The 124,523-nt window shown below is 57.1% G+C and overlaps 10 protein-coding genes and 1 long non-coding RNA gene across 30 annotated transcripts in view; 7 read left to right on the forward strand and 4 right to left on the reverse strand.

Moving 5' to 3' along the window:
- The first annotated feature begins 15,585 nt into the window (after window positions 1–15,585).
- Window positions 15,586–21,806, forward strand: TM4SF5 (transmembrane 4 L six family member 5). The gene is made up of 5 exons (XM_059378504.1): window positions 15,586–15,874; window positions 20,724–20,804; window positions 21,114–21,250; window positions 21,451–21,631; window positions 21,715–21,806. The coding sequence occupies exons 1-5, from the start codon at window positions 15,698–15,700 to the stop codon at window positions 21,727–21,729; spliced, it is 591 nt and encodes a 196-aa protein (XP_059234487.1). The 5' UTR covers window positions 15,586–15,697; the 3' UTR covers window positions 21,730–21,806.
- Window positions 21,807–22,671: 865 nt separating this feature from the next.
- Window positions 22,672–25,134, reverse strand: VMO1 (vitelline membrane outer layer 1 homolog). Its single transcript, XM_059378953.1, has 3 exons — window positions 23,529–25,134; window positions 23,304–23,419; window positions 22,672–23,031 (listed from the first exon to the last, which is right to left on the reverse strand). The coding sequence occupies exons 1-3, from the start codon at window positions 23,712–23,714 to the stop codon at window positions 22,734–22,736; spliced, it is 600 nt and encodes a 199-aa protein (XP_059234936.1). The 5' UTR covers window positions 23,715–25,134; the 3' UTR covers window positions 22,672–22,733.
- Window positions 25,135–25,610: 476 nt separating this feature from the next.
- Window positions 25,611–27,074, forward strand: GLTPD2 (glycolipid transfer protein domain containing 2). Its single transcript, XM_059378952.1, has 4 exons — window positions 25,611–25,864; window positions 25,972–26,036; window positions 26,263–26,429; window positions 26,524–27,074. Exons 1-4 carry the CDS (start codon window positions 25,741–25,743, stop codon window positions 27,059–27,061), a joined length of 894 nt encoding a protein of 297 aa, XP_059234935.1. The 5' UTR covers window positions 25,611–25,740; the 3' UTR covers window positions 27,062–27,074.
- Window positions 27,075–32,733: 5,659 nt separating this feature from the next.
- Window positions 32,734–34,695, forward strand: PSMB6 (proteasome 20S subunit beta 6). The gene is made up of 6 exons (XM_059379245.1): window positions 32,734–32,871; window positions 33,265–33,332; window positions 33,655–33,786; window positions 33,902–34,031; window positions 34,211–34,355; window positions 34,478–34,695. Exons 1-6 carry the CDS (start codon window positions 32,770–32,772, stop codon window positions 34,618–34,620), a joined length of 720 nt encoding a protein of 239 aa, XP_059235228.1. The 5' UTR covers window positions 32,734–32,769; the 3' UTR covers window positions 34,621–34,695.
- A 2,567-nt stretch (window positions 34,696–37,262) lies between these two features.
- Window positions 37,263–37,907, reverse strand: C16H17orf114 (chromosome 16 C17orf114 homolog). Its single transcript, XM_059380078.1, has 2 exons — window positions 37,835–37,907; window positions 37,263–37,429 (listed from the first exon to the last, which is right to left on the reverse strand). Exons 1-2 carry the CDS (start codon window positions 37,905–37,907, stop codon window positions 37,263–37,265), a joined length of 240 nt encoding a protein of 79 aa, XP_059236061.1.
- A 3,998-nt stretch (window positions 37,908–41,905) lies between these two features.
- LOC132004473 (uncharacterized) lies at window positions 41,906–43,165 on the reverse strand. Its single transcript, XR_009400520.1, has 3 exons — window positions 42,891–43,165; window positions 42,384–42,524; window positions 41,906–42,234 (listed from the first exon to the last, which is right to left on the reverse strand). It is a non-coding gene; the product is annotated as an uncharacterized LOC132004473 (long non-coding RNA).
- A 27-nt stretch (window positions 43,166–43,192) lies between these two features.
- Window positions 43,193–55,157, forward strand: PLD2 (phospholipase D2). 3 transcript variants are annotated; one of them, XM_059380935.1, is made up of 25 exons: window positions 43,193–43,282; window positions 43,876–43,985; window positions 44,067–44,197; window positions 44,287–44,429; window positions 44,858–44,963; window positions 45,055–45,120; window positions 45,250–45,308; window positions 45,438–45,530; window positions 45,631–45,783; window positions 46,199–46,348; window positions 49,346–49,429; window positions 49,573–49,651; window positions 50,327–50,437; window positions 50,623–50,793; window positions 51,134–51,260; window positions 51,468–51,586; window positions 51,661–51,774; window positions 51,898–52,002; window positions 52,217–52,305; window positions 52,407–52,520; window positions 52,655–52,704; window positions 52,933–53,067; window positions 53,225–53,378; window positions 53,954–54,068; window positions 54,344–55,157. In XM_059380935.1, exons 2-25 carry the CDS (start codon window positions 43,877–43,879, stop codon window positions 54,566–54,568), a joined length of 2,802 nt encoding a protein of 933 aa, XP_059236918.1. In that variant the 5' UTR covers window positions 43,193–43,282; window position 43,876; the 3' UTR covers window positions 54,569–55,157. The 3 variants fall into 3 exon arrangements, with proteins under 3 accessions (XP_059236918.1, XP_059236917.1, XP_059236916.1); XM_059380934.1 differs by lacking the exon at window positions 43,193–43,282 and adding an exon at window positions 43,327–43,421; XM_059380933.1 differs by lacking the exon at window positions 43,193–43,282 and adding an exon at window positions 43,428–43,760.
- Window positions 55,158–60,296: 5,139 nt separating this feature from the next.
- MINK1 (misshapen like kinase 1) lies at window positions 60,297–102,366 on the forward strand. Of its 10 annotated transcripts, none has more exons than XM_059380925.1 (34): window positions 60,297–60,592; window positions 87,607–87,672; window positions 89,164–89,220; window positions 89,307–89,432; window positions 90,879–90,989; window positions 91,247–91,337; window positions 91,733–91,863; window positions 92,104–92,158; window positions 92,296–92,374; window positions 92,586–92,761; window positions 92,956–93,025; window positions 93,233–93,446; window positions 94,693–94,806; window positions 95,250–95,336; window positions 95,533–95,721; window positions 95,856–96,029; window positions 96,487–96,687; window positions 97,089–97,174; window positions 97,334–97,444; window positions 97,578–97,687; window positions 97,819–97,907; window positions 98,106–98,129; window positions 98,299–98,459; window positions 98,733–98,835; window positions 98,918–99,055; window positions 99,153–99,261; window positions 99,588–99,755; window positions 99,854–99,997; window positions 100,175–100,309; window positions 100,424–100,524; window positions 100,607–100,756; window positions 100,840–100,999; window positions 101,089–101,228; window positions 101,530–102,366. In XM_059380925.1, the coding sequence occupies exons 1-34, from the start codon at window positions 60,536–60,538 to the stop codon at window positions 101,611–101,613; spliced, it is 4,011 nt and encodes a 1,336-aa protein (XP_059236908.1). In that variant the 5' UTR covers window positions 60,297–60,535; the 3' UTR covers window positions 101,614–102,366. The 10 variants fall into 10 exon arrangements, with proteins under 10 accessions (XP_059236908.1, XP_059236913.1, XP_059236906.1 ...); XM_059380923.1 differs by having other exon boundaries at window positions 60,299–60,592; window positions 96,427–96,687; XM_059380930.1 differs by lacking the exon at window positions 97,334–97,444 and having other exon boundaries at window positions 60,298–60,592.
- Window positions 102,367–102,551: 185 nt separating this feature from the next.
- On the reverse strand, window positions 102,552–110,541 carry CHRNE (cholinergic receptor nicotinic epsilon subunit). Of its 9 annotated transcripts, none has more exons than XM_059380942.1 (12): window positions 106,809–110,541; window positions 106,462–106,604; window positions 106,332–106,376; window positions 106,113–106,222; window positions 105,823–105,978; window positions 105,626–105,726; window positions 105,110–105,310; window positions 104,921–105,035; window positions 103,593–103,707; window positions 103,315–103,501; window positions 103,112–103,204; window positions 102,555–103,034 (listed from the first exon to the last, which is right to left on the reverse strand). In XM_059380942.1, the coding sequence occupies exons 1-12, from the start codon at window positions 106,852–106,854 to the stop codon at window positions 102,766–102,768; spliced, it is 1,581 nt and encodes a 526-aa protein (XP_059236925.1). In that variant the 5' UTR covers window positions 106,855–110,541; the 3' UTR covers window positions 102,555–102,765. The 9 variants fall into 9 exon arrangements, 7 of the variants coding, with proteins under 7 accessions (XP_059236919.1, XP_059236921.1, XP_059236925.1 ...); XM_059380943.1 differs by having other exon boundaries at window positions 102,764–103,013; window positions 103,112–103,218; window positions 106,809–110,535; XM_059380936.1 differs by having other exon boundaries at window positions 102,552–103,034; window positions 105,823–106,376.
- On the forward strand, window positions 103,698–104,872 carry C16H17orf107 (chromosome 16 C17orf107 homolog). The gene is made up of 3 exons (XM_059380944.1): window positions 103,698–103,892; window positions 103,986–104,186; window positions 104,302–104,872. Exons 1-3 carry the CDS (start codon window positions 103,803–103,805, stop codon window positions 104,821–104,823), a joined length of 813 nt encoding a protein of 270 aa, XP_059236927.1. The 5' UTR covers window positions 103,698–103,802; the 3' UTR covers window positions 104,824–104,872.
- Window positions 110,542–122,820: 12,279 nt separating the features above from the next.
- GP1BA (glycoprotein Ib platelet subunit alpha) overlaps window positions 122,821–124,523 on the forward strand; it is a 4,647-nt gene continuing 2,944 nt past the window's right edge. The window contains exon 1 of the mRNA XM_059379697.1: window positions 122,821–124,518. Within this exon, the coding sequence (XP_059235680.1) occupies window positions 123,080–124,518 (1,439 nt within the window). The 5' untranslated portion in view covers window positions 122,821–123,079. The remainder of the gene's footprint in view (window positions 124,519–124,523) is intronic.

Genomic DNA, 124,523 nt, shown 5'->3' on the forward strand with positions numbered 1-124,523 from the left:
TTCGAATTTCTTATAATTTACACATCATAAACCTTAGGAGATTTTATGATGTGTAAATTATAAGAAATTCGAATGACAGTGTCCATAAATTTATATCGAAAAAGACCCCACAACTCTTTATTCACATGGTGTCTGGGCTACTTTCATGATGCAAACAGCTGGGGTTTTGAATGAGCTTAACCCAGGTGCCCTAGGGCAAGATTTTCAGAATGCAGGGGCTCCTGGCTGGCTTAGTCAGAAGAGCAAGTGACCCTTGATCTCAGGGTCGTGAGTTCGAGGCCCCCATGTTGGGCACAGAGATTACTGAAACAAATAACTTAAAAGAGAAGATTTTTCCAGATGTTTATTTTTCAGGGAGCCTGCTTGTCCCTCTGCCTGATGCTTCCCCTGCTTGTGTTCTGTCTCTGAAAAATAAATAAATAAAAATCTTTAAAAAAAAATTTTTTTTTCCCAAATGCTGTTTTCCATTTTCCAAATGCTGTTTGAGGCCCACTCGATTGACTTTATTTCAATTGACTTATTTCAGCATTCTTTTTGTTTAATGAGAATAAAAGTTTAGGTATATCATATGTCATGAGAGTGAATATTATTTTGCATCTACCATATACATTCGTGTGTGTGTACTCCATAATGATATGAAATGTATTCTTTACTGTAGACCATAGAGTCATAGGCTTAGAGGGAGGCCTGGAAGACATGGAGAAATCACCAGGAAGTTCTAGTATGGTGTAACTGGTGTGATGCTGAAAAGTTCCGGACTCTTAGAGACACAGAGGAGGCACTTAAGACAGCCTTGGGGTATCAGGGAGGGTTTCCTGGAAGAAATGACATCAAAGCAGTGACCTGAAGAACAAGTAGTAGTCAGCAGGTAAAGAAGAGAAAAGATGGTAATAGCATGTGCAAAGGTCCTGGGGCAAAAGCAAGTAAGAGGTTTGGGAGAAACCGCAAGGAGTTCAGTACTGTTGGAGTTCAGAACTAGATGAGACATTTTTATCCCCACCCTTCTCCATCATATCACACCTCCGTTTTCCCCGAGCACTTATCCCGGTTGCCTTATTATTTATTTATCTACATTTATTATACCTCCTCCTTCAACACGTTCAAAAAAGTAAATTCCACAAAGGGGGAGACTGGTCTGTCTTCTTTAGAGCTATGCCCTCACACTGTGCCTGGGATAGTATAGCCACCCGGGGGTGGGGGGAGCGCCTGAGTGGCTCAGTGAGTTAAAGCCTCTGCCTTGGGCCCAGGTCATGATCCCAGAGTTCTGGGATTGAGCCCCACATCGGGCTCTCTGCTCAGCAGGGAGCCTTCTTCCTCCTCTCTCTGCCTGCTTGTGATCTCTGTCTGTCAAATAAATAAATAAAATCTTCAAGAATAGCCACCTGGAATTTGCTAAAGGAATTCTATGAAGATATCCTTCCCTGCTATATTGTGGGGAAAGTGGACCCTGGAGGGCAAGGCTTGTCTAGTTGTCCAACCAATTGCTGGAGGTAGGCCTTGAGTTCTGGATTTAGACAAACCTGGTTTGAAAGCCAGGCCGATTCAGACCCAGAACCCCGGAGAATCTCTCCTGGGAGCCATGCTCTGTGGGAGCTGGTACAGAATATACACACAGGGCTTACTTGTGTCTGGGCGTGTTCTAAGCACTTTATGTACATATATGAATAAACATAATCCTCATCACAAACCGGCAAGTATGAGTAGTATCTCCCATTTTACAGATGAAGACGCTGAGACATAGGGAGGTCATTACTTAACCAAGGTCAAGCAGAGGAACCTGGAAACAAATGAGGCAACTCGAACATGTGCTTTGAACCACTACCCCACACTGCTTCTTGGAAAACCCACAACTTCCCAGAACAGATAAGAATGGCTGGGTGGCTCAGTTGGTTAAGCGGCTGCCTCCTGGGATCAAGTCCCATATGGGGCTCCTTGCTTGGTGGGTAGCCTGCTTCTCCCTCTGCCTCTGCCTGCCACTCTGTCTGCCTGTGCTCACTCTCTCTGACAAATAAATAAAATCTTAAGGAAAAAAAAAAAAAAAAAAGACTGGCTTCCATCATGAGAGCCCTGTTCTCCTTCAGGATTGGCCACGCAAAGAATCACCAACACCTCTGCAAAATTTCCTTTAAAGTACATGGAGGGATTTCCAGGAGGCTTGGGGAGATGGGTGGGTGAGCTCCCCGGGAAGATCACCTTCCCCGCCGGGCACTGCCCGCCTCGCGGGACAGCCAGATGTGGATTGGAATGCGAGGAGAGCCAAGCCTGAGGAGTGAGTACAGTGCCTCTTGCCACATGTGGCCGCTGAACATGAGAAACGTGGCACATCTGATTTCAGACACAAACTGGATGTTGAAGACTTCGTAATGGAGAAAAAAATGTCAGAGATCTCATTGATAACATTTTATATTGATTACGTGTTAAAATGACAACAATTTGGCTGTATGAAGGTAAATAAAATACCTCCTTAGGGGTGCCTGGTTGGCAACTCTTGGTCTTGGCATCCTGAGTTCCAGCCCCACGGTGGGTGTAGAGCTCACATTAAAAAAATAAATAAATAAAAACAAAATACCTTGTTGAGAGAGAGAGCACCAGGGTTGGGGGGCAGAGGGAGAAGCAGGCTCCCCGCTGAGCAAGGAGCCCGATGTGGTACTCGATCCCAGGACCCTGAGATCCTGACCTGAGCCAAAGGCAGACACTTAACCAACTAAGCCACCCAGGTGCCCCAACAAAATACTTTCTTAAAATTGAGATTAAAAAAAGAAAAAAAAAAAAGACAAGGCTTAGGTAAGGGTCAGGTGCCTGAGTTCAAATCTAAACTCCCCACGTGGGCAAGTTACCCACCCTCTCCTGCCTGGTTCCCCCACCGGCCAAAGGGGGGCAGTAACAGGACAACCATGAGGATAAGGGAAGTTAGTACATGTAAACGCTGAGAAGGGCCTTCAGCCTAGGGGGCATTCAGTACAGGCTGTGCGTTGCCATTATTATTACAGCAAAGTGCCTGGGAGACCCAGCCCAAAAGAGACTCTGTAAGTAAAACAAACCCCCCACCTTTCACAGGTACACCATGTCCTCTAGCCCTGGTCCACACTGGCCAGGGCATCCCTTGTTCCCTGGGCTTATCCCCAGGGACGATCTCCTACCCTCCCCAACCCTGCCCCAAGCCATCCAGGTCTGCTCTCCGCGTCCCCTCTGCCCTCTTGAGCTCATGGAGACTTGGCTCTGCTTCAAAGCAACTCTTGGAAGAGATTGTCGTTGTCTCTCCCACATTCCCCATGTCCTGGGGTGAGGCGGGTGTCCTCCTCCGTCCCTGCTATGGTTTCCAGAAAATTTCCCTTCCCTTCAGAGCCCCAGGCTCCTTGAAGTGCACGACCACGGGCTGACTGGCGTCCATCCCCCGTCCTGCTTGCAAGCATCTTCCAGCATCTACCCGCCTGGTGGGGGCCTCCAGCATTGGGTGAAGACTAAGACAGCTGCCTCTGCGATCCGCCCAGCACCCCAGCAGCTCCCCAGCAGCTCCCCGTCCCCTGCACGCCTCGCCCCACCTTAACCACACACCCCAATGGCCAAGCCCCAGGACCCTGGCGTTATCAGGAGCTGCGCTAGTCCCAACCTCCGGGCTCCGGAGTCTGTTGGCCAGTCCACATGGCCACTGTCCCCCGTCCTGTGCAGATCTTCCGGCTGACCTCACCCTGCATATGCCCAGCTGTCCATCCCGACCCAGACACCCCCAGGTCTCCCGTCCTCTTCCTCCATCCTACTTGCAAAATGCCAAGTGGAACCAGGCTCCACCAGGCTCCACCCGCCACGGGACTTTGCCTGCGCTGCTGGGCACGGCTGGAGACAGACGCCGGCCCGGATCTCGGATCTCAAGGCGAGTCTGCGCTGCCCAGCCGCAGGGAGGCTCTCAGCTCTGCCCCGTGGTCCCTCGGAAATGATGACTTCATGTGGCTTCTCTCCCCAGATGGCAGCACCTGGCCATCTTTGGCACGTGATCCTAGTTCTTGTCTTTCCAGAAAAGAAATGCTCCATCTTTTTTCTCATCATGACTGTTCCTTGCAAAGTCCTTTTTCTTCTGTGTGGGTCTCCGTCTTTGGTGTTGAATTTGTACCTCGAATGTTTTTCTCTTTCTCTTCTGTTCATGTTTCCGCCACCCCAGTGGAAGGGCCCTCATCAGATGATGCCGGACCCAGTGTCATTTCTCCCCGTCTTAGGAGCATTGAACAGAGCGGCCCGGCCTCCCTGAAACATGACCTTAGCCTCCACGACTCACACGGTCCTGGTCTTCCTCCCACCTTGTCCGGAGACCCTGTGCTGACCCCTCCCTTTCTTGCCCGTCTCTGAGCCTCTCCTCTCTCTTCTCGACTCCCCTCCCTCTCCCATCCTTGCCCCACTCCTGTCCTCCCCCTGCGTCCTCACGTTGATAAATGGCCCCTCATCCCATCACCACCTTGGGGTCAGCTCCCTCTTCAACTCTTCAGCTCTCCCCTGGCTGGCCGAGCTCCAACCACCTCACCTCTCTGCCGCGCCTGCCATGGGCCGGCACCAGTCTCCACAGGACCTTGGCATATGCCATTGTGTACTGCAACATTCTGCCTCCTCGACCTTCCCTCCTGGCCGCCCCCGCCGCAGAGAGGCCTCCCTGGCCTTCCTAATGAAAGTCGTCCTCAACAGCTGTTACTGTAGCTCCTGAACTCTATTTTCCTTCATAACTCATCGCTCCATAGGGCTGCACATTTACTGCGCTCACTATTTGTCTCTCCCAGCTGAACCCCCAGTGTATTCAACAGCGCCTGGCATACATCAATACTCCGTGTCTCTTTCCTTCCTGTGAAGGAAAAAAGGAGAGAGGGGAGAAAGACAGAAATATCACACTGGTATGTGGAAGGCCCCGGAAAGTTGGTTGACCTCAGCTTGACTCTCAGCTCATCCCCTTGGCATACTGCATCAGTCCTGTTGGTGATGTGACACGGCGATTACAAGCACGAGATTTAGAGTCTGACGGGTCCGAGTCCAAGTCCCAGCTTGACCGCTTCACGCTGTGTGGTCTTAGGCAAGAGACTCAGCCTCTCTGGGCCACATATGTTCATTCTGCCAATGTTTGCTGAGTGCCTGCTTTACAACATAAGCACCGTGTTGTGCCTGTCGTGAGGATTATGTAAGATAAAGAATTATGAGTCTTGGCACCAAGCCTGACTGATCACCAGTACTCAGTCCCCTGGTGTTATCAGTGCCTCACGTTTTGCCGTGATCTGTTCTCGTTGTCTGTTCATAGTCACCTGAGGTTTGCAACCACTGATCAGAAATTTATCCAGGACTGGGGGCACCTGGCTGGCTCCGTCAGGAGAGCGAGGGACTCTTGCTCGAGCCCTGCATTCAAGTAGTGATGACTAAATAAATAATAATAAACTTCAAAAAAATTTATCTAGGACCATGTTGGGGTTCTTCAGGGCCTTGGTTTTGTTACCTAGACATTGGGGAAGATTCCGGTGTATCGGCTCGTGGTCAGAGAATGTGGCCAGTACAATTCCAGGTTTGAGGAATCTGACATATCATCCAGAGCCTAGAACCTGCTTCATATTTGAGACTGTTTCCTGGGCATCAAAGGGTGTGTGTTCTGCCTTTATGAGATGCAAAGGTCACTAAATATCAGGTAAATCAAGCTCCGGCATGAAAACTTTATGTTCATTGCTGTGTTCCGGGGATCTAGCCACAGGCCGGGGCAGATCATACAGGCACAGTAAATACTTGCTGAATGAGTGGTAAGTAATCAATCAACCTTATCATCACTTCGATTCTCAATACCTTTGTACCTTTGAGTACTTTCTCCTACTTCACTGGCCCACGCCTGGAGAGTTAGGTGACAGGTTCCCACACTGCTGTATTTCTGACAACTTCCCAATTTACTGCTAACTGTTTTCGCTTCGCGTATTTTCATTCGATATGACCTAGTGCCGGAAGGTTTGGGGCTGTTACGTAATAACTGTAGTTATACCCCATGCCACGGCCCCTTTAACAAAACATGATCTGTACGACACGGTTTAATTATGTTATGTATTTATTATTTCAAAGGAACAACACAATGATAAACAAATTAAAACTTTTTAAAAAATGAGAAGTGAAAAAAAAAAAAAACGCCCAACGCAATAATAATAAAATCCAAAAGGCAGAAAAGTGCCTTTTTGGGGGTGCCTGGGTGGCTCAGTCATTAGGCATCTGCCTTCGGCTCAGGTCATGATCTCAGGGTCCTAGGATCGAGCCCCACATCGGGCTCTCTGCTCAGCAGGGAGCCTGCTTCCTCCTCTCTCTCTCTCTCTCTGCCTGCCTCTCTACCTACTTATGATCTTTCTCTCTGTGTCAAATAAATAAATAAAATATTTTGGAAAAAAAAAGTGTCTTTCAAAGATGGCGGAGAAGAAGTCCCCTCGCCTCTGGTGTCCCATCACCCTGCCCCTCCCCCGAGGCCAACACCACTAACACCATTTGGCCAGTTAGCTCCATTTGAAAACATTAATTTTTTCACGGAGGAGTTTAAAATACTTACACAAATTGTTATGTGTTTGACATGATGAGTCACCTTATTTTATGCTTTCTGGTTTTCCTGGATACTTTATCTTCTACATGAGTTGAGTTTGCTTTGTTCTGACCTCCTCCAAGCTTTGGAAGGCACACACCCCATTCTGTGTATCTCTGATGTTTCCCTTTAAAATTTTAAAAGCACCTTTTTAAAGATTTTACTTATTTATTTGAGAGGGAGAGAGAAAGAGAGAGCACAAGCAGGGGGAATGGCGAAGGGAAAGGGAGAAGCAGGTTCCCCACTGAGCAGGGAGCCCGGACACTGGGATCACAACCAGAGCAAGGCAGACACTCAGCTGACTGAGCCTCCCAGGTGCCCCTGAAAAATATTTTCAACTTGTATTTCTGGGTGCGAAGTCGAGAGTAATGTGCTAAGAGTCTCCCCAATTCAATTAAGAAGTCAAACAAATGCCTTCCTTCCTGCCCCCATCATCTGGGCCTTCATCAGCCCAGATGATGCTGATGAAATTGCAGGTACCGGTGGCCCTTACTGTTCACATCTGGCCCCATGATGGGCGGGGAGATTTCTGCACCTGTTAGGGCCTAACCGTGGCTCCTGAAAGGTTCTATGTTGAAGTCCTGGCTCCCAGGAGCTGAGAACGGGGTCATATCCGGAGGGAGGGACTTTACCTAAGTTAGAGGTCACTACAGTGGTCCCTCACCCCCAGAGACTGACGTCCTCCCAAAGAGAGGGAATTTGGACACAGACACGTCCAGATGGAAGATCGCACAAAGACAAGGAGAGAAGGACTCCAGGGAAAGGGGCACCCACGGAAACCAGCCCCGCCGGCCTCTCCATGCTGGTCTTCCGGCCTCCAGAGCAGGCCCCACGGCCTAGACACCGTGTTCGGACGTCTCCAGTGAATGAATCACCACCCGAGCAGCCCGCCCAAGGGGAACTCACGGAGGGGCTTCCCAACCTGGCTACCACCTGTGGGAGGTCTCTTCCTGTGGCTCGGTGGTCCCCAATCTGGGAAGATGGCCCCGGGCAAGGAGTGAACCCTGAAACAAGTAGACGGTCGACCATCGGACATCACGGTTTTGACCTGCGTGGTCCTTTATCTGTGGGTTTTTTTCAGTCAGTACAGTACGACGCTGTAAATGTATGTTCCTTGTGGCTCTCCTGATCACGTCTCCGCTTACTTTACAGTGAGAACCCGGCACGGAACACGGGAAAGCCCACACAGTCCGTCGTCGATCCTCTGGCTGACACTAGGCTATCAGTGCTTGAGCCGCTGGGAGGGTCCAAAGCTGAACATGGATTTCCGACCGCCTGCCCCCCTCCCCCGACATCGCTGGTCACCTGGACTGTGACAGCCTGTCGACACCTGGTCTCCCTGTTTACACATCCCCGCCCCCTACAATCCCCACTCCAGACGCCACCGAAACAGTCTCTTTAAACAGAATCATGTCACCCAGTTGCTTAAAACGCCTCTCAAGGCCCCACGAAACCTAGCCCCTGCCTTCCTCTCTGCGCCCACCTCCGACCCCCCCACCCCAGTCCTAATCACGCAAGCCTCCAGTGCCCCCAGAGCCTCTGCCCAGAGCCTGCCGGCCTCCTGGGCCACACCGGCCTCCACGACCTCTCCTCCCGACCTCAGGCATCCCCTCTCCCAGTGGAAGCTTCTTGGTCAGGAGCTCGGACCCTGGAACCAAGCTTCCCCGTCTGCAAAACAGGGACATGCAGTCCCTGGAGCCTCACTTGCCGCAGCGCGTCCCTGCAGCCCCTGGGAGCTTGGAGGGCCTGCGGAGAGATCCAGGGGAAGAAGGGTGTGCGGACTCAGGCTGGAGGAGCACTGGACTAAGAGCAGAGCCGGGATGGGTCTCTGTGGCTCCGAGTCCCCGACACCCAGACCTGGAGCAGCCGCCGCCAGCCTCTCTTAGCCCCTAGCCCCACGCGTGTCCTTCCCCCTGAATTCCTCCCCAGTCACAGGACAGACCCTGCTGGCAGGTGCCGTGAGCTGGCCCCTGAGTCTCACTCAACTTCGGACTCCCGCAACGGCAGCGCCGTCCTTCCTCCATGGGTCACGAAGAGAGAGCACTGCCGGCTAAGCTGTAACGCGATCAGCGCTTATCATGTGCATTTTACGTGCGGTTCAAAGCCTCTGCAAAGTCACCCCAGCACGTTCCAGGGAAAGAAAACCATATGCAAAATGAATGCGATATCGTCCTACCTCCAACGTGTCTTTGGAGTCCGGCTCTCCTGAATCGTGTCCGCATCAAGTTACTGGAGTCTGCATTCGTCACTGGATCCCGAGCTCCATGCGATTGGTCACTGATCACCGGTCCTTGATGGGGGGCCCTGCTGGGGCAGGATTTCCCAGGAACCCCCCACGACTGTCCCCAGAGCACCTCCAGAAGCCGCTACTCCTTTCCCTGTTCTCCACGTGCCGGCCATGGAAAGGACTCTCCTGCTCACCAAGTCCTCGCACCACTGTGTCCCTTCTGTGCCTTTAGAAACACCTTCGCCTTTTGTCCCCGTTTGAAAACACAGCACGGGGATTCCTGGGGGGCTCAATCAGTAAAGGGTCCACCTTCGGCTCAGGTCATGATCCAGGGGGCCTGGGATTGACCCCACTTCAGGGGGGTGGTTTCTGCTCACCGGGGAGGCTGCTTCTCCCTCTCCATCTGCTCTTCCCCCTGCTCGTGCTGCTTTCTCAAATAAATAGAATAGAATAGAATAAAGCAGACGTCTTTTCTGGAGCCGTTTAGGGCCACTAAATTGAGTAGAAAGTATAGAATGTTCCCATTACACCTCCAGGCAATCCCCCGCCTCTGCCAAGGTCAACACCTCTCCCCAGAGTGGTGTGTGTGTTTCACCCCGTGAGCCTACACAAACCCACCATCATCGCCCACGGCCAGAGTTTATGGTGGGGGTTCCCTTCAGTGTTGGACACTCCGTGGGTTTTGCAAACGTGAGTCACGACCCAGATGCACCCTGAGAGCATCACTCAGAGTGATTTCCCTGACCCAAACATGCACTCTGGTCTGTCTGTCCATCCCTCTCCCCGCCCTGCCTGACCCCCGGCACCCGTGGCCCTTGTTACCGTCCCCAGAGTTTTGTCTTTCCCAACCCAGCCCAGGGCTGGAATCACATAGCACTTGGCCTTTTCAGACTGGCTTCTTTTCGCGTACCATCACGTGGTTAAGTCTCCTTTATGTCTTTCTGCAGACTGAAAGCTCATTTACTGCTGGACGATAGTGTATTGTCTGGACGGACCACATCTGTCTCTTTATCCACTCACCTACTGCGGGGCACCTTGGCTATCTCCGAGTTTTGGCAATCCAGAATAAAGCTGCTAAAAACATCCCTGTGCGGGTTTTTGTGTGGACCTGAGTGTTCAGTGCATTTGGGTAAATATCTGGAAGTCTGATTGCCAGATCGCGTGGTTGAGAGAATGTTTGGTTTTATAAGAAATGGCCAGACTTGCTCCCACAGTGGCTGCACCATGTGGCATTCCCACCAGCAGGGACTGACCGTTCCTGTCTCCCCACATCTTCGCCAGCACTTAGTGTTGTCAGCATTTTGAATTTTGGCCGTTCTTGTAGGTGTGTGCTGGTGTCTTCCTGCTGTAGGGGTATTTGCAGTTCCTTAATGACATGATGTGGAACCTTTTCTTATATGCTATTTGCCACCTGGACGTCCTCTTTGGGGAAGTGTCTATTTGGGTCTGTTGCCCAATTTTTTTTTTTTTTAAAGATTTTATTTATTTATTTGACAGAGAGAGATCACAAGCAGGCAGAGAGGCAGGCAGAGAGAGAGGAGGAAGCAGGCTCCCTGCTGAGCAGAGAGCCCGATGCGGGCCTCGATCCCAGGACCCTGAGATCATGACCTGAGCAGAAGGCAGCGGCCTAACCCACTGAGCCACCCAGGCGCCCGCCCAATTTTTTAATTGGGTAGTTCTTTTTTTTTATTGTTGAGTTGGGTTTTTATTTTATTTTATTTATTTGAGAGAGAGAGCAAGCACACGTGAGCAGGGGGAGGCAGAGGGAAAAGCAGGCTCCCCACTGAGCAGGGACCCCGCTGCAGGGCTCGATCCCAGGACCCCAGGATCACTACCTGAGCTGAAGGCAGATGCTTAACTCACTGAGCCCACCAGGCACCCCCTAAGAGTGTTTCGCATGTTCTGGTTAACAATCTTTGATGAACTATGTCTTCTGCAACTAGCTTCTCCTATTCTATAGCTTGTCTCATTCTCCTGACGGGCACAAGTTTTTAATATTAATTAAGTCCAGCCCATCAATTACTTCTTTATGAATCATGCTGGAAAGTCAGTTCTACCTTTGGATGGTTTAATTACCTGAATCAGCAAATTCCCTTTTGGTTTCAGGAGAGTTGGGTTTTCTGTTACTTCACATTTATTTCTTTAAAATAGATTCTGGGCATAGCAGACAATAAACAACGGACAGCGTTACCTCTTTTAACATGATTTTTAGGATTTATAGATATATATTTTTCTCTTCAAAAGACTTTTCTCTTTGAAACAGACATTTGGTTTCGCAACTAAATTTTACAAAAATTTAGAGTTACGTCAGGACTTCCCCATTCGGGGGGTTTTGCTTTTACTACATCTCTGGGTGAGTTCAAATACTTTTTTTTTTCCTTTTTTTTAAGATTTTTTTTTCTTAATTTGACACAGAGAGACACAGTGAGAGAAGGAACACAAGGAGGGGGAGTGGGAGAGGAAGAGGCAGGTTTCCCCCTGAGCAGGGACCCGATGTAGGGCTCAAACCCAGGACCATGGGATTGGATCATGACCTGAGCCAAAGGCAGATGCTTAACAACTGAGCCACGCAGGCGCCCGACTTCAAATATTTTTTTTAAAATAATTAAAAAGGAGAAGAAAGAAACACAGTTGTATTTCAAACCCAAGCATTCTCAGAAACGCAATTCTACTGCGGTTCCCTTCCGAAAAGCCCCTTGGATGGTCATACGATCACTGGGTCATAGAGCTTTGTTGGGTCAGAATCACAGACCCTGTTTCTCTGTCTTCTGGCATTGAGGGCCTCACAGACTCTCGGGGCCAGGCCGACTTTCGTTCCTTTCTCGGAGACCTACGATGCTGCTGAGACGTATCCTTTGATGGTGCAGCTGTTCAGGATGAACGCAGGTTCGCGGGCTTTTAACATCTTCCATGGGACATGCTGTGCCATTGGACTGGTGGATGCAGACAGACCTACACCCGGAGCACCTTCCTCCTCACGCACACTGTGGACTGCGGCGTCCAGCCACCGGCTCCACTGGGTCATTGGGAACAGCGGGTGTCCTAGCCTGGAGGGATGTCTCAAGCATGTCCCCTGCACCCCTCACCCCCTCTGACCTCGTGGCAGTCCTGCTTTCCCACATGGGCTTCCATCCTCTCTCCGTGTTGGAGGATCTGTGCAATTCTCTCTTTTTTCCCCCAAGTACAAGGTGGCCCCTTCCCAGCCCAGCCTGGCTTTCTTACAGTGCTCTCCTCCTGCTTCCAGGAGGATCCCAGTGAAAACCTGCCTGAAAACCCCACCCAAATCCTACAGCATATTTCTCCAGCGTTCTTTTCTTTCTTTCAGTCTCCAGGATGTGACTGTCCCTGGTTTTGCAGAAAATTTTCAGAATCCCTATGACTTTTGGGGTATCTTTTAAAAGTTTCTTTTTTAAAGATTTTTATACATTTAGGGGTACCTGGGTGGCTCAGTTGTTAAGAGTCTGCCTTCGGCTCAGGTCACGATCCCAGGGAACTGGGATAGAGCCCTGATTTGGGCTCCCTTCTCTGTGGAAAGCCTGTTTCTCCCTCTCCTACTCCCCCTGCGTGTGTCCCCTCTCTCACTGTATCTCTCTGTCTGTCAAATAAATAAAATAACATAAAAATTTTATACATTTATATGAGAGAGTGTGAGAGAGAAAGAGCATGAGCAAGGAGGTTGGATGGCAAAAGGAGAAGCAGACTCCCTGCTGAGCAGAGAGCCCGATGCAGGACTCTATCCTAGGAACCCGGGATCACAACCTGAGCTGCAGGCAGACGCCTAACTGACTGAGCCACCTAGGCATCCCGTAATTTTATTATTTTTTAATAATTTCATTTTTATATTTATCATTAAACTTTTAAAAGGTTTTTTTTTTTTTTAGTTTATTGGGTTTTTAAAAATTTATTTGAGAGAGAGCGTGCAAACAGTGGGGAGGGGCAGGAGACCATCTCAAGCAGGCTCCATGCTGAGTGTGGAACCTGATGTGGGGCTCCATCTCGTAACCCTGAGATCATGACCTCAGCTGAAACCAAGGGTCTGATGCTCAACTGGCTGAGCACCCCCAGGCTCCCCTAAAGTTTATGATTATTATCTTTAGCAACCTCTGTACCAACATGGGTGCAGGTCTCACGACCCTGAGACTGAGAATTGCATGCTCTCCAGCTGAGCCAGCCAGGTGCCCCGTCCCTATGATGTTTCTCACATTATTTCAGACACACAGAATTGTAAAACTGTGAGAGAAGGAACACCTGTGGACCACCCACCCACAGTTCGTTTTCTCTTTACACACCTGAACAGCGGTACCGCCGGTCAGACCCTGCACCCCACTCTGCCCAGCGGGACGGGACTGAGTCCCCTTTCTGGCCCTGCTGTGGGAAGGCCCTTTCCTGGCGACGCGGCACCGCTCTGACAGTGAACATTGCTTCTGGCCAGAAAGCCAGAAAGCCCAGCACGGGAAGCCATCCATACGAGCCCCTCGAGGGAGGCTGCGGGGGTGAAAATCAGGACAAGGACACTTTTGCAACCCTCACAAGCAACCACTACCAGGATGTAGAACGCACCTCCCCAAACCCAGGAGGATGTGAAAAACAATTAATGAAAAGAGACAGAAAATCAATAAAGAGACGCATCAGAACCAACGTTGGCATGTTTTTAAAGCATTCAGCAAACCAAACACCAGTTGTCACAACAGCCATCCACGAGTCCCAGGCTGAGCTGGGGGGAGGTTCAGAGTTATGTCTGGTTCAAGCGGCAAACTCTTCAAAGCTTTTTTGGAATCCAGTTGATTGATTGATTGATTGATTGATTGATTTTTAATTCAGGCTCAAACACCATGCTGAGCCACCTTTTTTTGTTTTGTTTTGTTTTTAAAGATTTTATTTATTTATTTGACAGAGAGAAATTACAAGTACACTGAGAGGCAGGCAGAGAGAGAGAGAGAAGGAAGCAGGCTCCCTGCTGAGCAGAGAGCCCAACGAGGGACTCGATCCCAGGACCCTGAGATCATGACCTGAGCCAAAGGCAGCGGCTTAACCCACTGAGCCACCCAGGCGCCCCAATTTATTTATTTTTAAGATTTTATTTATTTAAAGGTCCTGGGTGGCTCAGTCGGTTCAGCCTCTGCCTTCGGCTCAGGTCATGATCCCCGGATCCTGGGCTCGAGCCCTGCATTGGGCTCTCTGCTCCGCGGGGAGCCTGCTTCTCCCTCTCCTACTCCCCCAGCTTGGGTTCCCTCTCTCACTGTGTGTCTCTCTCTCTCAAATAAATAAATATAATCTCTTAAACAAAGATTTTATTCATTTACTTGAGAGAGAGCATGAGCTGGGGGAGCAGTGGGCAGAGGGAGAGGGAGAAGCAGGCTCCCCGCTGAACTGAGAGCCCCGTGCAGGACTCGATCCCAGGACCCCAAGATCATGATCTGAGCCAAAGGCGGATGCTCAACTGACAGAGCCCCCCGCCCCCAGTTGACTTATAAACAGGAGGAGTCCCTCCTGGATTCTGGCGTTCGTCCTGGCTCCCCCCTTCCCGTCTCTTAGTGGTGGCCTCAGTGGGCTGCTGGGACAAGCTGCGTGAGGGGCCACTAGCTGGAGACCGCCGTCTATGTGACGTCTTCATGTGCCTTCTGATGTCCTGCCACCCCACCTCTCCACAGCACTCCCACAGTATCCTTGGGCCTTCAGTTTGCTTTTTGCTGCCAAGGCCCACATCTGGGTCCCATGCCCTGACTGGGAGTCCCCACCGTCTCCAGCTCTGGGTCCTGCCCATGGCGGGGGCTTCATGACTTCACCTCTGGATCAAAACAGACTCTCCATGTCGCAGTGGACAGAAACAGCCCTCGAACTGGTTGGTGGAACCAAAACCTTGACGGGCTGATCAGGCTTCAGCCTTCAAGACGATTTCCCTCCATCTCTTGGTTCTTCGTCCCTGACTGACTCTGCTCTGCGGCAGGTAAGCCCTCCCCTGTGGGGATGCTAGGCCACCAGCAACAGCAGGGCCTGCCGGGACAGAGACAGAGCTCCTCCCACCACAGGCTGACAACCACCCAAGCCAGAAATGACTGTGGTGGGACTGGCTTGCATCCTGCAGCCATCACCCAGTGAAACACTAGTCAGACTTGGAGGCTGGAGTGCCAGAGCGCCCGCATTCATCAGTCCTGGGGGGAACCCCTGAGAGATGGGAGAGAGAAGCAGGCTCCCCACTGAGCAGGGAGCCCGACAGGGAGGGGCTGGTTCCTGGACCCTGAGATCAAGACCTGAGCCGAAGGCAGACACTTAACCTTAACCATGAGCCCCCCCGCCCCCCCCCCCCGTGTCCCCAGGAGGAGGGCTTTTTGGACAAGAACTGACAGCACGAATGAGCGGAAGGTGAGGGACCACCAGCGTCCTCTTAGTTTCCTCCCGGAAAGGCCCCTCCTCCTGGGCCCACTGGGATCGAGGGGGCCACTGCAGGCCCAGGAGCCCACCTCGGGTTACAGAGCGCTTCTCACAGGGCCCATGGCTCCCGCGCAACCCACCCCCCAGGCCTGTCGTCACCCTGGTCTTCAGGCCCTGGAAGCCACAGGGACCCCAAGGCAGAAAGGCATGGGGGTTGCACTGAGTCACAAAGCCTGGGAGGAGCCTCAGGGGTGCCGAGAGCAGCAGGTGCGTGCGGGGAAGGAGGAAGAGCAGGCTGACCTCAGGCCACTTCCTCCATGTTGAGCTCCCCACCCCCTGGGGGGCCAGGCCCGTCCACCTCCACCTCCTCCTCGCCGGCCTCTCTCCCTTATCTCTCCCTGCCGGCCTCTGCCGCGCCTGCTCCCCAACCTTTGTACCTTGCTCTGGGCTCGCTGTTCTTTTCCTGGACCTGGGAGTCAGGCCTCACTTTCACTCGGGGCCTGCCGCCTCGCAGCAGCCGCCTCACCATGTGCACGGGGAAGTGCTCCCGCTTCGTGGGGCTCTCCCTCATCCCCCTCTCCCTGGTCTGCATCGTGGCCAACGCCCTCTTGCTGGTGCCTCAGGGCAAGACCACCTGGACGGACACCACCCACCTCAGTTTGCAAGTCTGGCTCATGGCAGGCTTCCTCGGCGGGGGCCTGATGGTGAGCGGGCAGTGGGGGAGGTGGTTCCCGAGCAAGGGAGGGGGAGGGGACCTGGAGCCTCCCTGGCCGCCCCCAGATCCTGAGCACCTGGGAGCTCAGCACCTGAGCTGAACCCGGCGGTGGCGGGGGGTGGGGGGGGGGGGGGGGGGGGGGGGAGAAGGAAGGCAGGAGGGCAGCCCCGCTTCTGGGGACGAGGGGAGGGAGGCTGTCCTGCCTGTCTCCCAGCCCCACCGGCTGCAGATACTAGCACACATTACCAACGAGGGCAGAGGGAACAGCTGGCTGTGTGGGTGTCCATCAGGCCAAGATGATGCGGCTGAGGAGGGGGAGGGTAGGGACACAGGAGCCAGGGGCAGGTCACAGTTCCGTCATCCCACCTGTCACCTCTATGTCCCCTCACTCTAGGACCATCCCGAGAGCTCGGGGCAACCTGGGGTAGGGACCCCAGAACCTTCCAGAGACTGATCTGTCAGAAGTTGGGGGAGGGGAGATGACTCTCTGGACCTCCTCATCCCCATCCTCCCACCCCTCCCTGTTGGGGGGAACTTCTGGAAGGTCAGGATAGGTTAACAGCAGTCATGGGGTGAAGACTACAGACCTGCCCAGCAGGGTTCCTCACTCCTCATGTCAAAGTCTCCCCGGGACAGATGAGGGTCCCCGGGACAGGGCTCACCAACCTTTGCCTCTTTCTCTGACCACACTGCTCCGTACACCCTCCCCCGATGTCACAGTGCACCCCTCTCCAGCCCTGCCAACCCCACCTCCCTGCAATCTAACCCATGTGCCTCCATGGTGAGCCCCCCAAGACACCTAGCATACCACCTCACCCAGGCTCATTCCCAGATGCACTCTTCCCACCTCCAAGCCCTGAGCCGCCCACAAGGTTCCTGCCATCCCGCCCCCTCCCCGACAGGCCATGTCCCTGCGTTCCCTGGAGCTGGGTTCCTGCTGCCCAGATCACAGGATCACAGAAAACGAGAATGGGACTGCCTGTTTCACTGGCTCCCAAGGGTGGGGGGTAACTGCCCTGTTCAGTGCCCTATACCTGCAGACACTCGATTAACCCTCCATGAGCAACGTAAACAAATGAGCAGGATGGGCATAGGTGCCACCAAGGAAACAAAGCTGCACGCTGTGGGGGGGGGGCACGGTTTATAGGATTTTCTTTCTTTCTTTCTTTCTTTCTTTTTTTAACATTATCTTCTATCCCCTTTGAATTTCACTTGTAGGCAAGAGAGTATACTTTTTTATGATTTTATTTATTTATTTGACAAACAGAGATCACAAGTAGGCAGAGAGGCAGGCAGAGAGAGAGAGGAGGAAGCAGGCTCCCCGCGGAACAGAGAGCCTGATGCGGGGCTTGATCTCAGGACCCTGGGATCATGACCTGAGCCAAAGGCAGAGGCTTTAACCCACTGAGCCACGAGGTGCCCCAAGAGAGTATACTTTTTTAAAAAAAAGATTGTATTTATTTATTTGAGAGAGAGAGCATGAACAGGGGAAGAGGGAGAGGGAGAAGCAGACTCCCCACTGAGCAGGGAGCCCGACGCAGGGCTCGATCCCAGGACCCTGAGATCATGACCTGAGCTGAAGGCAGAGGCTTAACCCACTGAGCCACCCAGGCGCCCCAAGAGTATACTTTTCATTTGTTTTAAGTAAACTCTGTGCCTCACATGGGGCTCAATCTCAGAACCCCAAGATCAAGAATCATGTGCTCTACTGACTGAGCCGGTCAGCCTCCGTTATAGCATTTGCAAGGCCTCGATAAGGCGAGATCTGAAATGAACCCCACAAGAGAAAACAAAGGACCCCGCACGGCAGACAGGGGCTGGCAAGGGCACAGGCCAGGCTCGCATATCCGGGGATCATATGGGTGTCCGGGCTTCAGTGAGATGAGATCCAAGGTGGGCACCGGCCAGACCCTGTACACCCTTGTGAGGAATCTGAATTTTATCATAAGGACAACAGCAAACTACTGAAGGACCTTTTACCTTCTTTTGAGCGTTTGAACTTGTAAGTCACACGGAGAAGTGCCCAGTGAATGTTCACAAAGTGAACCCCCCACGGACCCAGCACGCAGACCAAGATACCAGTCATTACCAGAATCCCAGACAGGCCTCCCATGCCGGGCTCGACACCCGCGAGAGTCCCCAACCCACTGATTTCTAACCCCGTAGGCTAGTTTTGCCTGTTCAGCACGTTATATAAATGAAGTTGTCCGGTATAATAATTTTGTGTCTGGCTTCTCTAGCTCCATGCATGTTTGTGATTTCACTGGTATCATTATGTAGACATGTAGTCTATTATTTCCGGCGCATTCCGGTGTGTGAATAGACCACTATTAACTTAAACATCCTACCGGCGATGGATGTTTAGATAGGCCCCAACTTGGGTTTATTACAAATAAGTCTGCTCTAGACACTCCTATAAATGTCTTCAGGTGAAATTCTATTTGCGTGGCTGTTGGATGGATACTCGGGGGTGAACTCCTGGTTCTTTAGGAGTCCGAGCGTTCAGTACTGATAGATATTGCCACAGAATTCTCCAAAGCTCTAATCCCAAGTTCATCCCCACCAGCAAAGTAGGAGAGTTCTAGATGCTCCATACCCTGCTGGGTTTAGGGCGTCCCACAGGCTGCCGTGTGGCATGAGAGCTGGAGGTGAGCCAGTGACCTAAGAGCCCACATAGGCCACTGTGGTTGGCCAGGGGAGTTGACAGTGGCCAAGAACCAGCCAGGCACCAAAGAAGCAGTTTCAAGCTATGAACTCAGTGTTTCATTCTGTGTTTACCATGACCCTTCTCTTGGCGCAGAATAGATGGTGCAGAGCAAGACAGAGGAGCTTGTACGACGAAAGGAGCTTAAATACTTTTAGTAAGAAAACGGAAATCTCGGGCACCTGTGGGGGCTCAGTGGGTTAAGCCTCTGCCTTCAGCTCAGGTCATGGTCTCAGGGTCCTGGGATCGAGTCCCGTGTCAGGCTCTCTCCTCGGCGGGGACCCTGCTTCCCCCTCTCTCTCTGCCTACCTCTCTGCCTACTTGTGATCTCTGTGTGTATGTGTGTCGAATAAATAAATAAAATCTTAAAAAAAAAGAAAAAGAAAATAGAAATCTCAAAGAGGTAGGTCATTTGAAAACTGGTCAATCCCAAAGGCAATTCTAGGTGTCTTTGGATCCTGGAGCTTCCCAGGTAAGAGAGAGCAAGGCACCAGGGCCAGCGGTGGTTCTAGACCTGCGGGGACACTTGGAGGCAGGGAGAGGGAGCATCCGGCAGAACTCCAGTTCAGTTCTGCAGGTGTTTCGGTGAGGTCAGGATGAGTGAGACAACAGAATCAAAACTCCCGGCCCCACCCTTAGGGAGGAATGAAATGCTGCCTAGTGCACTCTGTGCACACAGGGAGGCAAAGATCAAGACAGCTGTGGAATCCCAGAGATGGGCGATAGGCAAAGAACCTGGGGTTGTGCAAGAGATCAAGGCTAGAGCCAAAGCGAGGAGCCTTGCTTGCCTTCCTAGAGCTCAGTCTTCGGTTTTTTTAAGACTTTATTTATTTATTATTTGAGAGAGAGAGGGTGTGTGTGTGTGCATGCGTGTGGGTTGTGGGAGGATAGGGGGAGAAGGAGACAACGAATCCCAAGCAGCAACTACACTGAGCACTGAGCCCGACATGGGGCTCGAACGCACGCCCCTGAGATCATGACCTGAGCTGAAATCAAGAGTCGAACAGTTCCCCCCAACGGAGCCATCCAGGCGCCCCTCCCAGAGCTCAGTCTTAATGGGCTCCCGTCTGAGGAGACCCTGAAGGCTTTGGGCAGAGAAAAGTCCTGGTTGAAATTTAAGTTCACTCTGGTGGGAGCGATGTAGGATGGGGTGTTCAGCACGGGGCCAACATAGACGTCTTGTAGAGAGGCTGAGAACGTCATCCTTGTGGGAGGTGATCTGGTGCTGGACCATGCAGGCAAATGGACAGACAGATTTGAGAACCATTAAAGGAGAAATTGAGAAGACTTGAGGTCTGGCTTGGGTATGAAGGATTCCAGTTTTCTGGTGAGGGTGACCTGAAAAATATTTCCACTGACGGGGACAAATAAGGTCACAGGGAGGTGAATTTGGGGAACTTTGGCAGACTTGCCAGCTCAGTAGGAGGCTGCCTGGTTTAGGCTAAAACCAAGACAGTGAAAGGAACACACCCTTCAGCAAGTAGATTTGAATCTGAGGCTGAGGACTGCCCCCAGGGGACAGCGGGTGCCCTGAAAGGGACGGGCTGCGGGAGGAGGGCCACAGAGAGGAAGAAGGACAAAAAGGACCAGGGTTGGACCTTGGGGGTCCCTACGCTTCCCATCAGAGCATTCACTACCACCGTCCTCCGCCCTCCACCAGACACTCCAACGCCAAGGTTTCTCCTGCTGCCCAGGGGATTTATAGTTATGGATCTAGTCTTGATCTCTGGTCCCCCTGGTACGCACAGCTCTGGGAGGTGGATAGGAAGACCCAGAGAGATGAATCCATTCATATAGTGTGAAGTGAGCCCAGGGGGTGGGGGGCTTAACCCCAGACCCCCTGACTCCTGCTCAAATGGGAACCTACTAGGCACCAAAGTCTGTGGCAGATATCGTGACATTGGGCCCCGCCTTCCCGGAGGCTGCGGTGTGAACCCAGAGAAGTAGGCGCGGACATAATGGTAAAGGTAGAACCCCAGCGCCCTCTGGGAGCAGTGGAGATAAGGTCTTCCTGTGGTCCAAAGGGCTGAGGGCACCCCGGGCGGTTCCAGGGGGAGATGAGCACCGATGTGTGCACGGATGCCTGGAAGGGGGAGGGCAGGGGCCGCGCGGTCAAACTGACCTTCCTCCGCAGGTGCTGTGTCCCGGCATCTCAGCGGTTCGCGCGGGGGGCAAGGGCTGCTGCGGTGCGGGCTGCTGCGGAAATCGCTGCAGGGTAAGATCCAAACGGGGGCGGGGCCCGGGGCTGGGTCTCCGAACCGGCCTTCGCAGAGCCACCCCTGAAGTCGCGGGAGCTCCCCCGCAGGGTCCCAGCTGCGCTTCGCCCCTCCCCGCCCCCGCTCCCACCGGCCTCAGCCTCAACGGGCCTGCAAAGGGGACCGGGGCCCCCACGAGCGCCCGCGGCCTCTGGCTCGTTGGGGCAGCTCCGGGCCGGCCGTCGGCTTGGGCCTGGAGCCCAGCGAGGTAAGGCGCGCGCACGCGGGGGCAGCGGCCCGGCTCACCCGCGCTCGCACTGCGCCCCCAGATGCTGCGTTCCGTCTTCTCCTCGGCATTCGGGGTACTGGGGGCGATCTACTGCCTCTCGGTGTCGGGAGCCGGGCTCCGAATTGGACCCAAGTGCTTAATGGACCGCCACTGGGACTACCACTTCCAGGACACCGAGTAAGGCTCGGCGCGCCTCCGCCCCTGCGTTTGCCACCTGTCGGGAGCCCGGGAGCCCGGGAACCCCGGAACGCGGCGCGCCTTTGCCGGGGCCACCTCCACGTGGCCCGAACCCCTTTGGCGCCCGCGCCGGGCTGGGGGGGCGGGCGCTCCGGGTGCCCGCCCCCTCTCACGTGACCCCGCTCCGGCCCCGGCCGTAGAGGCTCCTACTTGCAGAACCGCACCATGTGGGATCTGTGCGAGGAGCCGCCCGGCGTGGTGTCCTGGAACGTGACGCTCTTTTCGCTGCTGGTGGCCGCCTCGTGCCTGGAGATCGTGCTGTGCGGGGTGCAGCTGGTGAACGCTGCCCTCGGCGTCTTCTGCGGCGACTGCAGGAAGAAGGTGGGGCGGCGGGGGCTGGGGCTGGGGCTGGAGCGGGGCTCCGCTGGCGGCCTGGCAGCGCCCTCACGGCCTTATTCCCGCAGGGCTCCCCGAGCTGAGGCTGCGCTGACCGCCCTGCTCGCTCCTGGACGCCCGCCTGACCCACCCCGCCCTGGAAATAAACCTTTGAACTCTCTTGCGCGTCTCAGATGGGGGGTCCCGTCCACGCAGGAGCGCTTCAAGGCCTCCAGACACGCAGGAGCGCTCCAAGGCCTCCAGACACGCAGGGCCTCGGGGGCGCCCCGGTGTGGGACCCCTGCACGTTTCAGCGGCTGGTCCCTGAGCTGTGAGCATGAGCTCGAATCCAGCGGTAGACGAGACAGGCGGGCTCTATGCGCTCAAGAATTGAGCAACACAGGGGTCTAGGACGGGCACTTTTTTTTTTTTTTTTTTAAGGAAATAGATTACTTCACTTTTTAGAAAAACGCGCTGGTAATGGGATAGGTATAGGCCACTGAAGGGACTTCTTAAGATAAGATGAAGTCTGAGAAAGGAAAATTGGCCCCGCAATCTGGTGAGTGGGTTAGCCAGCTGGGTCGCTGGGAGGTTCCAGGTCGAGCCCCAAGGACAAAGGGGGAAGTCTCAGGTGGAAATCCGTACATGGAAAAGCCACTCTTTACTTTTGTAGGGAAAGGAAGGAAACTGTGGAAAAGACAAATGAGCTTAAACTCTAGAAAATGAGGCCTTGAGATGTTCTAGCTTCATCATCTCCTGATTTGGTAGAAGTTTCTCAAGCTGAGGTCCCTAGTAGTTCAGAAAGGAAACAGCCTGAGCTCCTAATGACAACCAGGTGTCCGCAGGCACCCTCAGGAGGCCGAGGACTCCCCGCACTTGGGTGCAAAAGTGTGTTTAAGGGCATTTTCCAAGGTTATGGGTCCAAAACTTTCAGTGGCATTTGGGGACTCCTGAGCCCCAAGCCGAATTTGGGACTGGCCGTGTCTCAGGCTGGGAGGAGGAGTGGGGAGACGCAGTTTCCTACCCATGAAGCAAGCAAGACCAGAGCCAAGACAGAGAAGCTTTAATAGTGAGCGGTGGGACTGGCCCCCGGGGGCCGGGGCCCTGGTTAACTGCTGCAGCAGAAAAAGCGCACATCGTTGAGCGCGGTGTCGTCCAGGAGGCCCCTCGGCTGCTCCACCTTGGTCTGCAAACCGCACATGCCTTTGGGGCAGGCCTTACTCCACTCTCCAAAGTCACCCCAGGCCAGGCCTGACCCCTCCAGCTCCGTGCCGTCAGAGCAGCGGAAGCGCACGTTGTTGGCCGCCGTGTTGTCCCCCCGGGTCTCCGGATCCTCCACACGCAGTGAGAAAGCCACGAGGAAGCCATCCCCTGGACACCACAGGGGCTCACTCCACACGCCCCACCTGCGAGGGAAGGGGAGAAGCTCTACCTCTGGGTCCTCCCCCCACCCCCTTCCCGACCCAGCTTTGCCGTCTCCTCAGGGGGTGCTGCACGACCCGAGTGAGTGGGGTCTTGTCACCTGACCTCCGCCAAGGGGCGGAGGGGAGTTCTCCACCCACTCCCCAGGTCTAAGCTGCCCCACAGCCCTGGAGGAAGCTTTTAGCGCGGTGGGTGGGTGTGTAACAGGGTAAGGGGCATATCCGCATCCTGGGGTCCCTTGGACCCTGTTCCGCACCTTCCAGACTGGGACTGCACCACGTGCTTGTTGCGCTCTGCGTTCCCCCGCGAGCAGTGCAGTCGGATCCCGTTCAAAGCAGTGTCATCACCAGGAATGCCTTGGGGGGGCTCCTCCTGGGTAGGGCGATCGGATGGGTAAGGACCAGTTAAAAGACTGTTATGCTGTGTTCCCCGCACGGGGTCGTGCATCTCCCTCCTCAGAGACCTAGGCCTGAACCCCCACCTTGAGCGAGAACCCGCTGGCGAAGAATCCATCAGGACACATCTCGGGCCAGGCCCAGTCACCCCAAGGACCCCCGTTGGTCACGTCGATGACTGATGCGTAGTCGCTCAGATGGTCTGCTGGTGCGTGTCCCCAGCAGGTGGCCCATAGCAGCAGCAGCAGCTGGGCTCCTGGCCCCCTCTCCATCCTGCAGCCTCTGTGAGCCTGGCCCCTTACGCAGATTTATACCATCTCTGCTCCTCTGAAGGCTCTGATTACGGAAGGGCCCCCTGGATTAAGTGACACCCGAAACTAATCCGTTCCGGGAACCTTGCACACTCCACCTCTGCTCAAGGAGACAGAGGCTTCCAGCACCGGAGAAGAGGAGAAGGGGCCCAGAGAACTGACCAACAGTTGAATGAACCCCACCCCCCCACTGAGCATTTACTGCAGGCTCGTTCTGGTTCTGTTCTGCTGGCGTTGTTACTCAATCCTCACGGCGGGTGTGGGAGGGGGGATTACTCTTTCTACTCCGCAGATGGTGGAAATGGGGCTTAGAGATGGCAAGTGACGTGCCTAAGATCAACGTCAGCAAGCTGGGAAATGCTCCAACTCTGGGAAGTGGAGAGACCCTCCGTCTGGGAATGGAAGGGATGTTCTGATATGCTGGAGAGGATGCATAACCAGCAACCTTAGAGACCTCCAGGATTGGAGGGAGCATTAGAGGGAGAGATGGGGCAAGAATCCAGAAACTGTGCGAGCTAGAAAGGACCTCCTTAGTGATTGCAACCCTGAGTCCCAGAGAATCTGGGGTACCCCTTTCCCTAAGAAGAAAACATACACAGACAGGAACAATTCTAGGAAGTTTATGGACAGGGGATTAAGAACCCCTAAGAACAAGAGATGCTGTTTTTTGGTTGTGTGTGTGTGTGTGTGTGAGAGAGAGAGAGAGATTGACTTATCTATTTGACACAGAGGGAGAGCAGAAGCAGGGGGAGCAGCAGGCTGAGGGAAAAGAAGCAGGCTCAGGCTCCCTGTGGAGCAGGGAGCCCCACGTGAGACTCAACCCCAGGACTCTGAGGTCATAACCGGAGCCTAAGGCAGATCCTTAACGGACTGAGGCACAAAGGCACCCCAAGAGATGCTGTTTCTGACATCACTTCCTGGGTCCTTCCCCTGAGTGTTTTCCTAGCTATGACCACCAGGTGGACTCCTATTTGGGGAAGAAACAAAAAAGGCTCATGTGTCATGGGGTACACCACCCGATTTGCCTGCTCTCCACACTTTCCTGTGTTTATTCAATACATATTTATATAGCAATAATGTATTTTGGCCTAGCACTATTCTAAGTGCTGCAAATAGAACAGCAACCAGGAAAAACAAGGCTCCTGTCTTCATCGGAGCCCACATCTGCATGGGGGAGATGTGATACATTTTCCACAGGACCTGGAGCTGTGTGAAGGCTCTTTCATCTTCTTGAGGCTTAGGACAGGGCCTGGATGCAGAAATAGTTCATAAAGTTTGGTTTGAAGTATAATGTGGGGGGCGTGCTTGCCTGGCTCAGTCCATAGAGCATACTACTCCTGACCTTCAGGTCATGAGTTCAAGCCCTATGTTGGGCGGAGAGATTACTTAAAAAAAAAAAAAAAAAAAAAAAATCACACACTCAAAAAAATGAGTAATGGGAGAGCCGGAACCAATCTGGGGTTTAACAGAAACTAAGCCGCAAAAATGTAAACGTATAAAACATCCAGATGGAGACAGGTCCCCTGGAGACAGTCTTGTGAATTTAGAAGGGGGTACTTCCTGGACCCCAGGTGCCCTGCGTTTGAACTTCATAGGGAAAGATTTATGGAGCAATTGTGGTAAGATTTTCCATGTACAGTGTTTGCACATAGGTTACCATTTAATCCTCAGGTGAGATCGACAAAGTACCTATTATTGTCCTCAATTTACAGTGGCGAGAATTCAAGCCCAGAGCTAATGTAGGGCCCGCGCCATGGCTCAGTGGGGGAGCTGGTTCGACCCCAGGCCCCCGCCGCCATCCTCTTCGTGGGTGAATCCCCGTACTCCTTTTCATCCGGTCCTTCCCCGCGGGGATGCTGCCCTCTGGGGCAAAGGGCACAGGGGAAGGGGACTTAGTGGGTTAATTATTAACCCTTAGCAACTTAGGGCACCGGAGGCTTCTACCGAGACGCAGGGACAAGGGGTGGCTTGGGCTGGAAAGGGGGCGATGGCCCCGGCAGCAGACGTCGGGGTCGCGTTGCTTCGGCTGGCCTCGCTGCGCTGGGTCCGCCACGCGATTCCTCTCGCGCTCCTCTTGCTGCTGCTGCTTTCTGTGTGCGCTTGGAGCTCGCGTGAGTGCTCGCCGCCCTCCTCGGCTCGGTGAGGAACCGGGAAGCCAAACGCTGGGGACCTAAGCCCCCTCTCCGAGCCCTCAGCGCTCTGCCTCGCCCCTCCCCAGGCGCCCCCCCAGGCTGCGGATCCGGGACGCAGCCGTGCATTCCCGAGGGCACGCCGCCGGTCCAGGTATGCCCGGATAGGGCTGGGGTCGGGAGCTCCGGGTGAGACCCCGATCGCGGGCACGGGGCCGGGCTGAGGATCGGGTGACCGGCGGGTCCTGCGCCTTGGCTCCCCTCTCCCGTCCACAGCCGAGTGCGGCAGGAGAGACGCCAGCCAGGGGGCTGCTGGGCGAAGGAGACCCAGCGGGCTAGGGGTTCTGTTCCCGCCCCCTTCTGCGCGTGTCTACCCCCAGGTCGCGCGACAGTCAGGTTCCCTGGAGGCCCCCGAGTGGGAAGAGCCTCCGTGTGGGGGCCCCCAGGGCGTGCTGGGCCACGTGATGGGGCCGTTCCGCGCCAGCCTGGACTCCGAAGGGGACCTGGCTTTGTCTCAGTACCTAGCCGGATGGAGGGCGCTGGTCAGGTGAGCACTCTCGCACCCCCCACCCGGCGCCGCCTCCCGGAGCTCCCCCGCCCCCTCTCCAACCACCGCGCTCTGCCTGCCACCGAACACGCAGGTTCCTAAGTCCCCTCGGCTCCATCTTCGCCTTCGCCACGAGCGAGGCCTACGCCAAAGTGACAGCCCTCGAGGCTCGAGTGCACGGCCCGGAGGCGGCGCACTACTCGTCGCTGCTGGCCATGGCGGCGTGGGAGCGGCAGGAGGGACGGCTGGAGCGCCCCGGCGTCGCCCCGCGAGACACCGCCAGCTCCTCGGGCTCCCGGATCCTGCTCTTGCTGCACCGAGCGCTGCGCTGGTCCCAGCTCTGCCTCCACCGGGTGGCGACCGGGACGCTCGGAGGCCCGGACGCCGGCGTGCAGTGCAGCGACGCGTACCGCACGGCCCTGGGCCCGCACCACCCCTGGGTGGTCCGCCAGGCCGCCCGCCTCGCGTTCCTCGCTTTCCCGGGTCGCGGCCGCTGGCTGGAGCTCGCGTGCCCGGGCGCCGGGGAGGCGGAGGCGCGGGCCGCGCTGGTCCAGGTGGCGGGCACCCTGGAAGATGTCTACAACCGCACCCAGGGCCTGCTGGCCGAGTGCAGCCTACTCCAGCTGGCCTGAAGCCCCCTGCGGGCCAGACGCGCCGAGACCCAACCTCCTGGCTTCTGGCCCGCAGGCCCCCTGCGTCCGCCCAGTGGGCGGGGCCGCCGGAGCCACGGCTCCACGTGACGTCGATGCCTGGAGGGCCCGCCCCCGGCAGGGTTGGGTAACGCCCCGCCGGCTCTGCGCAGCCGCGGGACGAGGGGCGGTGCCGTGGGAATAAAATGCGCTCGTGGGGCGCGGCGGGTTCGGGGCGTCTCCTGCGATGACTGCAGGCGCTGGAGGAAAGTGGAAACAATGGACGTGGGAAGATGCGTCATCCCTGTTCCCGGCAGCCGGAGACTCACGCTCCCAGCCACTCCCAAGGCTGCGGGTGCCAGCCGCGTGCCCAGTCTCCGGCCCAGCCCTGCGCCCCGAGCCCCGGCCCAGCGCGGCCGGCTGCTTGCCGGGCTCGCCAGCACAAGCCGCCGACGCAGCCCCCGCCCCCGGAGCCGCACCTCTCCGTGTGCGCCGCGGTCGCTGCGTTCGGCCGCCCGAGCGTGAAAGCTGCGCGCCAGGACGCACCAGCGGGCGCGCGGCTCCTGCAAAGGCCCCCTTGACCGCCCCCACGGCAACAGGGAACGGGCAAGTGGCCGTTTCACACGCTGAGAACTCAAAGGGTGGGTCCGGCCCACTTTCCTCCTGCACCCCAGAATCCTGTCTGTGCAGCTTCTGTTACGTGTCTTCACCGGAATGTCTGCTAGAATCTCACATGTCCCAACCTGAGCTTCCGATGCCTTCCCTCCCCGCAGGTACTTCCTCCAGTCTCTGCCAGGGCAGTACATGACCACTCACTCTTCCACGTTCTTAAGCCAGAAAGTTGGTAGTCGTCCTGACTTCTGTTTCTCTCTCATCCCACCCACATCGGATCTGCTGAATCTGACCATTTCCCACTATCTCCACTGCCATCCCCCTTGTCAAGCCACCTTTATGTCTATCACCCAGATTATTACAGTGGCCTCCTAGTTGTCTCTGTGTCCCATACTCGGATTCCCTACTGTGGGTTTTCACAGAGCAGCCAAAGTAGTTTCTTGAAAGATAGATCATATCCCATCACTTGCAGGCTCCAAACCTTCCGGTGGCTCCCTATTGCACTCAGATTAAAAAAAAAAAAAAAAAAAGGAACTTAAGTAAATTTTCTAGGTTATATTTTCAGCTGAGAATGATGAAAACCGGGGCGCCTGGGTGGCTCAGTGGGTTAAGCTGCTGCCTTCGGCTCAGGTCATGATCTCGGAGTCCTGGGATCGAGTCCCGCATCGGGCTCTCTGCTCGGCGGAGAGCCTGCTTCCCTCTCTCTCTCTCTGGCTGCCTCTCTGTCTACTTGTGATTTCTCTCTGTCAAATTAATAAATAAAATCTTTAAAAAAAAAAAAAAGAATGATGAAAACCTTCGTAAAGGTCCTACGTGATCTGACTGCACTGGTCTAATTGACCTCTTGGATTTTCATTCATTATTTCACGCATGATCCTGCCTCAAGATCTTTGTACTGTCTCTTCCCTCTGTCTGGAAAGCATTTACCCGAAATAGAGAAATGACTTCCCTCACTCCTTCCTTCTGGACTTTACTCAAATGTCTCCTCAGGGAGACCTTCCCTGATTATTCTTTTTTTTCTTTTTTAAGATTTTAAAAATTTATTTATTTGACAGAGATCACAAGTAGGCAGAGGGGGAGGAGTAGGCTTCCCGCTGAGCGGAGAGCCGGATGCAGGGCTGGATCCCAGGACCCCAGGATCATGACCTGAGCTGAAGGCAGAGGCTTTAACCCACTGAGTCTCCCAGGGGCCCCTTCCCCGATGATCCTAAAATTTCAGCACACACACACACTCCTCCTATTCCCTCCCCTACTTTGTTTTGTTTTTTTTTTTTCTTAACATGAGTCACCGTCTAATAACACGCTGTGTTTTGTAATTATTTGGTGTGTTTTGTTTCCATTGAGAAATGCAAGCTGCATGGGGCAGGGAGTTTCTAGACAGAAATGTCCCCTGATGTACATCCAGTGCCTCAAACAGTGCCTGTCTCCTAGTAGACATTCACTAGCCTTTTGTTAAATGAATGTCTGAACACACGAAATGGTTCAGATGGCAAGAGCCTAGAGTCCAAATGAAAAGGGGAGGTTGCAAAAAAAAAAAAAAAAAAAGAAAAGGGGAGGTTGCACAGTAATGCAAATGTAATTAGTGCTGCTGAATCATATGACAAAATGTTTAAAATGCTGAACTTTACGTTACATTATATTTTCCTGCAATAAAAAAATTACAAAGTAAAGAGGAGACATGATTCTGGACAGGTGGTCAGGAGCAGGTTCAAGGAGGATGTTACAAACTACCTTACAGAGCTAGGACTCTGTCTCCAGAGTTCACCTGAAGCAGGGGATCGTTTAGATCAGACTCGCGATTCAAAAACCCACTCCAGCTGTGGTATGTAGAAGACCGGCAGAGTCACAGGAAGACCGCTCCATACAACACCAGGAAAATACACGTTCTTCTCAAGCGCACATATGACATGCTCTAAGAGAGACCGTATGTTAGGCCTCACCATAGCTCAATAAACATACGACATGCTCCAAGAGAGACTATATGTTAGGCCTCACCATAGCTCAATAAATATTTTTAAAGATTTTATTTATCTATTTGACAGACAGAGATCACAAGCAGGCAGAGAGGCAGGCAGAGAAAGTGGGAGGGGAAGCAGGCTCCCCGCTGAGCAGAGAGCCTGATGCAGGGCTCAATCCCAGGACCCTGAGATCACAACCCGAGCCCAAGGCAGAGGCCTAACCCACTGAGGTACCCAGGGGCCCCTAGCTCAATACATTTTAAAAGATTAAAACAATAAATAAAAGATTAGGGGCTCCTGGGTGGCTTGGTCGGTTAAGGGTCTGACTTTTGATTTCAGCCTGGGATCCAGACCTGTTCAAGATTCGCTCTCCATCTCTCAAATAAATAAATCTTTAAAAAAATAAATTTCAGGGCGCCTGGGTGGCTCAGTGGGTTAAGCCGCTGCCTTCGGCTCAGGTCATGATCTCAGGGTCCTGGGATCAAGTCCCACATCGGGCTCTCTGCTCAGCAGGGAGCCTGCTTCCTCCTCTCTCTCTGCCTGCCTCTCTGCCTGCTTGTGATCTCTGTCTGTCAAATAAATAAATAAAATCTTTAAAAAAAAAAAATAAATAAATAAATTTCAAAAGACTGAAGTCACAAAATATTCCCTAAAAGGAAATGAAATAGAGATCCGTGACAGGAAGGGATTTGAGAAATTCACAAATACGTAGAAAAAAACCAACAGGCTCTTGAACAACCAGTGGGTCAAAGAAGAAATCACAGGGCAAGCGTTGTGAGATGAGTGAAAAGGAAAACAAAACACGTTAAAGCTTAGGGTGCAGCACAAGCAGTGCTCACAGGGAAACTTGTCCCTGTAAATGCCTATTTTATTTTATTCTACTTTTTTAAAAAGATTTTATTTATTTATTTGACAGACAGAAATCACAAGTAGGCAGAGAGGCAGGCGGAGAGATGGGGAAGCAGGCTCACTGCTGAGCAGAGAGCCCAATGTGGGGCTCAATACCAGGACCCTGAGATCATGACCCGAGCCGAAGGCAGAGGCTTAACCCACTGAGCCATCCAGGCATCCATGTAAATGCCTATTTTAAAAATGAAGAAAGATCTTAAATCAATAGATCAAGCATCCGACTTAAGAAACTATAAAAAGGGGCGCTTGGGTGGCTCAGTGGGTTAAGCCTCTGCCTTCGGCTCAGGTCATGATCTCAGGGTCCTGGGATGGAGCCCCACATCAGGCTCCCTGCTCAGCAGGTTGCCTGCTTCCCACTCTCTCTCTGCCTGCCTCTCTGCCTACTTGTGATCTCTGTTAAATAAATAAATAAAATCTTTTTTTTAAAAAAAAAGAAACTATAAAAAGAGTAAACTAAAACAACAACAAAAGCAGAAGGAAAGAAATAAAAAGACCAGAGTGGAGAGGCGCCTGCGTGGCTCAGTCAGTTGGGTGTCTGCCTCCTCAGGATCCTGAGATCAAGCCCTGCATCAGGCTTCCTACTCTGCAGGGAGCCTGCTTCTCCCTCTGCCTCTCCCCCTGCTCATACTCTCTCTCACTCAAATAAATAAAATATTCTTTTTAATTTCAAAGGCTTTTAAAAAATATTTTATTTATGTATTTATTAGAGAGAGAGCACAAAGCAGGGGGAGCAGCAGCCAGAGGGAGAACCAGTCTCCCCACTGAGCAGAGAGCTGATGTAGGACTTGATCCCAGTACCCTGAGAACATGACCTGAATCGAAGGCAGATGCTTAACTGACTGAGCAACCCAAGGGTCTCAAATAAAATGTGTTTGTTTGTTTGTTTTAAATTTAAATGTTCCTGGGGTGCCTTGGTGGCTCAGTGTGTTAAAGCCTCTGCCTTTGGCTCAGGTCATGATCCCATGGTCCTTAGTTGGAGCCCCGCATCTGGCTCTCTGCTCAGCAGGGAGCCTGCTTCCCTTCCTCTCTCTCTGCCTGCCCCTCTGCCTACTTGTGATCTCTGTCTGTCAAATAAATAAATAAAATCTAAAAAAACATTTTTTAAATGTTCGTTTCAAAGAATACCAGTAAAGGAAATGAAAAGACAATCAATAGAATGGGAGAAAATATTTGCAAATCATATGCCTGCCAAAGGCTTAGTATCTAGAAATAAAAAAGAACGCCTAGGATTCAACAATAAAAAGGTAACCCAATTTGGGGGGTCTGGCTGGCTCAGTTGCTGGAGTATGTGACGCTTCACCTCGGGCTTGTGAGCCGAAGACCCACGATGAGTGTAGAGATAACTTAAAAATAATAATAGAATAAAAATAAAACAGGCCAAGGATTTAAATAGACATTTCTCCAAAGAAGATATGCAAATGGCCCATTAGCACGTGAAAATATGCTGAACATCACTAATCAATAAGGAAATGGGGGTGGGGGCCACCCAAGATGCCCCTTCGCGCCCAGGAGGACGGCCACAACAGGAAGCGCACAGTGACCGTCAGCAAAGACGCGGAGAGACGCGGTGCTCACGGATGCACGCGGGGCTGGCGGACCCCTCCGGGGCAGCTGCTATGGGGAACTGTCATTTCCGCAAAATGCTAAATCCAGAGTTCCTTTCTTTCTTCAAGTCTTTGACAGCGAGCACAAGCAGGCAGAGCGGCAGGCAGAAGGAAAAACAGAAGAAGGCGTCCCGTCGAGCAGGGAGTCCGATGCGGGGCTCGATTCCAGGACCCCGGGATCATGCCCTGAGCCGAACGCTTGACTGACTGACTGAGCTCCCAGGCGCCCCAAGCCCGAGTTCCTACATGACCGAGCAATTCCACTCCGAGTGTACGGTCCTAGGTGTATACACCCAAGAGAAGCGAGGCCTGTGCGGCCATTCTAGTTCAGAGACGGCCAAAAGCACCCCAAGACTCTGAACCGCGACGCCCTTCAGATTACGTAAGTCCCGCGCAGCCCGATGGGAACCGTAGTCCATCCACACCGTCGTGGGCGCTTTTCTGCTCGTCGACCGGCCACCCTGCCGTCAAGCGTTCACCGTCGCAAAAGAATCTTCCCTGCGCCGTTGCTTTCCCTTCCGCCGTCAATCGTGACTTAGCTTCGCCCGCAGACGGCTCCACGGCCGGACTGAAGACAGTGACAGGGCGCTTTACGACAGTTGCTTTGTGGCAGTTCCGGAGGAGGAAGATGGCGGCCACCTTAGTAGCCGCTCGAGGCTTGGGGTCCGCGCCGGCCTGGGGTCCCGAGGCCATTACCCCGGACTGGGAAGGCCGGGAAGTCTCCACAGGGGTGAGAAGGCACCCGGGGTTCAGGAGATGTGCGCAAACTTCGATGCGATGGGAGGAGGAGGCCTGCGTGGGGTTGGAACACGGGATGGGGGGGAATAGAGGTGGTCTGATGCTGGAGCGCCGAAGAGGTGTCCTGAGGATGTTGGAGAGGGACGCCGGAGCGCGGAGCCCGGAGTCTCGCGGGACGAGGGTTTCTGGCCGGCGTGGGCCCTCTGGGGATGTGGGGATTGGAAACCTGGTACTGTGCGGGGGTGCTGAGGCCCCGGGAGATTTGCTGGCGGGTCGGTGGCGTACGACTTGCGTGTTCTAGGGGACTGCACTGAGGGATCGTTGGGGTTTGCGTACGCGGGAGAATGGGAAGGGGCCCGGACTCACCCCTTTCTCCTTACCCCAGACCACGATCATGGCCGTGCAGTTTGAAGGGGGCGTGGTTCTGGGAGCCGACTCCAGAACGACCACTGGGTGAGCTCCGGACAGGTCCTGGCGGGGCATCCCGTCTTTCCCTCCCTTCCTTCCTTCCTTCCTAGCCTGGCAGGTCGTCCTGACCCTCCACAGCCCCCCGCGGGGGAAGATCTCTCCCCTCCTTGGACTGAAGGATCTGTTTCAGCTCCCATTACTTCCCAATTTCCCTTTCTCACGTTTTGGAGACATTTTTGCGAAAGTCTCTGCTGGCTTCTGTTTGGGTGGGAACTAATGAGAAATGCTGAGCCCCGGGAGTGGGCAGTAGTGGGATAGGGGTGGGAGACGAGTGGGATCACCCCGTCACGGCCCTGCCATCCTTCAGGTCCTACATCGCCAATCGAGTGACTGACAAGCTGACCCCTATTCACGATCGCATCTTCTGCTGCCGCTCGGGCTCAGCGGCTGACACCCAGGCAGTAGCCGATGCGGTCACTTACCAGCTTGGTTTCCACAGGTACCTGTGGGCAGGGGAGGGGCGGGTATCCGCATGGAGTTGGGACCCCAGGTGCTAAATGCTCTGACTCCCAGGCCCGGAGGCTACCTTTTCTGTCACTCTCCCCACCCTCTAGCATTGAGCTGAATGAGCCTCCGCTGGTCCACACAGCAGCCAGCCTCTTCAAGGAGATGTGTTACCGATACCGGGAGGACCTGATGGCAGGAATCATCATTGCCGGCTGGGACCCCCAGGAGGGAGGGCAGGTGAGATACCCCACCCCCACCCCCAGCAGAGCACAGGCCTTTGATCCTCTCCCCACCCCACCCATTTTCTGTTTTTCTTCCCAGTCTGTACCTCCCAGACCAGTCCCACATGGGCCGCTGTATGTCCGTGTGCTGCCGTCGGTATAGCCGGTGACTCTTCTCATCTTTCCATCTGGCAGGTGTACTCAGTGCCCATGGGGGGTATGATGGTAAGGCAGTCCTTCGCCATCGGGGGCTCTGGGAGCTCCTACATCTATGGCTACGTCGATGCGACCTACCGGGAAGGCATGACCAAGGACGAGTGTCTGCAGTTCACTGCCAATGGTGCGGACTTGGCTTTCTGGGCCTGTGAACTCCAGCCCTCATATGAAGCCACCCGCATATCCATTCCTCACTCCTTGTGAAGCCGACATCTGACCCTGACCCCAGCTTTCTTTTGTTTGCAGCTCTCGCCTTGGCCATGGAGCGGGACGGCTCCAGCGGAGGGGTGATCCGCCTGGCAGCCATCGCAGAATCAGGGGTGGAGCGGCAGGTACTTTTGGGAGACCAGATTCCCAAATTCACCATTGCCACTTTGCCACCGCCCTGATTCCCGGAATTCTGGGATACAATGGAAGACACCCCCTAGTGACGTAAACTTCAATAAACAGTTTTTCCAAAAGAATCTACTTTGAGGTTCTTTTCTTGACCTCAACCCTGTGCTTGTTTGGCCCACTCCTGTGTGTGCAAAGCTCTGCTCTGAGCGGGGAGGGACAAGCCTTTGCAAGAGTGGTTTTCAAACCTCTTGTCCAGCCCACCTTCCCCCACACTCCCTTTCCTCCACTGTACCAGGTCCTTAGGACACCAAGGTATGGTTGAAATGGGAGCTCCCAACAAACGGCCCACCCCCTTCCCTGTTCCAGCCCAGGGCGGAAGTCAGAATCCTGCCTGGGCCCGGGGCCACATCCCCTCGATCTGCCTCCTGCTTGTCATCATGTCTGGCTACTGACCCAAAGGCCAGAGGGCCTCGGATCTCTGGCCCAGACTCAGGGTCCACTCCCTCCACACTCACCTGTGTCACCTCATCTTGTCAGGAGGAGCAGCGAGATGCATTCACTTTGGGGACAGAGGTGGACCTTGTTTGCAGCTAGCGTTGAAGAAGGGGGTGGGGCTGGGAGTGCTGTGGGGCAGCCCTGAAAGCTGTCATTCCCACAGGGGTGTGATGGTGAGCCGGTCTTCAGCCGCTGGGGTGGGAGGCTGAGGGCAGAGTCTGGGCCCCCACGGCCATCCCCACTCAAGCGGGGGACCCAGAGGAGTTCAGTGTGTGCATGTGGTCACGGTGCCCGTTTTCCCTCCAGCTCTGAGGATAAGGGAACTGTAGGAACCTCGTTGGAAACCTTGGTCCTAGAATACGATCCTGCCCTGGGGGATTTTCGAGGCTACAAGGGAGGCTTCCTAAGGAGGCGGGAGGTCCTGCACTAAGTGCAAAAGAGCAAAGGAAGACGTCTGAACCCAAATGTACACCTCAAGTTTAAAATACCCATAGAGAGGGGCGCCTGGGTGGCTCAGTCACTTAAAAGTCCAACTCTGGATCATGGCTGGGGTCATGACCTTGGGGTCCTGGGGTGGAGCCCCGTGTCCCCTCCGTGCTCAGCGGGGAGTCTACGATCCCCTCTCCTTCTGCCCCCACCCCCCCTCCCTGCTTGCTCAAGCTCTCTTTCTCTAAGAAATAAATAAATAGATCTTTAAAAAAATAAACAACTCACAGAGAACTTCTGACTTTTCTGCAAAACCTGTTTACCCAGTCCTCCCTCACTCAAGGCATCCTAGCTTCCTCCGTCCCCTGCACTCCGCACTGAGCCGAACCTATGAGCTGGACAGTAGGTCCTAGAACCTCCGTCTGCTTGTTGCCGTCTGAACTGAACGCCGCTCTCCCGTAAGTGATGTGACAGGAATTTCAGGCGTACGATCTAGTGATTGGACAGCTCTGCTGTGCTCACTGCACACCCCTGTCTTCATCCCAGCCACCACTGTGACTTGGCCACCAGCCAGCAGCGGGCCCGTCCGTGACCTTGCTGCTGCCACACTTGCCCTCCTGTAGCCTTGTCCGTAGAGCGACTGGAGTGACTTTCCATGTAAGTGAGAGCGTGTCGTCCCTTGCTTGATCTTCCTCGATGTCTCGCTGTTCCATCTAAGATCATACCTTGGCTTCTCTCTGTGACCCAGCTCACCCATCAATGACCCCCTCTGTGACACTCTGCTCAGTGGCTTTTTTCCTCTTCCCTAGGACCTCACGGGTTTTGCCCTTACACTTCCTGTTTTCCTGCCCAGGACTCAGCCTCCCTGATTTTTTTCTTTTAAATAAACTTTTTTTTTTTTTTTTTAAGGCATCTCTCCCCCAAGCGTGGAGCTTGTACTCACGACCCCGAGACCAAGAGCCCCGTGTGTGCTCCGCCGATGGAGCCGGCCCGGCCTCCCATCAGATAAAATTTAGAGCAGTTTTAGGTTCAAGACAGAACCGAGTAGAGGCTTCCCGGCCATCGCGCCTGCCTTCTCGTGCTCAGCCTCCACCCTGCTGTCAGCATCAGTGACTGAGAGTCCACACGACACGGGGGTTCCCGATTTCCACTCAGCTCCTGACCATTTGGGTTCCAGCTCCAATGCCACCTTCTGAGCAGCTCCTTCCCAACTACCTGATTCCAGCAGCGCCCTCCATCCCGCTCTCTCAGCACCGTGTAATTTCCTCTGCAGCCGTTGCCCTCTCTGCCTGCTTCAGTGTTTATCTCCCGTCCGTGAGAGGAGCGGGCTCTCTGCTTGGCCCACTGACGTGTCCGCACTGCCCACCAGGAAGTAGTGAATATGCTTCCCCGCCTGGTTCCCCGGTCCCCTCCGGCCTCCAGCCTCTCCCAACAGCATGCTGCCCTCAGCTCCGAGCTGGACCTCAGCACACCCCACACCCACTTCTGCCAGCCCCAGCTGGGCTCCGTGGGAGTTCAGCGGCGACATGGTCACCAGCCCCGCAGCCCCTCCGCTCCGGGCTGCCCTCCACTCCTCCGCTCCAGTACCCGGCCTCCTGGCCTGGGCCGCAGACCACCCCAGCCCGCACACATGCTCCCCTGCACGCAGCCCTGGGTGAGCTCTAAGTATATTTCATGACAAGGTTACGAGGGTATGGGCTCAGACGGATCATGGAGAAGTCTGGAGAGGGAAGGTTGCAATGCGTCCTGGACGTTCAGCCCCTGGTCATCCCCATCAGATGGTGGAGTCATTGGCAGATGCAAGGTCGTGCAGCTGGTGGCGGAAGGAGAGTCGGGCTTTCCGGCTGAAGTAGGCACCGGAAGAGGGTATCCCTCCCTCGGCCACAATGGGGGCCGGAGCCGGGCTGGGATTTGGATCTGGAGGGGCCGCGGGATCCAGGCCTGCAGGGGGATGGGAGGAGGAGGAAGGGTGCTGTGGGGCAGCCTTCCCCTTCCTTCCCTGCAAGGAGGAGGAACGAGGCCAAGGGAGCATCCTGGGGCAGGGACAGAGGAGGAGGAGAGAGTGGGGCTGCTTTCAATGGCCTGCAACCTATGTGGTCACACGTGGCCTAAAATGCAGAAGGCCCCGGGGGGTGGCTGGGAGGCTTTGCTCTTACATCTTGGAGGTGGTCATAATTTTTTTTTTAACCAGGGGGCTTCACTTTCTCGTTTTGCACTGGCCAGTCCTATGGAGAATCTACCTCCCATCCCGGGAAACAAATTATTCTTTTCCCTTCGCTGGTTTGAACATTTCCCTTTCTCCCCAGAGAGAGAGCGCCCCCCATTTTCCTCGTTCTCCCCCCGTACCTGCTTGTCTCTCAGTCCCCCGCTGTCTCCGGCACCCACACCATGGGAAGCACCATGCCCCCTTGAGACCCATCTCAACAGTGGAGGCCACCAGGATGCTGGGGAATGGCCAGGAGGGGCCCCAGGAGGAGGGGTGTGGCTTCCAAGCCCCCCCAGTGCAGCCCAAACTACCACTTAGCCTCAGACTGCCTGGTGATTACAGGCGCCAGGGGGTGGCGGAGGAGAGGAGGGAGGAGGGAAGAGGTAGACGGGTACCGCAGTCACACACCTCTCCTCTGTGCCCCCGTCACTTGGGGCACTCTCCGGCCTACAGGGAGAAGCAGGAGGACGCTGGAAAGGGAGGGATGGCAGAGACAGACACGGAGGGGCTGGGACGCAAGACGTGCCACAGGAAATCTGGAAAACCCGGTGCCGGCCGGTACACTGCGGGGGGCTCATTTGTATTCTGGCATGAGAATCCAGGATGCCCGAGATGTCAGATTTTAGAGAATGGTCTATTTTTGTAGAATGAGACCTGCAGGGTGGGGGAACATTTGGTTCCCGTGGGACGGTCTGGTATCTCTTGCCCCCTTTTCAGAGGACAGTCCTAGTTGATGCACGACGCTGTCCAGGTAGATTCAAGGGACTTGTACGCGTCACCTGGTGTTAGCCTGTACGCGATCCTTCGAGCCGGGCATTACTGCTGTCCTGCTCTCCCAGCTGAGGAGCTGGAGGCACGGAGATGGGCAACTTGCCCGAGGTCACGCCTACCCCAGCCAGGCTGACTCTGGCCCCTCTGAACCCCTCGGTGACCTTCAGGCAATGATGCCTTCAGCCAGGCCTGGGGGCCCGGAGCACTTGCGGCAAGGACTCTGGACGCCCCCCCACCCCCAGAGAGCAGTGTGAACATGACCTTACCCTTCCCTGGGGGTGCCTCACGCAGCATGGGAAGCACCCCTGCCTATACCCCACCATCAGAAATCTGTTTCATATTTCTCAAACAGCTTGATGGACATACAAATCTCCATGCACGTGAATACACACATCCACGTACAGTCCTAGGAGTCTTAGCAAGTGTGTACACCCAGAGACTAGCCACCCCAATCAGAACTTCATATAAATGGGCCTCATGGTGTTACTTTCTGGGGTCCCGTTTCTGTCAGCTTAATGGTTTTGAAATTCACCCGAGTTCTATATATCTGCAGTTTCCTTGTGTTTTTTGTAATATCACTATTATGGGCATGCACAACATACTTTTGTAAAATTCACCCTTTTAAAGTACATGAGTCAGTGGTTTTTGCGATATGTACGGCCATGCAGACATCGCAACTAATTTTTGTAACATTTCCGTCACCCTCAAGAGACCCTGCGTCCCTTTCCAGTCACCCCGCCTTGTTCTCCTCCCTGGCTGCTGGCCACCACTAAGCTACCTCCTGTCTCTGGATTTCCCGTACATGAATTCCTACCCTGTGTGGTCCGCTGTGTCTGGCTTCGCTCCCTGTTTCCTGTCGCCCTGTTGTGGCCGGTGGTAGTGCCACGGCTGCATGGTATTGCACCGTAGGGGCTATACCACTTTTTTCTTTTCTTTTCTTTTCTTTTTTTCCAAGATTTTATTTATTTATTTGACAGAGACAACCAGGGGGGAACACAAGCAGGGGGAGTGGGAGAGGGAGAAGCAGTCTCCACGCTGAGCAGGGGGCCCGATGCAGGGCTCAATCCCAGGACCTGATCGAAGGCAGACGCTTAACTGATCGAGCCACCCAGGCACCCTTCTGTATTTATTTTAGGGGAAGAGAGAGAGCAAGCAGGAGAAAGGGAGGGGGAGAGAGAATCTCAAGTAGATCCCCACTGAGCACGGAGCCCTTCACTGGGCGCAATCCTACAACCCTGAGATCATGACCTGAGCAGAAACCAAATGTCATCTGCCTAAACAACTGAGCCTCCCAGGTGCCCCTAACTGTATTTCTTTTGACTGATGTATAGTTGACACACAATGTGACCTTAGTTTTAGGGGATCAGACAGTGACCAGACGGGTCTGTACAGCACACTGTGCTCACAAGTGTAACTATGACCCACCACCATGAGACTCTGTTCCAGTCTCACTGACCGTGATCCCCGTGCTGAACCTGTCATCCCCATGATTTCGTCCTTCCATAGCAGGAAGCCTGGACCTCCCACTCCCTGCCACCCACTTTGCCCCCACCCCGACACTCTCTGACAGCCAGTGGTTTGTATTTATGGATTTGTTCATGCTTTGTCCATCCTGGTTTTGGGAGAAAGAGAATGTTGGGGGGCAGAAGGAGAGAAAAAGAATTTTTTTAAAAAGATTATTTATTTGAGAGAGAGGAGCCAGGGGAAGCAGCAGGCAGAGGGAGAGGGAGAAGGAGACTCCCCACTAAGCAGGGAGCTTATGAGGAGCTCCATCCCAGGACCCTGGGATCATGACCCAAGCCTCAGGCAGACGCCTCACCGACTAAGCCGCCCAGCACTTCTGCAGAGAGAGAATCTTACGCAGGCTCCATGTCCAGTTTGGAGCCTGACCCTGAGATCATGATCGGAGCCGAAATCAAGAGTCTGACACTTAATTGAGCCACCCAGACATCCCTGTTCATTTTATTTTAAAAATTCTGCATATAAGTGAAATCACATGATGTTTGTCTCTTTCTGACTTGTTCCACGTAGCATTATAACGTCCAGACCCATCCATGTTGTTATAAGCGGCAAGATCTCACTCTTTTTTATGGTTGAGTAACATTCCCGTGTGTGTGTATGTGTGTGTGTACCACATCTTTATCCATTCATCAATCAATGGACATTTAGTTGTAAATAACGTTGCTATAAACATAAGGGTGCGTCTACCTTCAAATTGGTGTTTTCGTTTCCTCCAGGTAAACACCCGGCAGTGAAATTACCCGATCACGCACCCAGCTCTACTGTCAGTGTTTTGAGGAACCCCCATGCTGTTTTCCACAGTGGCTGCACCAATTTACATTCCCAGCAACAGAGTACGAGGGGTCCTTTTTCTCTGCATCCTCCCCAATGCTTGCTTTTTTCTTCTCTTTTTCCTATTAGCCATTCTGACAGCTGTGAGGTAGCATCTCACTGTGGTTTTGATTTGCATTTCCCTGATGACTAAGTGATGTGGACCATCTACATCTCCATGTATCCCTTGGCCATCTACAAGTTTTTTGGGGGAAAATGTCTGTGCAGGTCCTCTGTCCATATTTAAGTCAGATTGTCGTTTTTGGTGTTGAGCTGTACATGTTGTTTTTTGTTTTCGTTTTTGAGCATGGTCCATGCCCAGCATGGAGCCCGAGTTCAAAAAGGGCTTGGACCAAGCAAGACCACGAGATCAAGAACTGAGCTGACATCAAGACTCAGACACTTAACCAACTTAAGCCACTCAGGCGCCCCAAAGAAACTCTTCATAGATTTTGGATATTAACCCTTTATTGGATCTACCATATACAAATATCTTCTCCCATTCAGCAGGTTGTCTTTTAGTTTGGTGTTTCCTTTACTGTGCAGAAACCTCTTATTTTGAGGAAGTCCTTGTAGTTTATTTTTGCTTTTGTTTCCCTTGCCTTGGAAGATGCATCAAGAAAGAGACCTCACTGCCTGCGCCCTCTCAGGCGGTAACTCTGATTTAGATCCTTCATCTGGTCTGAGTTTATTTTTGACTGTGGTGTGAGAAAGTGGTCCGGCTTCATTCTTTTGCATGGGCCTGTCCAGTTTTCCCAGCACCATTTACTGAAGAGACCAACTTTTTCCCGCTGGATATTCTGGCCTCCTTTGCCGTGCATGAATTGACCATACGGATGCGGGTTTAATTCTGGGCTCTCTACCCTGTCCCATTGGTCTGTTTTTGTGCCAGTGCCACACTCTTTTGATGATGTATCACTCAACGCTTAACATTTTGAGGAACTGTCTTCCAAGGGGGCTGCACCATTTTACACTGTATTTGCTTCGGTTGCAGAATAACAGTACATTACCACAAATCAATCGAAATAAAAATATTTATTCTCTTTAAAGAGCACCATTATTTTACTTTTTATTTTTTATTATTATCATTTTTAAAGACTTTATTTATTTGACAGAGAGAAAGCAGGAGGAGCAGAGGGAGAGGAAAGAAGCAGGCTCCCCGCAGAGGAACAGCCCAATGTAGAATTCAGTCCCAGGATCCCAGGATCATGACCTGAGCCCAAGCAGATGCTTAACCCACTCAGCAACTCCGGCGCCCCAGAAGCACCATTATTTGAAACACATATGCCCCATTCAGTGAAAAAGTATATGTTTTACATGTGTCTGATACAGGATTTCCATCCTAAATACAGGGGCACCCGGCTGGCTCTGTTGGTAGGGCCTGCCACCCTTGATCTCAGGATCCTGAGTTCAAGCCCCAGGCTGGGCTGGAGCGCACCTAAAAAAGTAAAAATACCAAATATATAAAGAATGCGTGATTCAATGATAAGACAACGTGGTTTTGTTTTTTAATTAGCAATAGAGTGGAACAGACAATTTGCAAAAGAAGATATTCAAGTGGCCAACGAGTGCATGAAACATGGTCACCTTCGTGAAGCATCAGACACACGCAGAGAAAACTCCGGTGACAGCTAGTGCATGCGCACTGGATGGCCAACACTGAAAAGACTGACAGCATCTAACGCTGCCGGTGCGCTGGGAGAGCTGGACCAACATGCCTCGATTGGGCTGCGCAAGAGCAGAGCGACCATTTTGGAAACCAGTTCGGCAGTTTCTTGTAACGTTAAAATACCCTTACAAACCCGACCCGCCGAGTTACACACCCACCCTCCAACTTACACATCCGACCCTCCGACTTACACACCCGACCTCCAACTTACACGCCGACCCTCCGACTTACACACCCACCCTCCGACTTACACACCCGACCTCCAACTTACACACCGACCCTCCGACTTATGCACTTGACCCCCGACTTACACACCGACCCTCCGACTTACACTCCCGACCCTCCGACTTACACACCCAACCCTCCGACTTACACGCCGACCCACCCACTGCACTCCAGCTGTCCCGCGAGAGTGGGAACCGCACCTGCCCGCGAGGCCGCGGCAGGAGTGTTTCCGGACGCTCTGTCGCAAGAGACTGGAACAGCCCAGAGGTCCGTCAAGAGGACAGATAAGGAAACCCGCACTTCGGGAACCACGGTACATCCTGCCTCGTGGAACCTCAGCGCGTCCAGGCTCGCCCCCCCACCCGGCGGTCCCCAGGGAGCGGCTTTGCGCAGAGTCCCGCCCGGGGCCAGTGCGCAGTGCACGGTGCACGCTCCCGAGCCGGGGCCGCGCCCCCCCGCAGCCCTCGCGGGCCGCGCGGGGAGGAAGGGGCCGGCCGCGGGCCCCGCCGGGGGACGGCGCGTGCGCTCGGACTGACCGCGCGGGGCGTGCAGGCAGCGGGGGCGGGCCAGGGCCGACGGGGCGGGCACGGAGGTAAGGCCGGGCGGCCCGCCCCCGGGGGGGCCGGTCCCGATCGCCCGCCCCGCCCCTCCCCGGCCGCCCGGGTGTGGGCCCCGCTGCTGCGCCGCTCCCTCGGCTGGCGGACCCGCGCGGGCGCCGGCTCGGGCTGCGGGTGAGGGGCCGGGGAGGGGCGCGGCGGAGGGCCCCGACCCGGGGCTGGGGAGGAGGCGGCGGGGTCGGCACTCGGTGCCCGCGGGGCTGCGGTCTCTGCCGAGATTTGGGTTTTTCCTCCCGGGCGGGGCGCGCGCACTTCCTCATTCCCGCGGGACCCCCTCTCGCGTGCGGCCGGGCCTGGCCTGAGTCCCCCAGGGACCACCCCACCTTGGCCCGGCGTCTGCTCCGGCCCGCTTCGGGAGCCCCCGCGGCGTGGCGGGAGTTCCTGGGCGCGCCGGGTCGGGCCGGGAGGCGGGGCCGAGGGATTTTGGATGCGGGACCCGGGTACCGGATGGAGGTCAGAGGCGGGTCCGCGTCTCGTTGCGAACTGAAGGAGAAGAGGGGCTCCAGTGGGAGGGGGAGGGCGGGGCTGCAGGGCAGATCACCTCCCTGAGGCCTCCCCATGCTCCTAGGATGGCGGCGACCCCCGCGAGCCTGTTCTCCTCTGGGGACGACCTGGACTCCAGCCAGTTGCATATGGAGCCCGATGAGTTAGACACTCTGAAGGAGGGAGAGGACCCAGGTTCGCAGCGAGCAGGGCCGTCGGGAAGGAGAGGGGCGGAGAACTCCCGGCGTCCCGCACTAACACCTTCTCTCCTCCTAGCTGACCGGATGCACCCGTTTCTGGCCATCTACGACCTGCAGCCTCTGAAAATGCGCCCCTTGGTGTTCGCCCCTGGAGTCCCCGTCACGGCCCAAGTGATGGGCACTGAAAGATACACCAGTGGCTCCAAGGTGGCTGGGCGGGCGCCAGGGAGCTGGGCAAAGGGAGGGCTGCTGCCCAACGAGGGGACAAACGTTCAGTCCCTCCCTCGTACTCCCAGGTGGGAACCTGCACCCTGTACTCTGTCCGTTTGACGCATGGCGCCTTTACCTGGACGACCAAGAAGAAGTTCCGGCATTTTCAGGAGCTGCACCGGGACCTCCTGAGACACAAAGTCTTGATGAGTCTGCTTCCTCTGGCGCGGTAAGGGGACCCTCCCGCTTCCTGTCAAGGACAGGAGCCCCCACCCTGGGGCAGCACGGGCAGCCCCTGACCCAACCCCCAGTACCGTTTTCTGCCTGTCTCCACGCCCCTCCAAGCCACCCATACTTCTGTCCCCGCTACTTTCCCATCCCAGCTCTGGCCCCCGGGGCCCCCTCCCCTGACCCCGGTTACCAGGAAACCTTCCCAGCCCAGCTCACCCTGTCCGTGGTTCTATGCCAGTAGCTCAGCCGGGCTGGATGCCCAAAATGCCCTTGGCAGCCTCGCTCCTTTTCTTGTCTCTGTTCTTAGGATTGGGGGCCTTCTGCCAGCCTCCAGTCCTCCCCCAGTATCCCATACCTAGGGCTGCAGGAATCCAGGTTCTCCGCTTCCTGGTTCTTCTTGATCCTCCTCCCTGATCTCATCCACAGCTTTGGTGTGGCCCACCTTCCAGCCCGGGAAGCAGCCGACAGAGAGATACCCTCTTTACCACGCGTGGGTCCCGAGGGCTCCAGCAGACATGCATCCAGCAAACAGGTGCGACCAGACACCAGGCTGGCAGGGAAGGCTTCTGGTGTGCAAAAATGGCTCTGGTCCCATCTGTCTCTGTCTCTCATCCCTGCTTCAGAAGTACCTGGAGAATTACCTTAACCTCCTCCTGACCATGTCTTTCTACCGCAACTACCATGCCATGGTAAGGCCCCGGGGACTGGGCCCTTGTGCCATTCCAGGTGGAACAGTATCATCAGACCCTCATGTGGCAGAGGCCCTGGGTCTGCTGAAAGGCGAAGTCTCTCCTCTGAGCCATTGTCTTCCTCTGCAGACAGAATTCCTGGAAGTCAGCCGGCTGTCCTTTATCCCAGACCTTGGCTCGAAAGGACTGTGAGTGTCCGATGCCCATCACCCCACAGCCAGCAAACCCACAGGAGGGTGGGGAGAGCATTGCAGGGAGAGGGCGGGAGGGGGGCTCTGGATTCCTTTTGGACCATCTTCTCCTGATTTTCCCCACAGGGAGGGAGTGATCCGGAAGCGCTCTGGAGGCCACCGAGTCCCTGGCCTCACGTGCTGTGGCCGAGACCAAGTGTGTTACCGCTGGTCCAAGAGGTGGGTCCCGGAGCGGACCCGCCAGGCCGTGTTCGGGAGGGAGGGATGAGGAAGGAGATCCCACAGGCAGGGAGGAACGGACGGAGCCCTTCCGCTCCAGGTGGCTGGTGGTGAAGGACTCCTTCCTGCTGTACATGTGCCTCGAGACGGGCGCCATCTCCTTTGTTCAGCTCTTCGACCCTGGCTTCGAGGTGCGCGTGGGGAAAAGGAGCACAGAGGCCCGCTATGGGGTCAGGATCGACACCTCCCACAGGTAGGGCCACAAGGGGTGGTGGGGGAGGACGAGGACGGACACCTGGGAGGGAGAGCGAGTGGAAGGAAGGGAAGGATTTCCAGCCCCTGGAGCTGGCCTTGATTTGGAACCAGGGAACTGGTCTGGCCACATGTCTGGGAACTCGTAGTGGCTGGGCTCAGGGAGGGCGGCGGTGAGTAGGAGGCTCGGACAGAGGGAAATGGCTCTCCATCCATTCCTCCGTTCACTCTCTCGTCCGACAAATCGGAGAGCCTGGTCTGCCCCCCAGCTCCATGCCTGCGACCCAGCCGTGCAGAAGGCAGAGACATGCCTCGTCCGGGTGGAGTCGGGCACGAGGGACTAAGGCAGGAAGTGGGAAGGAGGAGACAGCCGGAGAGGGGAGGTGGCTGAGGCCCCCCTTGTTCTTCCTGCTCAGGTCCCTGATTCTCAAGTGTGGCAGCTACCGGCAGGCACGGTGGTGGGGCCAGGAGATCACGGAGCTGGCACAGGGCCCGGGCAGGGACTTCATACAGCTGCACCGACATGACAGCTACGCCCCGCCCCGGCCTGGGACCCTGGCCCGGTGGTGAGACACTGACGTCCCTTCAGAGCTTGTCTGTGGGCTTCTGGGCCCACTTGCTGTTTTCTGAGTCCTTGAACCTCTTCTGCTTTCCACCCCCTGCGGCTTCTCTGGTCTCCTTGACCAGCTGCCCTCTAACCACACTGATATCTAATCTCCCTCTGACCTCTCTGACTCTCCTTACTCGCTAATCTCCTCTGACCCAATCTCTGACCTCCTGTGACCAACCCCCCCTGCCCTTTTGCCATGCTGTCCCTCTCTGTGCCTTAGGATCTCTTCAAAACTCTCTGATTCATTCATGCATTCAACAAACCTTTTCTAAGCACCTACTCTGTGCCCGGCCCAGTGGCAGGAGAAAGAAGCCAGCCCAGTAGCTGATTCAATCATGAAGCAATGACAGATTGCCATTCCAGAGGTAGTTGTGGGGGTACCGAGCACAGAAGGGGAGCCTCTGGCCCTGCATGGGGATATCAGGACAGGCTTGCAGGAGGCAGCAGCCTTGAGGACAAGGATGGCCCGAGGCAGGAGCTGGAAAGAGCAGAGGCAGCTAAACTACATCACAGGCAGGGAGGGAGTTGGGGAAGCCTTGTTTTCTTGGATGGGCTGCAAACATTTATTTTTTAACACCAGAACTAATGGCTTATACTCACGTAGTACTTACTGTGTGCTGGGAACTGTCCTACGTGCTTTATGTGTGTTATGAAGGCGTCAGGCGAACCCTGTGAGGGTCCTTGCCCAAGGTTACACAGCCTGTAAACAGTGGAGCCAGGATTCAAATCCCGGCAGCCTCGGGGCTGAGACCCCGCTCTTCACCATCCTACGAAACTGTTAGTTATTAGAATGTCAAGGGGCGCCTGGCTGGCTCAGTGCAGGGAGCATGCGATATTTGATCTCATGGCCGTCAGTTCGAGCCCCACGTTGGGCATAGAGATTGCTTCAAAAGAGAAAATCCTAAAAAAATACATAAGTGAAATAAATAAGAATTCAAGTGACGTGGAAGCACGTTAAGCATGTAAGTTTCCATTCATTGCACAACCCTCTGTGCTCAGCCCCACTTCTCTCTACCCACCTCCCAGCAGCCCATTTCTCTCCCCAGAAGTAGCCCTCACAATAGTATCGTGTTTATCTTCTTAGCTCTTTTCCAGCATACTTTGGTAGACTTATATGTATGTTAGCGTTTGTTTTGTTTTGTTTTGTTTTAAGATTTTAGTTATTTATTTGACAGAGATCACAAGTAGGCAGAGAGGTGGGGGCGGGGGTGGTGGTGGTGGTGGTGGTGGGCAGGCTTCCCGCTGAGCAGAGAGCCCGATGCAGGGCTTGATCCCAGGACCCTGGGACCACAACTCCCCCCCCCCAAGGCAGAGGCTTAACCCACTGAGCTCCCCAGACACCCCTGCTGTTTGTTTTACATGTAAATGAGATCCTGCACTTGGTTTTGTCATTTATTTTTCCTTCACTTAATTTGTGTGTTAGGGATTAAGCATTTGTTTTTTTTTTTAAAGATTTTATTTATTTATTTGACAGACAGAGATTACAAGTAGGCCGAGAAGCAGGCAGAGAGAAAGGAGGAAGCAGGCTTCCCAATGAGCAGAGAGCCTGATGTGGGGCTCGATCCCAGGACTCTGGAATCACAACCTGAGCCGAAGGCAGAGGCTTTAACCCACTGAGCCACCCAGGTGCCTCAGGGATTAAACATTTAGATTGTTTATTTTATTTTTAAGATCTTTCTTTTTTTCTTTTTTTTTTTTTTAAGATTTTATTTATTTATATGACAGAGATCACAAGTAGGTAGAGAGCAGGCAGAGAAAGAGAGGAAGCAGGCTCCCTGTTGAGCAGAAAGCCCCATGCGGGGCTCCATCCCAGAACCCTGAGATCATGACCCGAGCCAAAGGCAGAGGCTTTAACCCACTGAGCCACCCAGGCACCCCTAAGATCTTTTTTATTTGAGAGAGGGAAAGAGCCGGTGTGCGTGTGCAAGCAAGAGTGGGGGAGTGGCAGAGGGCCAGGGAGAAGCACATGCCCCGCTGAGCAGGGACGTCCCAGGAGCCCTGATGGTGACTCAAGCTGGAGGCAGACACTTCCCTGACTGAGCCACCCAGGTGCCCTGGTTATTCCTCATTTTAAACGATGCCGCAGTGAACCCAGCTTTTGTCTAAGCATTTAATAGGTTGCATTCCTAGAAATAGAAGGACTCTGTGCATTTATTGGTATTCGAGAACATGTGTGCTCGATATTCCCGGAGATACCGCCAAACTGTCCTCTAGGAAGGCTGTAACCCATGTGTATTCCCGTAGCGGTGAGAATGCTCACTTCCCCACGTGTTAATATTGCAAGTTATTAGTGGTCTTTATTTTTGCTAATCTCGTGGATTAAAGACCTATTCTTTTTTTTTTTAAGATTTTATTTATTTATTTGACAGAGATCATAAGTAGGCAGAGAGGTAGGCAGTGGGGGTGGGCAGGGAAAGCAGGCTCCCTGCCAAGCAGAGAGCCTGATGTGGGGCTCCATTCCAGGATCCTGAGATCATGACCTGAGCATAAGGCAGAGGCTTAACCCACTGAGCCACCCAGGCTTCCCAAAACCTGTTATTTTATCTTATTATTAATTTTTTTCCTCGCTAGTGACATTGAACCTCTTCTTGTATGGTTGAGCATTTTAATTTCCTCCATGAACTGTCAGTTCTTATTCTTTGCCCACTTTTCAGTTTGCTTGTATGTCTTTTTCTTACTGATTTGTTACAACTCTTTACATATGGCATACTAATGCTTCTAGTCGTTATCTTCTTTCGTTTATTGTGTCTTTTGTGGTTTCTAATTTTATTTAGCTTGTACTGGCAAGTCTGTCCCACTTGGATACATCTGATAATCCATCTGACTGCTCTGATCACTCTTGATCTTTGACTGACCCTGCTATCACCTCTGAGCCGTGGCTGTCCTCCGGTCTTCTCTCCAGAGCTTTCTGGCTTCTGACTCCCCTGACTTCCTTGGCTTGGCCTCCCCCCAGGTTTGTGAATGGGGCGGGTTACTTTGCCGCTGTGGCGGATGCCATCCTGAGAGCTCAAGAGGAGATTTTCATCACAGATTGGTGGTGAGTAAGGGAAGAGCTCAAACAGGAAGGGGCAGGGTCGGGCCTGCCGGGGATCAGCTTACGGGCCACAGAGGGAGGGGTGGGGGAGTGGCTGCTGGTTGGGTAAGGCTTAGCTTGCTTCTGACCTCCGGCCCCAATCCCAGGCTGAGTCCGGAAATTTACCTGAAGCGTCCTGCCCATTCAGATGACTGGAGACTGGACATTATGCTCAAGAGGAAGGCGGTGAGGAGAGGGGTCAGGCTGGAGGGGAGGCATGAGGGGGCGGCCCATGGGGGGGGGGGTTGGTTTAGAATAGACTGCAGTGTGGGAGAAGGTAGGGAATGCTTCTCCTGGAGCCAGTGTAGATGTCTCTCCCAGTACCCTTTAGGCTTTGTTTCATCGGGGGCTGGGGGCGGATGTGTGTTGCCTTTCTCACTGGACTAACATCGCTGCAGTGGCTGCCACGTCCGGGCATCTGTAGGTGTCACTGGACGTGCAGACCATGATGGCGAGTGGGGGCCAGTGGACGGAGGGATGGCGGGAAGGGGGACAGAGAGAAGGACAGGCAGTCGGAGGGGTGCCAACAGGGATGCAGTGGGTGGGTGCAGGATGGGCGGCACAGAACGGGGGGAAGTACATGGTGGGGAACGTGGGCGAGTAGACCGTGACAGGCAGGCAAGGAGCTGCGCACATGGACAAGCCGGTGGACAGGTGAACAGCTGGCCCATTGCCAAGTTTGCCACAAGCACCATGGCTGGGTGTAAGTGTGGAGGCTGTCCAGGCTGAGTGGGGGTTCACACAGCAACCCCGAGCATGGGGCAGGGTTTGGGAGGGTGCAAAGGGGCCATCGTGCAAAGGGCATTAGGATCTGATGGCCACACTGCCACCCCCACCCCCCCACCCCACCCCCACCACCAGGAGGAGGGTGTCCGTGTGTCTGTCCTGCTGTTTAAGGAAGTGGAGTTGGCCTTGGGCATTAACAGTGGCTATAGCAAGAGAGCCCTAATGCTGCTGCATCACAACATAAAGGTGACTCAGGTGTCAGAGACACCCCCCCCCAACTGCAGCCCTACCCTCCAGGCTTCCCAGCCCCCAACTCTCCCTGTCCTCAAATGAATGTCTCATTCTTCCATCTTCCTATCCTCCCTCCTGGCGCTTCGGTTCTCCCCTCACCAGAGCCCACCCTCCTGACCCCTCTCCCCCACCTGCGGCAGGTCATGCGCCACCCAGACCAGGTGACCCTGTGGGCCCATCATGAGAAGCTCTTGGTTGTGGACCAAGTAGTGGCATTCTTGGGGGGGCTGGACCTCGCCTATGGCCGCTGGGATGACCTGCACTATCGCCTGACTGACCTCGGGGACCCATCCGGGCCAGCGGCCCCACAGGTAATCGCCAAGGCCTTCCCAAGCTCCCCTAAACACCGCATCAATGCACACCCTTTCCCCTCCACTCGTTCCAGGCACTGCCCACCACGGGGTTCCTCTTACTGGGGCCCCAGGAAGCTGCTGGGAAGTAGACCCAATCCCTCCCTGCCCCCAGACCCCTCCCCGCTCCTCTAGGACATCCAATGCCACTGAGGGCTGGGGGGAACCATCTGTGTCACTCTTACTCTCTATGTCTCTCTGTTTCGCATCAGTGCCCCTCTCTCCTCCTGGGCCCTGGCTCTGTATGGCTCCCTGTGACCTCTCCTTGCCCCCTCCCCGGCTTGGGTGTGTTCCCCTACAGCCTCCCCCGCCGGGCTCCGACTCTCCAGGCAGCCCAGACCTCTCACAAAATCAATTCTTCTGGCTGGGCAAAGACTACAGCAATCTTATCACGAAGGACTGGGTACAGCTGGACCGGCCTTTTGAGGGTGAGGGTCCCCTCCTCCATAGCCCCCAGGACAAGGGAGTAGGGGCAGATGTCCGGGTGGGGGCTATGAATGGGAGGAGCTGGGTCAAGGGTAACGTGGCCTTCCCTCTGATCGGCTCCTTGTCGGAGCCGGAAGCGCTTGGGGATGTCGGAACCGTCCCCAAGAGACCATCCCTGGCCTTGCCCCTGATTCTCCCGGGACCCCCAGATTTCATTGACAGGGAGACCATGCCCCGGATGCCATGGCGGGACGTCGGGGTGGCCGTGCATGGTCTCCCTGCCCGGGACCTGGCCCGGCACTTCATCCAACGCTGGAACTTCACCAAGGTGCTCACTCTGTCCTGGGGGTGCTGGTGGTGGGAAGGAGCTACCTCCCGCTGACAGCCATCCCTCCACCTCAGATGACCAAGGCCAAGTATAAGACACCCATGTATCCCTACCTGCTGCCCAAATCCACCAGCACAGCAGACCAGCTCCCCTTCACGCTCCCCGGGGGGCAGTGCACCACCGTGCAGGTGAGGCTTCCCTTTCAACCTGTCCTTACTCCTCCCTCCCTTCAGCCCACTGCCCCAAACCTGAGAGCTGCCCAGACTGCTCTCCTGCGGTCAGGAGCCACATCCTATTCCTTGTCCCCCCAGGTCTTGCGGTCTGTGGACCGCTGGTCAGCAGGGACTTTGGAGAACTCTATCCTCAACGCCTACCTGCACACCATCAGGGAGAGCCAGCACTTTCTATACATCGAGGTCTGACGGGGGTTGGGGGACAGGGAAGGGAGGGGGCGTCTGAGGAGAGGGACTGAGGATAGCTGTGGGATCAGTCCTGGAGGGCTGGTGTGGCTGGGCCTGGAGAGGTGTGAAACCCCGGGGTGGGCCGGAACCTCGAGATGGGGCTGGCGCTGAGCGGAGGGAACCGGGCAGGGCCCTGGCAGCTGATGCCTGTCTTGGGTCCCTGCCTCAGAATCAGTTCTTCATTAGCTGCTCGGATGGGCGGACCGTTCTCAACAAGGTGGGCGATGAGATTGTGGACAGAATCCTGAAGGCCCACAAGTAAGGCGGACTGGCGGCAGGATGGGCGTCTGGGCGTGGTTTAAACCAGGAGGGGCGTGGTGTGTGTCTGGCCCCGCCTCTGACTCCGCCCCCTTCCCCAGACATGGGCAGTGCTTCCGAGTCTACGTTCTTTTGCCCCTGCTGCCCGGTTTCGAGGGTGACATCACTACAGGTGGTGGGAATTCTATCCAGGCCATTCTGCACTTCACCTACAGGTGACCCCCCCCATGGCCACCCATCCGTGCCCCTGCCCTGAGTCTGTCCCGCTCCCTTTCTGCTGGACTTTTGAGGTCCACCATTCTCCTGACATCCCCTAGCCTCCCCCTCCCTCACCCACTTTTTTCCGCAGGACCCTGTGCCGTGGGGAGTACTCCATCCTACATCGCCTCAAAGCAGCCAGTGAGTGCTGGGGGTGGGGGGTTCAGGCCCCGGACCACCAGGCAGGGGAGCCTCTCCTCGCATGGTTCTGGGGCTGCTACTACTCTGAAACTGCAGGTAGTCTTGGGCTGCAGGGAGACGCATGCAGACTTAGCTCTAGGCCTTTTGAAGTGGGGGGTACCTGGGACAGGGCTCCATCAGCACGAGAGGGCACCTGTTACCTCATCCCCTCCCCCATCTTTCTTTCAGTGGGGACAGCGTGGCGGGACTATATGTCCATCTGTGGGCTGCGCACCCACGGAGAGCTGGGTGGACACCCGGTCTCAGAGCTCATCTATATCCACAGCAAGATGCTCATCGCGGATGACCGGACGGTCATCATTGGTCAGTCCCGGATCAGGACCCCTGGCAGCAAGAGGAGGGGTGGGGTGTGGAGCCAGGCCCAGCAGTGGGGGATGGGGTGAAGGACACTGGCTGGTCCTCTGGTAGAGGGTCCTCCCTGGGGCTCAGGCAGACACAGCGTGTCCTGCACCTGTCCCAGGCTCTGCGAACATCAATGACCGTAGCTTGCTGGGCAAGCGGGACAGTGAGCTAGCCGTGCTGATCCAGGACACAGAGATGGAGCCCTCCCTCATGGATGGCAGGGATTATCAGGCGGGCAGGTTTGCCTTGAGTTTGCGGAAGCATTGCTTCAGGTAGAGTGGGACAGGGTGCTGCGGGGAAGGAAGAGGTCGGGAGGGGGCTGGCCTGCCTTCTGGGGAGGTGTGTGGAGGGCTTACTACCGGTAAGTAGCACTGGAGTTCCTGATCTGACTCAGGGCCAAGTAGGGCTATCAAAAAGATAAGAAGCAAATACTCTAAAAATAGTTTTTTTTTTTTTTTTTTTGTAAAGCATCAAGTTAGTGGTCAAAGAGGAGACAGATTAAAACTCTGTTGGGCCCGTTTGCCCTTATTTTACTATTTAACAGTGTGTTTATTTTGAATTACTTGGGTAGGCACAAAATGACTTTTCCAGCAGTCAAGTTCTCCAAGGATCCTTTTTTTTTTTTTTAAGATTTTTAAATTTACTTATTTGTCAGAGAGAGCACAAAAGCAGGGGCAGCAGCAGAGGCAGAGGGAGAAGCAGACTCCCCACTGAGCAGGGAGCCCAATGTAGACTCGATCCCAGGGCCCTGAGCCGAAGGCAGATACTTCACTGACTGAGCCACCCAGGTGTCCCGGGTTCTCCAAGGATCTTAATCTGACCTTGTGGGCACCCTTTTGTCCTGTAGTGTGATTCTTGGGGCAGATGCCCGGCCGGATCTGGACCTCCGAGATCCTGTCTGTGATGACTTTTTCCAGCTATGGCAAGACACAGCAGAGAACAATGCCAATATCTATGAGCAGGTGGGTGCCGGGGCAGGGGGTGAGGAGGGGGGTCTCTGTGTGGAAATGCATGGATTGTCTCGTTCAGGGTAGGATGGAGAGAGCCCCACCACTGAGCCATTCTCAGAAGAGAGGTGAAAGTGTGGGGGGCAGATCATGGGGTTCAGCAGCTCGGGGTCAATGTGGGGGGCTGTGGTGTGAGAACTGGGGGTGTCCAGCCCAGTTGGGCTTTTGGACTCTTGGCAGAGTCTCTCCAAGCCTTACTGGCTTCTATGCCCCCTGCCCCCCGCCCACAGATCTTCCGTTGCCTGCCATCCAACGCCATCCGCTCCCTGCGGGCACTCCGGGAATACGTGGCTGCAGAGCCCCTGGCCACGGTCAGCCCACCTCTGGCCAGGTCTGAGCTCACCCAGGTCCAGGGTCACCTGGTCCACTTTCCCCTCAAGTTCCTGGAGGAAGAAAATTTGCTGCCGCCCCTGGGGAGCAAGGAAGGCGTGATGCCCCTCGAAGTGTGGACATAGTGGTGGCTCCAGCCCGGGATGGCATACCAGCCGCCTCGGGCACCACTGAGGCCGGCTCCCTGCCCCCAACCCTAAGTACGGAGGGCAGTGCCCCCTGGGACCCAGGGCAGGCAGGCAGGCATGCCTGAGGGGACTAGAGAAGTCACCGCAGTGGACCCTCCCTTGAGAAGGACCCCGAAGAGGATGCTCCAGACCCTGGATTGGGGAGGCAGGAGACGGTCCCGGAGAAGTTCCTCCTCCCCACTACCCACTTGAAACCACTGCACTGGGGGAGAAGCAAACCTCCCACCCGTCTGCCCGCCCACCTGCAAGCCTGGGGAAGTCTGTCCCTGCAGGAGAGGCCGGCTCTGTCCTGGGCCTTCCCAGCTCCCCCTTACCTCCAACTGCCCTTGAACCCCTCCCACCCCACGGCCTCTCCGGGCTCATCACAGCCAAGGTGGAGGGAAGGATGAAGCCTCTCCCGGCTTCAGCCCCCACGGCAGGGAGGGTGGGGTGGGAGGCGCACACTAACTCTCTCCCCCTGCCTACAGATAGACACTAGCTTTGTATCCATTCAAGAAGCATTTCATAAATAAAGGCATAGAAGAGGTCCCTGCCTCTCCCTTGGCCAAACCGAGAGCCTGGCGCTTGCCTCCCCCTTCCCGCCCACCTGAGCTTTGGCCCCCCGGCACCTGCTCACACCCAGCGCCTGGCTCCTTTCTGCACATTCATCTCTACTGTACCTGTTGGTCCTTTTAGCAGCTAACCCGGCTGCTGGGAAGAGGAGGTGCTCACACAGCACCTGGCCAGCAAGAAGGGCGGGGCCAAGCCAGGACCTCCGGAGAGCCAGGAGATGGTGCTTCCCTGCGCTGGAGGGCTGAAGGGGTGTCTCGTGGTCCTGGAGTGACAACAGAGGAAGAAGCTCAGGGAGGCCCCTTTGGGAGTGGTTAAGGGCATAGCCTTGAGGGCAGGAAGAACAGGGCCGAATCCCCAGCTTGTCGTGGCCAAGGTGACCCCGTCAGGTCCTAGCACTTCTCTGGGCCTCAGGGGTCCCCGCTGGGAAATGAGAGGAGCTTGCTGTAAAGATGAAGTCATTGATTCAAGTATTTACTGAGCATCTACTCTCTGCCAAAGACAAGCGGGTGCTCCGTAGCCGCTTACTGCTGGGGGCCTGCTTGCATATCGAACAGAGCAGGCACACGCTTTCCATGCCGGCATCCGGCTCTCCAGGCCGGTGCCTCTCCGGACCAGAGGGAGGCAGACGCGGCCCAGGGACACTACCGGTCTGGTGGCAGAGCCAGAGCCAGGAAGCCAGCAGGGCAGCAAAGTGACCCGCATGATGTCGTTGGCCTCCCAGGGCTTGTTAGGGTCACACCCTTCATCAGGTTTACTTTCCTGCACTAAGAAGCTGTTACCTGGGGGCACCTGGGGGGCTCAGTTGGTTAAGCATCTGCCTTCCCTGGGTCATGATCCCAGGGTTCTGGGATTGAGTCCCACGTTGGGCTCATTGCTCCGCGGGGAGCCTGCTTCTCCCTCAACCTGCTGCTCCCCCTAAGAAGAAACTGATCTGTTGGTTGTGACGCATTGCTCGGTATTGGACATACAGGGGGCCTGGGAGGCTCAGTAGGTTAAGTGAGTGGCTTGATTTTGGCTCAGGTCGTGATCTCTGGATCTGGAGATGGAACATGTTCCATGGGGTCAGTTGGGGGTTCTCTCTGTCTCTCTCTCCCCTCACCACATTTGTACTCTCTATCTCTCTCTGAAATAAATTATAGGAAAAACTTTTTAAAGATTTTTAATTTATTTGACAGAGAGAGAGGGAACATAAGCAGGAGGAGTAGGAGAGAGAGAAGCAGACTCCCCACTGAGCAGAGAGCCCGATGTGGGACTCGATCCCAGAATCTGGGACCATGACCTGAGCCGAAGGCAGACACTTAACAACTGAGCCACCAGGTGCCCCTCAAAAATTTTTAAGATTTTATTTATTTGACACAGAGAGAGAGAGAGCACATGCAGGGGGAGCAGCATAGGGAAAGGGAGAAACAAACTCCCCACCAAGCAGGGAGTGTGATGCAGGGCTGGATCCCAGGACCCTGGGATTATGACCTGTGCCAAAGGCAGATGCTTAACCCACTAAGTCATCCAGGTGCCCCCAAATAAATAAAATATTTAAAAAATAAAAACAGGGGCACCTGGGTGGCTTGGTTGGGCACCTGCCTTCGGCTCGGGTCATGATCCCAGAGTCCGGGGATGGAGTTCCCCATCAGGCTCCCTGCTCAGAAGGAAGTCTACTTCTCCCTCTGACCTTTCCTCTCTGCTGTCTCTCTCTGTCTCTCAAATAAATAAATAAATCTTTTAAAAAATTTTAAAAACCAATAAAATAAAACATACATGCCAATACATGTAAATACTAGCATTGTAAGAACAGTTATGTTACACTACACTGTATTCTGTTAAATGCAAGAGCATTAGGTCTAAAAAATCCCAGTGTATATACCTTAATTTTAAAATACTTTAATTATGGCTTATTAATTATATAAATATTAATATGATATATAAATAATGACAATTATTAATTATATGAATACTATAATAACATTTAATTATTTAAATAATTACTGGGGCACCTGGCTGGCTCAATCAGAGGAACATGTGACTCTTGATCTCGGGGTTGTGAGTTCGAGCCCCACATTGGATATAGAGAGGAGTTCAATCAATAAACTTAAAAAAGATAAAAATAAATAAAAAATAGAGCTAAAAAATGCCAAACATCGCTTGAGCTTTTGGTGAGTCATAATCACTGACCGCAGATCACCATAGCAAATATAACAATGATGAAAAAGTTCGAAATATTGGGAGAATTAAGGAAAATGTGACACAGAAGGGAAGTGAGCAGATACTGTTGGAAAAATGGTTCCAACAGACTTGCCCAACACTGGGTTGCCCAAACCTTCCATTTGGAAAATATGCAACCAAAAAATGAGGTCTGCCGGTAAACGGTATGGTTTGTTAAGAGAGTGGAACCCACACCGGGCTGAGGAGGGTGACCTCCGAGGGCAAGTGGAGGGAAGGGGCTGACAGAATGACGTAACAGAGAATTCTTCACCTGAATTGCTGGCATTTCTTTCTTAAGCTGAGTGGTGGGTAGATGAACTTGCCTTTTATACATATGTTCATATCTTTTTATGTATCTGGACTATTTCATGATTAGGAAAAAGTTTAGCACAGGTCCTGGCTTTTGCCCATCAGTCCCTCAGCCTCGCTCCCCAGTCTGAGAATTGACCACAGGAGCAGGGAGAGATGGAGGGGAGCAGAGGTAAGAGTTTGGGAAGGCTTCCTCGAAGAGGGGTGGGCAGTGGATGACAATGGGGAGAGGGGGAATGCCGCTGCCTTGCTCCCATGCTTTGAGCCCAGCCACGCTTTCCTCTGAAGAAGCCACTTGCACACAAGAAATACCCCCCCCCCCCACCATGGGACTCCTGGGTGGCTCATTCAGTTAAGCATCTGCCTTCAGCTCAGGTCATGATCCCAGAGTCCTGGGATCAATGGGCATCAGGCACTTTGCTCATTGGGGAGCCTGCTTCTCCCTCTCCTTCTGCCTGCTGCTCCCCGTGTTGTGCTCTCTCTTTCTGACAAATAAATAAATAAAATCTTTAAAAAAAAAGAAATCCCCCCTCCCACATACAGCGGTCCCCTGGTACTAATTGGCATCCTGCTAATTAGCCTCATTGCCAGCAGTAAGTACCTCTTTCCCAAGGGGACCGTTACCTCATTAACGGTGGTGGAGGGGGATGGTGGAGACAGCAGGTGTCCCGAGCTGGGTTGGGGCTAGGAGGGCTTCTGCTTCGAACTGTCTTGTCGGTCTATCTGCAATCCCCTGAAGTCTGGCGGTCTAAACTATCCCTGCTCTCTTCATCAACTCACTCATTGATTCAGTATCTCTTTTTTTTTTTTAAAGATTTTATTTATTTGAGAGAGAGAGCGCGCACAAGCAGAGGGAGCAGCAGGCAGACGGAAGGGAGATGCAGACTCCCCGCTGAGCAGGTAGCCCAAAGCAGAACTTGATCCCAGGACCCTGGGATCATGACCTGAACCAAAGGCAGATGCTTAACCGACTGAGCCACCGAAGAGCCCCTCAGCGTCTCTATTAAACACTGCCTATTAAGCAGGCATAAGCAAATGTATTGAGGACCTAGTGTATGCCAAGTGCTATACATATCTAATTTTATCCTAATCTCTTCTCTATTTCATAGATGCTAGAATTGAACCTCAGAGATTGACTTGCCCAAAGGACTAACTTCAGATTCTATTTTTTCCTGCTATCCCATGGACTTGATCTTGCATTACCATATACCCAGTGTCTGCCCAAAGGACAGACGCCTTCATTCACTTACCATGTTACTGAACCTCTAATGGGCGCCAAGACCTGTGCTGAACAAGGCTGTCATGATTCCTGCCTTTAAGGAGATGCGACAGACATTTACAATTCAAAGACTACAATGTCACCATGGGTTTAAAGCAGGCAGTTAAAACAGAAGAGTTTGAGCCTTGGCACATCAAGGAAGGCTTCACGGAGGCGGTGATTTAGATGTGTAGGGCAAAGCAAGGCGCAGGTAGAGTGGGCGTGGCCAGAATATCCAGGGAGAAAGAGCCGGTGTGCGGGCTGAAGGAGCCGGAGCTGGGTTCCAGCTGCTGTGAGTAGATTTCACTATGGGTACATGTGAGATGGGATGGCAGAGTGTTGAAAACAATGCAGGAAAAGCAGTCAGAATCAAAGGGTCTCCGATGCCATACTTGATTCAAATGTAGGGGCGCAGTGAAGGGTCTCAAACAGGACACTGAACAACAGATTTGAGTTTTCGAAAAATCACTGTGCACAGCGTGACAGTGGCGGAACATGACTCCTGGTTCCTCTCATTGCGTCACCCAGGCTCCAGTGAGGCTAACGGCTGGGGGTGCTGCGCGCACACTAGACTAAGGTGACCCATGCAAGATCTGGAGGGGCTAGACATGGTTCCTCCGCCTCTCGCGACCACCCCTTCCCCCACGCGCGGCTCCGGTGATCGGTCAACGAGTAACTGCTGAAACAGAGCCATTGTGCAGAGACAAAGGTGTGCGGGAGGATTCCCGTCTTGAGATCTCGGGTGCCGCCTGCAACACTCCCGACTCCAGCCAGGTAAGGGGGTAAAGGGCACCCCCGAGGCTCCCGGCGCCCCCGCCCAACTCCCACGTGGTTTCTCTAGCCAAATTCTCAGCCCCAGGCCCCTCCCTCGGCGGCTCCACCGTTGCCATGGCAATTAGGTGGGTGGACAGCCCATCCTATCTAGAGGCCACCCAGCCCTCGCGTGGGGAGTTACCATAACAACCCCCCTAGTAATAGGGGGGTTGGGCCCCGCCCCCCTGCCCCCGCAAATAGAGGTGGGTGGCTTGATTGGCAGCGGGGCACGCGAAAGAGGAAGGAAAGGGAAGGAAAAGCGTCAAAGGAGAGCGAAGAAGGAAATGGGGGAGAGAAAGGGCAAAACAGGGGAAGGGAAGGAAACGCGTGTGCGCACGCGCGCCGGCCGGTGGGCGCGCTCCGCGGCCGCCCGGCCACCGCCCACTTCTGCCTGCCAGGCTCGCGCGGTCGCTCGGCCCTCGCGCGCGCCTTCCGCGCTCGCGCTCTCTCCTGCGCCTGCGCGCAGGTGTCGGCGCCGAGGGGGAGGGGAACCCGGCGCGCCCGCGTCACGTTCCCTCGTCCACCCTCCCGGCGCGCGGCCACTCCGCGCTTGCGCAGGAGCGGCGGGAGGCTCGGGTTGCGGGCTCCGGGCGCTTGCTCCTGTCAGTCGGTGGGTCGGTCCTCTCGCCGGCCCTCCCCCTCCGCGTCCTCCGGGGGAGGCGCGGCGGAGTCCGCCCCCGGGATCCCCCGATGGGGGAGAAGCGGCGACAGCGGCAGCGGAATAACCGAGCCGGAGCTTGAGCGGCCCCGGGGCCCGGCTGCCCGCGGAGGCCATGGGCGACCCAGCCCCCGCCCGCAGCCTGGACGACATCGACCTGTCCGCCCTGCGGGTGAGCGCGCCGCCCCCAGCCTCGCCCCGGTTCCTAGGCCCCCCGCCCCCGCCGCCGGGGAGCGCCGCGGCCGCCCGCCTCACGTGCCCCCCGGGCGCCCCTCCGCCGGCCCCGGCGCCCCCAGCCCCTCGCCCTGGCGCCCGCCGCTGCGGGGGCCCCCTCCCTCGGCCCCCCTTCTCCGTGCACGCGCTGCAGATTCCGGGAGCCGGGTCGGTCCCCGCCCTGTGCTGCCCCGCCCCCACACTCCCCGGCCACCTCTGCCTGCACGCGGGCCCCGGACCCCCTTCCCCCACCCTGCTGCCCCAGCCCCGCCACCTGCAGAGTCTCGCCGCCGGCGCCCCTCCCCGGCCCCGGCCCTCCTCCGGGCCTCTTACCAGCCTTGCCCTTACTTGTGTCTCCCTCCTCCTCCTCCTCCTCCTCCTCCCCACCGGCTCTCGGCCCCTCGGGTTTTAACTTTGCCCCTACCCTGACAGCTCCCCCTGCTCGCCCACCCCTGGATGCTCCTCTCCCCTGGACGGCATTTCGACCCTCCCCTTGCACCCGGCGCCTGCTGCGGTCGCCCTGGTCCCGGGGCTCAGCTCTCCGCGCGCCTCCTCTTGCGTTTCGGCGCAGCCGTCCAGAACCAGGCATTTCCGGTCTCAGGGTCCCCACCGCTCGCACGGCCCCCTCGGCAGCGCTGCGGGGCGGGGGCGGGGGCGGGGGCGGGGGGCTGGTCGGCGTGCGAGGCCCGGGCACGACCGCCGGGAGGACGTTTGTGTGTATGGACTCGCCGGGACACACGCTGCCGGCGGTCTGGGGAGCCTGGGAGAACAGCGGGGGTGGGGTGGGGGGAGGTGATGGAGGTCTCTCGGGGGAGGGGCCCATCAGGAAAGGGGGTCGGAGGAAACAACCACGGCAGGGATTTCTTGGAAACACCTATTTATTGTCCCTCCCGGGGCACGTGCCGCCCCCATTTAGGAGCTCTCAGCAGAGTGCCGCTTGAGGAGCAGCGTAGGACTTCAAGGTGAACCCTCCAGGGACTGTCCGCCCAGGTGCTGTGTTCTTGCTGTGTCCCTGGGGCTTCCGCCACAGGCCAGGGTGTGGGGGGCAGCAGGATTCCCCCGATGCTCCTCGCTTGGTCGGCTTCTCCGGAGGCCCCTGTTTCATCCGTTTGGCTTTGGAGTCAACCAGGGAACGTGGCCAGTAGTGGGAAAAGGCGGTCAGCCACACCGGTGCCCCGGATACGCCTGGAGGGGGAGAGGGGAATTGAGGAGAACAGAGTCATGTCGTTAATTGGGTTTCTCTAGGTGACACAGTTTTTCTTGACATTCAGAGCATAATTTGTTTGGTGCTGTGTTGGGCCAGGAGACCTGGCTTGCTGGAGACAAGGTGATAAGTTGATAAATTGCTGGGAGGGAGATGCAGCGTTAAATTTCATTGTGTGTGTGTGTGTGTGTGTGTGTTGGTGGGCAGAGGGTCTGGTGGGGTATAATATGATGGAATTTCTGGCTCCTCTTAATGTGCTCTGCTCCTATTAGAATCCTTATCTTCCCTTAACACCTTGGTAGTTGATTAACCCTGGTCACGGGTCCCTGTGGCTGTGGGGGTTGATGCACAATAAAACGGGAGGGTGCAAACCGTGACCTTCGGTTGAAATCATGTGGAGCTCTGCTCCAGCTTCTCCTTTCCTTGAATCCTCCACTCTCTCGCCTGGACTCCCCAGCCTGGGATTTCCAGCAATTCTGCAAACACCCTCTGACCTTGGCTGTGGTATTTCCTTTCTGGACTCCTGTGCTAGAAGCAGAAGCCTCCTTCTCCTCTCCCTCCCATCAGAAGCGCCTCAGACCTGCTCCCAGGGCATCTGTCTTTCCTGCCCCCTGCTTCTCAAGGAAACACTCCACGTCCCCCCTCCCTGTCCTCTCACCCCTCCACCACCCAGCGACTGCAGGTTAGGATGGAGGGCTATGCTTTCTTTGAAATGGGGCTAGGTAGGGTCTCCTTTCTCCTTGCTGCTGACTTTTTCTCAGTGCCTGTCCCCTCTGCTCCACCTCCAGAGCCCTGTGGCCCTGGGGAGTGGCGGCTCACTCATCTTCCTGTTCTGCGCCTGTCTGTTCTCCACTGGGAACCGACAGCCAGGAGAAAGAGTAGCAAAGCCTGTTTCCCTCTCCTATGGCATCTTGTGTTGGGGGCCTGGGGGGCTGGGAGGGACAAGAGTGGGACGTGTTCACTTACTAGCTGGCCTTGCAGAGCCCACATCGTCTTTCTCCTCGTTTCAGAGGAAGGCTCGGTTTTCAGCTGGTGATGAGAGTAATAGTCCCATAGGGGGCCAGACTGAATGGCACTCAGCTCTCGCCCTGCATGGAAAGGCCTATGGGCCTGCCACTTTGTGAGCCCCGGGCGCACTTGAACTCCGAGGCTCCATTTCTCTCCCAGCCCAGGAGCGCGGGGCTGCGTACTCCTGAGTTCATGTCCCAGCTTTCTCGCTCTCGATCGAACCTTGTCAGAGTCTGGGGAGAGCCCTTCCCCCCAGCTCCATGGGGCGAGAGTCACGGTGTGGGTCTTAGAGAGCCCTGCACCTCCCTGTCCTGCATGGGGCACACGCGACCGTGTGCTGCTCCTGTCACCAGACCGCAGTCAGAGACGCCGTCCAGCGCAGCAGCCTCTGATGCAGCCCCAGTCCCCCTGCCACGTTTCTCCAGAAGTTTTCTCTAGCATCCCTCCGGCTGCTTTCTTCTGCTTCGTCGTGTTCACCACCGGTGGATAGATACCCTTGTTTCTATCCACCTCGATGGGAACGTGAGGTCAGCGGGAGCCAGGATTTGGACCGTTTGGCTCGTTTTTGCCTGCCACTGTCCATCAGTGTTTCGGACGTGACACGGGCTCAGTGTTCGTTGAACAGATGCGTGTGATGACACGGGAACGCTCTCTGCATGGTGCCTGCTCAGAAAGCGTCCAGTCAATGTGTGGTTCCACGTCCTCCTGCTCCTCTTGTATGAACCCACGATTGAAAATATCTCTTCTGACTTGTGTGTGGAATCAGATCTTGTCTGGTGGTAAACGGAGTTCTGGAAGCCTCCATCTGCCTATAACGTCCTTGAAGTAAACTGAGGACCATCCAAGAGAAAACGTGGGCCTCTTCTATCAGACCTCCCTGTGTCGAAGCTCGGTGATGTTCCAGAACAGTCTTCCGACTGTGGCTCTTGGCTTCCTGCAAAGGAGGCGCATCCGTAAACCCGACGGGACGAGGAGGGAGCAGACCCCAGGCTGACCTCTTTCCCTGTGCGTCGCTCTTCCTGGTTGACCCACTTCATAAATCAAACAGCTTCTCTCCGCCGTCTGGGCAGCTCGAAGTTTCAGGCTGCAGTGTCCTTGAAACCGTGGAGCCGTGCTCAGGGTCACGGTGTTGAGATCCCGTCGCGGCGCCCAGTCAGGAGGGACTTTTGCTGGGTCGTCGTGCAGACAGGATGGCCCTTTCCTAATGATTTTGTGTTCTTGTGTCTATTCTTTGGAGAAGGCTCTTGCCGTCCCTGGAGCCCGCAGGAGACTGTGGGGCCAGCACCGCTGGGAGGGCCGGCAGCTCCAGGCCGCTCACCGTGCAGCTGCGGATGGCACCTGCTTCGGGTAGGCCGTGGGAAGCCTGACCTTCAGCAGAAGGAGGGGTGTCCAGGAGTGACCCCCCGAGAACTATGGGGGGCAGAGTTGGGGGCAGTGAGGTGCAGGGCTGCTTGGGCAGAATGATGGAAAGAAGGGGACAGGGAACCTGGCAAAGCCAGCTGTTCACCCATCCGCCCTGCACAGGGGATCCCCCAGCTCTCCACTGTCCGAAGGAGCAGATTGCCCTGGTCCCCAGAGGTGGGCGGATGGGGACGGTGTGTGGAAAAGCAAGCTTTCGGCAGTGAAGACAGCAGGAAGATGGGTCTGCAGGGGAGCTGGCCGAACGTCCACATGGAACATTCCACAGCGTTCCGTGTGGAACGCTGATGTCAGAGCCGGCCGTGGGACCCTGCGAACACTTGGCCGTGTGGAACACTGACGGCAGAGCCGGCCCCCGCTCCTTCGATTGGGGACTCAGTGCCTCACATGGGGCAGCTGCCTGCTTGGATGTGGAGTGTCCTCCCCTGTCATTTTGGGGACAAGATGGCAGGAAGTACGCAGCCACTCTTCACAAGCATGTGCCCAGGCCTGGGTCTGTAAGTAAGGAATGCGGAGGTCCCATCAGCACCCAGCGCGGGCAGGTTCTGGGTGCTGTGGGGAGGGTGTCTCATCGGGCTGGGTGCTGCGCCGAGCTGTGGTGTCGAGCCCCGGCACAGCTGCCTGGACGTGCGTGTGCAAGCCCAGGCTGCCCCCTGCCTTCATGCCTGCCTTCTGTTTGTTTGTTTTTTGTTTTTAAGATTTATTTAGATATTTTAGAGAGATTGGGGAGCAGAGGGGGAGGAGCAGGGAGTCCGCCCTGGGGCTCCATCCCACCGCTCATGCCGCCATGACCTCAGCCAGAACTGAAAGTCGGATCTTAGTCGACGGGGCCACCTGGGTGCCCCGCCAGGCTCCCTCTTTCTTAACTGTTGCTGAGCTCCTCAACACCCTGGCATCCTTGAGGTTGGGAAGTTTTTATTCAATCCGATTCCTATGAATTATACCGATTTCTGTTGTCCTGTCTTCAGTCATCTTGAAATCTGGTGCCCGGTCCTTTCTCCTCCTTGAGCGCCCACTTCACACCCCCAACTCCCTCCGTCTTTCCTAGGTGGCAGAAGTAGAACAAAAAGTAGTCAGGTTCATAAGTCTCCTTTCACAGCGTTTCCTGAATGCCTCCAGAACAGCCTTACTCGGTCGCAGAAGTGGGCCCTGGCCACCCCCTCGCCCATTCTCTTCCTCTCCTGTTCTCCCTGCCATTGTCCTCCTCGCCAGCCCGGGATTCTCCCCTCCACAGGAGGCTCCTCGAGAGGCCAACTGAGACTTTTCGTTCTTTCTAAGGGTAGGGAATGGTCCACGGAGGAGAGAGGAAAGGGGTGGGATCGCAGTGACCCAGGGGGCCACAGGGGTTTTCAGTCCAGCCGCTGACAGCCTGAGGACGTGCTTGTTAACTGTGGCTAGGCTTCCTGTTGAGTTGCAGAAAGATCTGGAACTAGGCACAGAGGGCACACTGATGAGCAAGATAGACTGGGTTTTCTTGCAGGCTAGGCATGGGGGGAGACATTAACAAAATACTCGGACATGCATGTGTATGGTTACATGTCCGATTGCTGCCCGTGGAAAAGACTGCGGCGGAAGACCAGTACCCACGAGCGCCTGTAGCAAGAACCACTCGGCTTTTCACAAGACGAAAGTATTTGGTTGGTCAACGAGAGAAGCAGATTGCATGTCCAGAGACCGAGCTGGCGTTGGCACAGAGAGACCAGATAGAGGAGGACCAGTGGGAGTTCAGTGATGGCCATCAGTTCAGTGATGGCCAGAATCGGGAGACCCTGGAATGAGGCCATGCTTGGGGCAGAGCATTTACTCAACAACCGAGTGCCCCGGCCTGAGGCTGGGTTGGGAACTCCAGGCTTAATGTCCAAAAGGATTTCTTCGGAACCTTCCTGTGGGAGGAGTTAAGGAGTTTGTGAGGGGTAAAGGAGTGTACGTGGGAAGGGCGCATGACCCAGGCGGCCCTCCTGTGTGCTTATTGGGGGTCAGCGTGAACCGGGCTGCAGAGGGTGGGGGAGTGTGCTCGATTCTGGAGCAGGGGCGTGAGGGACAAGGGTTATCACTAGGCGGGTTATCTCGGGTTTGTGATAAAGGCGTGTGCGCCCAAGGCACAGGGCAGGTTGTGTTTGTTCGTGCGTGTACACAGTGAAATGATTACTACCATCCGGCTCATTCACATTCCCATCTGCTCACACGGGCACCTGCGCGGGGGTGGGGGTGTCACCGGTGGCCGTGAGCCTGAGCGCCGGCTGGGCTGTGAGGTCGGCACGTCTCCCAGGAATAAGCACAGGCCGGCCCAGCCCTGGGCCTGGCTCCTGCTCTCACATCTGTGGGCGGTGGGATTCCTCCCACAGCTTTGGGAGATGCTGTGTAGAAGTGGACGGGAGTCTCCATTCTCACTGTGTGCAAGTAGAGGGTGAGTGCAGGGGTACTGTTCCTGGTTTCGCACGTTTGGAATGAAGTAGGGCTGGGGAAGCCACAGTCTTGGCCTTCTTGAAGGAGACAGAGGCCAGGAGAATGAATCTGTGTGTCGGGAGGGGGGCAGTAGGGAGACTGGATGGTGGCACAGCCTGTGGAAGGAGCCGTAGTGGCCAGAGAGGGATGAATGGAGGATGGCAAGGAGGGGACTCTGCCCAGGAAACACGGGGTAGCTGGTGAGGAAGGAGATCAGAAGGCCTTGGACAGCAGAGGTGGTTAGACCTTGGACTCAGCTAGGAAGTGAGTGTCCCCACAGCAGGACAGTCTTCAGGGCCCATCCTGAAGCCCCGGCATCCCGGAGCCCCCTGCACCTGGAGCCCCCTGCACCCCAGCACCCAGAGTCCCTGGCACCCAGAGCCCCCCACACCTGGAGTCTGGGCTGCAGGGAAGCCACTCTGTCCCCTGGCCTGTGGGACGAGAAGGCCTCCTGGGAGCAGGCCTGCCTGGGGCTGGTCTTCTGGGAGAGACTGGGCGTCCTTGCGCCCTCCTCCAGTGGGAACTGTTGGAGGCGAGGACTGGGGGGTGCTTGTGCTGCTGAGCTGCTCCCGGAAGCAGCGGTCTGGAGGACTTGTCTCTGAACGACGAGCTGTGTGGCACAGACGGAGGACCTGCAGGGCCGCAGTTCAAGAAGACCACCTCCTTCAGGCCACCGGAGTTTCTCCTTCCTCCCAGAAGCCTCTCCTGACGGTGCTGGCCCTCACAGGTCACCTCCTCCTGTATTCGGCATTTGGATACTTCCCTCCTTGCACAGAATGTTTATGGTTTTGTCTGTTCCAGCGCTTCCTCAGGGATTGGGACCGCGACCATGACCCTTCCTCCCTGCTGACCCCTCGTAGAGCACATAGGGCTCCCGGAAGCACTCACTTCGCAGGAGATGTGGCTTTGAGCCTTGCTGTGGCCTGTCCTCTCCCGCTAGATGGGACCTACGGGCAGTGAAGCATGGCCCGCATGTCCTGTGCAGTTCCCTTATGCGGGGGGTCCCTTACGCAGTGGGTTCCTTACGCAGCCGTCCTTGGCCAAGGCAGCACCGTCCTCCCTCTGGGGACTGTCCAGAAATGCTGGGCAGGGCCATGTAGCGGTCACTATGCGTGCAGGGGGACTGGGGACGTTCATGCCCTGAGTGCGGGCAGCACAGGGGAGAATCCTGTTTCCACCTGGGCTGCTGGCAGGGCCGCCTGGGAGGGGTCTGGGTGGGGAGGGGAGTGCGGGCTGCGCATGGGCTCTGCGCCCAGCACCTGCCTGTCCTGACAGCTCGTGTGCATCTGTCGGCTGGCCTCCCGAGGTAAAGTGGGCAGGCTCCAGGCAGACGGGAAGGAAGACGGTTCGCGTGTTCTCTCCTTACCACCCGCCTGCTCTTCTTTCAAGGCACACTTCAGAGAAGGTGGTGGAAGTGCAGAGCGCTTGGTCTTTAATTCTTTTTTTGTTTTTTTTAAAGATTTTATTTATTTATTTGACAGAGAGAAATCACAAGTAGATGGAGAGGCAGGCAGAGAGAGAGAGGGAAGCAGGCTCCCCGCTGAGCAGAGAGCCCGATGCGGGACTCGATCCCAGGACTCTGAGATCATGACCTGAGCCGAAGGCAGCGGCCCAACCCACTGAGCCACTCAGGCGCCCCCGCTTGGTCTTTAATTCTGAGTGGCTGGGGAAGGAGTCTTCAGGGAGACAGGGGGGAGCGTCCTGCAGCCAAGCACCAGCGGGCAGAAGCAGGTGTGCCCCGGGGTCTGGCAGGGGAGGCCAGCACATGCATCTCTCCGCTCGGGTCTTTGCCCTCTCAGCTTGGCTCCTGGAAGGCAGAGGTGTGGTGAGCGAGCACCATGACTCAGATCTCACAGGGAGGAAGGCAGCTTGCGCGGGTACACTTTGGGGGTGGGTGAGGGGTGGGGGATAGAGCAGTGATGGGGACAAGCGGATGAAGCCCAGGGACAGGGCTGCCATCGCTTCTCGCTGCCTCTCAACCTGGCTTAGAGCAGAGCGTGGTGGGTTCTTGTTCTCGTGTCGCCAGGGCGTGGAGACGCTGCCGTCCTCTGACCCAAGCAAGGTCCCTCTCTCTGGAAACCACCTCGGGCCCGCGTGTCGGACAGCACTGGGTTGAGGGGGACAGGCAGCAGGTGGCTCTGCCGTTTGTTCCTTTGTCCTTCGGACTCCCAGCGAGCCCCTGTTCTCTCCTGTCAGTTCTGATTTGTCATTTCTGTTTTAACAGAAGGGGTTTTGGGGTCCAAATAAGAACAATGAGGAGCACTAGTGGTGGCTCCTGCGCTTCCAGACGCTCGCCCGCCCTCCCAGTGGCCCTTCCCAGCGGGCCATCTCCTCCCTTTCAAGGTGGAGTTGTCAAGCTTGCAGAAGGTGGGGAGTCCCGGACCTCGGCTAGGGTGGGCCAGCCAGGACGCGGCACATCTCCGAGTCAGACTCAGGTCTGACTCACCGCACAGCCAGAGCGTGTTGGCGCCTGAGCCGTGGGCCTGCTCCTGGGGGCAGGGCATGAGTGGGGCCATGCGGGGGTGAGGGCGCGGTGTGGCTGCCGCCCTGGACCGTGCGCTCGTGGTCTCCTCCCTGCTCCTGTCGTGAATGCAGACTGGTCGCGGGTAGCCTGTTTGGGCTCGCGCAGGGACGCACCACTGTCCGTGTTTCTGGGCTTGCGGCATCTGGGGACTTTGGGAGTGTGGCCTGCCTTGTGGACAGCCCATGTGAGATGTGGTTCCTGCCCTTGGGGGACCCACGGTCCGTATCTGGGTCTCAGGAGAGGGCAGGCTTTATTCAGACACGTGGGACATGTTCTGAGAAGAGGGAGTGAGACATTAGCCTGGGTTCCTGAGGATGTTGGCATTGGTGGGCCCCAGGCCAGGAATACAAAACTTCACGGGGCCTGTGCCCGGCACAGATAGAGATTTCGGTGGGATGGGCTTCCAGGCAGAGAGCTCTGATGACAGGAGGGAAAGACTGCACAAGAGTCCAGAAGATTGGGGCGCCTGGGTGGCTCAGTGGGTTGAAGCCTCTGCCTTCGGTTCAGGTCATGGTCCCAGGGTCCTGGGATTGAGCCCCACCTCTGGAATCTCTGCTCAGCAGGGAGCCTGCTTCCTCCTCTCTCTCTGCCTGCCTCTCCTCTCTGCCTGCTTGTGCTGTCTGTCAAATAAATAAATAAAATCTTAAAAAAAAAAAAAAAGAGTCCAGAAGATTAGGGCACTCGGGTGTCTCGTCAGTTGAGCATCCCGACTCTTGTTTTTTTCAGCTCCGGTCATGATGTTGGGGTCGCGATGTCGTGTCCCGTGTCGAGCCGGCTTGGGATTGTCTCCGTCTCTCCCTCCGCCCCCACCCCAACCCTGTGCTCGCTTTGCGCGTGCTCTCTCTAGATATATTAAATAAGTAAATCATAAAAAAAAAAAGAACCCAGAGGATTTCGTTTGGAAGAAAGAGTTGAATGATTCAGAAAAGAGGCCTGTTGTTCCACAGGAAGAGAGGGAGACTGTCTCATTCCTCCGTTTAAAAAAAACAAGTTCTTTACTGCAGTTGCATATGCATAAAATTTTACCATCTTCGCCAAGTTAAGTGTGCCCGGCAGGGGCACTGAGTCCCCTCCCCACTGCCATGCGAAAGCTCTGGCCGCTGGAAGCCTGCGCTCCTGACCCCTCCCGGTCCTTCCTGTACGCCCCTTCCCCAGGGTGGGTGGGGGTGTGGCTCAGGCTGGCAGCAGTGTTCAGCAGACGTGTACTAGGGTATCAGTAGGGGCCATTCTGGGTGTCCAGATGTTGGAAGTTCAGACACGGACAACTCTTGTTAGGGCAATGGGTGGCGCACCCCGACGTGTCTCCGGTGGGGTGAATGGCCGCTGGAAAGGCCTAAATACTTATGGGGGGGGTGGAGAGCTGCTAGAGGTGTTTTGGGGAAACCGTGGGCAGCCCTGAAGGACCCTTTGGGGGCCCCTTTTGGGCCTCCAGGCCTGTAGGGTTTGGCGTGGGGTCAGCCACATGGGGGGTGCCCACAGCCCCGGCAGACCTAGAGCGGGACCTGGAGTTGGTTTGGGTTTCTTAGTGTAGAAGTGCCCAGTGAGATGGCCTGCCCCGCCTCCTGGCCTGCCTTTGGCCGCACCTTTTGCCATTGCTTCATTGCCCTTCAAGGGAAAAGAGGGGAAAAGACAGGAAAGGCAGGCTGGAGACTCAAGTTGCCCAGGGCACAAGGAGGGCAGGGACCCCCTCACAGAGAGGCCCATCCTTACCATTTGGAGCCCAGGCCACAGGAGCCTCCGAGCCAGTGGCTTGGTCATGGTGACTTACGGTCCATGTTCCGGGCTTTGTCCCGGATCAGTCTTTGTGCTGGGGCCCCAAGCCTGAGGACTTTTTGTCTGTCTTCTGTGCGCACCCTAGAGGAGACTGCCCATGCTCCCCTTGGCTTCCAGGCCCTCCTCCCCCTGCCCCGCGGACGACCATCTAGAGCCTGCAGTGCCCGTACCTTGAGCGGGGTTTGAATGGGGATTGCTGCTTTTTCTTGGATGTCCTGCTTTCCCCGACCCCAGGGCTCAATGTTAGAATGAAGCTGTGTTCCGCTTAGCCCCCCAGAAGCACTGCCTGGCTTGCGTGTCACCTCGTGGTCCGGCAGCATATACCGCCTGGGTCAGGTCGTCACCGCCACACTCGGACAAGTAGGATAAGGGCCAGTGGGGAAGGCAGAGCTCACGCAGGCCATCTTCCCTTCTTAAAGGGGCCTGCAGTAGGTCATCGGACTCCCTGTGCTCACACGCTAACCCCCTGCCGCACCCTCAGCCCCCTGCAGCCCAGGGCTCCCGTGAGGTCCACCCGGGGTCCAAGGGGCATTCTCTGCAGATCTGCTGCCTTGGCTGCCTCATGACCTCAGATGGGGTCAAGGTGACGACCCCAGACAGCTGCCTCGGGAGGCCTGCGGTTCCAGCTCGCAGCCCATCGCTCGGTTCCCGGATGAGTGTCATCTCTCTGGGACCCGGCTTCCTTGCTAGCAGAATGAGGGATGAGAGCAGTGACTGTTCATCGGGCTTCTTTACCCTTCGCCTGCACCAGCCCTGCCTTGGGGGCCGTTGCCATGCGCCCGCTTTCCCCTTCCCTCCCCTCTTCCTTCCCGGAAGTCTCGGAGGGCCTGCTAGGTGGTGCGCTGTCTGTTCTCAGCACCGCAAACACATGAGCAGTAAGATGCGTGACTTGCAGTGTCCTGCGCGTGAGGAAAGGCACACTTATGGGGGGGGGCGCGTGTGCAGGGGACGCTGGGCTGGAGGAAGTTGAGGGAAATGGGCCTGGGCAGGGGCTGGCCAGGATGGGACTGCCCAGGGTGACGTCCCAGCTTGTCTGGGGAATGGCCACACCTCTGTATGGACCTCGGGGGGATGAAGCTGGGCTGTGAGCTTGTGGCTGGGCATCTGGGAAGGACACGAACTAAAGGAAAGGCTCAGAAGAAGGTCTCCAGGCCTGTCTGAAGCACAGACCTCCATGTGCACTCCGGGCGCTGCTTCCTGAGTCCACCAGGGCCCAGGGCCTGAGCAGCCGGACCAGGTGAGGACTGATCTGGGGGGACGGGGAGGGGCCCGGACTCATGGGCCTTCCCTGTTGCTCACCCCTAAGAGCACAGGCCATGGAGACAGAGTCAGATTCACATCCGAGTTCCCAGCGCTTACTGGGCGACCGCTGGCCAGACCTGTTACTACCCCTGTGCCTCATTTTTGTCAAACGAGATGGCCAGGCCCACGTCACGGGGTTGCTGTGACAGTTACACAGGTGTGGTGACGACATGTGGGTGACCACTTGCTGGAGGTGGGAGTTGCCTGATTGCACCCCAGGGTGTCTCCTGGGGTCTGTGGGCAAGCCTGTCCTCCTTGGTGTGCTGCTCGGGAAAGAGTAGCCAGCCTAGGCCATGGGTGGGCAAGTCACCGAGCCCCCAAGGTGGGAGCATGGCTGGCTTCCTTTTCACTGCCCTAGAGCCTTCCACTGTCCCCTGAAGGGTTTCCCGTGTCCCTGGAAGAGACACCAGCTGCGAAATCTCATGTCTGAACCAGACACTCCTGTCGGTCCTGCCCCTGAGTCAGGAGGCCTGTGCTGTGTCCTCTGCTGGGAACTCGCCCTCTGCTGGGAGCTCGCTCGGGCCCACCCAGAGGAAGTACTGGGCCCAGGGGCAAAGCCTGGGCTTCACCCTGGCCGCACTGAGGGGGACGCATGGCTTTGTAAGGAAGTGGTACCTGGGACTCAGCTACAGAGAGCTGCAGAGTGCGTAGCCGAAGGCTCGGTTCTGGATGCCAGGCCGGGGGCTCGGGCGGCCAGGCTCCCCTGGGCAAGAGATGGAAGGCTTTCCTGCCCCAGAGCCGGGAACCTTCTGTAGCCCCAGCGGGCCTCTCCTGGCCCCCTATGCTGCCGGGACCCTGCCTTAGCCCTTCCGGAAATGCTGCTTCCTATAATCTCTGCCAAGGAGGGCGCTGCTCTGCTCCGTTCATCACCATGGTCATGGTCATGTTTCCTGCAGGTGCTCCGTCGCTGTTGGCTGACAGAATGTGTGAGCTGGTTCACTGGGCCACCAGGGAGGTTTCCCCAGGAGAGCAAGGGAAGGGTTGGGGGAGCCTGTTGGCTCCATCCTACTGGTCAGGAAGCTCTCCTGTGTCCTCTCCCTCCCCGAGGCGGTCACTGACTCTGAGTTGGCCCTTGGTGGGGCCCAGCAAATCTGGTCCCCACCCTTTGAAGAATAGCCTGGTTTTGCCTTCCTCAGTCTGTGATTCAGACAGCCCTTCCCCCTTCCTGCGGGCCTCGCCCTCCCCCGGTTGTGCTGCCTGACTCAGGTCTGTGTCCTCTGCCCTCCCTGCCCTTCCTGCATGCGCCTTCTATGCCCCTGTCACTTTTGGGGGTTCTCTCCCGAGGGTGAGAACCTAGATGGCCACCCATCTGGAATTACTTAGCAGTTGTAGTAAATATTTATTATTATGTGTAACATAATATACTTTATTACCATTATTATTTATTTATTATTATCTTTTAAAAGTAGTCTTTCTGCTCCGTATGGGGCTCGAACTCACGAGCCCAAGATTCAGGAGTGGCTCTGCCTCTGAGCCAGCCAGACACCACCCCCATGCCCAGAGTCAGAAGCAGTGAGGGGAGAGATAGGCCACAGGTTTCCTTGTCCCTTCCCCGGATCTGCGGACACCTGACTCCCCAAGGAGGAGGCTGGCAATGAGGTATAATGATTTGTTTGTGCTACAGTGGAAACCCGTCAGTGAGAAGCCTTATTATTACCCAGCCCCGGATTACTGCTGTCCTCCTCCGTGAGCTCCCTGTCTGCAGGCTGAACCGGCTGGCCGTCCCCTCCCCGCCCCCCCTGCTGCTGCTGCCTCTGCCTCCCCCTCCTCCTCCTCCTCCTCCCCTCTCCCTCATCTTCCTCCTCTTCAGTCTCCTCCCCTCTGTCCTCCTCTTCCCCTCCACCCTCCCCCTCTTTCTTCCTCCCCCTTCCCTCCTCCCCTTCCTCCCCTCCTCTCCCCCTCCTCTCCTCCTCCTTCTCCTCTTCCCCTTCTTCCTCCTTCACCTCTCCTCCTCCCCCTCCTCCCCTTCCGCCTTCCACGCCTTCCACCGGGACAACATTCTTCTCTCCTCCCAGCCCCTCTCAATCCTACCTCCAGGGCAATCAGTCTGCACACACACACACACACACACCCCATCTTTCACCTGTCCTGTACTCGGTTCTGCTTTTGACTGGTTTCTCCTCTCACGTGTTGCCAGTCTTCACCCTAAATCCCCGGGACACCAACAGTGTTCATAAGCCACATTTTAAATAAGTATTTGTTTTTAAGATTTTATTTATTTATTTGACAGACAGACATCACAAGTAGGTAGAGAGGCAGGCAGAGAGAGAGAGAGGAAGAAGCAGGCTCCCTGCTAAGCAGAGAGCCTGATGCGGGACTCGATCCCAGGACCCTGAGATCATGACCTGAGCCGAAGGCAGCGGCTTAACCCACTGAGCCACCCAGGCGCCCCATAAGTCACCTTTTGACAGTTGTCCCTTGCTCTCTGGGAGGCAGTCTCTTCATAACGACTGTGTGAATTTGTAGCACATGGTGGATTTTCAAAACGTTTTCCCATCCAAGACTTCTTGTGATGGGATTGAGTAGACAAGGAAAAGGGGCTCTCAGAGAGGAAATGACCTGCTGGTTTGCCCCATCACATGGAGGCCTCAGAACCGGTGCCAGGCCTTCTGGGTCTCAGGGACACGGCGCGCTAGCCAAGCTGGGCTGCGGTGTCCCCGCCCTCCTGTGCCTCCCCCCCTCCTGGGAGCTGCCTCTGGGGTGGGACTTTCTGCCCCTCTCACCCAGCCCAGCCTCTGCCGCCTTCTTTCTCCTTTCTCCTTTCTCCTCCAGGACGTTTTCCCTGGATCTCTTCTTGCCTGTTGGCTTCCCACAGTGTCTGGATCCTTATTACTGGTCTGGTTTGGGGGTGCCTGGCTGACTCGGTTGGTGGAGTGAACATGCAGGTCTTAATCTCAGGGTCGTGAGTTCAAGCCCCATGTTGGAGCCCACTTAAAAAAGAATCATGTTCTTGTTTGGGTTTTGTCAACTATGTAGGAGTTTGCTTCTTTAACAAAGTCCACTTTCTAGAGGCCCAGATTCACCAGGCATATATAGGTTATGGGGTTAGAGGCCCAGATTCACCAGGCATATAGGCCAAAAAGGGGTTCACTCTAGCAGCTGCCATAGTGCATTGCTTTTAAGTGACTGTCATGGATTATTTGGGAGAAATGGAGATAAACCCAAAACTAGCATTAGAAACCATCGATGGCCCTAGGGAGGAAGGAAGAACAGCAGCTCTCTTTAATTTCTGTATGCGTTCAACAGACAGGTTTTGGGGTGTTCCTGACCCCTAAGAGCAGCCTAGCAGGGAGGCAGTGAAAGACTTGGTCACAACAATGTGCTTGTGCCTGCAAATGCTTGTGGTGCGGGAGCCACTGGTCCTCGTGCCTCCTGGGCGTGGCAAGTTAGAAGAGCCCAGGGAAGTGCAGGGGTGTGAAGGGCCCTGGGCCTCCGCCCCCGCAAGAAACAGGTGACCCCAAGGTGGGGTTGGCAGACTCCAAATGAGCCCCGCCTGGGAGGTCAGCGTGGAGGCCAGCTGGGAGGCGGTGGGATCTGAGCCTGAGGATAGCGTTAGGTCTGCAGATGGCAAGTGAGATCTCTGGGAGTGGGTGGGGCTGGGGGGTGGGGGCAGCGCCGCCTTGGACCTGCCTGCGGCTCGAGAGTCCCTGCTGTGCTGCAGCAGCGGTTTCTGTGCTGGGAGCCTTGATCCTCATCTGTGAAATGGGTTGGCAGGTCCTGCCTGGCCCTTGCCAGTCCGAGGTGCAAACACACCGGGATGCGGAGGGCTGGGCGATCGGTCGTTGGCTGCAGCACTTCCCAAGCGTACGGTGACAAAATGGGTTGGCCTCGGGTGGTTCTGTGGCTCTGCCGAGATCAGACCGCTCCACGACTTGGGACCCTTGAGGAGCACAGCACCTGAGCTGTGAGGAGGCTGAGGCCAGGCCAGGGCAGACTTGGGGGTCGGCCTCGGGCAGGAGCGTGGCCCGGGCTGTCCTCTGCAGCCTGCCCCCCTCTTTGCCCAGAGCACTGTGGAGGCGGGTGGGACCTCGGACACACGCTGTTTATCTTCTAGGGGTTGGGATTTATTTTTAAATTCCTGACTGTGGTGATATTTATTTTTTCTTTTCCCTTTCCCCACTTCTCCAGCTCAGCAGCAGCAAGGGACCATCTGTCCCCTGCCTTGCCTGTGGCCATTTTAGAACCCGTCCCACTGCTGGTGTTCTGGCCCCTCTCCTCCTTCCCTCCCTCTCACTGCTGACTCCCCCTGCACATCCCAGTTCCCCACAAGGCTCTGCCTAGTTCCCTCCCCTCTGGTCTGGATGGAGGGCCGGGCTGCTCCACCTGCCTGGGCTCCTGTCTGAGACTGCTCTCTGTCCCTGGGGAAGCTGGGCATGCCGGTGTGCAGGGGGCCACTCCCCTCACCACCGCCCCCCCCCCCCCCCCCCCCCCCCCCCCCGCCCGCCCGCTGCTCTGACTCCCTTCCTGTTAGAGTGGCATTTGTGTTCATGCATGTGTCATGTCTGGACCTGTTTCTGCCTCTGTGTGCGTGCGAGTCCAGGTCACGTGTGTGTGCATGTCTGTGTGTGTGTGTGTGTGTGTGTCCCCTTCTGGAGGAGAGGCTCAAAAACTCTGCGTCTCCCCAGCACACAAACCTTTCTGGGTTCCTTCTGTCCCCTCGGCTCCCAGAGCCTGCTTCTCCCTCCCTCGCTGCCCTCCAGTTACCACCTTACCCCTGAGAGCCCTTCCCTGAACCCGAACCAAACCCCTGAACTGAACTGGAATCCCAGGAAGCGGAGGGCTGATGCCGCCCCTGCATGGGAGGAAGGGCTGGGCCGTAGGGGAGCAGAGAACAGAGAACCCGGGAGAGACTTTCTGGAGGTTTTATTTACTCCTGGGTGGGGCAGCTGATGGGGGCTGGGTGCCCCGCTCCTGGATGGGCTTCCTTCCTCACCCGGAGCCTGTCCTCACATGCTGTGGCTTGGAGCCTGCCTCCTCGGGGAGGAAGGGGCCATGACACACTCCCCGCTCCCCCAGGTCGTCATGGGCATGGGGGCACCACACAAGTGGGCCAGACCGGCTCCCTTGAAGGAGCTGCCTCCTGCAGGGGAGGCTACAGTGGTCTCTGCGGGGCAGGGAGGAGGAGGTGATCAGGTGAGACTCCTGCCTCTCCTGCTGCATCCACTCCTCTCTACCTCGTGCACTCGCACACTTTCCTACAAATGCACACTCAGCTGCGGAGCTCTCTCCTGGGCTGGCAGGCACACTCGGCCTAGAGCTGCTCCCCGCTCATTGGAGGATGGCTAGACAGCCACCCCGAGGTTCTGCCCCTTGCAGTGTCCCCGTGTCCCTGTAAGACCTGAACTTGTGGGGGAGGCTGTCAGCCTCGCCCCTTAGCCTCATCCCTGCCTGGCCCTGGCTTCCCAGAAGTCCTGTGGTTGGTGATGGGACCAAGGGCAGGTCCCAAGCTGCCTGTGCTGGGCAGGCACTGTATGTGCACGAAGGCTCCTGGGCTGCTGGGCTTGTGGGGGTGGCTCTGAGGCCGCTGTCTTGCCCCAAGGAGGGTGAGGGCCCCTCTCCAGCCTGGACCTCAGTACCATGTGGCCTTTGCCCCTCTTCCTCTCTCTGTGGGCCTTTTGGGGTCACAGGACAAGCTCAGGCAGCCAGGCCTATTGTCTCCCTCTGGGAGGTGCACAGAGGGCCACTGCGCCCGCCCACTCTCAGAATCAGAGCTGTGGCAGCCTACTCCCCCAGGCTCCCCCAGTCTCCCCCAGGCTCCCCCAGACTCCCCCAGACTCTCCTAGGCTACCCTAGGCCCGAGAGCTGCGTGGCTCTGGGCCCTACTGTGCTGCTCTTGTTGGGTCCCTCTGTGGACCACAGCTCCCCACTCTTTCCCTAGAGCCCCTTCCTGTTGTCTGTTGTCTATCTGTCTGCCACAGGTTCTTCTGTGAAGCCCTGCCCTCACCCCTGCAGCCCTGCCTCCTGTCCAGGGCACAGTGGCACCTCTGGGCCCTGTGTACAATGGCGGGACCTGTCAGGGCTCATCCCAGTGCATAAGTGCCACAGGGCCCTGGAACACAGGACAGACCCGCCCTCCCCCACCCCTCTCCCCAGGCCTTACAGAGTCCCCTTCCTGCCACTCCAGAGCCTCCTAGAATCTCTTGGGAATTCTGAGTGGATGGACCCTTCCTGCTCTGAAATTCTGTAACCCTAAGACCATGGGAAGGGGAGGGGCTCCTGGCCGGCTCCTCTGAGGAGCACGTGTCTCTTGATCTGGGGTTGTGACTTGGAACCCCGTGCTGGGCATAGAGCTTACTTTTAAAAAATAAAATCTTTTTTTTTTTTTTTTAAAGATTTTATTTATTTATCTGACAGAGATCACAAGTAGGCAGAGAGACAGGTAGAGAGAGAGGGGGAACCAGGCTCCCTGCTGAGCAGAGAACCTGATACGGGGTTCGATCCCAGGACCCTGAGATCATGACCTGAGCCAAAGGCAGAGGCTTGACCCTTTGAGCCACTCAAGCGCCCCTAAAAAATAAAATCTTTAAAAAGGACCCATGGGTCAGCAGAAAAGTTGGGGGGTCCATTTCCCATCATACCTCTCTGTCCCGCTGTGGCACACGTGACTCATCAGTGCGTTCATCCTGTCCTCTCTGTGCTGGTGTCTGACTTAGAAACTCCTAGAAGGTAGAGCCAGGGTTTAAGGAGGCTCCGTGTGACCGTAGAAAAGCTACGGCTGATACCAATAACAGTTTGCATTGGTGACGAACTTCACAAAGCCCTTTACCCACCGGGGGCTCTGTCTGCAGGCAGCGCCCCCACGGGCTCTGGCCACCAGAGCAGGCCCGTTGTCTGTGGAACAGGACCAGACGCCAGGGTTCAGCCCTGCCAGCTTGGGGCCACTTCCCGGAAATGTCACGCCTGTCCTAAGGTGCTGGTCCGCCTTTGCCCATTCTGTCACCCACCGCTTTCCTCCCAGACTGCAGGGAACCTGGAGCCCTCCTGTCCTCTTGTCCCTTTGTAGGTCCCTGCACGCTAGTCTGTACGTGCCTTGCCCCATGGCCTTGCATCGCAGTCTGGGCCTGACCGTTCACTGACTGGCGGTGCGTTTTCTCTTGGGAGGTGGTCCCAGCCTTCATACCGAACCTCATCTCAGCCTGTCTCGCTCAGACTGTTCAACGGCCCCGGGCTTCAGGGAGGGGAAAGCAAGGTGTCACTGGTGCTGGGCGTCCGGCCCTGGACTGGGTGTCCTGCTGGTTTTCAGTCCGGCTCACCATTTCCCCCTTGTTCTTCCTGCAGATAGGAGCTGTGGGAGGCCTGGGAGCTGCTGAAGGGCCCACAGAGCAGGGGACGTAGAGCCAAGGCCAGAGCCACTGGCCAGCAGAGCCAGTGACCAAGGGAAGGACCCCAGTGCCGGGCCTCACTGTCACTCACTGACATTTGTTGGGCTCCGACCTGTGCCTGATGCTGGAAGGGTCCTGGGGCCGTAGCTGGGGTCACTGACTCTGTGAAGTCTTTAAAGGGGGACTTGAGGGGACCCTGAGTAGCTCCTGTGCACTGAGAGATGTGGCTGGTGCTGGGAGGAGACAGGCAGAGGGGCCGCTGTCCCATGTGAGCCACGTCCTGGGTGTGTGCCGCGGCATTGCCTGGCTGTGGGACACTCGGCCTTAGCCCCACAGCTGCTGCTTCATGGGCGGGCACGCAGGGTGATGAGCTGTAGGGAACGCCATGCAGCAGAGGGCACAGTCCGCCTGGAACCCAGCTCTGCTGGTGACAGGCCTCCCCGAGAGGGTGTGGTTCCTGTCTCCCAGCCGTGCCCATCAGTAAGGGATTCCAGCGTCTATGGGATGCTCTCCGCATCTTTGTCCACATCTCCTGTCCACGGGAGGCTTCCCAAAGTTGTAGTGTCCGTAAGCGCTCTGGTCCGGAAGCTCTCGGGAGTCTCCCTACATGTTCCCCGTGCAGCACAAGTGCACTTGACCCTTGACTGCTACGGCATTGGGGCGCCCCTGCCCTGCACAGAAACCCGTGTGTCATTCTTGACTCCCCGAAAACCTAACTGATAGCCTACTGGGGGCTGGAGGTCTCCCCGGGAACATGAGCAGCCGCCGGGACCGCATCCTGGGTGTGTTACGGAACAGAGAGGCCTTGTTGCTCACTGCTGTCTTCTGGCGCCCGGCAAGGACGTGAGGACACGGCCCGGAGGGGGCATCTTCGTGCGGTGTGCACGGGCGCGCTACAGCCACAGACAGGGAGCCAGAAAGTTTTCTCTTCTTGTTGAAAGGGAACCGAGGGTGGTTCGGTGACTTCCCCACAGATACACAGCCTGTTAGCAGCAGAGCCAAAAATGGAAACCGAGTTCCCTAACTCTTAATCCTGTAAGTGGTTGTATCTTTTTTTAAGATTTTATTTATTTATTTGAGAGAGAGAGAGAAAGCTCGGGGAGGGAGAGGGTTAGAGGAGGAAGCAGACTTCTCTCTGAGTAGGGAGCTGACCCGGGATTCCATCCCAGGACTCCAGGATCATGACCGGAGTTACTCAGATGCCCCAGGTGGCTGTATTTTACCATTTTCTTTGTTTGGCTCAGGACCTTATGTGTTAATAGACCAAAAGCACTTAGGGGGCTCCCTTCCATTTTCGTTGGGCTGTTTTCTTAGCATGGAGCCTGTCACTAATCAGAATTCTTTATTGAGTGCTCTGAGCGCTATTCTCAGAATCATTTTTCTTTTTTTGATTTTTTTGTTTTTTTTTTTATTAAGTCATCTCTACACCCAACATGGGGCTCGTCCGCCAGTTGGCAGGCATTGGGGTTGTCCCTGCCCTTGGGCCGCCAGGGTTGATGCTGCTGTGAGCCCCGCTTTGTCCGGATTTTGGTGCATACATAGGTTTTCAGTTCTCCCGGGCAGCTCCCTGCTGCGTCCTGTGAGAACTCTCAGTCCCACATTTTGAGTAGCCGCCACAGTGTTTCCCAAAGTGGCTGTGCCATTTTACATCCCCCCAGTGGTGCACAAGGGCTCCAGTTTCCCCGCCTCCTCCCAGTGCTTGTCACTATCTGTCCTCAGGACAGTCCCTGTCTTAGTGGCCGTGACATAGGAGCTCGTGTGGTTTGGGTTCAAATTTCCCTTGTGAGTAATAATGTCCACCTTTTCGTGTGCTTATGGTCCACTGTAGATCCTCAGAGAGATGTCTGTTCAGAAATTTTGCCCATTTTTTAATTGGGTTATTTGTCTTTTTATTGTTATTTTGGTCTTTTTCCTAAGATTTTATTTATGTGACAGAGAGCGCACAGGTTGGCAGAGCAGCAGGCGGAGGGAGAGAGAGAAGCAGGTTCTCAGCAGAGCAGGGAGCCCGATGCAGGGCTCCATCCCAGGATCCAGGGACTTATGTGGGTTTGTTTCCTTTTGTGGTATACGCTTTGGGTGCCCTTTGTAAGAAACCATGGCCTGATCCAAGGTAATGAAGATTTACTCCTGTGTTTTCTTTTAAGATTTCCATGGTTTTAGAGAGCAGGGGAAAAAAAGATTTGTGTGATTTTAGCCCTTACATTTAGGTCTGGGATCCACTTTGAGTTAAAGTTTTGTGTGGCACAAGGTAGGGGTCCGACTCCATTGTCCTGCGCGTGGACACTCTGCTGTCCCGGCACCGTTTGTTGAAAAGACTTGACTGCCTTGGTACCCTTGTCGAATATCAGCTGACCGCAAACCAAAGAGATGGCGTTTGGATCCTCTGATCCAGACGCCTGTCATTCCGCCACACCACTGTCTGGATCCTGTAGCTCTGAGTGAGTTTGAAATCAGAAAGTGGGAGTTCTCCAACTCTGTTCTTCTTTGGCAAGATCGTTTGTCTCCTCTGGATCCTTTGCATTTCTGTACGATGTTTAGGATAAAGCAAAAATGCCTGCTGGGGTTTTCATAGAAGTGCACCAAACCTGTGTACTACTAACAGTATTGAGTCTTCCGGTCCATGAACATGGGAAACCTGTTCGTGTATGTGGTCTTTAACTTGCTCAACAATGTTCATATTTTGAGTGGCCACATCTGACACTTCTGGGCTTAAATGTATTCTTTTGGATGCTACTGTACATGGAATTGTTTTCTTTTCTTTCTTTTTTTTTTTTTTTTAGAGATTTTATTTATTTATTTGACAGACAGAGGTCACAGGTCGGCAGAGAGGCAGGCAGAGAGAAGGAAGGAAGCAGGCTCCCCGCCGAGCAGAGAGCCCGATGTGGGACTCGATCCCAGGACGCTGAGACCATGACCCGAGCTGAAGGCAGAGGCTTAACCCACTGAGCCACCCAGGCACCCCTGGAATTGTTTTCTTAATTTCATTTTTGGGTTAGTCATTGTAGAACATAGAAAAAGGGTTGGTTTTGTTCATTAATCTCACGTTCTGCAACCTTGCCAAACTCATTGATTTGTTCTCAAAGATTTTTAGTCCGATTTCTTAGGATCTTCTGTACGCGTGATTATGTCATGGGCACACGGAGATAGTTTCCCTTCTTCTTTCCCAGACTGGAAGCCTTTTATTTCTTGATCACACTGGGTGGAACCCCCAGCATGACATTGACTGGAAGTGGCGAGGGTCGACAGCCTAGTCTGCTCTCAGGTCATTCCCAGAACAGCACGTCTCCACGTGGTCCTGTTCTTGAGAAACTCCATTGCTGTGCCGTTAATACATGAAACTGAGGTTGACACTCACGGGTGGGACAGCTCGGGATGGGCTGGGGTAGCAGGGAAGACTTCCTGACACGGGCAGGAGTTGGCTTGGCAGAGGGAAGAGATCATTGTCGGGCTGGCTCAGCACATGAACGCACAGAAAAATGGGCGTGAGCGAGTCCCCGCGTATGGAGGAGCTGCGGGGCTGCTACAGGATGGCAGTTTGTCACACAGGTCCTGCTGTGGGGAGGCCTGCACCCCACCCACCTGTCAGTACCCCTTGAAGTGCAGAGTTCCACAGAGCAGGTCCACCGACCCACAGTAGAATTGGGGGGGGGGCGATCTGTCCCATAGATTCGGCCCCTTGCCCCAGATCCACATGCTGCATGGGAGGCCTGGGAGCTGGATCCCAGCAGTATCTTCCCCAGGGATCCTGGTGGATCCTGAAGGCATCTCCTCCCCAGCTTTCCCATCTCGCTTGGGCCCGCCTCCCACACAGCAGATGATTTTCCCATCCATGTGGTCGGTGAAGTCAAGGCCGCCGGCTGCTCCTGAGGCTCCCTCATCTTAATGCGGGCCTCCACCGACTAGCCAGTGTCTCTTCTCAGTCCCTTGGGTTCTCATCCACAGCCTTGTCCCCGTCCCTTCCCATCTCCCAGCATTTGGCCAGACAGGAACCTGGCGGCTGAGATTTTGAGCAGCCAGAGGAAGAGCTGGAGGGTGTTTCTAGCACATTCTCCCAGAGCTGGGCCTGCGTGCCGAGGGCAAGCTGGGCTGCCTGGCACTCCCAGGCACAGGGCACTGCCTGCAGGGGTGCGTGCAGACTCCCAGCAGACGGAGCCGCCGAGCACGCTGATGGAGTCGAGCATAAATGCGGGCATTTAGGGCGCCTGGGTGGTTCAGTGGGTTAAGCCGCTGCCTTCAGCTCAGGTCATGATCTCAGGGTCCTGGGATCGAGTCCTGCATCGGGCTCTCTGCTCAGCAGGGAGCCTGCTTCCTTCTCTCTCTCTCTGCCTGCCTCTCTGCCTACTTGTAATCTCTCTATGTCAAATAAATAAATAAAATCTTTAAAAAAAAATAAATGCGGGCATTTGAATGGGGTCTTCTGGACCCTTGCATGCATGTAGGGGAAGAACCAACGTGCCCGAATCGCTCCTGGAACCCCTCGGGGGATGCAGCGCACCTACAGGCTGAGAAGTCAATTTGGCAGGCTTCCTCGGTCTCCTGTCTTTTTTTTTTTTTTTTTTAAGATTTTTTTTATTTATTTGACAGACAGAGATCACAAGCAGGCAGAGAGGCAGGCAGAGAGAGAGAAAGAGAAGCAGGCTTCCACTGAGCAGAGAGCCCGATGTGGGGCCCGATCTCGGGACCCTGAGATCATGACTGAGCTGAAGGCAGAGGCGCTTAACCCACTGAGCCACCCAGGCGTCCCGGTCTCCTGTCTTTTTGTCATCTTCCCTCCCACGGACAGGGGAGAGCTTCCTGTTTTGGAAAGCCTGTGACCCTGCTGCCCCATCATCAGAGTCCCCTTCCGCTCAGCCCGACTTCCCCAGAGGGCACCACTTCCTCCAGCCCCGCCCCCGGCTGCAGCCCCCCCAAGAGGGACTGCTAGTCTAAGTCTGTGGCCACTGTGCTCTCCTCAGCGCCACCCATCCTGCTGTCCGCCATGGGGGCCAGGGCTGTTCCCCAGAGGCCGGCTTTTGGGTTCTTCCTTCTCTGGACGTCTGTCTCCCGTGTCCATTTTCAGTCTGTCTCCAGACCCTCGTTCCTAATTGCCTGACGTCCCCAAACATCGCAAACGCAACATCCAAACCAAGCCGCCGTCCCCGGCCCAACACTGCTGGCTCTCACTTTCCTGGCGCCCACCAACCACGCACCCAGCCTGCAGGAGCCTGCCCGGTGCACCTGGCCTGCTTCAGCCTGTCCCCAAAGCCACACAATGGACCTTCCATCCAGCCCAGCCTCTGTGTGAGCAGGACAAAGCCCCAAACACTTAAATGTTCGCGTGGGACACAACTGATGCCCAGGACCTCCTAGAAGGCCGCTTTCCAGGGGCTCCCACTCTGCCTAGCAGCTTCTCGATGCCCCGAGGGCCTCCGCTCCCTCTTTCGGCATAAAATCCTAGAGCACATAGGGGTCCTCGGCCTGCAAATTGCGAGGTCCGTCTTGGACCTTCCTCCCGTGTTTCTCACGTATCGCTGAGCTCTTTCATGCCTGACTGAGGAGTTGTCCCTGAGCTCGTGCTCGGTAAATGTTTGATGTAAGTAAAAGAAGAGAAAGTTACCCTACGAATTTCCCCGTGCTTAGGGCCTAGGCTGGCCCAGGGTGGGTGTAGACACTCACTCAGAAAATATTTATCGGTTGGTTAACGATGGGACAGCTGGATACCCGACGGAGGTGTCGGCTCTGGGCACAAGGGGAAGGTCAGGAGGGTGACCTTAGGCCCTGGACCGAGACATGGTAAGGCACAAGCCGAGAGTGGAGACGCCCCAGGATTGAGAGGAAGACCAGCAGGGATGTCTGGAGGGAAGAAGGGACAGATGACAGGGGTGGAATCGGTCCTGCTGTTGGTAGAGAGGGCCCCGCCCCCACATTCTGTACGGAGGGAGGCCGGGCATCGCGACACCCGTCAAAGGCCTGGTCTCGGGTCCGTTGTCTGGAAAGCTCTTCCCAGGAAGTGCGGCCATCCTGGTTAGCAGGTCAGGAAACCAACTTGGAGCCGCACAACTGAACCCAGAGATTACGTCTGACCACAAGGACTGTTGTCTTCCCCAGCGCCTCCCACACTTCTGAGGAGGAGGTGGGTTCAGGTCTGAGATCAGACTTGAACCGGTCTGTGCTGACTTGAGGCACCAGCCGTGCGTGGTTAGGATACCCAGGCCTGTCCTCCTTCTGTGTTAGGTGAGGAGCGCCCCGGAATTCATGACCGCGAGTCCCAGGTCGCCTCCGTCCACCTTGGAAAGAGTAAAGTGGACGTAGGAAAGCACAGCCCAACAAGCCAAGCTCGAGGCCCTTGATTGGCCGAGCCCTTCCAGGGGGTGCTAGGGGCCTGCAGGCAGACAGGAGAACTGGGTCCGGGCTCCAGGCCACTCCCATCAGCTGTCCCTGCAGTGACACTTTCTCCCTTTCTTGGGGCCTACTGTTCCGTCAGACCTGCTCAGGGTGGTTCTGTTGTCGGCCTGTTTTTGTGTGGGGTGACCTCAGCTGGAGCCAAATGCTTGCACAGGCAACCGCAGAACTCTGGGCCAGGCAGCCCCTCCGCACCGTCTCCTGGAGCAGGTGCGGGTGTTCTCTGGCTGCCGCGAGCCGGGCCCGGGCAGGGTGCTGGACACGCCACTGAGCAAGGAGGGTGCTGCCCCTTTCTTCCAGGAGTTTCCATGCAAAGGAAAGACATGGCTTTGGTGCACAATGGTGTGCGCTCTGAGGGGATGGACGGGGAGGGAACCGTGTGTGGGTCCCCGGGTCCCCTCTCTGGGAAAGCGGGCACAGGCGGTGTCCGGTGCGGATGCCTGTGGAAGCCTCGGACCACTGTCTCTGCTATCCGGCCCTGCCAAGTTAGATTCTGCTGCTTGCCGAGGAGGGGCTGTCAGGCGTTCTTTTGTTTTCCAGAAATCCTATCCTGGTTTCAGAATCAGGGGGAAAGCAGTTTCAGGTTCTGGGCTTTTAAAATGATCCACCCCAGAGGTCCGGGCACTGCCCTGAGAGTGTTCTCGGGGGTGTCACCCCCCTGCTGGACCTGCAGGGGGCCAAGGGGCAGGCTGACCTCCTGGCCTGTTTCCAAAAGAAGGCCCCGCCAGAGGGTGCAGGGGGCGTCCCTGCAGCTGGGCTGGCCGCGTGCTCTGGGGCCAGCAAGCCGGGAGCTTTGTCTGAGCCCTTCCAGCCTCTCCTCCTGGCACCGCCTGGCTCCAGAGAGCGGGGCCTGGAAGTACTCCAGCCCCCGGGCCCTCCCCGTGGCCCTTTCTGTCACCTGCTGTCCCATGCTGGGTATCAGGAGGACTGGGAAGAAGCGGAAAAAGGACAAGAGAGGAGGCTGCTGGGTTTGTGGCTTCCGGCTGGCTTGCCTCCTCCCTGCTTTTACAAAATCACAACAGTGGGCACCTGGTGGCCTCAGTCAGTCGGCTCTGGTCATGGTCCTGGGGTCCTGGGATCGAGCCCCGTATTGGGCTCCCTGTTCAGTGTGGAGTCTGCTTCTCCCTCTCCCACTCCCCCTGCTTGTGTTCCCTCTCTCGCTGTCTGTCAAATAAATAAAATCTTTTTTAAAAAAATCGTAACGATGATTATCTTGTACTGTGCACACACACTCTGTGCCGGGCTCCGTCCCAAGCCCTTCGCCATGGTCGCAGGTGTGTGCAGGGGACCCCAGCTCCGGAGGTGCACGCTCGGGCACCCCCGTCTGGCAGAGGCAGCCGCAGCCTCCCAGAGTTTGTTGCTGTCTGTGTGATCACAGACATGTCTGAAGGCTAGTGGGGTTCCCACTGCTGTCATCTCTCCCCTTCTTCTGAACTTCCCTGTAGAACACGGACCCTGAACCCACCAAAAACACTGCTGGGCCTGGGTTCCCCGAAGCCCCTTCATCCTGTCCCTTTGCTCACTCCCCTGACCGGATACGTCTCTCCCGCTCTGTTCTGAAGTCCCCACACCTTGTTCTGTCTCCCTCCCCACAGGACCCTGCTGGAATCTTTGAGCTGGTGGAGGTGGTCGGCAATGGAACATACGGACAGGTGTACAAGGTGAGCCTCTAATGGGGCCCTCAGTGCGGGGGGAGCAGGCCCTAGTTCTGGGGCTGTGGGAGGGGACGGAGGCTGGGAGAGGTAAGGAGCGTGAATGTGGTGGGGGAGAGAAGCCCAGCATGTGGGGTGTTTTGCTGGGCTGTGCATGGAGTCTCCATGAGTCCTGGGTTCAGCAGGAGGAGGTCTGGAGCTGGGCAGGGTGTGGGCAGGGGCCCAGGAGGGCAGTGGCACGTGTGTGTGTGTGTGGCTATGCGTGTGTGTCGGGCGGGGCTCACCTGGGAACTCCGAGCAGAGTTCAGGCCACAAGGCAGTTCTGGCTTCTTCCCTCACTGAGGCCCAGCCTTGGCATTGGTGGAGCCCCAGGACCTGTCACAGAGGGGAAGTGGTTTTCTTGAGCTCTGGCTTTCTGCTTCAGGGGCCGTCCCTGTCCCCCACACAAAGCAGCAGTTCCAAGACCGTTGCCTGTCGCTTCAGCTTGGCCCACCCAGCCCGACCACAGGTCGCACTGGGAGGAGGAGGTGGCACATCAGATGTCCCAGGCGGATGCTGTCCACAGAGCTGGAGCCTCTAGGGCATATGCCCGCCTTCTGCCTCTCCTGATGTGACGCTAGGCCTTTCCACCAGTCTGCATCGCAGGGGCATTTCCTGGGTCATCGGTACCACCTTGTGAGCTTTGGGGGAAAGGTGCACCCCCTCCTCCAGTTTCCCATTGCCAGCCTGGTCGTTGCTATGGAAATAGTAGCTGTGTTCTGCTGCTGCTCTGGGCTTGGGGTCTTGAATGACTGCTGAAGACAAGAATGATGGGAGGGGCTGACCGTCCCTCCCCCAGCTCCCTGCTCTTTCCCAGGAAGCCTGGACTCCCCTGTCCCAGGCTGGGATGGCTCCTGGAGGAATGTCAGAGGGATGAGGGGAGAGGAGAGAGAATGGCAGGGACATATTCTAGAAGTTCCTTCCCATTAGCACTAGCGGTGGGGCATCAGCAGGCTGATCCACTTTCTGGGTGTCCACGAGTTCCCTCAAATCCCAGCTTTGTCTTTATTCTTTCCTGCTGGTAATAATAAAAAGCCTTGGAAGGGGGCGATTCTGGGAAAGGCTTCCTGAAAGCACGAGGCTGTGGGACTGGCATAGAAGCTGCTAGAGAGGCGGAACCCCTCCCCCAACCACCCCCCCAAGGCGGGGGAGGACCTGTCTCACCCCCTGCTCTTCAAACTGGGTGGCCCGGGACAGAGGTGACTCCCACACGCCTCCCTGAGCTGTTTAGGGGGCAGAGCGGACCCGTCGTTTCAATCCAACTTCGCACTTGGAGTCTGGGCCCCGTAGTTGTTCTGAGGGGCTTCTGCCTGCCTCTGTGACGCACCCATAGATGGAGTGTCTCGTCACCACGGGGACACTTTCTAAGACCAAAAACAGCCAGAAGGCACAGCCTGTCCCAGAATCACGTGTCCCCAGACATAGACTCAGAGCCTCCGCGTTCGGCTCTCTGCCCCACAGGGTCGGCATGTCAAGACTGGGCAGCTGGCTGCCATCAAGGTCATGGACGTCACGGAGGTAGGGAGCGACGGGGGTGGGGGACAGGCAGGGACACCGAGGTGGGCAAGGGGGTGGGCTTGGGTTCAGCCATCCTGTCCTCCCAGGACGAGGAGGAGGAGATCAAACAGGAGATCAACATGCTGAAGAAGTACTCGCACCACCGCAACATTGCCACCTACTACGGGGCCTTCATCAAGAAGAGCCCGCCCGGGAACGACGACCAGCTCTGGGTGAGCCGGCCCTCTGCAGCCCTCCCTGCCTCCAGGCCCAGCCGCACACCAGCGCAGGCCCCCAGCCCTCTTCCCATGCACATGGCCTCCCTGCCCCCCTGCCTCTCTATACACACGCTGCAGCCTCTTGCCAGCCTCTCCAGGGTCCTGGGGTTCGCCTGCATCCTCCCTGAACAGGGGCTGGGGCAGGAGGTGAGTCCGTCTGTCCTGCTTCCTTGCCCAGCTCCATGGGGATCCACAGCCCCAAAAACTGCGTGGAGGCCGAGGTCGGACCCTCCTGGAGAGCACAAGCCCTTCTGGATGATTCCTTCATCCAGAGCTTGCTGTGGCTCCTTTGGGCCTCCCCCAGATTCTCTCCCGAGAGTCACTGCCCTCCCGGCCAGGCCCGCCATTCCCCGGCCTTGCCCTTCCTGCTCCGCAGCCCAGCACCCAGGGAGCGCGCCAGAGACCGTGGCTGCGGGCCCAGGGCTCAGCAGGGGCTCCCCCCCACCGCCAGCCACAGACATGTGCTTCCCAAGCACCTCCTGTGCACTCTGCACACGGGTGTGCGTCATGGTCCCCGTAGGCCCTACCCGGGGTGCCCCCTGCTGGACGTACTGCACCCCCCCCCATCCTGGGCCTGTGTGGGGGAGGGGCCCAGAAGCGGGACCACAGATTACTGTCGCTGCATTTGCACGTGTACACGTCCCCAGCGGCCTTTTTCTGCATGGGCTGTGTGGAGGAACACGGCGACCGGCCTCCAGATCCCCAGGGTGCAGGCGGCCTGGCCTCCGCGGCCCGTGCAGGGGTGTCCCCAGGACCCCTCCTGCAGCTTGCTGGCCTGCCCTGCCTGCTGCTACTTCTCCAGCAGGCCTGGAGAACCGTTCTTATTCCCTGCCATGCCTCTGGGCTGGCCATGAAGGCCAGGCAGCCGGTGTCTGGGGCTCTGTGGACCCTACAGTCTGTGATAGCTGCTCACAGTGGCCTCTGGGCCCCAAAACAGCCACGGGCAGTGTGCATGTGAATGGGGACAGGAGTGTGACTGGGTCCCATTAGCCTTGACTTAGGACATTCCAACTCCCAATTTTATAGGATTCTTAGTTTGATTTTTTCCAACTGTTTAGAAATGTGAAAACCAGTCTTGGCTGGCAGGCCAAAGTTTGCCAGCCCGCGCTCCGGGGCTGCCCCTGTGGTTTTGGGCTGGGGGTCCCCGCAGGATCCAGACGAAAGCCTAGGGCAGTCCCCGAGGAAAACGCACACAGTCACTTCTTTCTGTCTAGTTTTTGGGGTTCCTCGGGCTCCTGCTTGGGGCCTGGACCGCCTCCCTCAGCCCCACATGCATGGCCTTCTCATCTCCCTGGCTCACCCCACTTGTGGCCCCGAGGCCTCTGGCCCTCCTGCAGGGGTCGGGGATGGGGGCATGGAGGCCCTTCCTGATGGATGCTCTTCCCCGGCCTGGTGCCGCAGCTGGTGATGGAGTTCTGCGGCGCAGGCTCCGTGACGGACCTGGTAAAGAACACGAAGGGGAACGCCCTGAAGGAAGACTGCATCGCCTACATCTGCCGGGAGATCCTGCGGGTGAGCACCCGGGGCCCCGGCGGTCGGGGCAGGGACACCCAGCCCACCCTGCAGAACCCTCCAGCAGCAGGGGGCACAGCCTCCTGGCACTGTCCCTGCCACCTTGCAACTGCTGGGCCTTCTCCAGGGGCCCCTCCTCTGAGGACGCTCCCGGGTCACGTGGGGGCTGCCCCTTCAGCCCAGCCCTCTGTGCCCCTCTCCTCCGGTGGCCGTACCCTCTGACGCCGGGGTTGAGCTCCCCCTCCCTCCCGCCCCAGGGTCTGGCCCATCTCCACGCTCACAAGGTGATCCATCGGGACATCAAGGGGCAGAACGTGCTGCTGACAGAGAATGCCGAGGTCAAGCTAGGTATGGCAGTTCATTCCCGGTGGGTGGCGGGTGGGGCACTCTGACCTCCAGGTCTTGCTCTGGGCCTGTCCTGTCTCCTCCCCTGTGAGGCCCTTCCCCCTGCTGGGAATTGGTGCAGAAGTGTCCCCTGCCCCCACCCGGACATCTGCATCCCAGGTGCTGTGCAGGTCCCTCACGGGAGATGGGATGCTTTGGCCCCTCCTGCCTGGCCCTTGGCCCTTTCACAATGGTTGTCCCCCCAGATGCAAGAACATTAGGTCAGGCTCCTCAGGATGTGGACGGGGTAGCGGAGGTGTCCAGGAATGTCTGGGTGGGCAAGGGCTTCCGCTGCCTCTGGGGCATGCACCTGCCAGCGCCAAGACCCCCAGGACGAACCCCGCCCTGTGTCTTCCCAGTGGATTTCGGGGTGAGTGCCCAGCTGGACCGCACCGTGGGCAGGCGGAACACTTTCATCGGGACCCCCTACTGGATGGCCCCAGAGGTCATCGCCTGTGACGAGAACCCCGACGCCACCTACGATTACCGGGTATGGAGCAGGGGGCGGGCTGCACAGAGGCAGCCAATGGTGGGATGGGGATGGGGTGGCGGGCAGACTGAAGATGGGGGCAGAGGCTCAGACAGCCCGGGTGTCACGGTGAAGGTGCGGTGCTGTGCCTGTGGTGAGGGGTGGGGTCAGCTGGAGCCCAGGAAGTGGCCCTGACAAGGCCGGGATGGTGGGCACAGAGGGCCATCAGGAACATGCTCCTGTTCCTCCTTCCCTCTGCAGAGTGACATTTGGTCTCTAGGAATCACAGCCATCGAGATGGCAGAGGGGGCCCCCCGTAAGTGTGGACCCAGGAGTGGAGGGAGCCCTAGAGGGCTGTGGGGGGGTCACGGAGGTCGTGGTGGGAGGGACTGCTTGGGGATCTGAGCAGGGCTGCGAGAGGGACTCATGGTGTGTCCCCCCCCCATGTGCCAGCTCTGTGCGACATGCACCCCATGCGAGCCCTCTTCCTCATCCCACGGAACCCACCCCCCAGACTCAAGTCCAAGAAATGGTAGGTCCCTGGACCAGGCCCCCCTGCCTTCACCCCTATGCCCGGTGAGGGTCTGCACCACAGAGGGCTGGGGGCCGGACCAGGCTTGGGATGTGGAGAAGACCCGAGGGAAACCGAGATGGCTTTTGGATGGAGGATCTCTCTCTCTGGCCTGTGACCTGCCCCCCGCTTCCGGGGGGCCCCTCCCAGCGTGAGCCCCCTTACCTTCCAGGTCTAAGAAGTTCACCGACTTCATCGACACATGTCTTATCAAGACGTACCTGAGCCGCCCGCCTACAGAGCAGCTGCTCAAGTTCCCCTTCATCCGCGACCAGCCCACTGAACGCCAGGTCCGCATCCAGCTCAAGGACCACATAGACCGCTCCCGGAAGAAGCGAGGGGAGAAGGGTAGGCCGGCCGGCCGGTGGGGAGGCCCTCCTAAGCCGCCCCACCCCAACTCCCCCTGGAGCCCAGTCCTGCCACGCCCAGGAGCCCTGTGCACCCCCTCACGGCCTGTGCTGCTCACCCCTGCGGAAGGTTCCTTAGCCGGGGGTGGGGTCTGGGGCGCCAGGCCAAGGAACAGCAGTGGCCTCCCCCTGCAGAGGAGACCGAGTATGAGTACAGCGGCAGCGAGGAGGAGGACGACAGCCACGGAGAGGAAGGCGAGCCCAGGTGGGCCCCAGCCCCGGCTGAGGGGGGGGCAGCCGTACTTGTGGGTGTGGGGGGGCCCCGGTCTGGGGTCGGGGACAGAGAACCTGGCCTGGATGTTGGAGGAGTGGGGGGACTGAGAGAGGGGGACAAGGATTGTGGGGGTGGGGGCGGCGGTGGAGTCTCCCCAACCCCCCACCCCGTGCATGCCCTGACCCCCCCACCCCCCAGCTCCATCATGAATGTGCCCGGGGAGTCCACGCTGCGCCGGGAATTCCTGCGGCTGCAGCAGGAGAACAAGAGCAACTCGGAGGCCGTGAAGCAGCAGTTGCAGCAGCAGCAGCTCCAGCAGCAGCGCGACCCTGAGGCACACATCCAGCACCTGCTGCACCAGCGCCAGCGCCGCATCGAGGAGCAGAAGGAGGAGCGGCGGCGCGTGGAGGAGGTGCGGGTGGGTGGGTGGGGGTGCCCTGCCGGCCAGCGGGTGGGGGAGGCCCCGGCCTCACAGGGGGCGCCTTCTGCATGGACAGGCCAGTCCCCATTGTCCCTGCGTGCCCTCCAGTGCCCTGGGCTTCTGGCGCAGCAGCTTTCAGTTCTGATCTGGAAATCCCTTCCCGAGATCCTCCTTTGTTTTCGGTTGTTTGGCTTAGATTTGCTAGAAAACACTTATTGCGGTGGGTGGGAGAAAGACCTCTGAGTTAATAGAAGGGCGCATTTAAAAAAAAATTTTTTTTAAGATTTTTTAAAAAGATTTTATTTATTTATTTATTTAGCAGAGAGAGAAAGATCACAAGTATGCAGAGAATGGGGGGAAGCATGCTCCCCGCCGAGCAGAGAGCCCGATGCAGGGCTCGATGCAGGGCTGGATCCCAGAACCCTGAGATCATGACCTGAGCCAAAGGCAGAGGCTTTAACCCATTGAGCCACCGAGGCGCCCCCTAGAGAGGCGCATTTAAGTGGCGGCGTATTTTAGATCGGTTTAGAAAGCAGGCATCCGTAAGCACTCGTGCTCAGATGCCTTTATTCTGCGGAGGGACGGGCTGAGGAAGACGGTGTGAACACGGCCTCAGCGTCGGCATTTCTGTCGAAATGGTGATGTGACCTCCAAGTTCGCGGAGAGCCAGACTTAAGAAAACCGTCTAAGTCGCAGGCGATACCGGTCGGCTGCCCCCCAAAACCGCCCCTTAGCTAAGGACTGGCAGGAGCCGGCCTCGGGGTAGGGGGCGCACGTTCCCGGCAGCCGACGCACAGGCTGGGGCCAGGCAGGGCACAGGGAGCTCCGGGGCTGGAGGGACCTCTCGGGAGGCCTCCTCTCTAGTGTGGACACAAGGGGCCACCCCGGCTGCCGGGCCTGGACCTGGTGCTTCTGCGTGGGTACCTGCCGCCCTCTTGTGGCCAGAGGCTGTCCCTGCGGCCCACTATGTGCCGCTGGCAGCCAGGTGAGGAGCCAGGGTCTGGGCGTCTAGCTCCTGGGCACCTGGCTGCCGTTGCGTGGCTGGCTTCGTGCACGAGTGGACAGGGAAAGCGTCATCCACGGTGGCCCCTAGGGGCGTCAGTCGCCCAGCGCCGCAGCCCAAGCCCCAGGGAGAAGGCCTCCCTGCACTGTCGGGCAGGGTTCCCCTTCCTGGCAGGCGCCAGAAGCAGGCTGGGTGTCCAGCGCAGGCCTGAAGAGCGCCTCTTCCCGCCCATAGCAACAGCGGCGGGAGCGGGAGCAGCGGAAGCTGCAGGAGAAGGAGCAGCAGCGGCTGGAGGACATGCAGGCCCTGCGGCGGGAGGAGGAGCGGCGGCAGGCGGAGCGCGAGCAGGTACAGCGCCCCCAGCGCACACCAGACTCACCCCTTCCCTGCCCGCCTCCCCTCTGCTCCTGCCGCCTGCCTCCCCTGCACCACAATGCCCTGCCCCGTCTTTCCTGTCCCCTAGATTCCTGTCTTTTCCAGCTTCACTCTCTCTCTGTTTTCTCCCACCCTTCAACCCCCACCCTGGCTCCTGCCTTCCTCCTGTCTCTGCGCCTTCATTCCCCATCTCTGCCTCGTCCTTGACACCTCACCCCTGCGCCTGCGCTCCGCCCCTCACGGGCCCTCCACCCCGGCTTCCTCCTCATCGCCCACCCTCCTGGGGCTCATGCCCCCCCATCTGTCTCTCTCCGGACGCTGCCCGCTCTCCTCATCCTCACCCCACCGATCCCGTCCTCGTATGCCGCCGCCCCCCGCCTCTCCCCCTTGCCCTTTGCTCCCCCCCGCCCCCCCAGGAGTATATCCGTCACAGGCTAGAGGAGGAGCAGCGACAGCTCGAGATCCTCCAGCAACAGCTGCTCCAGGAACAGGCCCTGCTGCTGGTAACGGGGTCCCCGGCTTCCTCTGGGAAGCAGCGGCTGCGGAGCCTCTGTGCTGGAGTGGGATGGGGACACCGCAGGGCAGGGGGTCCGGCCCGGCGCCGGGGGAAGACCCCGCGTCTCGGTTGGCCAGAGAGAGGGCCTGCCTGCCTCGGCCCAGGCCGCGCTGCTGAGCCGCTCTCCCTCCCCTCGGGCCCAGGAGTACAAGCGGAAGCAGCTGGAGGAGCAGCGGCAGTCGGAGCGGCTCCAGCGGCAGCTGCAGCAGGAGCACGCCTACCTCAAGTCCCTCCAGCAGCAGCAGCAGCAGGGCCTGCCCGCGGACAGGAAGCCGCTCTATCACTACGGCCGCGGCGTCGCTGCCGCCGACAAGCCGGCTTGGGCCCGGGAGGTACGGGCCACAGCGCCCTGGCAGGCTTGGGGAACAGGGAGCTCGGCACCGGGTGAGGGACGGGGGCAGAGGGCCTGTGCTCCAAGGACTGGGAAGCGAAGCCGGCATCCCCAGGGCCTCCTTTCGCGCCACAGGTGGAGGAGAGAACGAGGATGAACAAGCAGCAGAACTCCCCCTTGGCCAAGACCAAGCCAGGCAGCACGGGGCCCGAGACCCCCCTCCCCCAGGCCGCCCCTGGGCCCCCAGGCCCCCTTTCCCAAACCCCTCCTATGCAGAGGCCGGTGGAGCCCCAGGAGGGACCGCACAAGGTGAGCCTTGCCCCAGTCTGTGTTCATGCGCACATATGGGTGCCTCCCTCTGCACAGCTGTGGCACCCACACATGCAAACACACACGTGCATGTACAAACAGGCACACGTGCACATACAAGCACATGTGTGCACGCACACAAACACGTGTGCGCACACATGCACACTCTCAGCCAGGGGTCACAGATCTCGGGGTACAGGGGCAAAGACAGCCACCTGCCTGCCTCTGCATGAGTCTGGCCCTGTTCCCTGTTCTTGGGCTTCCACAGCCCCTCTCCTCCAGTGGACACTTGGAAGCCAGAGGCTCTCCTCACAGCTTCCTCCCAGCCCAGGCCCTGCTCCCGGGTGGGGATGCGCCACAGAGCGGGCAGCCCACCCTCCCTGGTCTTTCCCTGCAGAGCCTGGTGGCGCACCGGGTCCCACTGAAGCCATATGCAGCGCCTGTACCCCGATCCCAGTCCCTGCAGGACCAACCCACCCGAAACCTGGCTGCCTTCCCAGCCGCCCATGAGCCCGACCCTGCCATCCCCACGCCCAGTGCCACGCCCAGCGCCCGAGGAGCCGTCATCCGCCAGAACTCAGATCCCACCTCCGAAGGGCCTGGCCCCAGCCCGAGCCCCCCAGCCTGGGTCCGGCCGGATTCTGAGGCCCCACCCAAGGTAAGGGCCGTGCCACTGGACAGGAAAGAGGAGAAATGGGAAGGAAAAGGAGGAACTCTGGGGAGCAGGCCCGGTGGAAACGGGGTTCAGGGCTGGAAGGGAAGAGAAAGGCCATGCGCCCGCCCTGGACCCTGTCCTGCGAGCCTCCAGGCCGGAGCAGGCAACCTGCCTGCTCTGGGACCACGTCCCTGCTCCTAGGGCTGAGTGAGGGACCCGAAGCACGCCCGTGGCATTCGGGGAGCTGCAGGGGCAGACTTGCGGGGCTGGAGTCCCAGTTTCACGACTGTGGAAGATCCGTGAGCGTCCCTGACCTCGGCTGGCGGGTCCCTGAAAGCCAGGGAGAACACCGGCCAAGTGGAGGATGCACTGCACTCACCACCCCCCACCCCGGTCCCCTGCAGGTGCCTCAGAGGACCTCCTCCATCGCTGCTGCCCTCAACACCAGTGGGGCCGGAGGGACCCGGCCCGCTCAGGCTGTCCGCGCCAGGTAGCCCCCGGGGGAGGATGCATGGTGGCCCTGGGGCGAGGGGCTGGGGGGGCACGGGGGAGGTTGCCAGGTCACCCGCTCAGGGGTGGGCCAGCCCCACCCCAGTCACCTCAGCACCCCCTGCCCCGCCCCCCGGGCACCCCTGTGCTCCCTCCACAGACCTCGCAGCAACTCCGCCTGGCAAATCTATCTGCAAAGGCGGGCAGAGCGGGGCACCCCCAAGCCTCCAGGGCCCCCTGCTCAGCCCCCTGGCCCGCCCAACGCCTGTAGGTAATGGAGTTGCCCCCCCCAAGTCTCACCCTCACTGCGGCCACGGGCTGCCCCCTGGTGGTGGCTCTCTGCACTGCGGCGCTACGCTGGAGTCCTGGGCAGGGCTCCCTGACCGGCCTCTGCCCTCCCACAGCAACCCCGACCTCAGGAGGAGCGACCCTGGCTGGGAGCGACCGGAAGGTGCCCTTCTGTCTCACGGGCACCTCCCACAGGCCGGCTCGCTGGAGCGGAACCGCGTGGGAGGTATGGCCTGGCCCAGCTCTGGGGCCCACCCGGACACTGTGGGGGGACCCTACCTCGGGCCCAGTTGGCTGTGAGTCACTGAGGGTGAGCAGGGGTCTGTGACCTCCCTTCTCCTGCCCTGCCCTGTGCAGCCTCCTCCAAACTGGACAGCTCCCCCGTGCTCTCCCCCGGGAACAAAGCCAAGCCCGAGGACCACCGCTCCCGGCCAGGCCGGCCAGCAGTAAGTCCTGGGCAGCGGCCACAGACCCGCCTGCTTGTGGGGGGGGGGGGCTTGGGGCCTCAGGGCCCCCAGGAGCCCCGGGCTGGGCCCTCTGCCACCTGGTGCCAAGGGACTATGGGCCGCGCTTCTCGGCTACTGATCTCTCTCCACCTCTCTCTGCTCCTCCCGCTGCCCTGCGGCCCCCGCGGCCCCACCCAGAGCTATAAGCGTGCCATCGGTGAGGTCAGTGATGAGGCCTGCTTGGGAGCCCCTGTGCCTGCCCCTTCTCTGGCTTTCTTCTTACCCCCCCCCCCCCCCCCCCCCCCCCCCCCCCTCTCCGGCTTTCTTCTTACCCGCCCCCCCCCTCCCCCCCCCCCTTCCTTATGGGTCCCTCCTCCCCCCACCCCTGCAGGATTTCGTGCTGTTGAAAGAGCGAGCCCTAGACGAGGCCCCGCGGCCTCCCAAGAAGGCCATGGACTACTCATCCTCCAGTGAGGAGGTCGAAAGCAGTGAAGATGAGGAGGAAAGCAACGGCGAGCCCTCCGAGGGGAGCAGAGATACCCCCGGGGCCCGGTATGGGGGCACCCTGGGGGAAGGCAGGCTCCCCATCTCCTAGATTGGGGGATCCTGGGTTTTCCGGTCTCTGGAGAAGGGGATCTGGGCTGGTGTACCCACTTGTCTCCCACTGCTCTGTCAGTGGAGGGCGGGCCTCCCCCAGGTGCCAGCACCCCCAACCCCCACGGGGCAGTGTCCACTGGAGGGGAGGGCGCTGGCCCTCCATCCCTGGCGGGCTCCTCGCAGCAGGCTGGAGCTGGGGGCTGACGGCCATCCTGTCTCCCACGGCAGCGACGGAGACACCGACAGTGTCAGCACCATGGTGGTCCACGACGTGGAGGAGATGGCCGGGACCCAGACCCCCTATGGGGGCGGCACCATGGTGGTCCAGCGCGTGAGTGGTCCCCCTTCTTCCCTGCTCCTGCAGTGCCCCCTGCCTCCGGCCCGGCACTGGCTCCCTTCCCTCTGTTCCTTAGACCCCCGAGGAGGAGCGCGGCCTGCTACACGCGGACAGCAATGGCTACACCAACCTTCCCGACGTTGTCCAGCCCAGCCACTCGCCCACGGAGAGTGGCAAAGGCCAAAGCCCCCCCTCGAAGGACGGAGGCAGCGATGTAAGTGGGCAGATGTAGCCCCGGGGCGTGGGGCTGTGGGCAGGGGTGTGGGGTCCGGGTCTTGAGCGTTTGCCTGACCGCTGCCCCACCCCCACAGTACCAGTCTCGTGGGCTGGTAAAGGCCCCTGGCAAGAGCTCATTCACCATGTTTGTGGACCTAGGGGTCTACCAGCCCGGAGGCAGTGGGGACACCATCCCCATCACAGGTGAGGATGGGAGGAGATGTGGCTTGAGGCCAGGGGGAGGGCACAGGCTGGGCACTGGTGGTGTGGCTTTCCTGAGCTGCTGGGCCTGCACTTGGGCCTGAGCGCCTGCCGGGGACAGAGGCAGCTGGGGAGCCTGAGGGATAGGATGGGGATTTTGCTGGGCCTTCTGCCCACTTTCGACTCCTCCCTGCACCTTCTTTCTCCACCCTTCCCCTGTCCTGCTGAGTATGCAGAGGAGCCCCCCACCACCAAATGCAGGGGTGGGTGGGGAGGGTTGGGGGGAGGAGGCTGCAGCCCTCCTCCCCTTTCTCTTCTCTTTCCGGCAGCCCTGGTAGGGGGAGAGGGTGGCCGGCTGGATCAGCTCCAGTACGACGTCCGGAAAGGGTCCGTGGTCAACGTGAACCCCACCAACACCCGTGCCCACAGCGAGACCCCTGAGATTCGGAAGTACAAGAAGCGGTTCAATTCAGAGATCCTCTGTGCGGCCCTTTGGGGTGAGCCGGGGACAGGGGAGAGGGGGGGCGGCGTGCCCCTGTGCTCGCAGCCTGGGAGGACGGGCTGCTGGTGACCCGCTCACCAGCTCCCGTCACAGGTGTCAACCTGCTGGTGGGCACGGAGAACGGCCTGATGCTGCTGGACCGCAGTGGCCAGGGCAAGGTGTACGGGCTCATCGGGCGGCGGCGCTTCCAGCAAATGGACGTGCTAGAAGGTCTCAACCTGCTCATCACCATCTCAGGTGTGCGGGGCGCGGCGCTCTTGGGGCCAGGCGCAGGGACCCCTGTGCTGTCCCATCTGCAGCCTGGGAGGAGGTGGGGCCTCCCCTGACGCTGCCGTGGGGTGTGGCTGACGGCGGTCGGAGTGGGCAGGAGGCCGGTGCTGGACAGCTGGTGAGGGCCTGTGTGTCCGCCCTCAGGGAAAAGGAACAAACTGCGGGTTTATTACCTGTCTTGGCTCCGGAACAAGATTCTGCACAACGACCCGGATGTGGAGAAGAAGCAGGGCTGGACCACCGTGGGGGACATGGAGGGCTGCGGGCACTACCGCGTGGGTGAGGAGGTCACCGCGGGGCGGCCCTGGGGGCCTGGGCGGCATGGCCCGGCGATGGGGCCAGGCACTCAGTGACAGACCTGCGGGACCCAACCCTCCTCTGCCCTGCCCTCAGTGAAATACGAGCGCATTAAGTTCCTGGTCATCGCCCTGAAGAGCTCCGTGGAGGTGTACGCCTGGGCTCCCAAGCCCTACCACAAGTTCATGGCCTTCAAGGTAGCCCCGCCACCGGCCCCCATCCGCCCAGTGGGGCCACAGCGGCCCAGCCGCAGCCCCTGAGCCCCTCTCCCGTCCACAGTCCTTCGCCGACCTCCCTCACCGCCCTCTGCTGGTCGACCTGACCGTCGAAGAGGGTCAGCGGCTCAAGGTCATCTATGGCTCCAGCGCCGGCTTCCATGCGGTGGACGTGGACTCGGGGAACAGCTACGACATCTACATCCCCGTGCACGTAAGCTGGGCGGGGCTTAGTGCGGGGAGCAGTGGGCCCTGGGGGTGCGGGGCGTGGCCTGCAGCAAGCCCGCTCGCCCCCAGATCCAGAGCCAGATCACGCCCCACGCCATTATCTTCCTCCCCGACACCGACGGCATGGAGATGCTGCTCTGCTACGAGGACGAGGGCGTCTACGTGAACACCTATGGGCGGATCATTAAGGACGTGGTGCTGCAGTGGGGAGAGATGCCCACCTCCGTGGGTGAGCGAGGCGCCTGCCCCTGGGCCGCCCCCCGGGCCCTCAGCCACTGCTGCAGCCCACTCACTGGCCCTCCTGCCCTTCTCCCCCAGCCTACATCTGCTCCAACCAGATCATGGGCTGGGGCGAGAAAGCCATTGAGATCCGCTCGGTGGAGACGGGCCACCTGGACGGCGTCTTCATGCACAAACGGGCCCAGAGGCTCAAGTTCCTGTGCGAGCGGAATGACAAGGTGGGAGCCCCTGGTCCTGCCCCTGCCGTCGGACTCGGTGCAGGGGGTGTCGCCGTGGGGTCTTCTGGGGGCCTGCATCACAGTCTCCTTCCCTCCCCCAACCATCACTGGGGCTGCCCTCTTCCCAAGCAGCTCTGCCTCTGGGGGTGGGGGGGCACGCTAAGACTAAATTCTGCAGTTTCCAGCTGTCCCCCTCTCCTGCGGCTCGCAGTTAGTCCCCACCACCCCCCGGCCCCCATCCGTCCTGACCTCTCCTAGCCCGCAGGCGTCCCCATCCTTCCTGACCTCTCCTACCCCACAGGTGTTCTTCGCCTCAGTCCGCTCTGGGGGCAGCAGCCAGGTTTACTTCATGACACTGAACCGGAACTGCATCATGAACTGGTGACGGGACAGCCACCTCCGCAGCCGGACCCCCCCAGGCCGCCCTCCTTTCCCCTCCCTGGGCTTTTGCTTTTGACTGGTTTGATTCACTGGAGCCTGCTGGGAACGTGACCTCTGACCCCTGATGCTTTTGTGATCACGTGACCATCCTGTTTCTTTCCCCCCCCCACCCCACCCCCGTTTGTTCTCTCCCCAAAACTGTGCCTGTCCCAATTCCAGGGAGAGGCACGGCTTCCCCTTATCAGGAATCCAGAGGGCCGAGCCCCACCCCCCTTTTCTCCACTTCCGAGGAGAGTGCTCGGGGCGGGCACCCGTACCCCACTGCTGCTGACCGGGCAGGGCCCTGGGCCCCTTCATTTGCACGTCAGGGGAGCCGGCTCCCCCCCTTGAATGTACCAGACCCTGGGGGGGGGTCACTGGGCCCTAGGTTTCAGGGGGGTCGCCCGCCACTCCAGGGGCAGGGACCATTTCCTCATTTTCTGAAAGCACTTTAATGATTCCCCTCCCCCCAAACCCCAGGGAATGGAGGGGGGACCCCCGCCAGCCAAAACATTTCCCCCTTTCCAACCACTTTTCTTTCTAGCCTCTGTCCTTCCCTGGTGGAGGGAGGGAGTGGGGAGCTCTCGCTCCCCCCTGCACCCCCTTGCTTGCCTCTGTATATAGTGTGAGCAGCAAGTAGCCCTGCCCCGCCCCCCCTCAATGTAGTGGCCTTGGATATCCCGTTTGTTAATAAAGACAATTCAACCAGCTCCTACCATCCAGGGCCCCTGTCTTCTCTCCCAGTCCCGGAAACCAGCCCGGTTAAGCCAGCAGGCCTGGGATGAGCGGGCGGCCCAGGGGCCCTTAGCCCTAGGGCCTTCGGGGCATCTGAGCCCTGCGCCCTCCCCAGGGGAGGCACACGGCTTCCAGGTTCCAGCTGCTTCCAGGGCCGTCCTGCCGTTTTCTGCCGATAAAGACAGCAGCTCCCAGGGCTGGAGAGAGGGTCACGAGGGCCTACGCTCTCAGTAACACTGGGGGGTCGGCAAGGCTGGATGCAAGAGTGGCGAGTGGTTTCCGGAGGACGGTGCTCTGCCCCCGACCCTGGCGGGGCAGACCTCTACAGGTGCGCGCACTCAGCCACACGAGCCCGCGCACAGCCGGGGAAGTTGGCACAGATTTATTGCCGCAGCGAGCACAGGACCGCACCGCAGCAGGGGCCCGCAGCGCGGCTTTCAAAATCGGTTTCCTCCAGAAACGGGTGCGGGGAGGCGCCGTCTACATGCACGGCGGGTAGGGCAGCTCGGGCACTCGGTTCAAGTAGCCCCCGAGGAAGATGAGGCTGGACCCCACGCCGAAGAGCACCAGGGCGGCCCAGAAGCAGACGTTGTCCAGGGCCTTCCCCATGCGCACCCAGTCGGACACCTCCTGGGGAGGGGCGGACACGAGCTGCGTCTCCCATGGCGCCAGGGACTTGGGTCCTCCAGGCCACCACACGCCCTCTCCCACCCAGAGGCCTGTCCCACCTCGCCGGAGGCCTCCTGGTCCCGCGTGCTCTCGGCCACGAAGTTCACGGCGTCCACGCAGCAGCGGACCTCGGGGGCGGCGGCGCCCAGGCTCTGGCAGAGGGCAGCTGGTGGGGCGTCCGGGAGGGAGGGGAGGGGAGGGTCGGGTCATTGGGGAGCCCGCCCCGCCACACGCGCCCGCCAGCGCGCTCCCCTCCGCTCACCGGTCCAGACCCCGTGCCGGTGCCTCTGCCCCTCAAACACGAGCTCGCTCCGCGGCTTTTTCAGTATCAGCTCCTCGGCCCGGAGCAGCAGGCCCACAGACGAAGCGCGCCTGGGCGGTGAGGTGGCCCGGGGAGCCTCGGGGGGCGCGCCCGAACCCAGGAGGCGGGGCAGCAGCTCCAGCAGGACCTGGCGGAGGGGCGGGGCGAGCTCTAGGTCCCGCCCACCTGGCCGCCTGCCCCGCCCACCAGGGCCTCTCCCCTGCCCACCCGGCGTTTACGTGGCGCAGCCGAGGGGACATGGTGTGCGTGGTGGGCGTCCGCAGGGACACGTTGAGCACGATGACGCAGTTCATGACGATGACCGTGGCAACCACCATGACGAAGATGAGGTACCTGCGGAGCCCGCCGCGCTTGACCTCACAAACGACCCTCCCGGCCCGCGAGGCTGCTCTTCCCCAGCGGGGCCAGACGGCGCGCGCGCGGCCCCGATGCCCCCCTTTCCGCCGGCGGCCATGGAGGGGACCCCCAGCTCGCTGGAAACCCTGCTGTGGGTCTACCACTTCCACAGCTCCACGGAGGTGAGGCTCCGCCGGCGGCCCCGCCCGGGGCGGGCACCCCTGGGAGCTCCGCCCGGTGACCCGCCGGCGCCGCCGCCCCCGCTCCTTGCCCAGGTGGCCCTGCAGCCCCCGCTCCTGTCCTCCCTGGAACTCGCCGTGGCCGCAGCCCACGAGTATCTGGAGCAGAGTTTCCGGGAGCTCGAGTCCCGCCAGCCGCGGGAGCCGCAGGGACCACCCGCCCCGAGGCCCACTCTGGGGCTGGTGCTGAAAGAGGCGGCGGCCAGCGTCGTGAGCTTCGGCGCCACCTTGTTCGAGGTGGGGCGCGGGGGCTGCCGAGGGGCGGGGAGGCGGCGTGGAAGGGGCGGGAGGCGGCGGGGAAGGGGCGGCAGAGGACCCTGCGCCCCAGCCAACTCCCGCACCCCCACCGCAGATCTCAGCCCTGTGGCTCCAGCAGGAAGTGCGGCGACTGGACGGCGACGCCGGAAGCCCGGGCCCGGCCCCAGGCGCCGGGGACCCGGGCGGAGCGCTGGCCCGGGTAGCCCAGGCGGCAGGGAAGGGGGCTCAGAGAGCCGGGGCTGCGGCGGGCGCAGGGGCCCGCCTGGCGCTGCAGGGGGCGTGGCTGTGCCTGTGTGGGCGGGGCCTGCAGGGTTCCACCTCCCTCCTGCCGCCGTGGGGGCGCCCGCTGGGTCTCGGGGCGGCCGGGGGACCGGTGAGTTCAGGACGGGGAAGGAGGCGGGGAGGAGCTGGGGGCCGGGGGCGGCGGGGCTGGTGGGGGGCACTGAGCCGGCCTGCCCCCGGCAGAGATACTCAGGGGACCTCAAGGTGGCATCCAGCAGCAGTGCGGAGGACAGGGTACCCGAGAACCCGCCGCCGCCCCAGCTCCGCCCCACGCTCGAATAAAGCCCAGGCGGGCCCAGACGGCCGAGCGGCTCCCGGTGTCTCGCGGCCGTAGCCCCGCCCCAGCCTCGCCTGGCCCCGCCCCGCGGCTCCGCGGCCCCACCCCTCCCGCGGCCCCACCCGCACACGTGGGTCCCGCGCCGCGCCGCCACCTGCCCAGCATCGGGACGCTCAGCGACGTTTCTGGGATCTTCTGCGCGATCAGGAACAGGAAGACTGTCTGGGCCAGCAGGACGTTGATGGACACCGTGCACTTCTGGCCGCCGGCTGGAGGGAGCGCCCGGTGAGGCAGGCCCCGCCGCTAGCCGTGCACCCGGGGTCGGGCCCCCGCCGCCCCTTACCCTGCGCCGGCAGGAAGTAGGCGAGCAGCACCAGGCCCGAGATGAGCACGCAAGGCACGATGATGTTGATGACGTAGAAGAGCGGCTTCCGGCGGATGATGAGCGTGTAGATGACATCGACCACCCCCGGGCCGCCTGGGGAGGCGCCGTCCAGGCGGCGGATCAGCCCGGGGCAGAAGTCGATGGCCCACTCGCCGTTCTCTGCGGAGGGGGCGGGGGCGCGGTCAGCCGGCGCGGGCTGCACACCTGGCCGTGACACCTGGGGCTGCGGGCGGTGGGGAGGTGTGGCCGGCCCGCCCCGACTGGTGGGGCCTCGGGGGGGGGGGGTCTGGGCCATCGGCGCGAAGGTGGTTCCGGCGGGAAGGGGCGGTCCCGCGCCACCGTGGACAGTGCTTTCGGTGGAGGGGCAAGGTTAAGGTCAGCTGCCCGGCCTCCATGGCCTGGGGCCACCGCCCTCAGCGAGTCCCCTACGCAGACGGTCTAGGGGCGGGTTTTCGGAGCAGGAGGAGGCCTCACCTGTGTAGGCCTCGGTGTCGATGTCGATCTTGCTGATGGTTTCGCCCTCGTCGTCCACCGCGAAGACGAAGTCCACCTCTTCCGCATTGTAGGTCTGCGAGCTGCGGAGCCAGGGCCAGCGTGTCCGTGCCGCTCCCCGCCCCCGCCCCGTCCCGTCATCACACCCCCCGCCTCCGCCTCTGAGCAGCTCGCCCCACCGGAAGACGAGCGAGCAGTTCTGCCAGTCGAAAGGGAAGTAGGTGACCTCCACGGCGCAGGTGCTGCGGTAGATGGCAGGGGGCAGCCAGCTCACGTAGCCGCCCTCGTAGATCAGCACGTTGGCGTCGTAGGCCACGCCGAACTGGCCGTCAATGCTAGGGACCCCGAGAGAGCCGGCGTCGGCCGGGCTGCCACCCCCTGCCCTCCCAGCAAGCCCAGCCCCCGCCAGGTGCAGCCCCAGGCTCCAGGCCCCACCGCCTTCCACCAAACCCAACCCAACGATGCTCACTTGTTTTCCAGCACAATCTCTGGGAGCCAGACGAGTTCTGAAGGCACCCGCAGGGTCTCCACGCCCCCAAAATCGTCCTTGCTGTAGTTGAGTCGGTAATCCTGCCAGTCCTAAGGAGTGAGGACGGTCGCACAAGTCCCCTGCATTTCCCACCTTGTGCCGGCCAGGAGTTCGGGGGAGGGGGTCGAGACCTCCTGCTGCCCCCCAGAGCTGACTCACGATTCCGATCCAGACGCTGGTGGTCAGGGTCTCCTCTTTCTCGTTCTGCAGAAACGAGCGGGTCAGGACGGTTGAAGTGGGAGTCCAGAGCCAGGAGTGGAATTCCAGGCTCCGGGGTGGGGTGTCTTACAAGGGAGATGAGGTTGGTCAGGGTGACCTTGAGGGTGATGGTGACTGTCTCTTCAGGCTCCTTCACAGGCCGGCACTCGGGGTCATAGTTGTCAAAGAGATGGTGGTAAAGACGCAGCTCCTCGTTCTCCCCCTCACTGGCACCTGGGGAGGGGTCCAGCCGTGGGCTCGCTGCGGACCAGGGGCTGGGGGGCTCTCTGCTGTCCCAGGGTGTGCACGGGGCTCTACTGCGAGTGTGCCCCTGAGGCTGTGTGCTTGGCCTGCCACCGAGCCCGCTTCTCAGTCTCTCATCTTGGCCCGTCCCTGGGCGTCCCTACCCCCATGCGTGGGACCAAGCCCCAGCCGTACCCAGGAGCCGCAGGAGGAGCAGCGCGCCCAGCAGAGCCCCTGCCATCCCGTCTGGTCCTTGGGTTATTCTGAGCTCCGACAGGCTTCAGGGGGCAGGCTGGGGTGTGGGAGGGATGGCGGGCGGGGGTGTTAGTTCCGGGCTGGGTTAGGGGACTGTCACCTAATCCTCTTCCCCCGTCCAGAGACCTCTTGGCCGCTCCCACCAGCAGCTGCCTGGTCCCAGCATCCTTTGCCTGCTGTTTGGCCGCAGACCCGACCCTTTTAAGCTGGGGAGCAAGGGGGAGGCAGGTGCAGGTTCTTGCAGAGCACCTGGAACCACAAGCTTGGCAGTGGGAGATGGGTAGCCCTGCTCTGAACAAGCGCCGGTGTACCTGGAGAAGCTGCCCAGTGCAGGTGACCTCCCGTGCTGCCTCTCACTCCCGTGGCACACGTTTTCACCCCACCCCCCACCCAGCCAGGGTCACAGCAGTGCTGGCAAAGTCCCCACAAAGACCTGGTAATAAGACAGGCGCCCTCAGGGGAGCACTCGGCAGGAGCGGGCCAACTGGCAGGGGGACCCTGCGGCACCAGGGCCCGCCGCCTCCAGCAGCCTGTATCCTAGGTGCGCCCACTCCCCGCCCCTCGCGCCCACACCCGCTTCTGGCCTCCCTGCTGCCGCCTTGTGGCCGCGCGTGAGAACGCCGGCTTCCTGCCCCAACGCCCTTGAACTGACGTTTTCATCTCCTTAGATGACTCTAATTCTAATTTCTTCTCCTTAGAGGACTCTAATTGATCATCTGAGGTGCTTGCTTAAAATCCTAATTCCTAAGCTCCATCCCCAAAGAGCCCTGAGTTAGGGGGATGCCAGGAATCTTGTGTGCTTAAGAAGCTCTCCGGACTCCCTGATGCCGTGGGAGGTGCTGAGCTCTGCACCTTCTGTCTGGCGCCGGCCGCATCCTCACACGAATCCGGGAAGCCCGGCATCGCCGTCCCAAAGGTGCCAAACAGGGCCCCGGTCAGGTCCGCAGCTGCCCAAGCAGGCGGGCGGGGAAGCGGGAGACAGAGCGATTTGTTTCACCGACCGTGCGCACCTGTGTTCCCGTTACACTGCACCAAACACCTGTCCTTTTGGAGTGTTCTTTCTTGGCCTGTGAGGTCCCTCATCCTCGCACCTGGGCCACAAGCAAGATCCCAAAGGCCAGAGGGTCCGTGCGGCTTGTCCATTTCCCACGCGTCCTTGAAGCCGGTCCTTCCACACACTCCCCTCCGGCCCCGCAGAGTGGACCAGTTAGGCCCCGCTTACCTCCGTGCATGCTGGCAGGTCTCCTGGCTCCGGTCGGGGCTGGTGCCTGTTTTGTGGGCCCCGCGTCAGGGCCTGGGCAAGGCCTTGCAACAATGGCTGCGCAAGGGCTGTGACAGATGCAGAGATTTACCGGACGTGAATGCGCCCTCCAAGGTCCCTGAGCTGGCCGGGCTGCTCAGGTTCTAGAGCTGATAAAGCGGGAGGGAGCAGCCTTTGGGGACAGCAGTGCCGTCAGAGGGTCGCTGAGACGCCGGGTCACTTGGCCTCCGTGTGTTACCAGAAGTGGCTCTGCAGGCCAGGTGTGCGGGGGGCTTCCGTGAGGGCTGGACAGACGGGACCCAGGTCGGAGGCCAAAGCAGCTCTGGGGACCCACGCACCGCTCCCGCCTTTCCCACCCCAGCTCTGCTCCGTGCTGCTTGGGCTCCGTGCTGCTTGACTTTTCTCTCTCCTGTGTAAGACCCTCTGGGGCAAGGGCTCAGCTTTCTGGTGGCGGCAGCCGCTCTCTTCAGGGGTGAAGTTTGGTCTTGATCCCACTGACCCACCCCACCCTCGCCTGACGCCCTGGGGCCACAGGTGCAGCAGGGAACATGAGGGAGCATGGGGTTGGCCTGAGACTGTCCCGGGGTGGGCACAGAGCGGAGCTGGTTTGCTCAGGACGATGACGGCCAGAGGCAGCAAGCTTCCTGCACAGTGTGGGGTCAGGCACCTGACTTGAATCTGGGCTTTGTGTTTTTGTGGTGTTTGGATTTTTTTAAGATTTTATTTGAAAGAGAGCACGGAGAGGGAGTGAGAGGGAGAAGCAGGCTCCCCGCTGAGCAGGGAGCCTGATGCGGGGCTCAATCCCAGGACCCTGAGACCACGATCTGTGCCGAAGGCAGACACCTCACCGACTGAGCCACCCAGGTGTCCTGGCTTTGTGTTTCTCTCGTGAGCACCCCACAAAACAGTCTTCCTGGGGATGCCTTGACCTCCAGCCTGGACCCAGAGATCTCAGCCTAATAGGCAGCTACTCCCTTCGCCAACTCAGAGCAGTGGCCGCCCCCCACTCCTGTCACAGCTGGGCCCGGATTCTCAGCCATGGGTCCCCTCACAGTCAAGACACCCCAGGCCGGTCTGATGAGACTTCCCTGCACGCAGCAGGAAGAGCCCCCTTCTTTCTGTCAACAGGGAGAGAGGGGTCAGCCAGAGCCGTGTCTAGATAGCCCCGTTTCCTACACCATCCCCCTCGCTAGCACCCACATTCTCTGGTCGCTGAGAGCTTGCTGGTTTACTGTGTTCGGGGCACAAAGCCCAGAACCGCACACATCAGAGGCACTTGACAAACACTGAACAGGTAAGTCGTGCACATGAAGGAACATCTGCCCAGCACTGTCCCTTCTTTTCCAGCCAGGGGACCCCAGAAGACTGACCAGGCATTCAGAGACTCCCAGCCTCTGGCCAGGGTTGACGGGTCCGGGGGGGGGACGCTGACCCAAGCCCGGCCCGAGGAAGTCCATCCCTGACGATGTCCAGCCACGGTTCAGGAAGGGGGTGCGCTCTGCTGGGAGTGGGGGCACAGGACCGCACACTTGCACGGGGAGAGACATGACACACCGGGACACAGACAACAGAGGGCCTCTGGCCTCCCCAGCCCTGGCCGGCTGCCCTGGCTGTCCCCCGCAGGCTGGTTGGCTGGCACTTCTTTGAATGAGGCACCTCCCCAGTCAGTCCCCCTCTGGCTTAACAACAGTAGCATGAAGAACAGTAAACTAGCATAAAACAAAAATGCCCCATAACCCAGCACCTGGAAAGATCCTTCTGACCATAAGCAAGCAACGCATGCTGTCCTTAGATGCAGGGAGGGCACAGGCTCTCCCACGGACCCCTCCCCAGGCCCCTGGCCAGCAGCGCCCTCTGGCCGCCCAGCAGCTCTCCCACCACCCCCAGAACCCAGGGGCACAGCAGGTCCGGTCACAGCGAGCGGAGAAAACGGGAATTCACAATCCCACTTGCTCTCGCGTGGGTGCAAGCCCCTCACTCCCAGAATAGAGCACTTCCCGGCCCTGCAGGATGGAGCAGGGACCTCACTGGGGGAGGTGCACGGGTGGGTGCCCTTGAGAGCAGAGTAGGAGGGCGTCAGGGACATGGTGGGACACGGAACACTAAAAAGGCCTAAAGCAAGGACCTGAGGAGTGGGAAGGAAGGTCTGAAATGAGAGAGTGAGTGAGTGAGCTCAAGGCCAGGTCAAGCCGACCTGAAACCTGAGTGTGGTCGCTGCCCGAGACAGGTGCTTTCCCTCACCGTTAGTGCGTCTCCGTACAGGTGTGCGTAGAGAACAGTTGGACAGGGCGCCAGGCGGCGCGTGGCTCAGTCAGTGAGCCAGCTGCCTCCGCTCAGGTCATGATCTCAGGGTCCTGGGATGGAGCCCCGCATAGGGCTCTCTGCTCAGCAGGAGCCTGCTTCCTCCTCTCTCTCTCTGCCTGCCTCTCTACCTACTTATGATCTCTGTCAAATAAATAAATAAAATCTTTAAAAAAAAAAAAGTTCATGTGTTTGAAAACAAAACCCAAAGTTGCTGCCTTTTGTCAAACTGTTCTCCAAGAAAAGCATGGACCCCATTCACGCAGGACCAAGGACAAGAACGCTTGTCCTCACGTCCTCCCCAGGACAGAAGAGCATCGAGCTTGAAAAATTTTTGCCAAACCCGCAGATGAAAGCCACGGCTCCTGACTTGGATGGACCCGTGCTGAGGAAAAGGGTCAAGCTGTTTCTTCTGTTCAGTATATGAGAGTCCGAAGATAAAATAGTACATTAATATGGAAAAGAAGCCTTAATCAGATAAATCCCGTTGTAACAACTAGAAAACCCATCATCAAAATAACCAGCAGACCCTCAACTCCCGAATGCCACTCTCTGGGACAGATAATGGGCATAGGATACGAAACCCAGAAAACCCTACCGGAAAGCCAGAAGGCCTTTCTTCCCTCCCCTGCAGCCCCAAGTTCGGCCATAAGAGAAAGAAAAACTACAGAATGTTCCTATAGGGTCAAAACCCTAAACCCAAAGGCAAGCAAACGACAGACTGAGACGGACGGGTCATGTCCTCCATCGCTGAATACCGCCCAAGGCTCATGCGGTGCCTGCGCTGCCGGGCGCCACCCCTCGAGGGCACCGATGGGGACCAGGGAGAGACGCCTGTGCAGAGAGGGCGGTGGTCCAGGGTCAGGGGGGAACGCGGGCCAGAGCAGGACGGCCGCTGGTCCCTCAGGAAAGAGATGAGAACGAAGACTCACAATAAAAATCTTTAGCAGGGAGTGGCCAAAATGAGAGAGAGTCAGAGATGGGAGAGGAAGCGGGGAGAGGGAAGGCAGAGAAAGGGGCACCTGGGGTGGCCGACGCAGCCAGGGGTCCCCCCAGCTCAGAAGGACGCCCTCACCCTCCCTAGGACCTGCCTCTTCCCTCACGTGGCTACGGGAGAAAACAAGAGTCGTTGGGGCTCACCAGTGCAGGAGAGAAGGGGTCCACTCTGGCCGCCTGGTTATAGGCCATCTGGAACCCACTTCTCCTCTAGAACAGAGGGAGAAGGCGGGAGGGCAGGTCTCAGTATCAGCCAAACACGGACGGTGCATTCCAGGGAACATTCTAGAACATCGTGGGCTGGGCTCCGGAGGGAGAAGGCACACTGCCACACGGATCCTGCTGACGGTTCCGAAAGCCCAGGAGAAGATGGTTCCGAGTCCGAGAAGCGCCACTGCCAGGAATTCCCGGTTCCCCCCAAGTCCCGAGCCGGGCCATCCTCACACAGGCAGGACGCGAGAAGCCCAGAGGAGCTCCGACTCCCGGGCTCTCCCCACCGGGGACCCTGCTCCTTGCACACAGTGCCTGCTCTGCTCGGACGAGAAGCAGCGGGACTCGGCCTTTTAAAAAGGCCGTGGGTGCGTTTCTCTGTGTAAATTATGACTAAAAGTCTAAAATAAATAAATAAATAAAAATAAGACAGACTGTTGCAGGGCTCCACAGAGGACTAGCTCCAGGAGCAGACTTGGGCGTCCTAACAGTGAAGAGACCCTTCAATGGATTTTTTTTTTTTAAAGATTTTTAATTTATTTATTTGACAGAGATCACAAGTAGGCAGGGAGGCAGGCAGAGAGAGAGGGGGAAGCAGGCTCCCCGCTGAGCAGAGAGCCCGATGCGGGGCTTGATCCCAGGACCCCGGGACCACGACCCAAGCCAAAGGCAGAGGCTTTAACCCACTGAGCCACCCAGGCGCCCCGAAGAGACCCTTTAAACAATCAAATACAAACAGGGACTGTCTGCTCACCGACATCGGGGGGCGGGTTTTGAGGGTCTTTTCTATGTCTGTGGAGGATGACGGTTGTGAAAGACACGAAACAGGCACAATTCCTATCGTCCCTCCTCACAGTGATGGGTGCACACCTGCGACACGCAGGATGTGTTTTGGGAAAGGTTTTTGTCTCATCTCCCTGCCCATCCGTATTTTCCTTCCAAAAGTCCCCTCAGTCCCATGATGAGATCATGAAAAAGACCCTTCCTGAGAACTAGTCATCACAAACGTTTCTCCTGCCAACGTCAGCGGTGGCGAAAGTGGGTATACAGTGACGGTGGACGATTCAGTTCTGCTCGAGGGGGCAGGGGGCGGCGGGGGTGGTGCCTGGGTGGCTCAGTGGGTGAACCTCTGCCTTCAGCTCAGGTCATGATCCCAGGGTCCTGGGATGGAGCCCTGCATCGGACTCTCTGCTCAGTGGGAATCTGTTTCTTCCTCTGCTCCTGCTCTCTCTCTCTCTGTCAAATAATAAATAAAATCTTTAAAAAAAAGAGAGAGAGAGAGATTTTATTTTTAAGGAATCTCTACCCCCAACATGGGCTCAAACTCATGACCCTGAGATCAAGGGTGCCACACTCCACCGACTGAGCCCGCCGGGCACCCCCTCGTTTGATCTTTTCTATTTCATAGCATGTAAAACTGATTTTTTTTTAATAAAACTGATTTTTTAAAGGGAAATTATGACCACAGTTAAACAATGTTCTCCTTGTGGTGTAAAACCAAAGAACACAGATTCCTGTATTTGTTAATTTTGTCAGCCATCCTGTTGTCAACATGGAGAGAGGCTTGTTGGACAAGATTTTGAAATAGGGGGCACCTGAGTGGCTCAATGGGCTAAGCCTCTGCCTTCGGCTCGGGTCATGGTCTCAGGATCCTGGGATCGAGCCCCACATCGCGTTCTCTGCTCAGCAGGGAGCCTGCTTTCCCCCTTTCTCTGCCTGCTGCTCTGCCTACTTGTGATCTGTCTGTCAAATAAATAAATAAAATCTTTAGGGACGCCTGGGTGGCTCAGTTGGTTAAGCATCTGCCTTCGGCTCAGGTCATGATCCCAGCGTCCTGGGATTGAGTCCCACGTCAGGCTCCTTGCTCGGCAGGGAGCCTGCTTCTCCCTCCACCTCCATCTGCCAGTGCTCGCTCTCTCTCTCTCTCTCTCTCTCTGACAAATAAATAAATAAAATCTTTTTAAAAAAATCTTAAAAAAAAAAAAAGGTGAAATGTTTTTGACAGTCTAATGGTCCATGAATGGCTACATCAGTTCTGAAAAATAAAAGGGGCCAGGATCACCCCGGCAGATCTTAAAACACCCCACGAAGTTCTGGCAAACAAGCAACGACAAACAAAAACATAAAACACAAAACACACAAGGACGCAGGGGGCCTTGCTTCGTGGCTGACAAGCGAGCTGTGGGAAGCGGGTCAGAGCGGAGAAGCCGCCCGGGCGCACACAGCGCGCGGTGGCGGTGAACAGTGGGGTGACATCTGCAAGGGCAGGTGGGATCACAGACGGGGTGAGCCGCTGCCTCCCCCGCGGGGGAGCAATGCAGGAAGAAAGCCGAGAAAGCTGCCTCCCTAAGACATGCCATGACACAAGGAAAGGGCAGGTGGAGGAAGGACTTTAAATCAGCGGGAAAGCTGCGAGGCTAAGAGAGGAGAACGTGGGAGAGTGTTTTGCGACCTTGGAGTGGGAGTTTCTTAAACAAGACACCAAGACCAAGAACCATGAAAGGAAACACTGATGGCCTGAACACCTCACAATTAGGAGTTTCTGCTCAACAAAGGACATCACGCACATGCGCACGCACGCACTCACTCACACACACACACACGCCCAGACTGGGCTGTTTGCAGAGCTCGACAGGACCAGTTTCCCTCCTCGAATTCCCAGATCTGGAGCCATCGACTCCACCACGGTCCCCCTGAGAGGCACATCCTTAGAGCCCAGGAGACCCCCGCAGAGGGCCTGGTTAGTGGCTTTGCCGGCAAACACTGCGTGGGAACATTCCACACCTGACGACAGTTGGGACAGTTCCATGAAACCTGCTTCCCCCTCACAGGTTTGGTTTTTAGTCCAGTTCTGCTGGTTACCAAGGAAAAGGAATACAGTTAAAGCACCTAGAAAGATTTTGGGGCACCTGGGTGGCTCAGTGGGTTAAAGCCTCTGCCTTTGGCTTGGGTCGTGGTCCCGGGGTCCTGGGATCAAGCCCTGCATCGGGCTCTCTGCTCCGCGGGGAGCCTGCTTCCTCCTCTCTCTCTCTGCCTGCCTCTCTGCCTACTTGTGATCTCTGCCAAATAAATAAAATCTTTTAAAATAAATAAAAATTTAAAAAATAAAGCACCTACAAAGATTTTTTCATGCTTCCCGGCAATGATGGAACCCCACGAGGGTCACTGAGGGGTGCCGCGGTTTGCAGGCCAAAGTCTAATCGGGAACAGGGTATTTGCGCTGGATCCAAACATCTCCCCACAAAAGCACTTCTTAGCGACAAAAGGAAAAACAGGATCTTGACCATGGGAAAGCGCACGGGGTCTACCTTAACCCCTGGCAGAGCGAACCTCGCCAGAAATAGGTCAAATTGACATAAAGTGTTTGCTGACATGATTGGCCGAAGAAAGCCACAGTACCCAACAGATACGCGGACCCCAAGTCCAGCCATGAGAGGCGTGGGGCAGACGGAGGGAGATTCTGCACAGTCGAGGGAATTTCCACGTAACTACTTGACTGTGGCTTTCAAAAATGTCAAAGTCCAAAGAATAAAGAGTTACAGGAAACCCGAGAGCCGCGGTCTCCAGCGGGATCCTGGGCTTGGGTGGAGGCGGGGAGCTCTGAAGGGTGTCTTTGGGGCCGTTGGCAAAATGGGAACGTGCTCCCTAGATCGAACTTCCTGAATTAGCAGGCGTACTGCAGTCATGTCAGAAAATGTCCCTGTTCTTAGGAAACACACATGGAAATGTGAGAGGCAGGGGGACACAATGTCTCTGCATTCGTCTCAGATGGTTCAGGAAAACACACTTGAGAGAGAGTGATAAAGCCAATGAGACAAAATGTGAACAAATGGGGAGTCTGGGCCAAGCTGATACAGAAAATTAACCCTCACACGGCGTGTTTGTTGCCGACGGTGAGAAACTGAAACGTTGGCCATGAGAAGGTAGCCAAAGCCACCAGGGAGATTTCCGCTTCTGGGAGGTGGGAGTGGATGTGCTTTTCCCCTGTGCGGCCCACTGAGTCCGGTTAAACTCCAGAACATTCTCTATAAACATGTAGGTGAAGGAGTTGGCAATTAGAAGCAGGCACAGACAAAATAATATTAATATTAGTAATAATATCCCAACAAAAGCCTGCTTGCTCTAGCCAAAGGACCAGGGGAGGGTTAGCCTAACAAGGCAGACCTTGGACAATAGGGGGCACCTGGGGGCTCAGTGGGTTAAGTCTCTGCCTTCGGCTCAGGTCATGGTCCCAGGGTCCTGGGATCGAGCACCACGTCAGGCTCTCTGCTCAGCGGACAGCCTGCTTCTTCCTCTGCCTGCTGCTCTGTCTGCTTGTGCTCTCTCTCTGACAAATAAATAAACTCTTTTAAGAAAAAAAAGAACTTGGAAAATCACCCCTCTATGCCAGACAAATATCACAGACCAAAGAGTGAGCCTATATTTCCACCCTCCCCGGGCTCGTTATGAGGCGTCCCAACATCCCTGCTGGGGTGGGGGGCTCGGGGTGAAGCAGCCGGTGACCACAGGGAGCCTGGGTTTCCATCCCAGGCCATCGCGAGGCACCCCTTCTCCTCCCTGCTGCAGGGCCTCAGCAGAGGCAAGGCGCTTCGGGACTGGTACTCATCTCTGCACTTAGAAGGCTGCAGGGAGCGCCTGGGGAGCTGGGCCCCCCCCCCCCCACCCCAGCAGGTGCCAACAGAAGCTGACGGGGGACTTGAACTTCTAACTCTGCCTGGCAGTGGCTCTCCTCGCCAGAGCAGTGTCAGGAAAAGTCAGCTGGAGCAGAAAGGTTTTAGACCAAGACTCCCATAAAATAATACGAAAATGGCCATGTTTCCATTAAAAATACGTACATATCATTCCTCATACCAAGAACTGCAAAGACCTCAACAGGAATGGCAGAGACAACCAGCCGCTGCCAACAGGAGCAGGGCGGAGGTGTGAGGATTCTGGAGAAGATCTTACAGCAGCCACGATCAAAATGCTCGAACGACATGTTATGGAAGCAGATGCAGACCTGACTTCAGCAAAGGCACGGAAGGTCCGCAGACAAACGGGAGGGAGACTGTGCAGCCGAAAGGCAGGACAGTTGGCCTTAAAGTTCAGGGCGGGGCCCCGCAATACAACGGAGGGAACAGAGAAATGAATCAGGGAGCCAGAAGATACAGCTACGGAAATCACCCATTCCGAACAACAGAGAGAAAACAGACTTCAGAAACGTGGGGCTTGGGGGCCCCTGGGCGACTCCGACGGTTACACTTCCAGCTCTGGATTTCAGCTCAGGTCGTGATCTCAGGGTCATGAGATCGAGCCCCGCGTCAGGCTCCTCGCTCGGTGCCGAGTCTGCCGGAGATTTTCACTCTCTCTACCCTTCCCCCTCCTTGTGCTCACTCACTCTAATAAATAAATATAATAAATCTTTTATAAAAAAAAAGGGGGATAATCCAAAGGTAGACTCCCCAAAATAAACACAGAATGACCCTACGACCAGCAATTGCGCTCCTGGGCATTTCCCCAGGGAAACGAAGACAGATGCTCACACAAAAATCTATACACTGATGCTTAAGGCAGATTTATTTGTAACAGCCAACAACTGGAACCTTCCGGGGGTGAATGGTTATGCCATGCTCTGTTCACGCAGTGGACTACCACCCAGCCACAAGAAGAAATGCGCTAACGCTGGGTGCTCTGAACCACAGAAATGTGCTGGGTGGAGAAAAGCCAAGTCCCCAAGGTCATACACTGCACGATCCCGACGTGGTAAGACTGCAGAACCAAGGAACAGAGCAGCGGGTGTCGGGGGAAGGAAGGGAGCTGGGTGTGGTGTAAAGGGGACACAGGAGAGACCCTTATGGTGAAAACAATGTCCGTATCCAGGTTGTGATATGGTCCCGTGGGTTTGCAAGACATTGCAATGGGGGAAACTGGATGGAGGGGTACGCGGGAGCCCTCCCTGCCTCATTTCCTACAACTGCACATGAACCTAAAATGGCCTCAGAGAAATGCTAAGTGCTTGAAAAGCTACCTGAAATTTTAAAAATTCCTTTGTACACAACTCTACTTTAAAAAAATGGAAAATATAATTTTTACCTCTTTTTTTTTTAAGATTTTATGTATTTATTGGACAGAGAAAGAGATCACAAGTATGCAGAAAGGCAGGCAGAGAGCGAGAAGGGGGAAACAGAGTCCCTGCTGAGAAGAGAGCCCAGGACCTCGGGACCTCGATCTGAGCCAAAGGCAGAGGCTTTAACCCACTGGCACCCCTTTAACCCACCCAGGTGCCCCTAATTTTTACCTCTTAAAGCTCATTATGTTGCAAGTAAATATCCCAATACCAACTTTTTTTTTTTTTTTTTTTTTTAAGAAATAAAGAGGTTTTTGGCTCACAGAATGTCACAATTAGTTTGGTACAACATCTTTGCAATACCAATGGTTTTTTTTCCACTTTTTTTTTTTTTTAATGCCTTTCCTGACATTAGCTTCATCCTAAGGCCACACCCCCTTGGGATCACAAGCCCATCCCGGGTTCCATATCTCCTGTCCACATCTAGAGAAAGTGTGCCTTCTCCAACCCTCCCACAGAAGTCACGGGCCCCCTTATGAAAGGGACCTGCTTGCCTTCTGTTTCTGTGCCTGGACCAGTCTCGCCTGACCACGGGATGCTCTGACCTGCTTCTGTCAGGCTCATGGCTTGGGACCCGGGGCCTGGCTGAGGTCCGCTTCTGCATCAGGAATAGAATCATTCCCACCAAGAACCCTAAGGATGGAGGTGGAGTGATTTTTCAAGAGATAAAAAAGAAATCTTAGTGGACCTTGAGTAGGTAGGCCTCCAGCTAACATCTCCTGCACAAGCTCTTTAAAAATGAACTACAGCCAGAACATTGAATTGGATTCTTTGGCTGAGATCACCTCTGCCTAACTTAGTGACAGAGACTAGGTGGGAAGAGACGGGACTCACTGGGCACAGGTGAGCGCGGACAGTCCAGGACTGCTCGGGGATCAGGCGACAATGGGGCCTCAATAGGAGGAACTACTCTATGTTTTTTCTGAGCACTTTGTGTAATGAATGCTGCCCAGTTCTATTTTCTCTTGCCTTGTCGCCACACTCAACATTTGAAATCCTAGGACCAGAACAGTCGTCCATGATTAGGTTACAGCCAGGAGCTAAACTTGGGTGGTGACAGGAAGTAGGCAGTGGAAGGAGCTTCCAAAAGACATTTGGGTTTCCAAAGTGGGAGGGCAAAGTGCCTGCTTCTCTACTCCTCTCAAGTCTGTGCTCCTCTAGGGAGAGGGCGACCTCCCAAAATGAAACTGGGGTCCTCTTATCCAAGAGGAATGTATGCTGAATTTAAAGAATTACACATATTTCCCTTAGGTATTACATGATAAAACACGTTAAATGGATCAAAGAAGTATTCAGATGAAAAGTATTGGGGCGCCTGGGTGGCTCAGTTGGTTAAGCGACTGCCTTTGGCTCAGATCATGAACCTGGAGTTCTGGGATCAAGGCCCACATCCGGCTCCCTGCTTGGTGGGGAGCCTGCTTCTCCCTCTGACCTCTTCCCTCTCATGCTCTCTTTCTCTCTCATTCTCTCTTTCAAGTAAATAAATAAAATCTTTAAAAAAAAAAAAGAAAAGAAAAGAAAAGTATGAATTAAGTGATTTACCTGAAAAGCAAGAAAGATTTATAATAAGGGAACTAAGATTTCAACTCAAGAAGGTAGGATGAGAACATGAAAATAAGCTCAAAATTTGAAGAATTATTAAAAGTGGAAGCAGACATTCATCATCAAACAGGAAAAAAGCCAGCAATTCTCTAGTAAAACTAATCCATCTGGTTCTTTGACTAGTCCAATAAAAGAGACTAATCTTTGGCAAGTCCAGTGAGTGAAAAAGAGGAGGTGGGGAGAGAAAGAAAAGACAAGGGCTCATAAGCACAAAATGGAGATTTTAACAAATGATAAGAGCAAAACATGTTCAAACCTGCCAAATAAATTTGAATAGTCACATGCAAGATATTCTATGAGAAACTACCCACTACCAAAACTGACTCAAGAAACCTCAAAAGAAAAAAATTTAAAAAAAAAATTATAGTATAGGAAAAAAAAAAAACCCTCAAAAGACCAAAAATCATAGAAATTGGAAAGGTAGTCCAGAAGCTATCCCCCGAATGGCATCCAGTCCAGATGGTTTTATAGGTGAATTCCACCAACGCTGCATTGAATGGGAAATCCCTGTGATCTCTAACTTTTCCAGACAATATAAAATTTTCCAACTTAATTATTAAAGCCAGCATAACTCTAGTAACAAAGCAAAACAAACAAACATAAAAAGACAAAGCTCCTCAAAAGAAATCTATGAGCCACTTCTATTTTCTAACTTAGATGGGAAACCTCTAAGTAAAATGTGAGCAAACCAACCTAGTATTGAAAGAATAATTCCTGGGGCACTCAGTCATTAAGCATCTGCCTTTAGCTCAGGTCATGATCCCCTGGGATCGAGCCCTACATTGGGCTCCCTGCTTGGTAGGAAGCCTACTTCTCCCTCTCCCTCTGCTGGTGCTCTCTCTTTGGCTATCTCTCTCATTCTTTATCAAATAAATAAATAAAATCTTTTAAAAAAAATTCCTATTGGCCAAGTAGTTTTCATTCCAAGCAAAGATGCAAAATTAGGGGCGCCTGGATGGCTCAGTGGGTAAAGCCTCTGCCTTTGGCTCAGGTCATAATCTCAGGGTCCTGGGATGGAGCCCCGCATCAGCCTCTGCTCAGTGGGGAGCCTGCTTCCCTCTCTCTCTGCCTGCCTCTCTGCCTACTTGTGATCTCCATCTGTCAAATAGATAAATAAAATATTTTTTTAAAAAAGGCGAAATTAGAAAAAAAAAAAAATTCAGAACGTTGCCATGTGAGGGATGTGAAACACAGATCACGCAGATCACGTCAGTAGGTTCCAAACCAGAGGAATCCCTTTTCCGTGTCTGCAAAAGCCTTCAATTTAGCAATGTTTGGAGCAGCCAAATCGGGCTCCTATTACAGAAGCTAAAGTCACCAGACTTGGTTTCCCAGACTTCCTTGCAACCGGGTCACAGGTGTATGACTAATCTGAGCGACACCCAGACTTTGAAGGGGAGCTGGCCCCACAAAGGAGGAGGGGGGTCTGGGAGGTCATGGTGACACGGAGTCTCCATGGCTCGAGCAGCATGGGCTTTGGGAACCTGGTCTCGGAGCAGGAGCAGGGCTCTGCTCACCGGACTGGTTCTGCCACTTCTGCTCTGGGCCCGCAGTTCCCAGTCTGGTTCTCTGGCCCTTACTGGGAAGTCTGTGAATGCTGAACAAATACATTCCTTTTTATCCTAAACTCGCCAGGACATTCTCTGTTGCTTACAAGGAGAAACCCTAATACCAGTATAGCAACAATTAGCACCCCTAGGGCCCCACGCCCCCTCACAGCCTCTCTCTCTCCACAGCCTCTCCCTACACTTCCCGATGCTCGAATCCTCTGTCGCCCACATTCTCAAGGACTTCTTGCGGTCAGCAAAGTGTATAAACATCAAGTGTTTGGAGTAACTTACATTTGGTTCAAGTGTCCCCAGTGGGGAAGTGAGTAGACAGTGGCAGACTCACGTGGTTGTATGACATCCTTTCCAGGGAAACAGGAGGGGGGATATTTTAATCATTGGAAGGGGTGATGAACCAACAGACACGGTGGCTGATTTGCTGAAACAGGGCACCTCACTTGGTCTCAGGAAGTTTGGTTCTGTTTTCAAGTTATCTCTACACCCGACGTGGGGCTCAAACTCATGACCCCAAGATCAAGAGTCACACGCTCTACCGACTGAGCCGGCGGGCCAGGTGCCGTGGTGCTGGGCGGTCTTAAAAGGCTTTAATATGGGTTGGGCACAAGGTGCGGAAGGGGTGAGAAGACAGTCCAGGCACAGGAAAGAAAGAAAGAAAAGGGTCTATCGGAGTGAAAGGTGGAGTGGAGCATTAAGAGACGGGGCTGGACACGTGGGCAAGGGTCAGATCACATAGGACCCCGGAGGCCATGTCAGGGAGGCCCTGTAGGCAGTTCTGGAAGACCACTCTGGTGGAGGATGGGGACAAGGGAGGTCAGGGTGTCAGGAGACCAGCTGGGAGGATGTTGATGTGAAGCCGGAGAGAAGAGCTGGTGTCCCAGACTTGGCATGGCAGCAGCGGGGACGGAAAGAAGCCAATTTGGGAGAGATCAGGAGGTAAAGCCAGCAGGACTTGGTGACAGGTTGTGTGGGGGGTGAAGAAGGGAAGGGGCAAGGATGACCATCAGGGATTCTATTTGTACTGACGGAATAGCTGAGTGCGGTGGGGGGGTGACCGTGCTGTTCACGGGTCGGACAACACGGGCGGGTCACCTATTTGGAGAGATGATGAGCTTAGCTTTGAACATGTTGTTTTAATGGTCGTGGGACATCCACGGAATCCAACATGCAGTGGGACCTGGATGTCGGGTCTCTGGAGAGGGGTCTGGGTCAGAGCAGAGGTGAGCTGCTGGGGCGGGTGTGCGGGGTTGGACAGCCAGGGAATGACCGAGAGCAATGTTGAGTGTTCGTGAAGCACAAGAAAAGGAGAGAGCCAACGACCGGGCTCAGCGGGGAGGCTGGCTTTCCACGAAGAACAGAGGAAGGGAATCTACGGAGATCGAGAAAGGCCAGAGAAGTCAGCAGGAAACGAGTGGCATGAGTGCCAAGGTTGGAGGGGCCGTGGGTACGCAGTGCATTAAGTGAGTAAGATCATAATGGGAAGTGTCCGACAGCTAGAGGGGTGGGGGGCACTGGTGACCTCGACCACAGTGGAGCCAGTGGGTGGGGGAACCCGTGCTGGAGAGCGGGAAGGCAGAGGGCGGTCAGGGTTAAAATTGGCAACGGCGAAGGGGAAGCAAGTGGCAGCTGGAGGCTGGACTCAGGGGTGGTTGGAGGACTCTGCTCCCAACCCACCACGTGGAGATGGGAAGTGGGAGAAAGAGAGCCACAAGGAGGGCTGGGGACGGTTGTGGAAGGAGGTGATAAGGGCCTGTGTCCGGGAGGGTCACCGTTCCCGGGTCACAGGAGGGAGTCCCTATCGGACCAGCACTTCCTCCCCATGCCCACCCCCTTCCTGCCCATGCCCAGGCTCTCCTTGGAGCTGGAAGACAGCAGGGCAGAGTCACACCCTGTGAGCAGCTCTGTGCCCTCGGAGGTCCTTCTGCATGCCTGTAAGCTTGAGTTGGGGCTGGGGGTCAAGGCCGCTGAGGCACGGATAAGAATCCAGAACGTGGGGCCGTGGGGCTAGCAGTTTAGGCTTTCGGGGGCAAGGGTGGGAGAGAGCAGTGGGGGAGGACAGGAGCCGGGGTTGGGTTTCTGGTGGGTGCGCTGCAGCAGGGACTCGAACCTGGGGGAATGATGCCCAGCGCCCACAAGGTGCCCACACGTGTCCCCCTGCCCCCAGGTCCCCATGCCTCTCCTCTTGCTGCTGCTCCTGCTGCCACACCCGTCGTACCCCCAGGAGGTCTGTGAGGTCTCCCAGGTGACCACCCTGATGGAAGTGAACTGTGACAACAGGGGCCTGAAGGTGCTGCCCACGGATCTGCCAGGAGACACGGCCATCCTCCACCTGAGCGTGAACCCCCTGGGCGCCTTCTCCACAGCGTCCGTGCAGTCTCTAACCCGGCTGGCACGACTGTACCTGCGTCAGAGCCAGCTAACCCACCTGCAGCTGGAGGGTACGCTGCCTCGGCTGGAGAAGCTGGTTGTGTCCCACAATAAGCTGAAGAGCCTGCCCTTGCTGGGACAGGCACTGCCGGCCCTCACCATCCTGGACGTCTCCTTCAACGAGCTAACATCACTGTCTCCCAGCGTTCTAAGCGGCCTGGGCGAGCTCCGTGAGCTCTACCTGCGTGGCAACAAGCTCAAGACTGTGCCCCCGGGGCTCCTGCAGCCCGTGCCCCAGCTGGAGAAGCTCAGCCTGGCTGACAACAAGCTGAATGAGCTGCCCCTGGGACTCCTGGATGGGTTGGGGAAGCTGGACACCCTCTACCTCCAAGGGAACTGGCTGCGCTCCGTACCCAAGGGCTTCTTTGTGAACATCTTCCTGCCTTTCACTTTTCTCCACAACAACCCCTGGTCCTGCGACTGTGAGATCCTCTATTTTGCTCGCTGGCTGGACAGAAACTCCGACAAGGTCTACTTGTTCAAGGAGGGCGTAGATGCCAAGGCCATGACGCCCAACGTGGAGAGCGTGCGATGCGCCAACCTGGCCAACACGCCTGTCTACACCTACCCAGGGAAGGGCTGCCCCAGTCTTGGTGATGAGGATGACCTAAGCTACGATGACTATGAGAACGAGGAAGAGGTGGGACAGGTCTCTGCCACACGGGCTGTGGTCAAGTTCTCCACCAACACCAGAGCCCACACAACCCAGCGGGCCCCGACGCACTCAGTATCCGAGGCTTCCCCACACCGCCACGTGCCCCATCTGCCTTCCACCCTCGCGTCTGTGAAGAACCAGAGCCTGCTCCCAACCGCGCCAGAGCCCAGCATGGCCACCGCGCCCCACTCCACACCCCCCACCCCCCTAAAGCTCACCATGTCCCACCCCATACCCTCCACCACGCCCCCTACCATCCTGAAGCCCACCATGCCCCGGCCCATGACCTCAACCACCTCAGGGCTCATCACTTTTACCACGCCCCAGACCACCCCAGAGCCTACAATGACCTCCACCATGGCCCCCACCACCCCTCAGCCCCCCATCACAATTCCAACCACCCCAGAGCTCAACACAACTTCTACCATGCCCCCAACCGCTCCAGAGCCTACAACAACCTCCACCATGGCCCCCACCACCCCTCAGCCCCCCATCACAATTCCAACCACCCCAGAGCTCAACACAACTTCTA

Source organism: Mustela nigripes, chromosome 16 (genome assembly GCF_022355385.1).
Source record: "Mustela nigripes isolate SB6536 chromosome 16, MUSNIG.SB6536, whole genome shotgun sequence".
NCBI classification, from domain to species: Eukaryota; Metazoa; Chordata; class Mammalia; order Carnivora; family Mustelidae; genus Mustela; species Mustela nigripes.

Bases quoted from the DNA above. Each gene is read 5' to 3' on its own strand.
- TM4SF5 (XM_059378504.1), top strand. From the start codon at position 15,698: ATGTGCACGGGGAAGTGCTCCCGCTTCGTGGGGCTCTCCCTCATCCCC. The intron at 20,805-21,113 runs GTAAGATCCAAA...CTGCGCCCCCAG, and splicing joins GCTGCGGAAATCGCTGCAGG to ATGCTGCGTTCCGTCTTCTC. The intron at 21,251-21,450 runs GTAAGGCTCGGC...CCCCGGCCGTAG, and splicing joins TACCACTTCCAGGACACCGA to AGGCTCCTACTTGCAGAACC.
- VMO1 (XM_059378953.1), bottom strand. From the start codon at position 23,714: ATGGAGAGGGGGCCAGGAGCCCAGCTGCTGCTGCTGCTATGGGCCACC. The intron at 23,420-23,528 runs GTGGGGGTTCAG...CGCCCTACCCAG, and splicing joins CCAGCGGGTTCTCGCTCAAG to GAGGAGCCCCCCCAAGGCAT. The intron at 23,032-23,303 runs GTGCGGAACAGG...CTTCCCTCGCAG, and splicing joins GTGCAGTCCCAGTCTGGAAG to GTGGGGCGTGTGGAGTGAGC.
- GLTPD2 (XM_059378952.1), top strand. From the start codon at position 25,741: ATGGCCCCGGCAGCAGACGTCGGGGTCGCGTTGCTTCGGCTGGCCTCG. The intron at 25,865-25,971 runs GTGAGTGCTCGC...GCCCCTCCCCAG, and splicing joins TGTGTGCGCTTGGAGCTCGC to GCGCCCCCCCAGGCTGCGGA. The intron at 26,430-26,523 runs GTGAGCACTCTC...CCGAACACGCAG, and splicing joins GGATGGAGGGCGCTGGTCAG to GTTCCTAAGTCCCCTCGGCT.
- PSMB6 (XM_059379245.1), top strand. From the start codon at position 32,770: ATGGCGGCCACCTTAGTAGCCGCTCGAGGCTTGGGGTCCGCGCCGGCC. The intron at 33,333-33,654 runs GTGAGCTCCGGA...GCCATCCTTCAG, and splicing joins GACTCCAGAACGACCACTGG to GTCCTACATCGCCAATCGAG. The intron at 34,356-34,477 runs GTGCGGACTTGG...TTTTGTTTGCAG, and splicing joins TCTGCAGTTCACTGCCAATG to CTCTCGCCTTGGCCATGGAG.
- C16H17orf114 (XM_059380078.1), bottom strand. From the start codon at position 37,907: ATGGGTCTCAAGGGGGCATGGTGCTTCCCATGGTGTGGGTGCCGGAGA. The intron at 37,430-37,834 runs GTACGGGGGGAG...ATCCCCCTGCAG, and splicing joins GGGGACTGAGAGACAAGCAG to GCCTGGATCCCGCGGCCCCT.
- PLD2 (XM_059380933.1), top strand. From the start codon at position 43,735: ATGCGGGACCCGGGTACCGGATGGAG. The intron at 51,775-51,897 runs GTGAGGCTTCCC...TTGTCCCCCCAG, and splicing joins GGCAGTGCACCACCGTGCAG to GTCTTGCGGTCTGTGGACCG. The intron at 52,003-52,216 runs GTCTGACGGGGG...TCCCTGCCTCAG, and splicing joins AGCACTTTCTATACATCGAG to AATCAGTTCTTCATTAGCTG.
- MINK1 (XM_059380923.1), top strand. From the start codon at position 60,536: ATGGGCGACCCAGCCCCCGCCCGCAGCCTGGACGACATCGACCTGTCC. The intron at 92,762-92,955 runs GTAGGCCGGCCG...CTCCCCCTGCAG, and splicing joins GAAGAAGCGAGGGGAGAAGG to AGGAGACCGAGTATGAGTAC. The intron at 96,688-97,088 runs GTAAGGGCCGTG...GGTCCCCTGCAG, and splicing joins ATTCTGAGGCCCCACCCAAG to GTGCCTCAGAGGACCTCCTC.
- C16H17orf107 (XM_059380944.1), top strand. From the start codon at position 103,803: ATGCCCCCCTTTCCGCCGGCGGCCATGGAGGGGACCCCCAGCTCGCTG. The intron at 103,893-103,985 runs GTGAGGCTCCGC...CTCCTTGCCCAG, and splicing joins ACTTCCACAGCTCCACGGAG to GTGGCCCTGCAGCCCCCGCT. The intron at 104,187-104,301 runs GTGGGGCGCGGG...CCCCCACCGCAG, and splicing joins TCGGCGCCACCTTGTTCGAG to ATCTCAGCCCTGTGGCTCCA.
- CHRNE (XM_059380936.1), bottom strand. From the start codon at position 106,854: ATGGCAGGGGCTCTGCTGGGCGCGCTGCTCCTCCTGCGGCTCCTGG. The intron at 105,036-105,109 runs GTAAGGGGCGGC...CGCTCCCTCCAG, and splicing joins CTACTTCCTGCCGGCGCAGG to CCGGCGGCCAGAAGTGCACG. The intron at 103,035-103,111 runs GTGGGACAGGCC...TGGGAGACGCAG, and splicing joins ACCAGGAGGCCTCCGGCGAG to CTCGTGTCCGCCCCTCCCCA.